Raw genomic sequence first — 144,179 nt, 5'->3', positions numbered from 1 at the left:
AGCTATGTCATCGAGTGGCCATGAAAATGCCTCATTTGAAGGCGTCGTGTGAATGACAAGCGTGTCGTCGACGGCTGGCCGCGTCGTGAAACTCTTTATATTATTCATGAAGGATAGCACTTTAAAGCAGCTTTTGATGAAATTTCCTAACAATTGGCAGACTTGTTTAGAGGAGATCATGCGATTGCTTAATTATTTATGAAACATCTGTGGCGTAGCCAGCCTGACGATTTTATCCCGCTATGTAAATTTCGAGTTATTATAATTATTCGTGCCTTTAGAAATCTATTGTTTTCCCAGTCAGTGAACACCAAAATATTAGCATAGCGGGACAAATCGACAGGCTGGCTACGCTACTGTAATCTGACAGAAACATACGAATAAGCGCCACCCTATAGAACCACGGAGTTATTGGGATCGATGTTGAGAAAAAAACTCAATAAGCCATAATAAAATTTGGTTTAAACCTCTAATTAATGCATGGAAATGGCATATATTTTCAGTTTAAAGCACAGCAAATATTTTCTATTCAAATTTATCATGGGTCGTCTTATTTCACACTTGATCTTAATGATCTACACTCTGTTACGTCGTCTTCCATGCCCGATATTTGACATAATACCTCGAGTGTATAAACCCAGATATTTTGGTCACGTTTTTTATGCGATACATCCATCACAATATAAGTGGATTTTATTCGAGAACACGCGACAAAAGTATAACATACACACAGACCGCGGGGCACAAAACGCATGCATAATGCATGGACCGAAGTTCTTGTTTGGAGTGAAAATGTTGGGTTTTGCGATGATCATTTCTATTGGAGTTTGGCTCGAACCAGCACAAGGACAAGGAAGTGGGTGGATTAAAATTTGCTTTTATCTTCTTTTGACGTAATATATCTTCAAGTTATCTGATAATCGCTCATATATAAACGTGAAATTTAAAACTAGAATGCAAAGTAAAAGTTTAAAATTTCTACTTCTATTGATTTTACCTTAATTGCAAAATAATTCTATAAAATCACAAAATTTTATATACAAATTAATACTGCTTTTATACAAATGTTACATCACTAATTCTATTGGTGTGACTTTTATTGGTATTTCTTACGAGATCTATCATCGAAATATTTGGTTGCTGGTGAAGTTATACTTTTGTAATATTTAATTCTAAGTTGTACTACCATGCAGGTGTCCCAAAAAAGTGCTCCAGCTTGGTTGATAGCAACTTCCTAACCAGTAACCAGTTAAGTGATTACACTGGATTTATCGCGCTGTAAATTTCATCAGATACAGGAAAGGTTAACTTAAATTGTGGTATATTAGTATAATAGTATTATATTTTACCTAAAAATCACGGTGATATATATTAGTGTTCAAGTTAGCCTATTTTATAGACGTGTTTCATAGAATGCAAAATCGCAGCGTAGCAGAAAGAATATAATAAGAGGAGCATCGCTCGTATTTGAGAAACATTTGGTCATTATCTTAGCTTATATTTCAATAAATTATCGTGAGGATCTGTAGTGGTATAGCATAATGCAACAGTTAGGGCGCCCTTCAATTGCATGAGCAAAGCTTAATGAAGTAACATATTTATATACAGCGTATTTTGCATATTTTAAAGACATCTGGAAATAATGTACCGTTTTGAAAGGTATATAATATATCAATAATCAAATAATCATTTCCATGAATTTTTTTCAAAAATACAACTATAACATATCAAACGCGATAAGTAGCTATTTCGAATGAAACTGGAATATCGTTTTTTTGGGACACCCGCGGTATTTCCTTGTCTGTAAAAGTTTTCAAAGTAGAATTGTGCAGGAATAAATCCGACGAGTGTGAGATCGAGAATATAACGATTTCGAAAAGAAATTGGTGAAAGAAAATATCTGTGATTGCTATATAGGCATGTTTTTCATATATATGAAACTGTATTTTCCATTTTTTTGGACAGTCGGCTTTAAAGTACGTTTGTACATCGATAACTGCCGGAATAAACTAGATGAGCCTAAGAAATTAATGTTTCAACCAGGAGAAAAACTGAAACTTTTTGTCTCATGTGATGCTAATTGGAACGTGACACATTTAATGGACGACACTTTCCTTGTCCAAATGAAAAGAAACGACAGCAATGCTGCCCAGTCATGGCAGTGTGCAAACGGAGCCTCGTCTGCTTTTGTTGACGATAATCCAAATCGGCTGTGGTATGACGCCTGGTCCTATAGTTATCAACAGGATGGTCGTTGGTATTCTGGATTCATCTCGAAAGTTGAAGCAAAGTCATATCGACCGAACAAAGGAATGACGAATAAATGTTACGATCTTGTTTGCAGAACAAAAAGGAGTGGTGAGTACAGGTAAAGCGTCTTGCCTAGTTGCGCATGCTGCGAGATCTTTGATACTTCAGTTCCACGAACATCTTCCTATTTTCTATTAATATTACTAGCATGGTTTAAATCTATTAATTGTTTCTTCTAGACACCTCAAGCTTTAAATACATTGCCGTCATGAATCGATTAAACCAGTCACAAGCACAATTTTACTGCTCGAACACATTCAGCAGTCTCAAAGGTACCTTATGCAGCTTTCAAGACCAAACTGACTTTGATAAAATCGCCAACTTGACAGAAACAGTTAGAGAAGCGTGGGGCGTCAGGAAATATTGGACAGGTCTAATCGCTACCAACAATACCGCTAAATTTATTGATGGTACTTCTGCTTCGTTTGCCGCAAGCCTGATGAATAATATTGGCCAAAATAAGAATCATCGCAATGAAACATGTGTCGTTGTCGGAGGACAAACTCTGAAACGTCGGTCCTGCACTGATGAAGAATATTTTGTTTGTAAAATTGCTCCTAACCACCACAAAGGTTAGTTTATTCCTTCTATTTCAACCCCACATGGTAAAATTACCACAGTAATATATCTTGAGGTATAAATTCTAAAGTATATTAAACAATTATTGGATGAGGCTGAGCATGATATCAAGATATATTCAGACCAAGGTCAGTGTCATCTGCCGAGGCGAAGCTGAGGCGGATAACATTGACCGAGGTCTGAATATTTGTTGTTATTATATACAGGTTTGCCCCAGAGTTACTGAATAAATTTGCCAAATATTATTACCATAATCGTTGTTTTTTTTTGTTTTGAAATAAAGAAATCAAAGGACCGACTGTAACAATGTTTGGTTTCCTTTTTCAGTAATCTGGGACCCTGATTATATAAACAAGCGCTGGACATGAGCTAACTTGCAATCTGATTGGCTGTCTACAAGACAGATATTAATTAACTATTGGACGAGTTCGAGCAAAATATCGTGATTTATCAGTGGCTAGCAGATCCAAATAATTTATAAATTTGAAAGTTGTTTTTATCCAAAGCTGCTCATTCTCTCAACGCTGCGCGCCTCGTCAGCTTTCAGCACATATACGACTCGAGTTCGCAGAATAATTAACTGTTAAATATCATGCAAAAGCCAATCAGGACGATGCTAATTACCAGTTTTTTCTCGTTCAAATTTCGCGTATGCGCATAAATAACAAAACCAACGTCTATGACCTAGAATTTGGAATTCCGCTATGTTCTGTCACAATACCCGGGACCGGGACACCGGGTGTAATTCTAAATCTCCGAGCAGAACTAGCACATGCATCCTCGCACGGTACTCCGCGCGCCGGCCTGGGGATTAATTAACCAATCACATGCAGAACACTTGGATTATAATTGCATCCTAAATATTCGGTAATAACGTCATCATTTAAATCGATTATCAAAATTCTTTAAGCCTGTATTTCCAAAACTACGAAAATTATTTACTAACTAAAAGGTTTTTCGCTGCACTATATATTATAATATATAGACTTCGGAATTCGCGCCACTGATTGCCGCCACTGATTGCCGTAACTGATTGCCGCCACTGCATGATTGCCGCCACTGCATGATTGCCGCCACTGATTGCCGTCACTGATTGCCGCCACTGCATGATTGCCGCCACTGCATGATTGCCGCCACTGATTGCCGTCACTGATTGCCGTCACTGATTGCCGTCACTGATTGCCGTCACTGATTGCCGCCACTGATTGCCGTCACTGATTGCCACCACTGATTGCCGTCACTGATTGCCGTCACTGATTGCCGCCACTGATTGCCGTCACTGATTGCCGCTACTGATTGCCGCCACTGATTGCCGTCACTGATTGCCGCTACTGATTGCCGCCACTGATTGCCGTCACTGATTGCCGCTACTGATTGCCGTCACTGATTGCCGTCACTGATTGCCGCCACTGATTGCCGTCACTGCTCGCGTCAATGGCCCAATAAATGCCCCAACTGATTTCCGCCAATGATTTCCGCTAAAGATTCGAGCCACTGATTCCGAAATTTTTTGTCTAAAAAGAACTATAGTAATGGATAGAGTCGTAAATAATTCCCTCAAAAGTGTTTTAGTTTAATGGACTTTTTAATGGATTTCATTTCACAATAGATGCTTCGTTCATGCAAAAATTATGAAATTCAGGGTCAATCCAGGCTAAATCAGTAAATGCAACTCCTGCTATTATCTTTTCAGCTTGTGTAGGCATGTACACAACTCGTGTTGAAAACCATCAGCTCATTAGAGCTGGTGTTGGTTTTAAAGAATTTTACGTTAAACATATTGGTGAATGCGGCATGAAGTGCTTGGCTGAGAAAGGTTGTCGATCATTTAATTTCATCTCCTCTTCGATGAATTGTCAGCTTTATAATTTCGTTGAACGCCCGGGATCAACCTACCTCAAACCAGTTCCTGGAGTGACATATTTCTACAGGAATGACTGAGAAATGAACGCTGGAAACCTCTTAATGATAAACATTGCAAAATTGTTATGGCAAATATGTATACTATCAAGTTTTTAGAGCTGGCTGATTCTCAGCTAGTATTCCCATGCAGTAGTTTACAAAACATTGTAGATATCAATGATTGCATAACGGTAGGTATACCAGTAGTATTTAACAGGTATAAATGCCAAATTCCATATAGGACATCTGGACATGTCAAGATATATTATAAGGAACTATGAGGTTTGATTTTTAGACAGCTTTACCGGTAGTTCATATATCTTATGAACTTTGTTTATTGGGATTTCAACAGTAGCTAAGGCTTGTGATTCCTACAGGTTACTAAACTTTTTTTGTGCAATTCAGAAACAAAGGAGAATACTTAAGAAACTTCGTATTGTCTTCATTTTGCACAAGTTTGAATACATATAAGTAGATTGATAGAACAAGTACTTTAGCAAGTGATTTTATCTTGTTTTCTAGAGCATGCTTTACAGGCTATGCTTGTTTTTGATTACATGTCCTTGGTCATTAGTTAATGGAATACTATGTGTTTAATTTAAAAATACTATAAATTCTTTATTCTTGAGACTGATCTCATATTTATACTCCTTACTCCAATTACCATCTTTGTTATTTTTTACGTCATCAAGGCTCTATTCCGACATCATATTTTACATTTGAATTCCCTCGAAAAACCGATACTCCTTTGAACTTTGTAAAAAGAAAACATTCTTCGTACAGGATTCGCAAAATCAAAGGGTACCGTCTTAAGGGCTAATAGCTACTGTGTATATAGACGTCTGTTTCTAATAATACGAAAGATAATGAATTGCTAAAATGTAATATTATACACAGTTCAGTCGATCTTCTTAAAATGTTTAGTCGTTAATATGAACATTTGAAAAATCAGGAACCTCAAAATTTCCACTTTTTGCTTATAACAAGCAATTCACGGTATTTCAAGATGATCGTTTCTGGGAAGTGTATGGTCACCTGTTCTCGTAAGTCAAGTGATATTTGCATACATGTAGGTAGGCGAAACAAATGTCCAAAATTAAATATTGTAACCCAATTGGATCCAATTTAAAATGTCTTTAATACAAGCTGTATATAGTAATGTATAGTAAATATAGTAATATAGTAATATCCTAATTCATCGGCGAGTCAATTGTCAGTGGTCATTGACGTATAAAATGTTTTAGAAGCAAAGATTTAGTGTTTAAATTTAAAATAACTTGTGATGAAAGTGAAACTGAAAGTCACTTGTCAAAACGACGGAGATTTATCATAAATATAAGCTTTATAATAGTGTGACTTTCATTCGATTTAGGCAAAAAATGAAATTTTACATGTGCCGACTACATGTAATAGATTACATTTCTTGCAACATGTCCAAGTTCGATTTTGTATTTTTGGAGACACATTGTCTCTGTTTGATAATAGGATTATTCTATTTATAGCTACAAAACTGTTTTCACAGGGCTTAAAGCTGGTTTCTCTCATTTTGGAGTACATATTTTAAAAGAGGATTAAAAGAAAAAAAAATGACAGAGCTGTTTGCCGCAAACACTCTTCCACATATGTGGTCATGGTAATTAAAGTGAGAGCTATTTTCCATATATATACCTGTTAGGGTAGAAACATTATTAGACAAAGGTAATATCATATTACATAACACGGTTGTACCACAGTGAAGACTGAAGTGAAATTGATCCTGCAAGCAATACCAACGAAAAAAGAAAATTTGAAATCCGAATCTGAAATCGTAAGTTAATATATCTCACATCACGTTCCCATAGATTTAATGTTAGTGGTTTTAAAAGCACCATATATATAGAAGGACTGTTCTATATAGTTAAAGTAATCTTATAATAGAGCAATAACAATTAGTAATCGATTCACGCGAGCCCAACATCCCTTACAAGCCCAACCCTCTAAACTGATTTTTTTTTCAGGGGCAAAATTTGACAGTGAATTAAGTGAAAAAAGTACGTATAAGTTTTAGTAAATTACAATATATCTATGTTATCTGGCAGTGTTGACTTGTACAGTTTAGATTCAGGCAATTGATGAAACTGAGGTGCCAGGCAGGCAGGCAGGCAGGCAGGCAGGCAGGCAGGCAGGCAGGCAAGCAGGCAGGCAGGCAGGCAGGCAGGCAGGCAGGCAGGCAGGCAGGCACTGAGGCAAGTTAAAGGCGTTGAAAGCAGTCAGGGCGGGCAGCATGCAATCAGATTATTTGGACGGTTGGCAGCATCGGCATTGTTATAATGCGAAAAAAGTTAAAACAAAGAAAACCAATGGGAACAGAGAAATCCTTCAGGATCTTGATTTCAGTTCAACTGCCTAAAAACTTGAGCTCAGAGCGTCATGCACTAAAACGTCCACACAAGAAATTTATTTTAAAACCCATGCTATAAGAAAATGCTACACCCTTACTTTACTTCCATAATAATTATATCCATTGTATGGAAATAGTTATTGCATGGTATTTATAATATGAACGTCCATACTGTTTTCAAGTATAGCATCCATATATTTCCATAATATGGATTTTGAATAAAATTTCCAGTGTAACTGAGCGGAGCACCCTGAGTTAAATTATTGCGAAGATCATGCATGCATATGCTTCATATTTAAGACTTTGGCCTGTGAACTATAATAACTACTATAACTACGCCGTCATCTTTTTAACATTCCAAAAGTTGCTGCTCCACTGATGAATGTGTTGCTGCGCGGAATATATGCGCAGAACGGACTTTACCTCATCTTTAACTGTAAATAATTTTTGAAAACAATTCAAAAAAGAATTTTTTGCGCCTAGAAGGCAAATGTTTTTCTGATACCTTGTACAAAGCAAAGATCATTCGCTTTAGAATATTTATTTTTTTTTGCTCGAGTTTTACGTCTTTTGTCCATTGTTATCGATCTGTCGGGGTGTAGGTTGAACCATGCACGAGCTGGACAATTGTTTAAAACATATTTTATTGATACTGGTGGTAAATTTCTTTGCAACAACGACAATGCATGTCTCATGGTTGGTTTGTAATGAACATGATCCAGACCTGGTACCCAAGCTAGCTTGCTTTCCTCAGAGGAAATTCATCCCTTTTTATAATAGGAAGATCTTTGGACGAGGTGGATCGCTAAGACAAAGCATTAATATTATTAGCAAAAAGTTTATTTTAGCCTAGGCTAGGGGTTGTTTACATGATCCTGGTTAACGAAGCGAAAGATTGCTTTGAGGTATTGAAAATTGAAATAAGTATATAACAAGATCCTGGCAATCCTGTAATAAATCTCTCCGACAATATCATGTGTTTCTTTGGTGTCAAACTGACTCAAACAGTCAAAGTGATCTCACACTTGAATATTGGCTCAGCCGCTTAAAGTTTCTGTCCTGAGACGAAATTTATCCTGTGTTTATATATCGGAAGATCTTTGGTCGAGGTGGATCGCAACACAAAGGATTAATATTATCAAAAATAGTTTATTTTAAATACACAATGCTTGCATGTCGTATGTTAAACATACAACTCTTCAGTGAGTTTATTTAAAGAAATCTACCTTATTATTTAAACTATACAAAATACAAATTATTAGAATTACAATCATATACATAATAAATGCAATCAAGAAACTATTTACAAAGCAATAAAAACCTTGTTAAAGAATTCCAACATAAATTTCTCATAAACTTCTCATCAACACAGGCAAAATATATTCCACAAAAAACAATTCAAATAACATTTGCTCGTATAAACATAGGCATTGTTTACGTGCGCGGTCAGCTTCTACACTTACAGTCTGTACTAATTATACTGTATTATATATTGATTACTGTATTGTATATCGACTGAGTATAAACAGATTTCTGGGCTGCCTATGGTATAAAAAACTATAAGAGTAAAATAACCAATGTGTTGTGTAAAAAAATATTAATATGATTTGCCTGTAATACACAGCTTAACAAAAACATTTGACGCTTTTACAGGATTGCAGCCATTACGACTTTACATTTTAATAGCAAATCAGTTTACAGCTGTCACTTTTAGCATCAATTAAATATTTAATATCTTCATTTGTCAAATCATTGCCTATTATTACAACTAGTTTAGTAAGTTTACAGTTGTCATTCTTGAAAGCATCACTTAAGCATATTATAGACATTGTTATATGAATCTGCATTGTTATCTTTAATTACCATATTATTTGATTTTGTTGTTGGCTGGTATTTTTATAACCATTGTTATATTTATAAAAGAAAAAAATATAAACATGCATTGTGTGAGCAGTGTATCTTCAATCTGCAGCCACTTTTATAATTTTCTGTTTATGGTATAAAACTTCAAGAGGGCTAAATTCAATGGGCTAATCAGGATAATTGAGTCTATGGAGGGATGAATATTATTCATTAATATTGCAATTAGATAATATTGAAAACTTTTACAGCCCATTGTATTGAGGTACAATTTAAATTAAAGGACTTCAAGTTGTTTAGATATTCGCAGTTATCAAATTTTGCAAGCGCATTAATTGCGAATGTATAAAAGAAGTGTTGATATGAGATTCTCCGATAAGGAGACAAGAAGTTTCTTTTCGTATCAATCACCGCATGCAGCGCGCTAAGCTTTAAAAATCCTTAATGAAATGATTGTCAGGTTTGTGGAGTATTTTCATGTGTTTCTTTGTTGACGGGCAACTGATTTGAAAAACGAGACTTTGTTCCTAAACACGGCGAAATTTGAAAAGTCTGCGGTTTAAGCTCGTGAATGACCGTCTTAGTGACGTAGTATTGTGTTTCCGTCATATTTCCATTCTGCGCGGTTTCCGTGAAGTTGTCAAACATTAGCTTGGTCGAACTTAAACTTAACGTAAGCAGCTAGGTTTGGGTACAATGCGTAGCACTCAATGATGTGTGCTTCAGGCAGTTTTCCTCAGTTACAAAACTGAGCAACAGCCACGCAATAATCATAAACACTGCACTTGCCACGTATAAAGTAAAGTCGTGCAACGGTCAGCAAAGATAATTCGGGTTTTTTTGCGTTGCGCGTGCTGCAGGCTTGCTGTTTGTTTAAGGTCATCAACTTAATTAATTTGTCGTACAGGAATGGCTTGCCTACAATATATTTCCGCGTTTAAATTTTACACCTTTAAGATCAGTTTACATTTCGCTTGCAGTTTTTGCGCAACAAAGCCATTCATATATTTAAAGCATTCTAACAGAAAAACAGAACTCATTTTCCTGGAGAAAAAACAACTTTGATAGATCATTTGAAGTGAGTGTGTGCAGCGCTGCCGCATCGCATTTTCTAAACTCACTGCTCTTCCTGTTTAGCGCAGGAAGCTCGTGTACCATTCTTTCATGAACTGTAGATACAAAATATGCAGAAAAAAAAGATGAACACTGAATGAAGTCTGCCCGCAAGAGAGAGAGAGAGAGATCGTAACGTATGAAGACTTTAGGCAATGGTAATATTCAAGAAATCTGTATATTAGGTGTTTAAAGGACATGAAAATAATAGCACACGAGCAACCGCCCTAGAAAGGAATGTCCCTGAGTGTGCGGTAGTTGATCACCAGGTTTTGACCGAGGTTGTGTACCCAGGACTTACATGCACATATCACACACAACTATAGTCCTGGGTACCAAATTAACCATTGCCTGAACTCAGGCTAACAAGAAAAATGTATACCTAGGGTGATCCCTCTTTCATCCAGCTGGCGTCGCTTTATATCCATAAACGATCCTTTGTGACGGTGCTTCATACAACGAGTACCACCAGAGACCCCTTCGAATGAAAAGGATCATATCGTTTTCCAGAAATACCATGTTTGATATCATGCAGTACTATTGTGGCAAGTCCTCAAGCGGAACAACCTCTTTCGACCGATGCGAGACATCCGATTACGTCATGGTTGTTCTTTAATCCGTCCCTCTTCGCTTCTGGCGTCTTTAAGCCCTGATTCCACGAGCGAAATTTTTAAGAATTTTTAAGCGAAATGCGAAATATTTCGCCTGCTTCTTTTGAATTGTGAGCAATCAAGCAGAAGTAATGTATTCAAGTGGTAACAATTCAAAAGAAACTGGCGAAATATTTCGCATTTCGGTGAGAAAAAGCGCTCGTGGAATCAGGCCCTTAGGGTTCGCCGTTCGGTGAATTTATTGTTCGATGTTTAGCAGCACAAATCTGTGAAACAAAAGGCACGTGTGAGCGTAAATTTGAGCAGCACCCCGAAGCGAAATGGCTTTAAAACTGACAGAAATGTTTTCAAAATTAGGACAACTACAGACTAACAATTACCTTGTGACCTTCAGACGCATTTGTCGGCATTTTGTTGACGTTAAATGGTCTCTGATGACGCCTTCCAACGCGAAACGTCACTGTGCATGTTTATAGTTCTTTTCATAATGTTGTCGAAATTCAGGTTATTTCACAATTCGTAGCTCCTCGTTCTACAATAGGCATCCACTCAGCGCATCTTTGAATGCTCTCTAGGGACGCATTACAATGTAAATCATCGTCAGTGATTATAGATTCTTCTGAAATCTTATGAAGATTTAAGTTTACTGCTATCGACACATACCATCGGCATCGCCTCATGACCACTCTATCGAGATTGTCGAATTTTACATCCTGAAATTGAAGATAAAGTAAACTTTAGTTACACAAATAATTCCTAGGATGTTTAAAAAACTTACTATAGCTACAACAAATTATAGGGCGGAAAATACGAAACAAAATGAGAAACTAAGCTATTAAGATAGACCTTGTGCTTACCAAGGTGTGATTTTAAAGTCGGCGTTGAATGAACACGTTCTCGTCGAATTAACGAAGCTAAAATCGAAGATAAATCAAGAATAAGTTACACAAATCAAACAATGAATATTGTAAAACGATGAAATAAGACAATCATTTCAAGAAACGGCCGCAATTTTAAGGGTAAACGAACACGCTAACTAAACTCATTGTAATATCACATCATTTCGACGTAAACGCAAATAAAATATCATTTATTCTTATACTCACTTCGTCTTCTTGTCTTCTCTTCAAAGTCATTGTAGAGAAGCTTTAAGCAGGGTTTTGTCCTTGTAAAATATGTCACGTTCTCTTTCTTTTGTCGTGAACGGTACATCAAAAAGTGGAAGAATGGCACCTAGGGCATGACCAAAATTAAGATTCGAATTTGCCTCCCAAATTAGCTCCGCGTCCTTGATCCTCATTGGTCGTATTCTTTCTTCCTACGGACGAACACGGAAAGCAACGGCGCATAAATGTAATTCATTTTATGTAATTTAATATATTTACGTAAATGTAATATATTTACTCGTAAATGTAATATATTTACGAGTCGAAATCAAGTCTGGAATGTCACTTCACGAGCTCTTTATTCAAGGGGAAGTACATTGAAACACAATGTCGTCTTCAATATGCCCAGCAATTCCTCCCTTCGTTTAGTTCGTTATCTCTCAATGTCCAGAGTGTGTTAAGTTTTGGACTTGTGGACTCGAACAGGACAATAGGTTTTCATTATGACCGCAGAGAAGAATTGGGCAAACACTATATAACCTAAGCGAGCTTGTATATATATGTCGACTGAGCTTGCAAGTTGCAGCAACTTTATTATTGGACGATATATATACGTAGAGAAGTTGATTCGGGAAAACTAGTCGGTGCCGTTTTTATTGTCTTCATGAAGGCTTTTGACACAATCAGCCACGCAAAGCTACTGGATAAACTTCTCGATATGGAATAAATAACTGTGAACTCGAATGGTTTAAAGACTATACCTCTTCTCCCGTAACGCGGCAGTAAGCTACAATAACTGCTTATCTGAAGTTTAGAAAATCTATTTTGGTGTTCCGCAGGGATCAATATTGCGTCTATTGCTGTTTTTCAATGATATAACAGATGTAGTAAACCATTCCAAAATCAATAAATACGCTGACGACACTGTTTTGTACGTCGCAGACAAGCAGACCCAATCAATTCAAGCAAAATTAGATAATGACGGGGAATCCATTGCTGGCTGGTTGAAAGAAAACGAATTGATAATCAATTTAAAAAAGAGTAAAACGGTTAAACGGATTCCGGCCATTATATTTGGAACTGCCAAACGAAGAAGTATGTAAACTGAGCCACTTGAGGTCTCCAAACCATGCCCCCACGCCGACTAAAATAACGAGTACATCTGATTATAAATATCTTCGCGTGGAAGTGCATGGATCACTAAGTTTGAATTCTCAGTTTGGAAAGCATCAGGACGTTTGAGGCTCTTGCTTAAAATAAGAGATTTTCTCGATTTACCCTCGGTCAAAACCATTTATCACACGATGATCATGCCCATATTTACGTATTGTGGCGTACAACAACTAAACCTGAGTCGGTCGCAGCTCGCCAGACTAACTTTCATCATTACGCTATGTGTCCGCTGTGTTCAAAGGGGAACAGGCGGGTGCCGTGAACAACATCTTATATCTGCTGTAAATGCCGACAAATTAAGAGCATGTAAACTGGTGTGTAAACGCATTGATAATGATGGCATTTGTGATATTTTTTAAAACCTACTTCACAGTTCAGCAGCATGGCAGAGAAACGAGAATAAGATTTATAATGACCTACCTATATAGAATTAAGAAAGATTGAGAGCAACCCGGATTTTGAAAATGGGGTTACCGAACATTTTAATGAATTATAAACGGTTTTAAACCGGTATTTAAATTAACTAGTTCCTAATGTACATATAGTTTTTAGAGCTTTTTAAATCTAGTCTGCTTTTTTATACTTTTTAGGATTAACAGGACACACTTAAATTTAATCTAAGGGCTATTCGTCAGGAAATGAAGTCTCTCATCACTCCTGACGAACAACAATATTAAAATTTCCCAGCAGTTTACTATATATAATTTATTATTACGGTATATTTTATATAATTATACTGCAACAATCCTGTTGCCAGTATTGGTAAAGTCATTTTACATGTCGTATTTCAAAATAAACTCATTCAATAAACTACACGGATGATTTGTCAGTTTTCAGATTAGTGATGCTGTTATTTGAGGTTGTTGCTTTAAAACGCAACTATATATTATCACCTGCCGGCATGATAATAAAATTATCGTCATGCGCAATGGCTGTCCCAATTCTCGTGAATTTTGTTTTTGAAAACATCCCAGCGAGGTTGAGAGTTTTAACTTTGCCAAGGATTGATTAATTTTATTTCGAAGGAAACATGGGTCGTCTCACACAACGATATATTAGAGACAATTCTTTATTTCTATGGGTGGATGACTGAATGAACAAGAAAGACGTGTTAAAATATCCTCATTTTCCCATAGCGGTTCACAATTTAACTTGACCTCTCTCCCGCATACATGCACTAATAACGAATGGCATAATAATAACTTTATCACTAAACCATAGACCATAAATAATATCAAATTTCGTTCAGTAACGCCAAAATGGTACATAAAAGCTAAAACCACGACGTTTCGACCTAAGGACCCTTTTTCAGGAAGCTTAGTATAGTGGAGTTGTTCACATTTACTCTCCTGATGAACCGCTTATAATAAAAGATTGCAATTAAACAGTTTATAATAATTATATTATTACGGCAGATTTTACATGTATAATAATGGCGTTTGTAAAGACTTTCGCAGGACTGAAAATGTTGATATTCGTATATTGTTGATGTTATTATTACAACAGAGTTGAAGATTCGCCTTGGTTTTGTTTTTTTTCGTTTTTTTATTATTTTTCGTCGTCGCAAGTTTTTTTTTGCGAAATATACTAGTATTTGTGCACAGCTCGAAATCTCTGCATGCTTGATTTCGCTCGCATGATACGGCAATTCCTCCAAATAAACCGTTCTTTTGAAGCTGCGTTCGATTAAGTTTAGAATTAGCTAATTGGGGTAAGAATATAATTATTTGGGGTATAGAATATATTCTGACCCTATTTTGATAATATCACTGCTATTTTGCCGTTTAACAATTAAGATGTGGTCGTTTATGGGCGCGTTGACACGTCGCAGTTTGCGCTGGATTGAAGATAATATAAGCGCGAATTCCAAAGTGTAAGAGTAGGACAAAGTGAACGTATCGTGCGGTTTATTTACATTTTTAAACAATTGAACTAGCTTAACAATTGAACAATTGAACTAGCTAACGATGTGCTTCTGAATGTCGCGATCGAACAAAATTTATGTTCGTAAGGCATCTAAATTAAATGAGTATGAACTGTATCGTTTATGTTCAGAGGCCATATTCATCCAATTTAATTAAAAATATATATATACGGCCTATTGTTTCCGGATTAGTGGCGCTATGCTGTTACTACATTAACTATGGCTGTTATTAGTACATAGGCAGTTTTTAATATTGAAATTATTAATTTATCACTTATAGGCTGAAGATGTCTTAAGTTAAGACAAAACGTCCTTATCAAATTATCAAATATATTTTTATATCTTCTAGGCCTAAATTGTCAAAATTTTCTTTTATGGCTTTACTAAAACCACTATATATATATATGTTGGGGCTTGAATACTTATATTAAGAATACCTATATTATTATATAAAGTTCTTCTTTCTTCTTTATTATAAAGTGTCTTCAACTTTTAACTAATTTTTTTTTCACTTACTAAATTCACTTCAAGACTTCCTAAAGAATATTTTCCTCGAACTTTTACAAGTGAATAACGGTTATCGTGTTGTTTAAACCATAAACATTAAATTTTGCTTAGCATCAGCCTATATAACATAGGCGTATAGCTACAAGAAAATTCTCGGTGTTTTGACCTTAGAACACTTCGTCAGGAACCGAAATTATAGTCATTCTTACCCGGTTACCCCCTCAAGTATAAGGACAAACAATTTTTGGCAATATGAAATATCAATTTAAACATAAATTATCCTTTATTTTAATTTTAACTCTTCAATCTAAAAAGACGCGAAAGCATTAATTCTAAGCGGATCACAGTTGATAATTCTCCTTTTGTGTATGAAAGACCTTGTCCAAACAAGATTCTGACGTTGTCCAAACAAGATATATCGTTTTCTAGTGAAAGGTTTGGGCCGCGGTACTTTGTAAGCCCAACATTCAGCTCCTGCTGTTGCGTGCAAACGGGCGTCGTTTAAACAGTAGTTTGAAAGAGGTAGCAATATCGTCAGAATCAATGGCTGTCTTACTTTTTGCGCTAATTTTATTCTTAAAAACATCTCAGCCGGGTGAATGTCTAAACACCAGACAGATCTGGTTTCACAAAATTAAACAAAACTATTTGCGGAATCATGTCATCGCCACAAAGCAGGCGGACAACGAGTTGGAATGTGTCATGCATTGTGTTGACGAGTTTTCGTGTGTTTCTGTAAATTTTAAAACATCTGGAGTTAGAAAAGGTCTGTGCGAACTCAACAATTTAACACTTCCAGCGACAAACAACGCTGATGAAAGTATTCTTAACCCAGAGTTCGTCCATCTTCACATCGTCAGAAAGGTAAGAAACGAACTATACAGTTATTTTATAGTGTCATGGTTGTTATATTCCTACGTATTTGATAGTAAGTCTCGTTGGAAGAGCTACATACAAGTGTTCTCTATTACACAATGAGGTGTCTTTTATGCTAAATATTAACATAATCTATGAATACATTACGAATATATTACATCTCCCTCTTTTTATTGTTTTTTTGAATGTTTTCTAAATTGTTCTTAGAATATATAAATTTTTCAACTAACTAACTTGATAGAAATTATTTACAGTTTCCATACATCAAATAATCTGAAAATCGTTTTGGTTTTGTAATTATCCGTCCGGATCGTGTCTTTAGTACTAGCGTTTCCGACGTTTGCACCGACGGATTTCCTTCTCTTGAATCTTTATTTAACGATTGTTCAACAACTGTTCTTCGTTGAGGAATTTCAGTTGTTCTCTTCACTGGGCTTGGTGTTTCAATCAAATGCCTTTTATTTCTTCTATATACACACGTCCATCTGGCGTTTCAACATGATAAGATCTTGGAGATTCATCACGATCAACAATAGTTGCTGGTTGCCATGTTTTACCTTGGCATATTCGTACTTGGTCTCCTTTATGCAAAGGTTTTCGAGTTTTTGAGAAACGATCATAATAAAGTTTTTGTCGAATCTTTTGTTTTTTCAAACAATTCTGCACGTGTTGTCGGTTAGGGATCTTTGGAACCAACTGCTGACTAGTGGTTGGTAGATCTGTTCGCAATCGCCTGTTCATTAGGAGTTGGGCCGGAGAACCAACATCAGATACAGACGTATTCCTGTAACTGAGAAGGCTTAGGTAAGGGTCTTCTCCGCTTTCTTTCGCTTTCTGTAAAAGATTTTTTCACTGTTTGAACAGTACGTTCAGCCAACCCGTTAGACTGTGGCTAAATAAGCTGGGGATGAGGTTTTATGTTGGAATGTCTATGAATACATTACGAATATATTACAATGGTGATGCGTTACTGCGTGTGTTTTCAGTTCGATTCATGCTAAACTAAATATACTAAATTCAAACTTATTAGCGGGAAATAATTATTCAACACATATTTTCATGCTATTTATTTTTAATGCCGCACTATATTCAGTTAGTATGTACGGGAGCTTCTATATCAGAAGGGGGGTGGGGGGAGGAGGCTTAGCTTACTTGCCAAAATAAAATTAAAAAACTTCGCCATTACCTAGCACAAAAAATAGGTTAAAACGTTTCCACGTTCAAGAATATTGTTTTTAGAAAAAATTGAGTGTCATTGCTTTTATTCTTGAGATGAGATGTTCTTGTGTATGAAAGCTGGCGTTGTTTTCGTGCTGTAATTTCAATTGTTGGCCTTCATCGGCGGCCTTGTAATAGTTCAATTTTGCTTCAAAGATTTTGGAATTCACTTGCAGAAAATCAGCTAAAGCCAACAACGAACCGAACCCACACCCAGGGTTGCCCATTTCATTTTGATCGGGAACTTATTTAAATATTGCACTAAAACACGCGACATGCATGCATGTAAAGCATACATATCTGGAGTAAGAACTTCAGTCAGTTGTCCTATAGCAAAAAAGTGAATCCGAAGATGCCGGAAATTTAAAAAACTATATTATTTATGCTACCATCATACTAAATTCTAGAGCTTTCGATCATCATGCATTAATGATGCATGGCGACGAGACGGCGACCAACCGGCGCTGCATCCTAACGCGTTCTCCGTAAATCTCCGTAATTTGGTCCCAATATACTCTGAAGATGCTCTTTACCATGTCGTCATTTTTTATAGGAAGAATCGAATCTTGTGCAATCATGTGTCGAGCCTCACACAACTCAAAAATCAGGTAAACTGAATAATAGAAGAAAATCATAATCAGGGAAAAGTAATATATAATTTATATATAGGGAGAAAAGCAGCCTTCATTACGTCTATAACATCAATGTCTATAACATTTTCTGGTCCACATTTTTCAAGTCTGTGAGCGTATAAAACCATGCATGCAAGAGCGACAGGTTATAATTGTTAGGATAACCTGATTGGGATAAATTCGTTACTGAATGTTGAAATAAGACTTCCAGCCGCAGTAATATATAGCCGTATCGTTCTTTGCTGCCTTGGGGTTGAACAGTTCCTACTGTTGTGTTTTATGGTTGAGTGTTTTATTATATTTATGTGCGAATCTAAATAAATAGAAATAAACTCTAACAAGACTGGAACGAAAATTTGCCGCCATCTTTTAAGCCAGGCATATGCAAATTGCATTTATCAGGGGAATAGTTATTTTGATAAATCACAAGACAGCATTCCATGACTATATGCGAATTTGTTTTCCACAAACCATCGTTCGTAAACATCATGTGACAGACTAATTCGGGCGGCATGTAGCTACCATATTATGGTATTTGTGGGCCATTTTACAATATTAATTCTACAATTTTTTTTAAAATTTTACCTCCTTGCAGGAGATTATGATATAGTTCTGAAGAACGTTCAAAACTTTACTTTGCACGACAAGGATGTCCCAGAATTGTCCAGTTTTACACTTATGTTTTGGATCAACATTATTTCGGATTCCGACACCATGACAATCTTATCCTACGATGTGGACAAAAATACCGAAGGATTTTGGCTGAAGATTTGGAGAGAAAGGATTGTCTTGAATTTTTTAATCTTCGAAAAAGTATGAAATATTTTTTTGGTTTTCAATGGAGAAATGAGTTTAGCAAAAAAAGATTGAGATCGAGTGATCAATAAGCAGATTAATTCATTGTTCAAGGCCCATCATATGGTTTTAACACATGTTGTCAAACTTTTTTCCAATTTCATGTAAATGCATGAGATTCACATCCATTCAATGAATATTTGATCGTGATCTGCAAATTGTCCGAAAATGAAATTTTGCCTCTGGCCAAGTTTTTGTTATTGTAGTATACTTCATCTGTCTTTCAGGTTTATTTGGGTTCCGCCAATCAATGACGGGTATTGGCATCACGTGGGAGTTTCGTGGTCTCTTGGAAAATACGCTTTTTTTCTTGACGGTAGATTGGTTTACAGTGGAAATGATCTCGGCTCGAGTTCACCGTTGAATGCTGGAGGTGTCTTCGTCGTAGGGCTGAAACCAAAAAGCACAAATGGGACTTCCAACCATTCATCTTTCGTCAAACTGAGTCAACTAAATGTATTGAGTGAGTTTATATCTACTGCTGCTGATGTTGAAAAGAAATTTACAAACCAAAGTTGCTTAAATATTGAATTTGGAGATATCATAAACTGGAGTACTCTTAAGGACAAAAGATATGGTGATAAGGTCGTCAATGAACAGCCAAGTTCGTGTAAGCCACTTCGAAAACGTAAGTTCTGACTCCAATTTCTTACCGCCCTAACGAATGAAACTTGCATGGAATCATTTCCCTTTTCAAAAGTTGTTGAATTACTCAAAAATCTACCTGATAGAAAAGAATCAATAATATTTGATATCATGTATCTGGTTTTGTTTTCAGACCCGAAGTATGACATTGTTATAACACAATCACAAGACGTCCATACCTTAAAATGTGGAGAAATTCAACAACTCGATGCTTTCACAATTACAACGTGGATAAAATACAAGAAGAAGCCAGTGGATCTGGACAGAGAATCTCTGTATCACAGATATGTTAATTACACAAGCGCTTCAGGAACCCTCTTGCTTTTATTTTACCTCACCGCGGATAATCTTACCTTGGAAATAGATGGGGTTGAGAAAAGGCAAAATATTTTATTATAAAATATATCTTTCAGAAAGGTGTCTGAAACAGGCGAATCTGTATAAAACCTTTCCTGATGAAGTGATGAGAGTTTGATAAGCTTTCAAACTTGCATCTGAAAACATTTTCGAAATGACTTGCCAATCAGCAAACTTATTACCGAAAAGGAATGTGCTATCAAATGTTATACCGTTTATACCGTAGCTATTTTTTACCCGCTTGAAATAGCATGGCGATTCAAGACACTACTTACTAGTCTATAACCTATCTTTAAGACACGAAAAGAACTGCTTTATTTTTTTTTAGTAGGACGTATTCCCCACTAATAAAAAAACTATAGAAACTGAATGTTAAATCGAAACCCACTCAGAGAGTGGTGACAGTAATGACTATAATGTTCAAATTCTTCAGAGAAGCAAGAATACCAATGTTTTGGAATGAAGAACCAGCATATTGGCACCATATTGCTACCACATGGTCGAGTAGTACAGGCCACTGGAAGATATATCTGGATGGTTCCTTGGTCTCTATCATGCATGATGTGGCTTCCAAAATTACTACTCCTGCAGGAGGACAACTTTCCTTGCAATTCAGTAAGAGGCATAAATTCTAGTCCAAAATTTGCACGCTGCACTTGAACCCTCTCAAAACTCTTCGTTTTTTTTCTTCGAGAGTTAACTGATTTTTCTTGCACCTTTTTAGGATATATGCGCTATTAAACTTAAAAATTATTAATATAATTATTTACCAGCAGATGATCTTGTTTCCATGTTAACTTGTTAAGAGCATGTGAGAGAAAGAGAAAGGCAAATATTATATTCCAACGTTTTCCTGGAAGAATTTGTTTCCTCATAATCTTAGGCTCATTAACAAATTGATTATTATTACATACTTAGTACCATACTTAGCGATGACCATGAGTAAAACCAAAAAGAGGCTATTTGCACGGTAAAAATGATTCAGAGAAAAGGTCTGTTATTATCGAATTTTAGGTGGATACATGCACAATATCTCTCAAAGTAGACTCAATATTTGGAACTATGAAATTGATGGACATGCTTTATCGTTAATGGCAAATAAAGGACCATTGTTTGAAAACGGTAATATCTTCGCGTGGTATGGAATAAAGTCAAAGGTTAAAGAAGACGCTTACTTTAAAGAGACACCGGATGATTTACACAACTCTCGTAAGTATGACGTGGTTTAGAACCATTAATTTTTGTATTTATTACTGTAAATGAATAAAGAGACCATTCATCTTGACGGAGTATTTTTGACAATCATAAAACCACAGAAACTCCGTAAATAATAGACATTTTAAAAATTATTTCTACGTTTCGACTATATCGACAATATAGTTAAAGTTTTTTTTAATCTTCATCTAATTCGATGACCATAGTTTAATCGAAATGTTTACTTTTACCAAATTTCTTTTGCTTTATATTTTGGTGATCTTAGGCTTTCTTACGTCTTATTTAACTGATTACTATCTTTTCTTTATCTTATAATAAGCACTTAAAAAGTTTAATTTGAAGATTTCAATACCTAGCATTAAGTTGACAAAATTTCAAACAGAAGGTCCCAGTTGATCCTGTCACTCAAATACAACATTCAAACCTTTTCCTGTATGGATACTCTAGCATGCATTTTGTAATTCCTGACGACGAGAAAGTATTTAGTATTTAGTAAAAATTGTTTTTGATAATTTTTTATTCGGTTTCATTTTCTCCTCATTCTGTCGATAATTAACCTTGTCAGCTGAAGCATTGTTATTGTTTTCTCTCGCCAGGAACAGAGTCGGTGTATCAAATGAGTTTTCCTGAAGCTTCAGACAAAAACTATGTCAAAATAGACAAGGTCGTTAACTACAATTTAACGGAAGTTTCCTCCTGTTTTTGGGCGAAATTTTTGAAAACCAATTGTGCCATATTTGCCTACTCAAGTCTGAAGTATGAAGCTGAAATTCAAGCTTATTTGTATGATTCCTTGGTATTGGACCTTGCAGTTAAGAACATTTATGCAGATAACGGGTTAGTATATATTAAGTAATTTTGGCATCCCCGTCCAAACTTAAAATAATAAATTCAAGTTAAAGTTTTGGTGCAGTAAACTTTCCGATGGCAGACAAATCTTGCTTAGGACACTCCGCAAGGAAGAATATTTATTGAACACGTGACCAGAAAGAGGTTGCGATAACTGCAAGATTGAAATTTTTAGCTCCTCTTACCACTAAGTTTATTTTTCTCATCAGTGAAAGTTTTTCCTGCGTAAAATTGTAAGACAACAGCACAAGGACTCCATAATTATTTTTACACATTTTAGACCTAAGATCTATGCCTATGACTCGTGGCATTTTTATTGCCTCCAGTGGAGAAGCTTTGATGGTTTAATCGAGGTTTATCAAGATGGGAAGAAGATAGGAACAAAATACAAAGAAAAAAATCACGCTATACATTCCAACGGCGTCGTTGTACTTGGTCAGGAATTGGATTCATATGGCGGAGGTTTTAATGGGGATCAAGCGTTTAAAGGGAGCCTTGCAGGGTTGAATCTCTGGAGTCAATTCTTGACCACCAATGTTATTCAGGGAATGGCTTCCGGAATCTTGAATGTTAACGGAAATCTTCTTCAATGGAGAGATTTCAGAGATCATGTGTTTGGTGATATAGTTATACAGAATAGATCTGAGGCAGAAATTCCAGGTTTGTTGTGATAGGATAAATATATTATCACAAAAAACACAGAATTAGAAAATTGTAGACAACAGGTTATGAGATAGAAAAGGAACTCAAGTTAAAAAACGTTAACTCAGGTCCTCCCGTGGGATTAAAAAATTTCCTCCCAAAATTTATATTAGGTCAATTTATACTGCAGAGACGGATTGTCCGTCGGGACGAATGATCCGTTTGACAGATGATTCACCTGAGTATAAACACACGCCAAACTATGTGCGTTTGGTTGTAACTTTAACCACAGATTGTCAAACTTGCAATCTACGTTGTTGTCTGGTAGAGAAAAGTTTAATTTTATTTCTTAAGAATATCGAATACAGAATCAGCGAAAAAAATGGTGTGAAAAAAACATCTCTGAAGCGTTTACTCATGCAAGATTTATTCGTGGCCGGGACACGGATGGCTACAAGTGGAGATGTGTCGAGGCGGCAGCCATGTTGGATGAGAATATGTGTTACGATATCCTTAAGAATTCATCTTTGTACTATACCAAGGACACGAAGAAAGAACTTTTGGGAATTTATTAAAAACATTTCACTCCTGTCACATCGTTATTATTGCATCGTTAAACTAAAATAGAAAACATAGGTTAAATATTTGAGTAAGAAACATGCAACTTACAACATCAGTTAAGCCACTAGTCTGAGGTACTATAACATATAGCTAGTAACGTAGTATTTTAGTTATACGTCAATACACATTGTTGACACTAGAAATAATTGTTTGATTTTATTGCGTTCGCTATAAACCATGACGCAAAGAATTAATTTACTTTTCAGGTTCAGTTACACTGTTACTGTACCTTAATCGCTGTAGAAATATGTCGCGTATAGTGTAATAAATACGCGTAGAGTAATAAATACGCGTAGACGTAGTGTAATAAATACGCGTAGTGTAATAAATAGCACAGCGTTTTTAAAATCAGCATGTATGCACGTAAACAGTAAACAGTAAGCAGTACATTCTGTAAACCGTAATTCTGTAGACACACTTTATTAATTTTACAGTCATGATGCATGAATGAAAATGCTTATAAATCATATATGTCAAACATTTATATATACACTTGCATGTGGGCCCAACAGGGTGCTTAGGAATTCAAACTCTAACTATTGCATGTTTATTGGGTGATTTCAATATAGTTTAGTATTTTGAGACACCATGTAGTATCATTCTAGCATTGTGTTTAAAAATATTCTAATCGGGCAATGTCTTTAAACATACTTCATCGATAAATGAACCTTGTTTGGAACATTTATCTTACATTGGGGAATACTTTGAGTAGAACTGAAAGGGTTTCGCTTTTGTTAATTCAGGCGACAATATAAGTATTCACTCTTCAATGCATGGCAACAATGGCGGAGATAGGCATATAGAGCAGGTGCTTTGAGAAGCAAGCCAGCTCGCTTCCACCGACGAGGCAAATCATTTCGCACTAGAACTTGTTATAATGATTAGGTAGGTGAGTATAATCATGGATGACTAAGCGAGTATAACCATTGTTGTTCGTGACGACCTAGACGGTTTTATCCGATAATTATTTTCTATACCTAAAATTTCTGTTATTTATAGCACTTCTATAGTTCTATATAAATATTCCAGCATATTCGATTTTCATGATTTTCTAGACCTATAAATCGCTCATTAGTGTAAATATTTCGTTTTTCTACATGAAAATGTTAATATGCTTCTCAGTTCCGACAAGGCAGTCACCACTTGATTTGAAAACTCAATTTACCTTTAGTCTGAGTACATTTGCACAGTCCAAAATTTTTCAATGATGCCAATGCTGTTCTGTACACATGCACATCAATCAACATACAGTCAAATTTTGCACCTGTACATTGAAGCCATGCAAATATACGACCATATCTTTCTTTGACAACTATTGGTCATGTTATTTCTGAACAGGGGCCGGTTGTATCAGGCCTTTTATATAGCCTAAACGGTGGTTAAGTTCAAAATAGAAAGCAAATCTATCGTTTTACTCAAGAAGCAAACTAAATGTTTTTAACCTTAATACAAAGATACTGTTTACAACTACATATTCAGTGCATAATATTCAAGTTGACTCACTCCAGACAGATGTAAGAGTGTTATTTATAGTTTTTGACTTATCCACCGTTTAAGCTAAACGGGCTTGATAAAACCGGCCCCTGTACTGTAGGTTAGCGCTAACCCTATGGGTTAAATTTTAATCCAGTATTTTAGTTAATGTGCTTCTGAACCACTGTTCGTTTTAAAACTTTAGAAAATATGACTTCTATCAGTCCAGAAAATATTCATGAAAAAAGATATTTGAGTTGACTTTGTAAAAAAGTAGGATTAAAAAATTAGTGTAAGGACTTGCTTTACCGCAGGGTGGATAGCTAACCGGCTTTTGAACAACCGGCCCGCCATGTCATAATTATGGCGTTTATGATCTACAACACGGTTATGAATATATTCTCACCGTTCGCCCCGCTGCACAATACCATAACTGAAAATAAACTAAGAATGGGGACAAAATGATTTTCAGCTAAGAGTAAAGTGCGGCGAGGAGACGGTGTCGCAGCCGAGGGGAGGTGGGTGGGACGAAAATTCCTTCCTGTATATGCAGCCAGGTCGTCTTCGTGGCAAAATGTGAAAATTTGCTGTTTTCCCGGTCTTTTATACCAACCGTGTTTATTCATGCGATTACTCTGATGCTGCTTATATTTGCATTAAGTTTTAACGCATTAATATGGTATTGTTTAGCGAAGCGCCCAGTGAGAATATGAATATATTCTCACCGTTCGCCCCGCTGCACAATACCATAACTGAAAATAAACTAAGAATGGGGACAAAATGATTTTCACGCCCGAGCTTCGCTGGCTCTGAAACAACATTTGATCAATCCTTTCGCGTTTACTGTGCAAATACTCTCTCCAATACTCAGAAAAAATATGAACTTGATATATTATACAAGCGTTATATTATCTAGCATTATGGCAAGGCTTCTTTCAAGGCAAGGCTTGCTTCGAAAGGTTTCTCCAAGTTGCCGCATGCGTGAATCTTGGAGGGCGGACGAAGCAGAAGCGCCGGTGGTTAAGATAGAAGAGGTTTGGGTGGGATGCATGACCGCATCCGTTTGGGTGTAATATTGTGCGGTAGCGACACTCCTCCAACCAATGTGTTTAGCTATAGCTTCGTCGGAGGCGCCCAGTAGTGACAACGTTATAGAACAACCTGCCCGGAAGCTGTGGGCGGTCTCGCTTTCATCGAGGTTTAAATTGGAGAGGTACTTCTTTAGACGATTGGTAACAGCCGAGCCAAGAAAAGAGCGTTAGTAACGCAACCTTTGGGGTCCGTGGAGCGAAATAGAAAACCCTGGCGTAGGTTGACGTGCATTCTGTCACACAGGAGGACGTATAACTGAAGGTTAGCGATCGGGGACAGGAGGATGGCGAAGGGGAAGGCTTCACAGCGAACACAAGGGTGTGTTTTCCCCGAGGTGTCTTACCGCAGGTGTGGCGATTTAAGAAACCCTCGTTACCAGGCAGACACATGACATTATTCGTTTTCAAGCGTTCTAAGTGAGAAACACGATCGCCGGAGTAGAGATCCAGGCAGAAAAAGGCTAATATCATGTTGTGATAAAGACGCCTTGATTGAATTGCACAATGTCAAAAATTTTGTCAAAGAACAAAGGAACGGGTTGTTTTGGCATCACTTGTTCTTTGCGGACAGACTTCAGATTATTAGAGACAGTTGGGTTATTAGAGGCGGGTGACTAGCTGGGTTACCAAAGCCCACGGAAGGGACATCAGAGCGATCAAGAGGGCCCAGCGATGTAAATATTGCCTTTAACTTGGCTATATAGTTGTCGGTCGTACCTGACGCGAGCCTGGTAGGACACTTGCAGGTTGCACGTCCAATAGAGGTACCCAAAAATGGACAGGCGTCCGAGTGAAAACGTTTGTATAACGTGTTTTATCTTTTCAAATCAGGAAGCGGATCACATCCCCAGTTGAAGCAGAAATCAACGTTTTTGGCTGTGGAAGAGACGCCAAGAATACCTCCTCGTCTTCCTGTAAACGGGACTTCTGACACTCGTACGGCTTTTGGCCTCTGGAGGGATTGGAAGCGAGCGTTGATATTCGGTAAATCTATATATGGAAACGTTTGGTGAATAAACTCGATGGAATGTGTGTTTTGAAATCCACACCGTTAAAATCCACATCGTTAGCATAATGGCATTTGGGGCAACATTCAGCTGGTTTCCACAAACGAGGAACATCACAGTACACGTGCCTGAACAGTACGGAAACGTTAGAATGCAGAAGGGATCCTGAAGACCCACAGGTCCCATGGCAGTGGGCGGGTCCTGAAGCCGAAAATCCTTAATCAGGGAAAAGTAAGACACCAGTAGCGCCCTTTTTCCCAACATGAATGAAGTAGAACAACGATGTTTTAGTAACGGCCACCAGTAGCGCCTGGGTGTAAGATCCGGAACGACGACAGAGAACGGGCAGCGTTGGGTTTGAAGAAACTTTAGAAGCGGACCGATTAGCACAAACGGGGGAAAATCATTGGAGACCGAAAAACGCCTGACTACGCTTGGTAGGGAGAACGTGATCGTAACCACTCTTGTCATGCATGACTGTTTGGTAGTGGTCCTTTTTAACATAACGTGGGGGATCAGTGAGTTTGTCCAAAGAGAAAGGGAGATCTTTAATCCAAAGATTCAAAAATCGAAAGAAAGTGCGCGCCAGGCACAAAATTCCGGTGGAGCAAAGCGCAGATGATTTCCCGTAAACAATAAACGTAATCTATAGCTTTAACAAGTACATAATTCATAAACAGTTCTAAACCGTTTTAATACCGCTACCACCAAGACGTAGATTCGCCCCTATTTTGGTCGCCTCAACGAAAAATATAGCTAAGCACTCCCAAATGGGTAATTAGGTAAATAAACGTATCATAAATCCACGGCGTGTGTAGAACAATCCGAATCTAAGCCTGGTACGTAACAACGCAGAATATATTTTTTAAAGTTTGTTTGATTTTTACAACATTGAAGTTCGTTTATATGTGTTGCAGAATCTATAAAAATCACAATATTCATCAGGAGCGTAAGTCCGGGTTTACACCGGTCGCAATTCATAGGTGAGCTATATTGCTGGAACACAGGCAGCATTAATCCATACCGGCTCACTAAAGCATTAGAGGTCCGTGAAACTTATACCGGTTTGAGGAAAAACGTAAACAATTTTAAGACTTCAAGGAAAGCACCATGAATTTCTATCGCTGGATCGCAAGCCAGCAATTTTGTTCGTCTCAACTAAATGCAAAAGCGTAAATAAATTGTAAATGGGAAATTGCCTCAACAAAAACTTAAATTCACACCTCTTCTCCAAAAGCATATGGACTGGTAACCTATACTCGCACACCAACAAATGAAAAGCCGTAAATGAATCTAGACTGGTACAGCAAACGCATCATAAATTACACTGCTGCCCCAAAAGTGCGTAGAAGTAAGTTATATGCATGGCTTCCACAAAAGCATAAATCTAGATTGCATGGTTCAATTCAGCATCGTAAGTCCCTACTGCTTCACCAAAAGCGTTCAGAGGTTGCTTCACCCAAAGCGGAAGTAGATTTAAACCAGTTCAATAAAGTATATCGCTTCACCTAAAGCGTCGACTGGGTAATCTTATATCGCTTCGACAAAAGCGTAAACCAATCTAGGTCAGTTCAATAAAGCAGCGTAAATCTCATAGCGCTTCACCAAAAGCGTAGACTGGGAGGCGTATATCGCTTCAACAAAAGCGTAAATAAATCTAGATTGAGTTCAAGAAAAACATCGTAAATCTATACCGCTTCACCAAAAGCGTAGAGGTACTTATGCCGCTTGGACAAAAAGCATGCGTAAACATTTTATTTATGTATTTTAACCAAATGCAACAAAAGGCCTATAAATTTATATCGCTTAAACGCAAGTGTAGGTAATCTTGGCCATCTCAACAAAGGCGTAATTAAACCGAAGTGGCAAATTGCTTCAACAAAGGTATCATAAATCTAAACCCTTAATTCAAATCAAAAGGAATTTGATGCCGCCTCAACAAAGGCGTAAAGAATGTATATCCTGTACTAGACCAAAGGCAAAAAATTTCCTATATGTCTTTCAAAACGCGGAGGAGATATAACAGTGGTATTAGTATACTAAGGAACAACTATAATAATTATAGGATACAAAGCTCCCGCCCTCAACCCGTTACCTAATCTAGCAACAGGCAAGTATGGAAAGGGTTATACACACGAAACGTCGACCCGGTGAGAAGCACGACATCCGACTCAGCCTCTGAACACGGGTATCCCGTCGTAGACAGAATGTAAGGCGTACTAAGAGTGCCTCTCCCGATGAACAGAAAGCAAAGTAGGAATTGCACTACCAGAAGGAAAACGAGACATGTGGACAAATCCCGTAAGCTTTTGAAGGAGGAGCTTAAAAAACCCTGTCCCTTACAACGAAGCTAAGCCTAAAGCACTAACCCTGCCGAGTAAAAACAATACGAAGAGAAACCTGCACTGGGTATACGCGGCTCTTGAGGCCGTACTGGCGGATTTACGGGGTTATTGATCTCGACTGCAATATCGTTTAACTGTACGGCTTGCTGAGGTGGTTGGTGTTCTGCTAAAACCGCGTCAATATGCACTGCCAGAGGTTGAACGGCTGGGTCGTCCATATCCAACTTATGGCTCGGCTGCGACACTCCAACAGCAAAAAATTCCTTCCTGTATATGCAGCCAGGTCGTCTTCGTGGCAAAATGTGAAAATTTGCTGTTTTCCCGGTCTTTTATACCAACCGTGTTTATTCATGCGATTACTCTGATGCTGCTTATATTTGCATTAAGTTTTAACGCATTAATATGGTATTGTTTAGCGAAGCGCCCAGTGAGAATAGCTCGTTAGTATATAAAGTTAATTATACTGCCAGGACTTTGAAATAATCATAAAAACATTTCAATTGTGGCAAGAACCTCCAAGTTTTAGCTGATATTGCAGTTCCATATATAAACTATGAAGCTATGTCATCGAGTGGCCATGAAAATGCCTCATTTGAAGGCGTCGTGTGAATGACAAGCGTGTCGTCGACGGCTGGCCGCGTCGTGAAACTCTTTATATTATTCATGAAGGATAGCACTTTAAAGCAGCTTTTGATGAAATTTCCTAACAATTGGCAGACTTGTTTAGAGGAGATCATGCGATTGCTTAATTATTTATGAAACATCTGTGGCGTAGCCAGCCTGACGATTTTATCCCGCTATGTAAATTTCGAGTTATTATAATTATTCGTGCCTTTAGAAATCTATTGTTTTCCCAGTCAGTGAACACCAAAATATTAGCATAGCGGGACAAATCGACAGGCTGGCTACGCTACTGTTCTGACAGAAACATACGAATAAGCGCCACCCTATAGAACCACGGAGTTATTGGGATCGATGTTGAGAAAAAAACTCAATAAGCCATAATAAAATTTGGTTTAAACCTCTAATTAATGCATGGAAATGGCATATATTTTCAGTTTAAAGCACAGCAAATATTTTCTATTCAAATTTATCATGGGTCGTCTTATTTCACACTTGATCTTAATGATCTACACTCTGTTACGTCGTCTTCCATGCCCGATATTTGACATAATACCTCGAGTGTATAAACCCAGATATTTTGGTCACGTTTTTTATGCGATATATCCATCACAATATAAGTGGATTTTATTCGAGAACACGCGACAAAAGTATAACATACACACAGACCGCGGGGCACAAAACGCATGCATGATGCATGGACCGAAGTTCTTGTTTGGAGTGAAAATGTTGGGTTTTGTGATGATCATTTCTATTGGAGTTTGGCTCGAACCAGCACAAGGACAAGGAAGTGGGTGGATTAAAATTTGCTTTTATCTTCTTTTGACGTAATATATCTTCAAGTTATCTGATAATCGCTGATATATAAACGTGAAATTTAAAACTAGAATGCAAAGTAAAAGTTTAAAATTTCTACTTCTATTGATTTTACCTTAATTGCAAAATAATTCTATAAAATCACAAAATTTTATATACAAATTACTGCTTTTATACAAATGTTACATCACTAATTCTATTGGTGTGACTTTTATTGGTATTTCTTACGAGATCTATCATCGAAATATTTGGTTGCTGGTGAAGTTATACTTTTGTAATATTTAATTCTAAGTTGTACTACCATGCAGGTGTCCCAAAAAAGTGCTCCGGCTTGGTTGATAGCAACTTCCTAACCAGTAACCAGTTAAGTGATTACACTGGATTTATCGCGCTGTAAATTTCATCAGATACAGGGAAGGTTAACTTAAATTTTGGTGTATTAGTATTATATTTTACCTAAAAAATCACGGTGATATTATTAGTGTTCAAGTTAGCCTATTTTATAGACGTGTTTCATAGAATGCAAAATCGCAGCATAGCAGAAAGAATATATTGAGAGGAGCATCGCTCGTATTTAAGAAACATTTGGTCATTATCCTAGCTTTATATATTTCAATAAATTATCGTGAGAATCTGTAGTGGTATAGCATAATAGGGAGGTTAAGATCTACTTCCACTACCAGTACCGATACAAAAATACATGACGTATTACAGTTTGGCAGCGCGGAAATTTTAAAGCGTTAAGATTGTGACTTCCGTAAGAAGTAAATAAACATGGCGGAGTATAGCGGCTGTATTCACATCAAAAACTCTAATCAAAATCCTTAAGTCTCATGAAACAAAGCAGAAACATTATACAACTAAAACCTAAATAATATTATTAGAAAACTACTGCAGAAAATGACAATAATACAGTAAATATAATTCGGTACTTCGCCTACCTATCCACTTCCATTTTCAGCCCCAAAACGGTACTCGCCACTTCCAGTGTTGTCACATTTTGGACGATTGTTTCATCTGCGCATGCGCGTGACTGATTATTGGTATCGGTACTCGTAGCGGAAGCCGATCTTAACCTCCCTAATGCTGTTAGGGTGCCCTTCAATTGAGCAAAGCTTAATGAAGTAACTTATTTATATACAGCGTATTTTGCATATTTTAGAGACATCTGGAAATAATGTACCGTTTTTAAAGGTATATAATATATCAATAATCAAATAATCATTTCCATGAATTTTTTTCAAAAATACAACTATAACATATCAAACTCGATAAGTAGCTATTTCGAATGAAACTGGAATATCGTTTTTTTGGGACACCAGCGGTATTTCCTTGTCTGTAAAAGTTTTCAAAGTAGAATTGTGCAGGAATAAATCCGACGAGTGTGAGATCGAGAATATAACGATTTCGGAAAAAAATTGGTGAAAGAAAATATCTGTGATTGCTATATAGGCATGTTTTTCATATATATGAAACTGTATTTTCTCTTTTTTTGAACAGTCGGCTTTCAAGTACGTTTGTACATCGATAACTGCCGGAATAAACTAGATGAGCCTAAGAAATTAACGTTTCAACCAGGAGAAAAACTGAAACTTTTTGTCTCATTTGATGCTAATTGGATCGTGACACATTTAATGGACGACACTTTCCTTGTCCAAATGAAAAGAAACGACCGCCATGCTGCCCAGTCATGGCAGTGTGCAAACGGAGCCTCGTCTGCTTTTGTTGACGATAATCTAAATCGTCCGTGGTATGACGCCTGGTCCTATAGTTATCAACGAGATGGTCGTTGGTATTCTGGATTCATATCGAAAGTTGAAGCAAAGTCATATCGACCGAACAAAGGAATGACGAATAAATGTTACGATCTTGTTTGCAGAACAAAAAGGAGTGGTGAGTACAAGTAAAGCGTCTTGCCTAGTTGAACATGCTGCGAGATCTTTGATACTTCAGTTCCACGAACATCTTCCTATTTTCTATTAATATTACTAGCATGGTTTAAATCTTTTAATTGTTTCTTGTAGACACCTCAAGCTTTAAATACATTGCCGTAATGAATCGATTAAACCAGTCACAAGCACAATTTTACTGTTCGAACACATTCAGCAGTCTCAAAGGTACCTTATGCAGCTTTCAAGACCAAAATGACTTTGATAAAGTCGCCAACTTAACAGAAACAGTTGGAGAAGCGTGGGGCGCCAAGAAGTATTGGACAGGTCTAATCGCTACCAACATTACTGCTAAATTTATTGATGGTACTTCTGCTTCGTTTGCCGCAAGCCTGATGAATAATATTGGCCAAAATAAGAATCATCGCAATGAAACATGTGTCGTTGTCGGAGGACAAACTCTGAAACGTCAGTCCTGCGCTGATGAAGAGTATTTTGTTTGTAAAATTACTCTTAACCACGAGAAAGGTTAGTTTATTCCTTTTACACCAACCCCACATGGTAAAATTACCACTGACCTTGCAGTAATATATCTTGAAGTATAAATTCTAAAGTATATTAAACAATTATTGGATGAGGCTGAGCATGATATCAAGAATTATTCAGACCAATGACATCTGCCGAGGCGAAGCTGAGGCGGATAACATTGACCGAGGTCTGAATATTTCTTGTTATTATATACAGGGTTGCCCCAGAGTTACTGAATAAATTAGCCAAATATTATTGCCATAATCATTGTTTTCTATGTTTGTAACAAAGAAATCAAAGGGCCAACTATAACAATGTTTGGCTTCTTTTTTCAGTAATCGGGGACCCTGATTATAATTATACACAAGCGCTGGATATGAGCTAACTTGCAATCTGATTGGCTGTCTACAAGACAGATATTAATCAATTATTGGACGAGGTCGAGCAAAATATCGTGATTTATCAGTGGCGAGCAGATCTAAATATTTAATAAATTTGAAAGTTGTTTTTATCCAACGCTGCTCATTCTCTCAACGCTGCGCGCCTCGTCAGCTTTCAGCACATATACGACTCGAGTTCGCAGAATAATTAACTGTTAAATATCATGCAAAAGCCAATCAGGACGATGCTGATTACCAGTCTTTTCTCGTTCAAATTTCGCGTATGCACATAACAAACAAAACCAACGTCTATGACATAGAATTTGGACAACTTTGGATTCCGCTATGTTCTGTCACAATACCCGGAACAGAGTGCAATTCTAAATCTCCGAGCAGAACTAGCACATGCATCCTCGCACGGTACTCCGCGCGCCGGCCTGGGGATTAATTAACCAATCACATGCAGAACACCTGAATTATAATTACATCCTAAATATTCGGTAATAAAGTCATCATTTAAATCGATTATAGAAAATATCTAAGCCTGTGTTTTAACTAAAAGGTTTTTCGCTGCACTATAATATATACTAACTTCAGAATTCGCGCCACTGATTGCCGTCATTGATTGCCACCACTGATTGCTCTCACTGATTGCCACCACTGATAATCAATCATGCATTAAAATTAAGTATAATAGTTCTACAGACTATTTACAAAAACAACTTAACTAGACTACTCGCTAATGTTGGAGTTCCATTCCGACAACGTAATGTCGTTAGTTGATGTGATGGACGCAGTCCTCCAACTTCGACTGCCACGAACACACACCACGCGAGCTCTAAGCAAAGCAAAGGCGATCTTTCGTCGTAACCAGCTAACCACCATAGATGGAGAATGATTCTTCTTGTCAGCCAGCTTCGCACCCAGGAAGGAAAGAAAATGTTGGGTCTCTCTTCCGCATCCGCCAAAGGCGCTGAAGACGACCGGTGTGAAGGAGCCATGCTCGACCTCAACAATCCGTTGGTTGTAATGTCGCTTCTTTTCCCGTTCGTTGGCTTTAAACGAGCTGCTCAACGTCTGGCGTCGATGTGTAGAGGCGTATGGGTTAAACACCCTTACATCAAAAATGCCTTTTCACATCTCTGCCAGAAACCTCTCGCAGCAATGTCCACTCTGGCGTCATCGGCTGAGTTAGCACTGGATGGAAGAACCTCGCCAGTCAAAGGAGCAAGAGCAGGTTCAATTGAAACATCGTAAGCAACGTCATCGATAGCAGCAGCAAGTAGATCACGGATCTCATTATGTCTTCGATGGATAAAACCTCCTTTCAGGCACGACAGGGCATGATCTACCGTGAACGATTTTCCACAAGCGCAGAAAGATGGAAGGCGTTTCAAAGGCCATCGATAACGCATGTAGATTGCATCAAAGAACTCACGCTTGGTCAAGATGTAGCCCTCTTCAGCAAGTGGCAGAGCAGTTAGCCAAGCTGAGGATCCTTTCAACTGGGCGAGGTCATTTGCTCGAATCTGCTCTTCACTGCTCGATCTCAAGTTCTGTAGCAGCAACGAGTTCCTAGCTTGACGTTGTTTTGCAATCTCACGGCGAAGATCGTGGATGGAATCTCCATGTTCTGCTGATGGTGTACCATTCTGATGGATGATTCTACTTGAGAGAAGATGACAGATGGTTGTGGAGTTCAAATGCTCTTCATCACAGATGTCGTTAAAGATCGGAATACCAAGACCTCCCATACGAGCTGGAAGCGAAACCAATTGTCGCTCATGGATGGACAAGCTACGGTTATCGAGGAGTGCAGGAAGGAGCTTCAGGTTGATGGTGTCGTCAACAAGCTGCATCGCGGTCTTGATACCTGGAACGGCACGAATGTGGTAAGTAAATCTGTGCCGAAAACCCGAGACAAACGCCGTGTATGCTGCTTGGGGTTGGAATTTGGCAATTTCACTCAAAACGTGAAGTTGCTGGCACCATTTACTAACTAAAGAACTAATATACTTTTTCCGTCATCCGATCCAAGATATCCTCCAAGGTACTTATGCCCTTCACTTGAAATTCGTACATTAGTTCCAGCGAAGATCTCAATGGCAGTCTGCTCCAGGTGTGGCTTCACAATCAACCAGGATTTATCAGCTCGCGGGTAGTAACCAAGACTCGGACCATGCACGGCAATCTTCTCCCACCAGGCACGCAGTTGCATTAGCTTACCTGCCCCACTAAGGTCATCCGCGTACGCAACATGCCTTACATCACTAGCTTCACCAGATTTAATCATGAGCAGGAGTGGAGTAATGGCGACGGCGTATAACGGCATGGCTAACGGATCACCTTGCGTGGTACCTTCAGCTGATGCAATTTCTTTACCACCTTGCACGAACAATCTTGAAGCTGTTACATAACAATTGAACGTATAAACAGCCATTGCAGGACAAATGTACTGAATGTTATGTAACATGATCTTGCGGTTGATGGAATTGAACGCATTGGTGGCGTCTACCAGTAAGACAGCGTCTGTTTCTTCTTCTTCAAAAATCTTCGACATGGCGTGAACAGCAGCCTCGCAGCCTGATTGTTGTCCTGCACATAGCTGCAAGTCTCCTGCGCTATCCATGATTTGTGGTTTAATGGCAAAGACAATTGATTTTCCAATTATCCGTCGTAGAACCTCTCCAATCCCAATCGGTCTGACACCAGGGTTCTTGTCCAGAGGTATTAAGCGACACGCTAAGAAGGTCTCTAAGCTGGTGGTCTGATCTGCTCCAATAACGACCTTCTGGGTTGCAAGTGTTCTCGCCATTAACGCTATTGCGGATCGTAGATCTTTGCCAGCATCTCCATAGTTGCGAGACACCAAAATATGCCGCCATCCAAGTGCGTCAAGACCTGAAGGACCAGCAGCACCTTGAGTCCTCAATGCTGCTTTTGCTACCACTGATTGCCGTCACTGATTGCCGTCACTGATTGCCGCCACTGATTGCCGTCACTGATTGCCGCCACTGATTGCCGCCACTGATTGCCGTCACTGATTGCCGCCACTGATTGCCGTCACTGATTGCCGCCACTGATTGCCGTCACTGATTGCCGCCACTGATTGCTGCCACTGATTGCCGCCATTGATTGCCGTCACTGATTGCTGCCACCGATTGCCGCCACTGATTGCTGCCACTGATTGCCGCCACTGATTGCCGTCACTGATTGCCGCCACTGATTGCCGCCACTGATTGCCGTCACTGATTGCCGCCACTGATTGCCGTCACTGATTGCCGCCACTGATTGCCGTCACTGATTGCCGCCACTGATTGCTGCCACTGATTGCTGCAACTGATTGCCGCCATTGATTGCCGCCATTGATTGCCGCCACTGATTGCTGCCACTGATTGCCGTCACTGATTGCCGTCACTGATTGCCGTCACTGATTGCTGCCACTGATTGCCATCACTGATTGCTGCCACTGATTGCTGCCACTGATTGCCGTCACTGATTGCCGTCACTGATTGCTGCCACTGATTGCTGCCACTGATTGCCGTCACTGATTGCTGCCACTGATTGCCGCCACTGATTGCTGCCACTGATTGCCGCCATTGATTGCCGTCACTGATTGCCGCCACTGATTGCTGCCACTGATTGCCGTCACTGATTGCCGTCACTAATTGCCGTCACTGATTGCCGTCACTGATTGCCGTCACTGATTGCCGTCACTGATTGCCGTCACTGATTGCCGTCACTGATTGCCGCCATTGATTGCCGCCATTGATTGCCGTCACTGATTGCCGTCACTGATTGCCGCCACTGGTTGCGTCAATGGCCCAATAAATGCCCCAACTGATTTCCGCCAATGATTTCCGCTAACGATTCCCGCCACTGATTCCGAAATTTTTTGTCTAAAAAGGGCTATAGTAATGGATAGAGTCGTAAATAATCCCCTCAAAAGTGTTTTAGTTTAATGGACTTTATATAATTGATTTCATTTCACAATAAATGCTTCGTTCAAATTCAGGGTCAATCCAGGCTAAATCAGTAAATGCAACTCCTGCTATTTTCTCTTCAGCTTGTGTAGGCATGTCCACAACTCGTGTTGAGAACCATCAGCTCATTAGAGGTGTTGGTTTTAAAGAACTTTACGTTAAACATATTGGTGAATGCGGTATGCAGGGACCGCGGAGGGGGGGGGGGGCTGGGGGGCTTTAGCCCCCCCAATAATTTTCTAAATACATGTGATTCCTTTATAGCGATTTTTATATGGCCATAATAATACGAATAAAAACTCCTTATAGTAAGCTGTGTAATCATAATTATTTGTTCACTATCCGTGTCGGTGAACAATGTTTTCATTGAAGTGTTTACAAGAAAAATATAAATAGATAAGTATGGACCCCCCCCTGAGGGTTCATTCTTTCGGCTTCGCTAGCCCCCCCAATCCAAAAACTGCTCCGCGGTCCCTGGTATGAAGTGCTTGGCTGAGAAATGTTGTCGATCATTTAATTTCATCTCCTCCTCGATGAATTGTCAGCTTTATAATTTCGTTGAACGCCCGGGATCAACCTACCTCAAACCAGTTCCTGGAGTGACATATTTCTACAGGAATGACTGAAAAATGAACGTTGGAAGCCTCTTGTATGTGTACTATCAAGTTTTTAGAGCTGGATGATTCTCAGCTAGTATTTCCATGCACTAGTTTACAAAATATTGTAGATATCAATGATTGCATAACAGTAGGTATATCAGTAGTATTTGACAGGTATAAATGTCAAAGTCCATATGGGACATCTGGACATGTCAAGATATATAAGGAACTATGAGGTAATTGAGGTTTGATTTTTAGACATCTTTACGGTTCATATATCTTATGAACTTTGTTTATTGGGATTTCAACAGTAGCTAAGGCTTGTGATTCCTACAGGTAACTAAACTTTTTTTGTGCAGTTCAGAAACAAAGGAGAATACTTAAGAAATTTCGTATTGTCTTCATCTTGCACAAGTTTGAATACATATAAGTAGATTGATAGAACAAGTACTTTAGCAAGTGATTTTATCTTGTTTTCTAGGGCATGCTTTACAGGCTATGCCTGTTTTTGATTACATGTCTTTGGTCATTAGTTAATGGAATACTATGTGTTTGATTTTAAAAATACTATAAATTCTCGATTCTTGAGACTGATCTCATATTTATACTCCTTACTCCAATTACCATCTTTGACTCTTTGTTATTCTTACTTCATCGTGACTCTATTCCGACATCCTATTTTACATTCGAATTTCCTCGAAAAACCTATACTCCTTTGAACTTTGTAAAAAGAGAACATTCTTTTATACAGGATTCGCAAAACCAAAGGGTACCGTCTTAAGGTCTAATAGCTACTGTCAATAACTGTGTATATTGACGTCTGTTTCTAATAATACGAAAGATAATGAATTGCTAAAATGTAATATACACAGTTCAGTCGATCTTCTTAAAATGTTTAGTCGTTACTATGAACAGTTGAAAAATCAGGAACCCCAAAATTTCCACTTTTCGCTATATAACAAGCAATTCACGGTATTTCAAGATGATCGTTTCTGGGAAGTGTATGGTCACCTGTTCTCGTAAGTCAAGTGATATTTGCATACATGCAGGTAGGCGAAACAAATGTCCAAAATTAAATATTGTAATCCGAAAGACAAAAATATTTTAATCTTACAAAGGTAATTACAAAGGTAAATAAATTTAAACTTTCTATTGATGTTTGACTAAAAATTGGATCCAATTTAAAATGAATATTACAAGCTGTATATAGTAATATAGTAATGTCCTAATTCATCGGCGAGTGAATTGTCCGTGGTCATTGATGCATAAAATGTTTTAGAATTAAAGATTTAGTGTTTAAATTTAAAATAACTTGTGATCAAAGTGAAACTGAATCTCACTTGTCAAAACGACGGAGATTTATCATAAATATAAGCTTTATACTAGTGTGACTTTCATTCAATTTAGGCAAAAAATGAAATATTACATCTGCCGACTGCATGTAATAGATTGCATTTTTTGCAACATGTCCAAGTTCGATTTTGTATTTTTTTAGACACATTGTCTCTGTTTGATAATAGGATTATTCTATTTATAGCTACAAAACTGTTTTCACAGGGCTTAAAGCTGGTGTCTCTCATTTTGGAGTACACATTTTAAAAGAGGATGAAAATAAAAAAAGATGACAGAGCTGTTTGCCGCAAACAATCTTCTACATATGTGGTTATGGTAATTAGATTGAGAGCTATTTTCCATATATATACCTGTTAGGGTAGAAACATTATTAGACAAAGGTAATATTATATTACATAACACGGTTGTACCACATTGCATGAAGACGGAAGTGAAATTGATCCTGCAAGCAACATCAGCGAAAAAAGAAAATTCGAAATCCGAATCTGAAATCGTAACTCGTAAGTTAATATATCTCACATCACGTTCACATAGATTTAATGTTAGTGGTTTTAAAAGCACCATATATATAGAAGGACTGTTCTATATAGTTAAAGTAATCTTATAATAGAGCAATAACAATTATTAATCGATTCACGCGAGTAAATTCAACACTATAGTTGAGAGAATTCCAATCAAGTGGCATGCAGGGTAAAGGCTGAAAATTATTTTAGCAAAGTATTTGTGAAACATTTGCCACTGAGAAAAACCACATAAAAAATATTACATTCAACTTTGGATCAGACAGTCTAATCAAAATAGTATGATCAAAAGTTTAATGTATTTTAAAAAGCTTTGCAATACATTTTGTTATGGTTATTGATCTTGATGGATTTTTTAGCCTTAGCCTTTAAAGTTATTGGACATACGCGCAACTTAAACAAAAGAAAACTGATTTACGACGCTTATAGAAAAAGAGAAATAATTGATATCTATTTTAAATATAGATCCAGAAAACGTTATGAAAGTTACCGCAGTAATGAACATTATTTTGGTCTTGTTGGCAGTGGTTGCCATATGCTGTAAGTAATACAAATCTTGCAAGGGGCTTACCTTCATTCAAGCAAATTTTAGATTTGGTTTCTTTTAACAATTATATGGTCTAAGTTATAAGCCCAACCCGCTAAACTGATTTTTTTTCAGGGGCAAAATTTGACAGTGAATTGAGTGAAGAAAGTACGTAAGCTTTAGTAAATTACAATATATCTATGTTATCTGGCAGTGTTGACTTGCGCAGTTTAGATTCAGACAATTGATGAAACTGAGGTGCCAGGCAGGCAGGCAGGCAGGCAGGCAGGCAGGCAGGCAGGCAGGCAGGCAGGCAGGCAGGCAGGCAGGCAGGCAGGCAGGCAGGCAGGCACTGAGGCAAGTTAAAGGCGTTGAAAGCAGTCAGGGCGGGCAGCATGCAATCAGATTATTTAGACGGTCGGCAGCATCGGCATTGTTATAATGCGAAAAAAGTTAACACAAAGAAAACCAATATGAACAAAGAAATCCTTCAGGATCTTGATTTCTGTTCAACTGCTTAAAACCTTGACCTCAGAACGTCATGCACTAAAACGTCCACACTAAAAAATTTATTTCAAAATCCATGCTATGAGAAAATGCTACGCCCATACTATACCATAATAATTATACTGATCCATAGTATGGAAATAGTTATTGCATGGTATGGATAATATAAACGTCCATACTGTTTTCAACTATAGCATCCATATTATTTCCATAGTATGGATTTTGAATAAAGTTTCCAGTGTAACTGGGCGGTGCACCCCGAATCAAATTATTGCGAAGATTATGCATGCATATGCTCCATATTTAAGACTTTGGCCTGTGAACTATTTTTTCTATTATTTCTTTTCTTCCGTTTTTGGCATCCACCAAGTTGTATTGCACTGAACTATAGGAGTTATCACTCCAGGTTTTATTATCGTTCACTGCATAGGCGTCATTAAGAATTAGGATCAAATGGCGAATATTTAAATGATGGTTATGGTAGCAAAGGGTACAGGACTACCCTCTGATGGATATTCAGAATTTTTATTTTTGCAGGTCAGCACGACACCCACTTGAAAAGAGAAAGAAGATTTTGTGAGGATATATGATTATATTCATCTAAATGATCTAATAGTTTTCTAAGTTTAATTAACCTAATTTATTCACGACAAACAACTAATCAGTGCAACTGACCAATAAGGAATTACTCTATAACTTGCATGCAGTATATAAGCGGGTTATCGAATTTAAAATTCACGATCGTGTTTATAGATCGTGTGGAGGATATCAATATTGCGGTGCATGTTTTTGGGTAGTTACTGGCGCCAAGAATGTGGGAGCGCACTTTTCGTGAAATATTTATCTATCTCCACATGTTCAATCAATGTTCTTAGTGTTTATTAAGAAGGGACCTCCAGGACACCCAGGACCACATGGCCCTGCAGGACCAAAAGGGCCACCGGGACATTCAGGACCACAAGGACCACAGGGACCACCAGGACCAGAAGGGCCAGAAGGACCAAACGGACAAGATGGATTACAAGGAGCATCAGGTAGAGTTACTGACCATTTTATTGACCAAGCCCTGGGTGAATTCCGACGGCGACATTACCTCGCCATCTACACTAATACAACACCAAATATATTTACATTCATTTCAGCATGCAAACCAAACGAGAAAGATTTGCATGTATATCAAGCTTGTTAGGACTATATGAATAAGAATACTAATTTGCACTTTACCTAAAATCAAATAATTTATGACTATATTCGTGGTTTCTTCAAATGTCTAAATCTGGGATCGGTTGATCGAAAGGCGTTTAGTTTCAATGGTGGATAAGAAAAAATTTAAAAATACCCTCATAGATCTTGTGAACTGAATCTGTAATGTCTCGTACATCGTAATATCTCGATAAATAATTTTTTCTCCATTTTCAACTTGTCCATCGTTTAAGCTAAACGCCTTTCTAACAACCATCAGTTTGAAAATTTACAAGTCTGTTGACTTGCACTCTGTATGGACACCAAATCATTTAAAGCCAATGAAGTACATTTCAAATTTCAGAACACAGAAGTGATTTAGATCCGATCAAATTGGATGATCGTTACATGTTTTTACATCGATCATCACGGCATGTTCACAAAAATTACGATCAACTTAAAACTAACACCAAATGCAAACTATTCACTGGGTGTAGTGTTGTGTTTGCATGTGATAGCACTCATGTAATTAATTATTTGACATGCGTTTACCTGTGTTTAGTGACTTTAATCTTGATCAATTCACTTAATTAGGACCGCCTGGACCTCCAGGGCCAACTGGAAATGCTGGAGCGTCTGGGCCGTCGGGGCCACCGGGACCTCAAGGGCTCCCTGGAGACAAAGGGCCGTCAGGTAAATTGGTATTTTGATGGGTTAGCTGACTACGTAAAAATGACGACAGATTTTAAATTTGCATGTATTTATTTTTAGCACAGCAAAACTCCGACTGTAAAATAATAAGTGGTAAAATAGTGACAAGTAAAAAGACGGAAATTTCTTGTCCAAAAAATTGTTATGCTTTCGGCTGCAGTGCAAATTCATGTAAGATCGTGCGTCGTGCTGGAGAGAAATGCACCGTTGAACATTGTGAGGGTGAAGACATGGTCGCAAAAGCGTTGTGCTGTTGTTAAGAACGAACAATGATTCACGGACAGAAAAGGCAACAGGCGTTCACGATTCTGTCAACGATTCTACAAAATGTATTTTATGATTGATTATGTTATCGAAATGATTATAATAATTATCTTTAAGATCACGTGTTAGTCTTACTTGAATAGATATACATAAAACTCGCGAAATGGTCAGGAATAAGTCTGTACCAAGAACATATACACGTAATGAATCTGACTTGCGCAATTTTTTCGCCGGTCAAATGTTGAAGGCAGCCACGTACAGGCATACCCAGATTCAATTCTCTGATTGGCTATATATGTCACTGATCTATATGGGACCCAAGAATGGTGGTAGAAAGACAAGATTAGCCGCAATCTTGTTGATTCTAATTTGTGCCCTCACTGCAGATGGGCGATCCAAGTTTTTCACTTCAAACGCTGATAATATTCGCTTTCACATGGCTTTGCGGCATGCCAGGCATAATAAATCCGCCTTGTTGAGTCGGCTCATTCTTTCTATCGCAAATTTTAAAAAAGCGCTCTGTGACAGTGTAATTCAGTAACATCAGTTTTACCCATTATTCCTAGAGTATAGGTCAATGTTTTGGTACAATGTTCGTTTTACAAGAAATTCCGAGGTTATTATAAATTATAGGTTTTTCATAAACTTATTTGTATTCACGAACAGTTGAAATATAGCGAGCACATCCAATGAATTTATATACATCCACAGGGACGTACATAAGAAGTTTTCTTTAATATTAAAGGGCGGATCTCGCGAGAAGCCACAATGCATGGTTGAGTTCGCCCCCGAGCGAGAAGAATTGTTTTAATTTGGATCTTCTGGATAACTGGAAGCAGCCATTGTATAGAGTGTTCGTGATGAACTGAAAATGCTCAATTAGGCATTAGCTACAGTAAAATAGCACGTTATAAACGAAAAAGTGAAATAGCTCCTTCAAAATATCTTTCGAAATTAAAGTCGTACACTTTATATTATATATAACATTATACAAAATTATTCCGTGTTCATTTTACTGCGATATATACCAAGGGAATTAAAACATTCATTTGTTCGATTCTTATGTGATAACTAGTCGAGTGGTAACTACGAAAAAACCATATACCTGCCACTTCCGTGTTTCGAAAACTCTAGAATTTTCTGTACATATTGAATTAAACTGCTGATCAAGAGTTTGAAGCGAAAGAATATAAGAGGTTTAGGAAGTTCGATTGACTCGATTGCATGCTGCTGACATTCTGCTTTAAAGAACACTCTATTATTATATATTATTATATATAGTACTATAAAAAAACTGTCGATGTTTTCAAACATATACTTGTGGTCTTAATATATAACATTGTCTCGGTATATGTATCATTGAGATGAATATAAAGTTTGTTCATCTCATGCTGTCATGCAATGGTATATATGCATATGCTCTCTAGCCTCTCTACGTACTTTTCTTGTTTAAATTATTCACGTTTGTGTCCTTCACGCTTAATGAACACAGGCTCTCTCATTGAAGTAATCACGCAATTCTTTGAATTACAAGCCGTTAATGAAAGTTTAATAAGTTGCACAAAGTTTCATCACAATATTCGTATGAACTCTATATGGTAACCTGTCGTAAGATTGTAAAAAACGACAATCACCAAATCCTAACAAACGCTGTTTCGTGTTTCATTGGCCACGGTAACTAGAGCGGAAAGACAAATACCTGCATGCATGGCGAGGTATAGTTATTTCAGAAACAAATTAGAAAAGGGTTATTGCAGTTCACATGAATATAGGCAAGGTGCAAGTCAAGGAAACACTAAAGACCAAATAGTAAGTTTTGATTTTGAAAGAACTTTTTAGGCATATAAACGCATCGGACTAAATGCTGGTTTTATAGACATATCAATCTGACAATCTTAAGTTTGCGTTTACAAAGAATAATATCCGTATTGGGCGTATCTTATTTTCAACTACACAAATATAACCTCCGCAACTTTACTTTTGTTTGTCATCTACCACATTAAAAAGAATATTTATTCGAACGTCTTTTGGATCATCATAGATCAATAACTACGCTTCCTCGAAAGGCATTTTTCGTTTGTACATACACGTGCCATATTTGTCACGTTTTATCTGTGAACAGGCACCGTCTAATTTCATACTCATTTTGATTAACGCTATATACGTTTTTGGGTAAAGCGAAGATTGCAGGTATTAACATGAAACCAAAAAGGCGGTCCTGGGTGAAAACAGATTTTGTATAAGTATAATCAATTACTTACTGGTAGCAATTCTAAGATTTAAGAGATCATCTGACTATAACCTCAGAATTGCTTTCTTGGAATTTACATTAATAATTTTAAAAATTAATGTTGTACACAACGTTTATTTCCCCTTCAATTTAATGTCAATTTTCCTAACGCATACTGCACTGGAGCCAGCTTTACTTGATCGCCATAACGACGACGCGTTTTCTTTTATTTCCATATCCTTGTGCTAAATGCATCAGCATAGCTCCGGGACTCATAGATTAGTTCATTCAACTTAAGGCCGGTTTACATTAGCAAAGTTTCTGTGCGCACAGTGACGTCATCGTGTGTGAGCACAGTGTTTGAACAGAACTGCTGCCGTTTACACTGTCCAAGGTCAAAGCACAGTATTTCCTGTTGCACAGACAACAGGTCAAACATGGACGACCGTAAACGGAAAGCGCTTCTTTGCAGAAAACAGGTAGGCAATTTCGAGTGCAATTTTGTCACTTAACTCAGTGTTAAACACCGTTTTAGTTCCATTCAACATTGCAACCAAATACTTGAACAACAACCTATTTGAACAAAGAGCCTAAATTAGAGATGAAAACTTCATTGGTAGTAAGCATTGTGTTAGTGGCATTGGTTGCCATATGTTGTAAGTATTTTGAAAGTTTTAATTGCAGTTTTTACAATCTTGCCTGCAGCCAATAAAAGATTACCCTAGTCACAACTAGCCGATCACCATTCACTCCATCTCTATTCGACAACACTCGTTAAGGGGGGGGGGCGGCTTTGGCAAATATTCACATATTCATGTTAACAGACCGTGAAAACAATCCGTTTTAAAGCTAAATATATGAATATATCAATATCCCTTCCGGTCAGTTAATTTTGTAACCACTCGTATGATTTTGGCATTAATTACACTCCTATTCGTCAATTAGCATTTATAATTGCACCCTCGCCCATTGAAGAAAAGTCTCTCTAGTATTAACATGTAAGCAATCCAAAAATTTTTTTGCAGGCTCCGATGACAGCCAGTTCGAGAGGACCAAGAGATTCATTTGTTAGAACAGATTCATCATAATTTTATAGTGCTTAAGCATAGCAAGAGTACATCTGGCATTTATTAGATATTAAAAACAAAAATTAGATGTTTTTTTTAGATTAAAATGAGCATAGTGTTGCCCAAATAATTTTACGGCATTCGATCAAGTCAACAGCATGATCATTATGTGTCGATTCAGATTTAGAAGTGAATAATGTGCACTGAAACTTTATTAGTTCATCATTGCAAGAAAGGAGACCGAGGACCACCAGGCCCTCCCGGACCACCTGGACCAAAAGGGTCCCCAGGGCCACAAGGACCACAGGGAACACCAGGAACACAAGGTCCCGAGGGGCCAACAGGGCAAAATGGATCACCGGGTTCACCAGGTAATTAAGTAAATATGGCTAAAGGAGCTTGATAAACTACATGCAGCTGTATTGACTGGAAATCACTTAAATTACAAGAATAATTTTTGTGTCTTTATAACTAGTGCAAAAGCAACGAAAGTTGCGTTTTTGGTTTACTTATAAACTTAAAACTTCACCCACTGAAACTTTTTCTATCTCTATTTGGTTGGAAATCGGTAAAATTCAGTAAAATCTAGAATCGCAAAGTCAAATCTGGTAAAAATCTGTCTTTGTTAATAAGCGTTTGAAAGAGAGGTTACACTGAACATAACACGAATTGAGTAGAGAATTCATACAATTTTTTTGCTAATCTTTAATCAATTTTATTAGGACCTGCAGGACCTTCAGGATCACAAGGGAGTGCTGGAGTTCCAGGACCACCAGGGCCACAAGGTCCTGAAGGGCCAAAAGGAGAAACTGGCCCACCAGGTAATTAAGGCCTGTTTCAAACGTCGTGCTTCAGTCTCTTGTGCCGAACACGTTAAAATAATAAAATGCATCATGCGTTGTTTATTGTTGTTAATGCGTTCAGCGCATGAGAAGCACGTTTGAAACAGGCCTAAGTGTAACGCATGCGCATGGGAAATTATATATTAACAAATAACTTATAACAAAATATTATACAGCATAATAAGTCACTCGCTAAGCGAGTTTACTCGAGAGTGTTTTTGCTTGTGCTTTTAGCCGGAGAAAGTTTATAAATGAAAGCCAGATTTGCAGGCACTAAAAAAATATCGCACTGTAACTTAAAACGAGGGCTATCTCTAAGAAGGGAATAGGGGGTCTGTGAATCGTTAATTGCCCACCCCTATTTACTGTATTCACTGTAACTTAAAACGAGGGCTATCTCTAAGAAGGGAATGGGGGGTCTGTGAATCATTAATTGCCCACCCCTATTTTAGCAACTTAATATATTAAAAAAATTTTGAAATATATGAAGTAGATCGAGTTTCGTTTCCCCGACGAAAGAACTTTTCTGCATTTATATACGAGAACGTTCGAACTTTAAAAGTAAATACGTGCCTCTTAAAACTCAAATATCAACCAGGGGCCGGTTGTTCGAAAGCCGGTTAGCTTAAAAGCAAATCTTTACAATAATTTTTTAATCGCTTGTCTACAAAGCTGGATATCTTTTTTCATAAATATTGTTTGGACTGATAGAAGTCATATTTTCTGAAATGTTAACTGAAAGACAAAAACACCGGATTAGAATTTAACCCAGTGTTAGCGCTGACCTAGCTTTGAACAACTGGCCCCAGATCGGTTTGTTGTGAATTCTATTGCTACAGTCTAATATTTTGCCTTAAAGTAAGACGGATCATTGTTACTTGTTCATCTGCTGAGACTCGCCGAAAGTTATCGGCTACATGAATAGTTCAAAAAAAAAGACTATACTCTGTTAGCTAAACTCTGTGACTGCATGTCGGTATAATAGACACGATTGTGGTAGACAGCGATATCCTTTCCGTCAATAAATTTTCTTTACCGTCACTATGAACTCAACACTCCCCCCTTTCCTGCTGTCTTATTAACCTATTAAGCGACGACCTCGACTAAAGCGTCAATTCTATTATTTCTAGGCTCACCAGGCTTAAATTGCAAAATACAGAGTGGTAAAACGGCTTGCTGTCCGAAAAATTTTCTTCTCTTTGCTTGCAGCAGCACGTCATGTAAAGTGAAGCGTAATAAAAATACTTGCAGTTGCGAGAAACAGAAGAAAGGGAATAAACAGAAGAAAGTAGTAAAAGCCTTGTGTTGCCAGCATGGTTAATAACGAACAATTAAATTTATTCAATATAATTATATTAAGCTGTAGCAGCAACAACTACGAATAGTGCAAAAAGAAAATTACATAAATGTGCTATTAATATGGCTCTGATTGATGTTTATTTGTCACACAGTTTCATAAAAAAGAACAAAGGTTATAATTGCTTCTATAATTGTATTCATGAAACATATCTACACGCATGTTCATAATTAAACCGAAGCCGAAAGGCCAAGTCAAGGCTACGCATAAGCGTAGAAGTGAGTGCAGAGGGTGCAATCTCATGATGCGCCATGCCGCAACCTCGTTCCCAGGGTATTTTACCTTGATTCTGGGTTTGGGTAAAGGCCCTGGGATCGGCCAATCGTTGCTGACGTCTGATTGGTTAAATGATTTATCCTCAATGTAATTAGCGGAATATTTTGTTATTATTCCGAACCGAGCAAATAAATAGGGGTGCGATCAAAGGATGAGGTAAATGGCAGAAACCAAGACTCCACAACCTCGTTTCCAGGGCATTTTACCTTGATTCTATTGATTTATGTTTATTCAAAATACCCACGAAATGTGGTATTTCGATCCCAGGGCCTTTCCTCTTCTCTTGTCCCCCAAGCCCCGACCCTCCCTATAAAGTCCCAAAAGTCCCTGGGAGCGAGGTTGGCCATGCTGTACCAAGGGGACAATGGGGTGCAAATCCCTCTCCCCCACAAGTACCTCAATGCTGCGATATATAGAAACACCTCGGGTCAAATATTCCGATTTACAAAAGTTCTTGATATTTTAGAAAGTATACGGATTCAAAATGTAACCAAAACGTTAACTTTGTTTACATTATGGACTGTACCCCACCTTAATAACTCCTGCTATTGATATACGATTTAATATTTTTAATCAACTTTACTATGGCCTCCAGGACCAAAAGGGAATAATGGTTCACCCGGGCCACAAGATGCACAATGAACAAAAGGAGACACTGGAGCATCAGGTAACTACCGAGGAACACAACGTTTGGTTAAATGTCACCAAGCACTGCATGGCGCCCGTTACTTTTCCTGGCGCCTGGGCTGAACAGAACGCCTCCAAGGCCAAATGAAATTGGGCACAGTGCCCCAAAACGCGAGAACGTTTAGGAGGCTATCATTCGGATTAATGAATTAACGCGTAAAATAACAAAAAAATTTCACTTGCTTTTCGTATTCATAACGGTATAATCGATTACCAAACGTTCTACAACTCTATGGCGTCAGGCAGTGCTTTAGGTCCGGAGTGAAGATGCTTCTAAGTTGTATATTTTTACTATTTGTATTTTGAAGGCATGTTATGACACTAATTTCTAGTAAGGGTCATGAAATATTCATGATAATATAGTTTTATTATGACTGATATATTAGATTTGAAAATTCTGCTATTGATACAAGCTCGTCATTTGACTACCTTTATTAGGACCTCAAGGATCACCTGGGAGTACTGAGCCAAAAGAACCAGAAGGACCAGCAGGGCGAAAAGATGATCCCGCGGGGAAACAGGGTCCATAGGGTCCACCGGGGATAGTACAACAGGTTCAAAAAGAAAATAAACACGGTAATAAAACTGTATAATACACATGGAAACGTTCCAATGATCCTACATTTAAATGCAAGAAACCAGTTTGCTTTTAGGTTTTTGACATGCTTGGTCGAGCGGGAAAGAGATCAAGTACAAGAAAATTGGAGTTTTAATGAACTGCATTTACTTGTCAGTGAGACTAGAAATTCCATTCTGCTTATTATTGTATATTTCTTCCTTTTGTATGTCTCAAGACGGAGAAAAGGTTCAGATAAAGGGCTAACAGTAGCAGTGTCGCCAGATCTAGAATTAGGGCAATAGATATATTCGCGTTAACATGCCGTAAGCACAATTGATTTCGAAAGAAATGAATAATTCAGAACACAAAGCAGGGATGTGTTCAATGAACAACGAATCATACACACAAACATACAACATATTTCAATACTTCTAATTTCATAAATATGCAAATGATCTTTTTGTGGTGTACCACCTTAAGTCAGCTTAGTCAGTGGATAATGTTTGTATATATACTATATATATATATAGGTATTTAAACAATTTATTTTATTTCATAAACAGAGAACAATACATGGATCTCTGATTGGTTGCCCCCACCCCCCAGTTAAGATAGTCACGCTACGCCCCTGACACGAAGATAAGAATATCTGAGGAGAAAGCCTCTTTGCCGTCACATGTTAACTCAACGCCCCTAAACTTTCGACTCTTACGGCACCCTGACTAAAAACATTATTTGTATTTTCCTTAGGCTCAGAAGCTCTAGGAACTAATGGTTTTGACGAGGAAACGGTTAATATTTATTCAATATAAGTTTAGCTTAATCGTGCGCAAAAATGGATTTACTTACCGTATTTACTCGTTTGAGTGCTCTTTAAATTTTTAGAACTTCAGATGCGGCGCTTAATCGAGGGCGGCGCTCAATCGGGGGCGACGCTATTTAAAAAATATTATTTGTGAATTGTAACAAGAACTTTAAACAAAAAGAATTAAAAGTTAGATGTAGCAAAATACCCCATTTGGGCATTTTACAGAAAACAAACCTCACACAAATCACTGGAATCTCTGCCTTCACTGACCTGTGCCTTACGAAAATTCTAAAGACCGATTTGGGCAATATATAGCGTCTTCAACAATTCTGAGGGTGCGTCGATTAAGCGCCGAATTTGAACATAATTAGTGCGGCGCTCATTCGGGGGCGGCGCTCTTTAAGAAAAAATATCGCAAATGCGGCGCTCATTCGGGAGCGGCGTTCAATCGGGGGCGGCGCTCTTTAAGAAAAATATCGCAAATGCGGCGCTCATTCGGGGGCGGCGTTCAATCGGGGGCGGCGCTCTTTAAGAAAAAATATCGCAAATGCGGCGCTCATTCGGGAGCGGCGTTCAATCGGGGGCGGCGCTCTTTAAGAAAAAATATCGCAAATGCGGCGCTCATTCGGGGGCGGCGTTCAATCGGGGGCGGCGCTCTTTAACAAAAATATCGCAAATGCGGCGCTCATTCGGGAGCGGCGCTCAATCGAGTAAATACGGTATTGTACCGTCCGTACAACGGCTTTATTAAAAATTGAAATTAAATGGTATCTATATAAGAATCCATGCATGCAGTAAGCCTCATTCTTCTCTTTGTGCTGTAAGTTATAAAGATATGGCTAAGTATTGAAAGCTTTTAAACGGAGGTATGTTGTTATTGATAGATCATTTTCGGTCTATATGTGCGTGGTAGCATTTACTAGCCTGGATGGGAGGTGATATGTTTGTTTACGCTTGGAAATCACTTTTTAAACAACGGGCTGTTTATAATATAATTGTTAAGAAATGCTATTTTCCACCAAACCTCCGCCCCCGTTGTTAAATAGACATGCAACAATCACGCTGCACACCATACTCCGCTCCACACTCCGCTAAAGTTCTATCCTGCAATTGTCTATTCCAACAGCAAAAATCTACAGCATTCAGTTGCAGACGTGGAGCAATCAGAATGATGTATCTTCAACAAAAAAGGCGCGAGACGCCATTACGGAAAAGCGATAAGGGTTTACCTTGCTGTTTCGTAATTCCAGTAATATTTTGTTATCAGATCTCCAGCGAAGTTTTATATCGCACGTGAGTCTCCCTGCCTTTTTTACGAGTCGACAAAATCTAGTTTTATACTGCTAAAATATCGCTTTATTTAATTTGAAGATGTCTAGCTGATTAGGCATCTTACTACTACAGTACCAGTATAATCACGAGTTGCATGGCCATGCCCTATCATGTTGTATGCATTCATGTCCTTGTTGATCAGAAGCCATGTGTGGATAAGTTATACACAAGATTTTTAATTTTCAAGAGGTGAGTCATTGCTGCATTCCTTGTGATGCATGGATAGAACATTTGCTTGATAAACATATAACAAGAAATCCCCAGACACTGTAAAAGAGTTCGAAAGAGTCTGATATATCGATAAATGGAAATGCTTGAGAAAAAGCGATTCTATATGTATACATTCTATGTATACCTACAGATAAACACAATATTATGTTCTTTTTATCTGTGCATTTGTCCATATATTTGGATTAAAGTGCCAGCGCTGATTTAATCTCTAAACTTTTATTAACTGTATTTGTTATACGTCTCAATATCATGCATGCAGGCATAGATGCACAAGTCTTTGCAGGTCCACGCGTCATCAGCATTTCCGAAAATGTCTAGCATCGCGCACTAATAGAGCAGCAGATTAAAAGAGCGGACATGGCAATGTCAGTAGCCAATATTAATATCCCACGCAATAATAATTATCACAGTACACGCAATTCCATACATAGCTACGCCGACTAACATTTCTTATTAATTTACTCGTAGTTCATGAACTATTTAAAAATTATTCATATTGATCCTGTCATTACTGGCGATTTGATTACCGCAAATCTCAATCATTGTGCACATGCATATATCTTCTGATCTCATAATCTTTTTACCGCGTCATCGACCATGCAGACATCGGGGTGGTAGAAAGTCACGCGTGGAATTTAATTCTTAGCAGACGTACAATAAAGTAAGTTACACAAGTTATTTAAATTAATTCTAAAAGACAGCGAAGCCGAATTATTGCTGGTGAATTATTGCCTTTTGATGGAGAACATATCTATATATAAAAGATACTTCAGCTTATGATATTAGTAATTATTAATATTATAAATATTAATATACAAAAAAAATTATCATAGGGGCTGGGCCACCATCGTTTATTACAGCCCCTTGAACAGACGGCATAATATCACTCCTAAAAATGCTTACTTGAATTCCTGAAAAGATTTTTAGAGCGGTATAGGTTCTTTCTTATGCATGGCTGACAAAAACATGCAACATAATTTGAAAAATTTATACCACGTGGTTAAGACCGTTAAGTAGCCAATATTCGTTCAAGATTTTACACGTTAGTTCATCAACTGTTTGGGAATTTAATTTAATCTAATTTAAAATCCTAGCCAGAATGCTAACAATCACATACTTTTAGATATATATGCATGTTTTTATTACGGGCAGGCTCGCGGGTTACTCATATTACCCATTACTCGGAAAAATTCAATATAGGTGGCGGCGATCGGATATATATAGGGCGCTACTGATCGATATTTTTAATTTACAGCCGAGACACTTATATCCGACAAAGTGATGTGTTAAACTGCATTATTTTTGACATTTTTTCACCAATGAGTATCATATATACTCGGGTCAATAAAACCCGAAGTCATTATCGAACTGAAATTTTTGCTCTCGGCGGAGTTCTGAAATCTTTATAGTTACCAGACTACAAACTGAGGTAAACTTTCAGTGTTTGAATGTTAGGATATTTATTAGAATTGTTAATTTCCAGTTTCTTACTTTTAGACTTACTCGTCTGAAAATGAAATTTTCCCGTCGAGGGTATAAGTCACACAATTTTTGAGGTCTTGAGAATTTCAACAATTCAGTGTAACTACATATATATTCCACTATTTCAATTTGAAATTATTCCAAAGAGCTACAATACCTTATAAATTCCACGTAAACCATATTTCGAAGGTCGTTGACGTTAAAAGAAGCTTTTCAGTATGTAAAAGGCGATATTAAAAACCTTGGGGGACAAATTAAGCCGCAATTTTCCTTAATCGCATATAAGATGTTAAAACGCGAGCAAATATAACAATAGAGTTGATGTTCGCGGGCATAAATGTGTTTTTGGCCCGACTCCGAACTCATTTTAGCCCGAGCGTAGAGAGGGTTAAAATGTGTTCCGAGGAGGGCCAAAAACACATTTATGCCCAAGAACATCAACTCTATTACTATTATATTAACTTTAAAGGGCAATTTTTATATAAAAAAACTACGCAATGGGGAAACACTTCATTCAATTTGGCGACAATACTTGCAGATTTATTTCAACATTGTACCGTTATAAGTATATAAAATTCTACTGCAGTAGAAAATAGTTAAACAGTTCAAAATAACAACAATTTCATTCCAGCTTCTCTTAACATTAAAAAATAACTAGAGTCATTTAGCAGAATTAATATTAATAACACAATTGTTAAACTGACAGTTCGCTAAAATTTCCTGCACTGAACGGGTTTCGTTTGAGGATGAAGACAGACTGACATTTAATCCGGTATCGTTGACCGAAGTAATGTGGGCATTTTCTTCACAACCCAGAGATTCGCCTGATGTAAGTGCACGACTGAGGATACCGGAACAAACACGTTTCTGTGAACTTGAGCTATCGTTGATATAAGAATTCAAGCTTTGTTCGTTTCTGTGCTTCGTAATGGCGCAAATTTGCTTGGCATCCACCCCGGCTTGATGCAGACTTGTTATAGTCGAGGCCCGTACACAGTGTGCGGTGTAGACTTGCGAAAGACCTGCCTTTTTCGATATCTTGGGCATTAATTGAGAAATTGTATTTTTTCCCATTGGCTCGTTCTTGAACCAGCAAATCCCTGACATATCGAAGTTTAGCAGTGGAGTTTGAAAAAGTGCTTTACAATCCGGATGAAGTTTTGTGAGCATAAATTTTAGTGCAGCTATAGGATCTAGTTTTGAACCTGGTATTTCATACATCCTTACATCTGAGTAATCTTGGTCTTTTTGTTTATAGCCGCCTTGGTGGTTCTTGGTCTGCTCTGTGTGCTTAATTATAACACATTCTTTATCTTGGTCGTCCTTGTTAAACTCGAGGGAATCTTTCGTCAGGTCACGCCAACCTTCCCTGCCTCTTCTGCCCAAATAATAGCACAGACTAAACCACACAAACTCAACGAGCTTTTCAGGACTTTCACACGAAAAATAAGACTTTAGTTTTTGCATATCTCCACTTTCGATTGGGCTCTTGTGCTTTGGCTTCGGATTTCCTTTCTTGTAATACGACTTGCAAACAGCTTCGAACATTTTGTTCGCTTGCAAAAATTCGGGATCTTTTAGTATGTTGATGGGTCTTGAAATGGGGTGGCTTGTAATTTTGCGGTGAATAGCTGCTCGAATACCAGTCAAAGCACTTGGTGTGAGATCCTTTTTGTCCTTTTTGGTTTTTACTTCTGCATAAAATCTCCTCAAAATACCGCTCAATTCAGTAGCGTCTACGACAGCAAGGTCACAAACAATCCGTCTCCTTTGGCACCACTGCTCGAATTTACTAATGGCCCACAACGTTTGTTTTTTCGTATTTTTCGGTACTGAGTCCTCCTCGAGTTTTTGCAGCTCTTCTTCATCCAACTGCGACGATTGGGAACACATTTCTTCGGTAAATTCTGCCATTTTAAACTATTTTAGTATAACAGTAACACTGACATAAACAAACCGACAAATCGAAAGCATACGAAATGAATTTTTAGCAGCAATGTAAAAACAACCCCTACTTCTGATTGGTTGGATACAACGTTCCCTTTCTTCTGATTGGCTTAGATCAGCGGGCTAAAATATATTTTAGCCCGGCAAATTTATCATTTTAGCCCGTATAATACACCACAATGCCCGTCAAAGTTAATCTAATATTATATAAGATATGCGCCATGCGGCTAAAACCTTACAGCCAGATTCTAAGAAGTTTACTTGACCAGGCGTATCAGTAATTCGCAGTTTTCACTTGGGGTAAATTAATGTTAGGCTACTATATATGATATATAGATTTTATTTCTCATTTATTTATGCTATTTATCTACGTATTGTTATTTTTTAGATATATTCTCTACCAAAATGGATTTCCGTCTCAATATTTGTCTGCTCCTGATTCTTTTCGTGGCATTTTCTGATGTTGATTGCCGTAAAGCTCCAGGAGGTATTGTTTTGAACTAAGGGAGAGGGGTCATAAAGCAAGAGTATTATATTATGGTGGGACACTATTTGGTTGCATGGGGTATATATACATATAAGAAGTCTGTCTTTAAAAAGCGAAGGGAAAATTTTCTGATGAAAGGCGTGACAAAGGATACTGATTTTCATTTAGATTTTTCAAATTTTAGGCACAGATGTTACCCACCGTTTATGTGCATCTCTCTCTCACTTTTAATATGCATGCTTTCATCTTTCAGAAGATTGTTCTTCTGTTGGGGGTTTGTGTTTCCCTCCAAATCAACTTTGTCCTCCTGGCTTTAATGAATGTGACAAGTTTTGTCTAGGACATCAGAAATGCTGTTGGTATGTATTCTTATATATTATGCCCATATTCTTTGCCGATTTTTAAACTACATTCGTTTATTCTGTGTTCGGTGTTTGGATTTCCGGATCCAGCACTAAATTCAACTTTAAAGTACTTGAGAATAAGAACTTTCGAGGTACTAGGTTTGGTTTATTATTTCTTTTCCACTATATTTTAACGCAAACCTTTTTCTTTTCAGCCATGGATCTCTGGGTAGAAAATAAAACTGGAATGGTCTAATTAAGCAGTTATTAAATGTAACCTGTCCAGTTTACTTGATTAATTAAAGGGGTTGATGAAAAATTCCAGTGTATAGTATTTATATTACAACTAACGCCACCATTTGGAAGCATCTTCTGCGCAAAGGTTTTGCTCATAACCCTAGCTAGTAGGCAAAGATACTTCACATAAATTTCACACGTTTTCTATTTTTCTAAACATAAACTTTAACTCAGATCCATAGTTTAGAAGTACATCGAATAAAAATTGCGCCAACATACATTTTTAAGAGCAGAAAAATTCAAAATACATCTATATAGATACATCTATATATACATCTGTAATACAGCCTGTACGATATGTTCACCACGAACTTCCATTGAACTTCCATTCGTGAAAATGATGAGATGGAAGTTAACATGTAGATACGACATGAAGTATACATGCATATATTGTGTACAAATACAAGTATTATTTCTCCTTCACGTACCGCTTAGTCTTGCACTGTATCCATGTTTCCTTGATAGTTATCGATTTTTTAGCCTTTATATTTTTTTCCACATTTAAAACTCTGCTAAAGCAGCATTATAGTAATGGTATGATATGTTATGTTATCACCCTGAGGATGCGAGGACATGTAAATCAGTTTGTGTATAGACTATAGTGTATAGTTCCGTCCGCTGATATGAAAAAATTAATATACAAAAAAATTATCATATGGGGCTGGGCTACCATCGTTTATTACAGCTCCTTGGACTGACGGCATAATATCGATCAGTTCTAAGAATGCTTACTTTCGTTACTGAAAAGATTTTTAGAGCGGTATAGGTTCTTATGCATGGCTGACAAAAGCATGCAACATGATTTGCAAAATTTATACCACGCGGTTAATACCGTTAAGTAACCAATATTCGCTCAAAATTTTACGCGTTAGTTCATCAACTGTTTGAGAACTTATTTAAATCAAATTTAAAATCCTAGCCAGAATGCTAAGAATCATGTACTTTTAGATATATATTCATGTTTTTTTATGGGCAGGCTCGCAGGTTACTCATATTACCCATTACTCTGGAAAATTCGATATATTTGGCGGCGATCGGATAGGGCGTTACTGATCGATATTTTTAATTTACAGCCCAGGGGCGGACTGGCCCACAGGGATACCGGGAAATTTCCCGGTGCGCCCTTGATTCACATGCCGTTTAGCGACCCATTTTGGAGAAAATTATGGAGGAAATGATAAAACCATTCAAGTAAAGCACAGGAAAGATAATCTGATCTAAATCATGTATTGTGAATCTGGCAAGTGGTCAAATCTTAAATTCGATATGGCAGCAACACGTATTTACAATAACTGTTGCTCATGTTAGAGCTACAAATGGCGCCCCCGTTTTAGTTTTCCCGGTAAATCATGTATAGGCCAGTCCGCCCCTGTTACAGCCGAGACACTAATATCCGACACAGTGATGTGTTAAACTGCATTATTTTTGACATTTTTTCACCAATGAATATCATAATAATATACTCGGGTCAATAGAACACTAAGTTATTGGCGAACAGAAGTTTCTGCTCTCGGCAGAGTTTTGAAATCTTTACTGTTACCAGACTACAAACTGAGGTAAACTTTCAGTATTTGAATGTTGGGATATTTATTAGAATTTTTTCCAGTTTCTTACATTTAGACTTGCTCGTCTGAAAATTAAATTTTCCCGGAGTATAAATTACAGCCAGATTCTAAGAAGATTACTTGACCGGCGTATCAGTAATTCGCAGTTTTCACTTAGAGTAAATTAATGTTAGGCTACTATTTTCAATTCTTTCTCATTTATTTATGCTATTCATCTATACGTATTGTAGATATATTCTCTACCAAAATGGATTTCCGTCTCAATATTTGTCTGTTCCTGATACTTTTCGTTCGTGGCATTTTCTGATGTTGATGCCCGTAAATCTCCAGGAGGTATTATTTTGAACTAAGGAAGAGGGGTCATAAAGCAAGAGTATGGTGGGACGCTATTTGGTTAGGGTATATACAAATAAGAAGTCTGTCTTTGAAAAGCGAAGGGAAATTTTCTGATGAAAGGCGTGACAAAGGATACTGATTTTCATTTAGATTTTTCAAATTTTAGGCACAGATGTTACCCACCGTTTATGTGCATCTCTCTCTCCCACTTTTTATATGCATGCTTTCATCTTTCAGCAGATTGTTATTCTGTTGGGGGTTTGTGTATTAAATGAACTTTGTCCTCCTGACACTCATGAATGTGAAAGGTTTTGTCCAGAATATCAGGAATGCCGTTGGTATGTATTTTTATATATTATGCCGATATTCTTTACCAATTCTTAAACTACATCAACTTATTTTGTGTTCCGTGTTTGGATTTCCGGATCCAGCACTATAAATTTAACTTTAAAGTACTTGAGAATAAGAACTTTCGAGGTTTGGTTTATTAGTTCTTTTCCACAATATTTTAACGCAAACCTTTTTCTTTTCAGCCGTGGACCTCCGGGTAGAAAATAAAACTGGAATGGTCTAATTAAGCAGTTATTAAATGTAACCTGTCCAGTTTACTTGATTAATTAAAGGGTTGATGAAAAATTCCAGTGTATAGTATGTTGATACCATATTTTTCTCAGATCCATAGTTTAAAAGTACAGGGAACAAAAATTGCGCGAACATACATTTTAAGAGCAGAAAAAGTCACTTGCATGCACTGTATCCATGCATGTTTCCTTCATAGTTATCGATTTGTTAGCCTTTATATTTTTTTTAAATTTAAAACTCTGCTAAAGCAGTATTATAGTAATGGTATGATATGTTATGTTATCACCCTGAGGATGCGAGAAAATACAAATCAGTTTGTGAATCAATGTAGTTCCACCGGAACTTCTTGAACGCTCCTTAATTCTTGTTGTTTCTAATTGTTTCTGTTAAATACATGTTTGTCTTTAAAGACTGGTTTTCACTCGGTGTTGTCCATGTTGTCCATAGATGGGGATAAAGACGAGCAAGGAGTACCCATAACCCATATTCTGTATGCTATTATAAGAGTTTTTTGCAATGAAAAACGCACCAAGTTAATGCAGGTCAGGATTAGATCCTATGTTAGTTCCACCGACTCTTAAAAAATCTTTCTTACAAGTTTGTACAGAAAAATGTTTACGATCGATAACTTCGAGCGGTTCCCTAGATGGATGACCGTAGATTGAGGACGATAGAGAGGGAACACATACGGATTTTTCCTAAGAAAATAAACGCCTGTGGTGAAAAATTTCATACTATCACGTTCATATAATGCTACATTACACGAAAAATCCGAGTTATATCATAGAAAGAACACACGAAAACAGACATCTCTGTCAGTTAGAACTGTTCTTCCTATGGTGCAATACACAGTAAATTCAATATCTTGAACTAGCTGCATGCCGTTAAATATATTACACACATTTTACAAAAGCAATATTACCGTTTTCGTAACTAAAGGGTACAAAAAGGTTATTGGACCAGTTTTACTGAATACATGGTTAACACAATGGATTCTATCGAGTGAATCCTATAAAGACTGGAACGAAAAATGAGGACTATTTGGTTGCCATTTTCAAGCCTTTTGCATCTTCAAATTAGTTTCAAATTTTGCAACCAAGTTATCGTTCCAGTTCATATAGAGTTCATTCATCATCCAGGGGTCCGGTTTAGCGACTATATTTGCCTATGTCATCATCATCAACAAATTATGTCACAAAAATTAAACAAACCGATACAAATGGCTAGCCACGATGCCACTACAGTCTACAAAATCAGTTCTCAAGTTTCCTTACCTCCTTGTTCACGTGCAAGCCACGTGACTTGGCGAATGCTCTGTCGTCTCGATGAAGCTTCTGATCGTATCCACAGGTCACGTGATTTATACGGTCGTACGTCGATGGCTGTGAACGCTGGGGAATTAATGAATTTTCTTTAATTTTCTTTAACAAGTGCGGAACTATTGAATAACTTATTTTTATCCACTGCAATTCAGTTGTTGTATACGACGATTCTCGCGAATAAAACAAGCGCGAGACGGCGTGACCGTAGTACACAACTATAAAATCGTGCCTTGTAAATGACCTGACATTTTAAAATATTTTGAGAATCTCAAAATAAACTACGTTTGGCTAACCTTAGTTTGAGCTTTGAAATAACTTTCATTGCTTAACATTGGAATATCACTTTCCCTTTCTGCCTAAAAAAAGGAGAAGACCAACTTCTAGTTCTATTGCGAATGTTAAAAATCCATAAAATATCTCACCCGCTTTTAAAGATTTAATTGCAAATCTTGACCCTTTCAGTGGGTGAATTCGTGCAGGGTCGACCCGCAGCCCGTAACGCAGGCAAATTTCAAAGCAAAGTTTTTTGTTAAAGATTCGAATTCCCAAAGTAAAATTTAACCCAGGTTCGGCCTAATCAAGCCGGTTTTGAACAAACGGCTATACGGTGGCAGGTCGTAATGATATGCTGAACTTTCAGTTGGCTTAACAACTTTGAAGCCAGTTGTTTAACAAGCAATTGACAACTTGTCGATCAACTGCCGCATTTGTATTTATTGATAAAAGGGTGATGAAATAGCAAAATATATATCTGTGATTTTCGGCTGGCTAAAACTCAGGTTTTAATTCCATATTCAAAGATGGACCCTTATGAACATGCACATGATTTTGTTTTCTCTATGTCAGTATAAACAACCAGTCGTCTAGCTTTGACACAACTAATTCAGCCATGAAAGTTGGCATATTAAGCGCACACAACAAGCTACATTTTACCAGCAACGGATATTCCCCAAGTGAACGTATTCATTATAGCAATATAGCTATAGTTGGAAGTACAACATATTCATTTGATTCAATCATCACTCAAAGAGTCAATGTTATCACTTTACGGTCTTAGACTTTTTAACATATGCAAATCATGCAATTTTGGCTCTTCACGAGTGTCTACAGCGCTAGCGCTAGCGTTAACATACCTCACAGATTCGCTTATGCAACTGCTGTCTGTTATAAACCTAAAACAAAAGACGTCATTTATTCGCAGTTACTATACGCGATGTCGGGTGAAAATGTAAGATATCATCATACATTCGGTGAAAACATTTAAAGTCGTGTATCACGCTATGAATATACCTGTGAAGACAAGCCGGACGGTCGCATAATGTCAATGGCTTGATTCCTCTGTTCCTCGCTTGGATAGGTGAACGATAGCTTTCGAGGAGTATCAAAAGCAGACATTTTAAACCTTGTAATTGTTAGTATATGTTCTATATAACAGGTATTTCAATAGTTTTCACTTGATACTTTGGTTATTACACGATGCTATGGTAACGAGATACTAGTGTACACAAAAGATTTATGAATGGGTTTCCGGTTGAAACATTATATGAGTTTATTTCATTGAAGTTAATCTATTAATCGCTCATTTTAGTCTTTCGTTTTTGCATCTAGAATGTTGTTTTGTCCGCTACTCTGTCCGTCGAACTATCCGGCTGACGTACAAGAAAATTGATAAGAATCCAATCAGTTTTTGCTTAGTTGTAGATTGACTTGACCTCTGTGCATATTATTTCTGCCTGCATAAAGTTTCGTATAGTGATAAGCAAATTTTTCTAGAAAAGTTGATTCTTGACAAATTTTATTTGTTGGAATTGGTAGCGGATTTAACTGAAAAATTACTGCCGCACAATTTTAAATTCAAAGTATCAATATAATGATGTTATTGTAATAGTGCATGGTTATGAATTTTCAAAGGATATTTTAACTCAAATTTACTATTAAAATTATACTAAAGCCATCTTAAACTGAGTAGTTAGTATATCTAAACGTGAGCTGTTATAAGATATTTTGGTAAAATCAAGACCCGCCGCAGGTTGAAATGTTTGCAAAAATCGACATGTTTTACACTGATTAGTCCCTGACAGTTTCCCATAATTTCTCATCAAACATGACGACAAACCTTTCAGTTTAAAAGTTTTTGCACTGCAAACACCAAAGCTTCTTGTTAGTGCGCAAATTCGTCGATTTCTTTGCGTAAACACGAGCCTGTACAGATTCAATTAGGAGAGGAAATCGATCCAATTACATTCGTCATGACGTACTGATATGCATGGGATTGTGGCAAAGGCGTGCATGAAGACAGAGTCCCTCAAGCAACACGACTGACCCACATATCTATCCATCAGCATCGTATATTTTGGCTCTCTTGCAAATACAATTTCCTGCATCAACAATATAAACATACGCTAAACTGCTTATTATTATCACGATTTCTATTTTCTATATGTATTTTCCATACTTATATATTGAAAATCACAAATCGAGCTCGAGGTAAATACCAAAGAAAATTCTCATTCACAGCGGAAGAAGATTATTGGTCACTCACTCCTTTCCAAGTTCAATTGTTGCGAAGCCTACAGACCAACTTCGGGCACGGGATGTTTCGATATTTTCTTATAAATGAAACTGACATTTTACCATGATGCACACAAATCATACACAAATTCGTTATTACTATACACAAAAAGGACACTGATTACGTTTTTGAACATTTCCACCCCAGAGCACAGTTTGATTAACTGGATTTTACAGACTAAAATTCAATCGAATTCACGTTTCGTGGGTACAAAACACATCTTTGGGTCTGGGACAATATTTTTTTAAATCCACCCTAAACCCTTATTAACCTCAAACAGTACGAAAGACATATTTATTAGCAGCAATTATAGACTATTGCCTACGCTTTTTATTTTTACACCTTCAGTAGTAGCGCTGGATTTAATATTTTCATTTATTTATATCTGTTCGATCGTCGATAGTCGATACTCCTACTTTTTCCGTGCAAATTCAAATGTTCTACCCACGCTTTTGAATGCTAGAAAATCGACATTCAGCACTTTGGCGAATCAATGAATGAGATGGCCCCTAATGCTTTCCACGTTTGTCCTTTCGGTTGCCACCGGCATGAATCGAACCCACACCGGCCTCCGCGATTTTGAAGCAGTGCTTTTAACATCAGCTATGGGGGACGTAACTAGTGGGAGAAGGCGTCGTTCGGGTATAGTGCGGGTTGCAATGGGTCACTAAAGGATTGGTTATTGCACTTCGTTGTCATTTCGACATAAAATAATGTTCTGTTGAACACGAAAATAGTAGAAAATAATGTTTTGTCTCGATTTCACGACGTAAAATCAATCATGTTCTGGGTTTTCCTACCTCAATGAAATCCTACATTGGTGCATATATACCTATATAAACTCAACGCTTTTACTTACGTTTCTCTTTAGTCCTGAAGTAATAACTAATAACAGGCTTGACAAACAATCAAACCTGGAAAACAATGTTGTTTGTGAGGTCTGTATGCAAAGTGCTGTCGCGTGAGAACACAAATGGCTTAAAACAACAAGGTTAAGCCACAAATGTTTTGCGTGGGTGTGTTTTAGTTGGAAAACAAACTAAGTGCTTCAAGCAATAGAGGGAACGCGGAAAATGTTGTTTGTGGGATATATGCATGTTGAATAGGACTGAAACACATGAACATATTTACGCAGTTTTGATTAGAAATTTCTGAACAAAATCGATATAAAAATAGTCAAAAATTAGAATACAATTCCCCTCCCCAATTTGTGTGATTTTGCCGGAAATCATATAGGCGTGTTGAAGTAAGCAGTTCTTGATCCGGCTTCCGAGTATAGGGTAACTAAGAGAGAAAATAGAAAATGCAGGTTGGTGTAAAGAAGAGGGCCTCATTTCAAACTTTATAGTGACTACCATGTCGGTTACAATTTCAATTCCTGAACACTGAAAGACACAACGGTGTAAAATGAGTTCAAGCAACATTTAAGAGTCCAGTACTGTCCCGACTATCAACACAGTTTTATTAAAATCTTTCAATGCTTGGAACTAAATGCCTAAAAAATCTCCCATAGAACGTGTAGTATAGACAATATATACAGTAAACACACTCAAGTCGGACTTCTTGCGTTTTTGCCCCCACGCACATTGCATTACGCGTTAATCACAAGTCGGGCCGGTTGTATATATGGTTGTATATCAAGTCCGTTCAGCTTAAACGATGGATAAGTCAAAATTAAATAACACTCTTACCTCTCCCTTGAGCGAGTCAACTTGAATATTATGCACTGAATATGTAGTTTTAGTTTTAAACAGTACCTTTGTATTAAGGTTAAAAACATTGTGTTTGCTTGTTGAATAAAACGATAGAATTGATTTCTATTTTGAACTTAACCACCGTTTATTAGCTAAACAGGCTTCATACAACCAGCCCCTGGCCAATAAACACATGCACCAAACTGGCTCAGTGACCGCCATTTCTCAGCATAGCAAGGCCATTTCGTAAATATCAGTGACTCTTTTTGAGACTTAGTATATTGACTTCATGGATATTCCTAATACTGCTACCCTCCTGAAGGCACAAGTGCGGTAAAGGAACGCTCGGGGTGCGAATAGAACAATGGGATTTTATTCAGGGAATTGTTACCAGTACCCTCCTTTTCAAAAGTTGATCATTTGAATAGTTTCGGTTTGTTTACACATTCTGGAGATAGGAATTAGAAAAGAATAAAACATGCAAGATCACATGTATAAATATAAGAATCTGGCATGTTTGCAACAATTCAATTCTGCCAATCTGCACCAACCAGAGACTGATGCATGTTGATTGCCCCATGCATGTAGGGAAATGTTGAAAATAGGAAATGCAGCTTTCTTATAATATAGTCGGCAACGGTAGTTAGCTTGTAAACTATAATCGCAAGCAAAATCGGGAACCCCTTTCTTCTCTTAAGGTGGCTCCCTGCAATTTTTTGAAATATTGAAAACTTGTGGTTTTGATTTAAAATTTTAGCACGAGATTTCTTGGTAAGGAAAAGAAATTTCCCAGATATATTAACCAACACTCTAACAGTCAGAAATTTCCCATAAGCATGACGTCATTACCGTTGTTATGGTAACAATGGCGATTCAATATGGCCGACATTTTACCTATTCATGCATTTTACTCGAAAACAAGTTCGGTTACCCCAATTTTTTATTTTATAAAAAGTTTTCTTACAAAAAAATGGAAAATATGAACCAGTTAAAAAAAATTCTACAGAGCCAAAATTATTAAAACTGAAAAAACGTGATTTTTCGTTATAGAAATTTTTTGGCTCTATAGAATTTTTTTAAACTTGCTCAAATTTCCCATTTTTTTGTAAGAAAACTTTTTATAAAATAAAAAATTGGGGTAACCGAACTTGTTTTCGAGTAAAATGCGTGAATAGGTAAAATGTCGGCCATATTGAATCATCATTGTTACCATAACAACGGTGATGACGTCATGCTTATGGGCAATTTCTGACTGTTAGAATGTTGGTTAATATATATGGGAAATTTCTTATACTTACCAAGAAATCTCGTGCTAAAATTTTAAATCAAAACCACAAGATTTCAATATTCTTAAAACTGTAGGGAGCCACCTTAAGGCTTTCGGTTTTCGAAAAACAACAATATATGTCACTATGAAAGCAATATTTTTTATTTATTTTACTACTATAGTGATAACTCATTTTACCAGCAAATTTCGTATCTCACTGAGGCATGATAGACTATTAAATAAAGTTACTTCGAAATATATTATATAACTACTGTCGGTTTCGTGAATGTCAACAATAAATTTTATGAATAACAAATATATATGTGACTAAAATATTTTGTATTGTATTTACGTATAATTTAGACATTTAGACTTGAAACATATATCACAAAGACGACCTAAACACGACAGATGTTTTATGCATAGATCATGATAAAATGAAGTTCTATTCTATATTAATTGGCATTTTTCTTAATGTCATGACATTCATTTGTACGGAAAATATAGATTTTGGAGATTTATCGATCCAGCGATTTACAGATGCAATATATTCCATATGTTCATATTTATTCTTTAATCTAAAAAGAGATAAAAAGGATAAGTGAAAATCGCACAGGTATAAAGGTTTCCCGTTTCCGTGTATAAATATCTTTAAATGATATAAATCGACAATGATAACTACATAATATGAAAAGACATGCACTCAATGAAGGCTTTAGTTGCGTAGTACGTTTTTCTCAACAGAGGTTGATATAATTGACTATAAACAATCTCTATATGCCTTGAGTTATGATTAAGTCTTCGTTTGTTTTACATGAACTAGTCTCCAAAGTGATCCAAGTAAAATTGTATGCGAACGCGGGCCTTGTTTGAATTTGGCTATAGGTGATTTGAGCATAGTTAATAGACAAACTCACAAAGAGATCTCTGCTCATGATCTGATGTAGCTACAAGCAGCTGTTTAGGGCATATTAACCGAACTTTAAAAAAGTAGCTGGAACTTTCAAAAATCAAAAGACAGTAAAATTTTGAGACTATGATAAATGGCACAAGGTCAAGCTCTGTCAAGTACGTATCGCTCGGCACTTTAATTTCTAAACCAAAAACCACTTATAATAAGACTCTTTCTCTAGACAATGCCTATTGCGGCTCTTTTCAAAAAGCTATGATAAAAAGGTAAACGGCAAGCAGTTTCCTTGTCATGTCGGTTTCATAGTACCAGCACCCAACGCCTACCAACTGCGTCATCGCACTGACATTGCCATTGATAAACGTTAACCACAATGTTCCTGTTTATACATTAGCGATTGTTAATGCATTGATGTTATGGTGGGCAAAATCTGTTGTTTCCGATATAGCTCTGTTAGTGAATCGAGAATGACCATAACCTAGTTACGGAGACTGATTGTTATTGTATTGTATATGAATGCAAACTTGAGTTGCATATAGCGTGCAATCTCTGCATGTGGGCGTATATGGCTCAACAAGTATGAATAAGTCTAATAGAAGAAGTACTGTATATGTTAATCATGCATGGATGATAAAAAAACACTCCTTTATAATTATCCGTGATGATTTCATCCGTAAATTTTACTAATAACGAACTCTGAACAACAACAATTTAATAACAATACCGATGCGATGTTGATTTTGGCCTTAATTGTGTGATTGTCAATTGTTTTGTGCAAATCAAATAAAATCTTTATTGAAATTAGACAAAGCCATGCTGCACGTTATAAGGTTAGTGAAAGCGGCTCAGATCCTCAAAAAACAATAATGCCCTCAACGCTTATCTTTTACCTGGTTAACGAAACGAAAACCATGCCAAATTAATATATAACACCGTCATGGCCTTGCCCATAAAAAGCAAATAAGAGTGACATTAATTGTTGTTGTGGTGCGAAGGTAGGCCAAAAAACGACGCCTATTACTTAATGGAACAAATGTTTTTAATCAATTCAACGCAAATGCTCAACAGGATTGACTCCCTCGCAGATACAAATCGTGACAACTTAGATATATAATATACACATCATGCGGTCACTACTTCAGAGTTCGTACAGCCCAGCAAGAGTAAAATCCGGACACACCTAATGAGGCATTACCGAATAGTTGGAAATCACGCTAAAAACCTGAAAGTCATCGAAGCGTATCCGGCCATGTACTTTTTATGTGTCGAGAACCTTACGAATTCAAGGTCAATGACTTTCGAGCACTCCTTGAAGAATTTAAGGACTTTCAGCACTATGAATTTCTTATTTCAAAATACAGAATCCCTCCAAGTTAAACTTTAAACACTACAGACTCTCACTTCCAAGATATTCTTCTCGGTAGTTCTGAGCATGAAGTTTTTATCAAGATTATTCAATGAGATTGAAATTGGTAAACCTAAATCTTATATGCCTTTTTTTTTAAATCTGGCACTGTCGAAATAAATTTATCTCTTTCAAAATTGTTACCTCTACAAAGGCCTAACGCCAATAGCAAATAACAAATAACCATTAAAATGCATGAAATTAATATACGCGTTACTATCGGAGACGGAGGATTTGAAGTGTAGCATTCAAAATATGTGCATGCAGTATAGTAATGCCTTTCACCATAATGATAATGTGTATTTCTATAACAGAACCTCTTTAATTAATATATACAATTCTTTAAACATAAAATTCAATTGACTTACTAAACAACGCGTTCTGTTTTCAGCTTAAAGCTCTCTGTAGATACTTTTGAATTAACTTCATTTCTCGTCGAGTTTTCCTAACCGTTCTTAACTCCTTCTTCAACACTCGTTTCACCTTCCTGCTACTTCGCCTTCGAGTTGGAAAATTAATTCTTTTATCCACGAAACATTCTACGCCGTTCAAACAACTCAGCAGAAAGCATATTGAAAAGAAAAAAAGCACTAAAATCTTTGAATTCATTTCTTTACGTGTTATATAACTAAACGCCAAAATAGATTTTGTTCTTGATGTGTATGTGTATCTAGTATGAGCTCGTTGCCAAATGCCACAGTTTGCTTTCGACCGAGCTTTTATACAACATCCTGGCGTTCTATTTGCTAATTTGCTCAGGTCACTTGGTGCGTGGGAACATGACAAGCAACCAATATATTAATGGAAAGTGTAAATAGCGGGTAACCACAGCATGCCCGCCTTGCACTTAATGGATCCTATATTTAAAACTTTTCAAACATTTGAAAACGATGCACAAGCAAACCTAGGAGTAGGACTTTTTTATTCAGACGAGTTGGGTTTCTGAACCTTAGCTATCATAAAATTATCTTTTTACTTTCAGATTTTCGTTAGAAGAGGGACATTAGGATTTTAGTTTAGGCAGAATAAAATTCAGACGACCTGCAATAGTAAAATCCTTCAGCCGCATGAGCTAGCTGGTGCGGGACCCCCATGTATGGGATATTTTAAATATTAGTTTATTTTGGAAATATTAGAACACATTTAGTTCGCCGGAAATGGAATCGTCGATGGGAATTAACAGAAATAGCTCAGTCGAAACTATAGGTTTACAATTAGGTATAGATTATATCACTATGAGAAATGAGAATATGTGCGGACATTATTTTTGGTCTTTGATATGTCATTGTTCATTAGCAACGTTGACATAAACTGATAGTCATAGGTTTGTATATATATGCCTTTCGTAGTTGAGGGTAAATCAGTTTTGATTTTTGGCACTTCACTCGATGTAAATAAATTCTAGAGGTTTAAAGGGTCTTAACTTCGAGTAGAATTATACAGCGTATATAATTCCACTCGAAATTAAGACCCTTTAATCCCCTAGAACTTTCGTAGTTGATGTTGATATATTGGTTTGCCGCGGTAAATTCAGTGCCGTTCCTTTGTACGTACGTATATGTCGTGATCAATCGTTACGACGATGTATGTCACTTCTAAACTGTTGTCAGGCAGGGCTTCAGTTTCTTATCTTGCAAGTATTAAGAAACTTGGAAAGAAGTTCAATTATTTTCCATTCCATATGGGTAGGTGCCAGTGAGGTAGAAAGTATAGTCTAATCCTTTTCAACAAGTTCTGAGTATACTGTTTTTTTAAATGAAACATGTCCATGCAGGCTAGTCTCAAAATTAAAACACGAGGCCTAGGGATCGATTATTTAAGTTCAAGCTATAATAGTAACCAACCTGTATGAAAATATTAATCAAATCTTAAAATGACAATTCGGTATAAACACACAGGACATCGCCGGTCAAAAGGAAGAACGGAATTGCCTTCGGAAGTGGCGTTATGTAATATGCATGGATAAACCTGAAAATGTGATAGCAACCCCCACTAACGTCATTATTTTGATGATATATAGACAAACTCGCCGCCCTCAGTTTATGGTCGGTTTCTCAACTGTCTGGAAAATATTTAATACTTCAATAGCGAAAGCACCTTTCGAAATTCAGTTACAGTGTTACCTTTCGATAATCTGTTACAGTGTCAGTGAAATATTTTTTTACTATTAAAAAAAATATTCATAACATTTTATTCGCATTTTTCTCTAATCACTAACAATTTATTTGTAGCAATACAACTCAAAAATCTTTATTTCAAATTACGTATCGAAAAATTTCAGGATGGAATTTTTACACATTTTCAAACAAATCGAATTAGAAAGTTTCAAATTGTTTACAAAAAGATTTAATTTATTACATTTAAGAACATGTTTTTAACATGCAAACATTAACCAAAATTAGTATAATTAATGCATGTACATGTCCTGTCGACCAAAAAGGTGGGCGATATTGTGCGAAACATAAATAAATAGTTATCGATTGCTTCCAAATACAATCTGAAATACAAACGCAGGTTTGCAAACATGTAGATAATAGTATTGAGACGTAGTGATTTCGAATAATTATAATTTTGATACAAAAGCATGAGTTATAAGCATTGTGTATTTTAATTAACGATAAAAGATATCATAATTATTATCACCTGATATCTATCATAACATATAAAAAAAACACGCAATTGTAAAATATTCAAATAACTTGCAAAACAGCGATCTTTCCAAATTGCGAAAGTGAAATATTGCCATTGGGCTTACTAATAGAAAAATAGAAAAACAGTTGCAATTAAAAAGAAATCACGTAAAACTTCTCTCCGACATTTCAAAATTTCGTATATGTCGTATTGTGTATAAAATTAATGAAAATGTTGATTTCCATACTATAACTCTTCTAACAAAGGCCCGGCCATATGTCGAAACGTCCAGAAGTGTTTTCGTCTATATTATAGACAGTTGTTATACATCATTTTATGCGAAGTTGTTTGAAGACGCTGCCACGTTGCTTCCTGGTTACAGTGGAACGTTATCGCGTCATATATCACTCATTTCCAAAAGAAACCTGTCTATCAGAATGAAATTTTCAACCTTGTACAATTTCCTGTTCAGTTTTCATATTTTTTTAGGGATTTGGCCCAATACGATTATCATAACATTGCAACAAATTAGTTATTATACACTGAGTTCATGACTACATTATCATATAGTTCTATGAAGTTGTCAATACAGTGTTAATGATAAAAATTAAGGCGTTAAGCAACTTAAGCAAGTGTTTCGAGTTAAGACAATCCCGTTATAGGCTACAAGTATAACAGTCGAAAAAATAAATGCTGCAGGTTTGCTTTGCATATAATTTTATATTTTTTGTTTGTGGTCTACTACGCGAGACTTTTGTCTTTACCACGATCTTTTAAGATCCCTATTGTAAGCGAAATTTCCCCAGTAGTGTGTGCAAAATATCGATTCTACGATCGACCGCACAAAAATATTCAACATATAGTCGAAACAAGTATGAAATATTATCAGCCTCGAAATGCAATCAAGTTCAAATCAGGCAATTACAAATCATATTAGCCTTCGATCAAAACAAACTGGAAAATATTTATGACAGTCAACTCTTATCAAACGGTTAGGAAACAACGATTCCTGTTTTTTTCAAAAACTGTGGGCTGTAACTTATATTATAGGCTTGTTTTTAAATTAGACTGTTCGTGATGTTTTGAGGAAACTTAATTGTGCACAAGTACCGAGGTGTATATATTATGATATATGTGAATAAAAATATATTGCAGCATTTTCATGTCTCCCACATGTCTTCCTTTCTTCCTTGATATATTGTAAAGGATTCAGCATGATAACAAAGCCTAGGACAAGGACAACTGAATGGCACTGGAGTATATCGATTTATATAATATGTTGTCGAAATGAATTGTTGCAAAATGAATTTCATGAAAATAAAACGTGGTTGTGGAAGCTAGCTAGGAGATGCTTAATTATGTCTTCAAAGCCGATCGTTAAACGTTAATGAGTTGACTGGTGGACTTAAAAGCCTCACTACATCCTTTTAAAATCTTTAAATTAGACATTTAAGAATTTGTAGGGGGACTTGATTTGGCTTGCAACACGTTCTATAGCCCATGCATATATATGGCTTAATTAAAACAAACTTCATGCAAGAGCAAATTATGATATTGTTGTTCTGGATTTTCCCCCAATGAGTAGCAGGCCTTCGAAAGCATGTCCTGTGCTGTGCATCACTATCCATATATATTCATAATAAACGCTGTAAAAACATTTAAAATATAGGTTAGCCATTAGTAAAAATTGGGCGTTCAATTTTTACTGGGTTCAATAACTAAAAACATTGTAAAAACAACCAATTTTTTAGTGGTTTTTACAAAATAAAAAAGAAAGAAATTAATCTTAGCCAACTAATTTAGTGTCACTTAACATATCTATATATAGTATTAAAATAAAATCCGTTTATTTACATTGTTCGGGAAGTATAGCGCGTGTTCGAATAACCTTTCACTAAATTTAGGTATATATATCTAAACAAAAAAACTCTCGACGTTTCGACCTAAGAGTAAGTGTCTTCATCAAGATATTCGTGAAGGTATTTTTCAGCACAAAAATATCTGACGAAAGTCCTAGATCGAAACGTCGAGAAACAAGAAAAACATTTAGTATAGCTTTATTTCGATTATTTTTGTGAGAAGTTATTTCAAAGACGCGTGTCACGCTGATTTCTGGTTATTTTGGCCGAGTATTCATTCTATATATACGTCTCTACCACGCCACCAATTTCTTTCTCGTACAATCTTCGTAAAAAATGTTTTATCATCAGTAATGTCATATTGTGCGTTTTTTTCTTCATTTTTATATTACCGAGCTTTTTAAGATATTTTGACTTTTTGATTGGACCAAATATGGTCTTGTAAACTTTATTTCTATTCGCCATTTAACCTTCTCAACTATATATATATAGCACATACTTTATTTCCACTATTTATTTTCACGTATATCTAAAGTGTGGAGCAATTCTCAAACGACAAGAGATCGTCACAAGAGATCCGGTATTTGCATGGTATAAACTAAATAAACAAGAGTTAAATACAAGTCAGTCACTGAATACATCTACTGTAGATCATGCATGGCTCAGCCTGAATTGTTCTCTCGGGTCATTTTATATCATTATATATAAACAGGGCAATTAAGTTTCATTGAGGGTTAACTGGTGGACAAATGTAATTTTTCTCATAAAATATTCAGCCGGAAAACGCTAAGGGGCGATACACTCCTTAGATCTTTTAGTAAAATGTGCGGCAAACTTAGCCGTAACTTGAAATGTGGATTCCTGGGACAGATATACGAAACAGCTTCCCCTTATTGACATTGTAGCTACTGTCTGATGTAAAACATAGTGAATAATTGAAAATAATGACGCGTCAAAATCTCCGGCGTCACCGCCTGTACCTGTATGTGGAGAATGTTGTATATAGATCACCTTTAATAAAGCAAAATACATGCATATATTGACACGAGAGAACCAAGCTTACTTAGTTACTTCAGATAATTTTCATCCGGTACTATTGAAGAGAGAAATTCGTTTTAAAACCTGTTCTTTTTATATTATAATAGAGATCTACATAGTCTGACCTTTATGCCCCATATCACAACTTATTGCCTTGCAATTAATGCTTAGTTTATCAAATCGAAAATATGATATCATGCACGGTTGTGTGCGGGCGGTTCAAAACAATTTCAAAATTAAAGAAACTGCAAAATTATTACTGAAAAGCTCACTGTGGCATTTGGTAAATTCACATCAAAGGCAAACTTTAATTTCTTGAAGTATGGTTAAGATTAACCAAAACTTTTTAGGTAAAAACGATGCTAAAGTTCAGTCGTTCTCAAGTTTCTCGTATGTATGAGGAACCGAATACATCAATCATACATGGACTGATAGACAACAATTCTGAAGAAATTTTGTTAATATAACATTAAGACATTTGGACTGAACTTTTAAAATTTCTTACCTTACCTAGGCCACCATAACACCCTCCATTTCCCTTATATCATACAAAACAGATCTAGAATTTTACAAATTTGTTTCAAAATATAACGGGCTGAACATATTTGATTTATAACATTGTCAAACCACACAATACAATGGCTCCGGAAGAAATGGTAACCCTGCCTAATCCATTGAACTCCTGGTGGGCCAGTTTAAAACAACGTTGGACGTCCTGGTGCGAATATTATTCTACAACTGAGCCGGTTCAGTTGTGTTTGAACTATACTGTAAAGTATTAAGCACATTTCGGCGTCTTTATTGTCCAACGAGAACCCTTCTGTTGTTGCATTTTCACTCCAGTTCTCCTGCACTAACCCTGGTAGCAATAAGACAACATGTTAATATTCAGCGACAATCTTATAATTCGGTGACAACAAACTCACCAGGCTGCTAAAGATATCACTAGGGTAATTTAACAGCCATTAAATTAATGTCGTGCTGGTAGACCATGCAGTTTTGTCGAGTGTGGGCGATAGCATAGGACAGGATATCCACTTAGTGGAAGAACCATGCATGCAGATAAGTATAATGCAGATAAAGAAAACCTAACGGGTATATAGCTACCATCAGTCAAATGGCAGGATTGAACTTTACAAATTTTCCTTTAAATTGGGCCTCGACTAGACATCCATGCACCTTACATGCACTGACCCCTTAAGTTAAGCACTGGGACAAATGACAAATGGGTTTGTCTAATAAAATAATTCAGTGCAGCAGAATATCAGTGTTAATTTAAACCAACTAAGCTCAAGTACTTGTTTGTGACCGAATTAAAAAACAACTTTAAATTCTATATATTTGATTATTTCAGACTGTTTACATGATCCCAACTAACCCAAGACTAATTTAACGAAGCGTGAAATGCACGTAGGAGATAAAGAATGTATTATCCTAATCGTTGCGTAGTCAGTCACCAAAACTAGAAAAAGCTTGTGCAAGTCAAATTATATAAAACTAACTTCAATACCTCAAAATAATTTAATACGTCGTTTAATCCTGCGCGAGAGCTGGGTCTTAAAACAGCTCATTGCATCGGTGATATACATTCATGGAATGCCTATGAAATTATGAAAACATTCAAACATGTTTTGAAGCCATGTTGCCACAACGTTAAACAGGAATTCGTATTCGAAAACAATGTTTAAATATAGTATCGTGTTTGTTTGAAGTTGCCTGCAAAAATTACTGGATCAACCATAACAAAACCTTCTTTGGAAAGCTTTAGTGTTCGCTTTTCTTCGAGCAACTAAATCAATCAAAAGGCGATCAATCTCATTCAAACAAGTCTCTACAACTACAAATTAATAACAATGTACACAATCATACGTTTCTATTTTTGGTTATAAAGATTTTGCCATAAACGTGCAGTTATTTTTACGTAGTCATCATACGTGGGAGCATTTACCACTCAAAACTAAACTGCCCTCGCTTAAGATTTGATCTATCTGTGCAATGCCCTGACATCGTCGTTTTTCTCAAACTCAGCTTACAAGACGCAAACTCAGGTTAGTCTTTTGAAGGAGAGTTACATGAAACCCGGAGCTCCAAACAAGATGGGGGCGGTGCACCCTAGGTCGTACGGTTCAAACTGCATGGCAAGGCCGAGGTTACCTATGTTGACACCTGATCAGGCTTGATTAATCTACATGGAAAAGGTTAGAAAATGAAATCAACAACTCTAAACTGAAAACGGTTTTAACCACAGGGAGTAGATATACGTGGCGCCAAACTGGTCCAAAATATATAATAAATGAACAGCGCCATGCACCGGTGTAATAGCGATATTTACTGCAGCGAGATTATTGAGGGAATTGAGTCGTACCAGCTTTATAACAATGACACCTGGCATTTTCGTATTGGTCATACGCCAATGGACTGCCCCATGTTCACGAGTTGAAGCCAGAGCTGTAAAATTCCTAAACTAAAGGAGGCCAGGCCAACTTGTTTCTCATGGGAAAACATCTCATGCAAAAGAGCAAAATTTTCAAACAGTATAGACATGAGAGAACTTAAGGGGGTCCTCTACCAAAAATTTTTTTAACCTTGCTATTCATAGTACCAAACTGATACTTTAGTATGTTGTTAGGCTATGGTCACTGACAAAAAGTACATACAATTGCAAAGTTGTGTTGCCTCGGTTACCAGAAAATGCCACGCCTAATAGCAAAATGGATGCCATTTTGCAAACATGATAACTACACAACCATTAGCCATAAAATGATGAAATAACTTTTATTTACTCAAAAATAACATGGTCTAGGAGTTGAACTAAAACTTTTTAGGTTGTTGGGGTTTTAGCAGTTTTACAGGCAAAACAATTGAAAAGGTTACATTACATTCCATTGAATTAGATACCACTTGATATCTATGCATCAGAATTTAATTTCTTTAGTTCATCTCCTAGAGCTACTCATACTGTGGCTATCCTGAAAATTTCAGCAAGAAAGCTCCAAAACGTCTTGAGATATCTTGCATACAATCTCGGATATTGCTGAATTTCGGCATTTTGAGAAAAATGCATTTAAAGTGTAATATTAAGTTCATAACACAAACAGGTCTAAATAACAAGGCTCTATTGCTATTTTATTGCTACTGTACATTTGTTACCACATTAGAAAGCTCCTGCTTCATAAGTGGTGCCCTCTCTTCCTTTATTTTTATCTTCTTTCTTCTTTTTCTGCCAGCGGAGGATTTTTCGTCGTTTCCTTACTTCAGGAGTATTCCTATGTTAAGCCTTCCTTACTCGCAAACGATCACCTTTTTCTATTCCTTCTTCAAAGAAATGTCCTGGAACTAAGTCCATCTCTTCAAAATGTTCACAGCTGCTTTATTGCCAAGATTCAAATGAGCTACAGCATCATATGTTCCAAAATTCAGGACATCCGCTCCAACAAAAATGGTTTTCGGCAACCGGTTCCAAATCATGCCATTTAGTGACTCATTCTGGTTTTGGGTTTTTCCATCTAAGCACTTGCTCAATAGTTCATCATTGCTAAGCCTGGTATAAATAGATTTGAGCAATGCAATAATATCATCAGGAAGACCTTCACCGGGTTTGTACAGCTTTGTATTGTTTGCTTTATCTTGTGCAGAATTACTGGCACTGTAGGCATGGAATGGAATAGAGGTGGCATGTTCATCAAGCCACAGAAACGTTTCATTGATGAGTGTCCTTGTCCCATACTTCGCATAGCATACACAAATCGCTTGTTGATATAAAACGAGTGCTGAACTTTATTTCATGTATAAAAGGTATACACCAAACCACATGTTGGGCAACGAACACGAAGATGAGACACACTGCCTTTTCGTTCACGTGGGTCTTCTTCCAAAACAAAACAAGACGATGAACCACATCACTCCATATCATTTGCTTAAAAACATAGTTCAGGATCTCCATATCAATAAATCGATACCCTGTCACGGTAGCTGAAACTGGGGGAGCATTTCGTGGACATGGATTGCCAATCTTACGAGCGGAAGCAGAAATATTTGGAGACGAATTGCCTTCGATCATTAGTTGAAGTTGATCGCACAACAGAATCATTCTCAAGACGCGCTTTCCTTACAGAGTCCGTGAATCTATTGCCATGAAATTTCAATTTCCTTACTCTTGAACATTTCCTTAGCATCGTGAATATATGAATATATAATATCGGAATATGCAAATAATGTAAATTACGCTTGACGAACGCTTGAGAGTTGAGAACACGAGAACAACACAATGAGTTTATTTAGCTCAAAAGACGCCTTCAGATCGTTAAAAGAGCTTTCAGCGGGTGTGTTAAGAAAGCAGAAGGACTACTTCATATAATATAAAGAAAATCGTTCTCATTGGATAAAAAGAAGGGCTTTCAGGCGGGATTTTCAAACAAAAACAGCTGTTGCTAAGGGCGTTGCTAAGGCAGAAAATAGCCAAAGGTTCAGGAATTTGCTTTTTTTTAGTGTGTTGTAGTATTCTATGCGCACTGAAAATTTCTGAGGCCATAGAGGAAGGTTGAAAGTACATATAATGACTGTCTTTGAAAATTCAAAAATTTCGAAGTCAAAGTGAAAATTTTAGTAGAGGACCCCCTTAAATGATTATCTATATCTGTGAGAAACACGTAGTCTAAAACTCACCAGAGATTTTATAATATTCCAACCTGACTGAAGGATCGCAATAAGAGTCCTTTTACAGACAAAAACTCAACCATCTACATTACAATACTGTCTCCACATCGCTTTTTCTTTAGGCAGAGCGACAGAGAAGCCTTAACAGTCCCCAGCCCTAATTTCCGGCAGAGTGACAGAGAAGCCTTAATAGTCCCCAGCCTAATTTCTGGCATTACGTGGATTGATTCGCATATCAAAACTCAGCTGTTAAAGAGCACGCACAATTACATTAAAATTACTACCAAAAATAAACTGCTTAAAATACAGCAACTCTAAGAAAACACAGTAATAATCCCAAATATTTATTGTTTTGTGTTCGGGACATTTGCCGACAATCACCCGAGTTATTTTCAGCATTTTGTTTTGCTACAATTACACGCTCAACGATCTGCAGTTACCATATAAATAGAATGTTTTCAAATACAGTTAAAGCATTTGCAAAACACAGATAAATATTTTGTATACTTTTAGCAACACTTCAAGTGTTTTGGTAACTAAAGTGTGCTAGAGCTACACACCAATACGATAAAGTTTTTTTTGGCGTAAAATCAAAATATGAATGGCGACTATATACGATTGAGGCAGAGAGAGTGAATATAATTCAACTCTTCTAAATAGATTGAAGCCGAAGGAACGCTTGTCACGTGAGCGAACAAATTCCACCAAACAGCCATGCTTGTGTCTGAAAACGGGGCCAACACCTGAAAAGGATAGATAAAGAAAACTGGAGGCGTATCTTCAAGTACGTACACTTTCGGTATGAGATTGTTTTTGTAAGCCAGAGCAATAATGTGATGACTGTTTTCAATATGGGAAGCGTTAGACGTGAATTCGAGAATTCAGATATTCTGGTAGTGGTGGAGAAAGTTAGGAGCCTATAAGACAACCCACAATACCACGAATTTTATAAGGAAACTAATTTGGACACATCAATCAACACATGCAATATTATAAAGAAATTGATCAAACATGGTTATGGCACAATACGAATGACATATAGGAACAGAAAAGTTCGCGCGGTAACCCATGCAGGCACGCAAGATAAATTTAGAAATTCTCCTTAAAGTTCTGTCTTAAAATACTGTCTTAAAGTTCGTTGTTCACCTGCAGGTATATTTAGCACAAAACCCTTGCAAATCGCAGCAGTTTGAAGCCATTGAAACAACGTGTTTGAATTTCTGCCCGGCTTGGCAGGCACGCTGCGAATAGAGCGTTTCTTTTGAACAACACAGGCTAAAAATATTACCAAAAGGCAAAAGAGGAGGGAAGAAGCCGGGGTACAGCACATATAAATAGCGGACTAAAGTGCCCTAAAGCTTAGTTACGGAGGTTATTCTTTCAACAGTCATCGACTGTAGTGTGACTTCAGTTGAAGACTTAAAACAGGCAAAAAATAAACAGTAAATCATTTGGTTTTTGGTGTTGCATTCAAGGAATCTTAATCGACTAACCAAGCCGACGAAATGGACTATAAGGTTTTAATCGTGGGACTTACTTTGAGCATTTTTCTAGCAAGTGTGTTCGCTGCATGTAACAGCAACAACAATTTTGGAGTCTCAAGAAAAAGAATTCTCATTCCAAGCCGAAGAAGATGCAAAAATCAAGCGAAAGGTCAAGCCTCGAAAAAATCGCTTGACAAAGACGTAAAAAAGGTGAGAGCTCTTGGCAGGCAAATGAAAACTGCTTTGAGAGTGTTGCTGGCCGATTTTAAATCCAGCAAAAAGACGATGAAGACAAATTCTAACCATGGCCAGGACTAAAATATAATGACGCATTTTTTCACCAAGAAATAAAGATTCTTTCTCGGCAAACGAAAATATAGGAGTGAAGATAGCATCATTCATATGCAAGACAAAGTCTAGCCGAGTTATAGTAAAGAATGGACCAGGGCAATTGTGAACATACGCATATACTGACATAGTGATTTTAGAGCCAAAGGAAAACTGTCTAAATGTATGTAAAAATATGAAGTTTAATTTCTGTTATATATAGTATAATGACATATTTAATTTATCTGTATATATTTGCTGGCTGGGCACAAAAAATATTCACTAGCGCCTACTGTAAATCACCCGGGGCGGGTTGTTTAAAGCTAGGTTAGCGCTAACCCTGGGTTAAATTTTAACCCACTGTTTTGATTTATATGCTTCTGCACCGCTGTTTGTTTCAAGACATTATAAAATAAGACTTCTATTGATCCACAAAATATTTATGAAAAAACATGTTCAACTTAATAAACAAGCGATTAAAAGAGCGAAGTTAAAATTTGAGTTAACCCTGGGTTAAGCTAACCAGCTTTTGAACAACCGGCCCCAGGTCTTTAACTTACAATTACTATAGGAAACCAAACCAGATGGTCACTTTCGAATAAAAATTTTATATGTGAAATTACTTCCTTTAACTCTAATACTCTATGTTTCTCGACGTCTGGAAGTGAAAAAGCTTTTACAACTTTTCACTTGATTGTGAATTTTAGATCCCCGCACTTATATAGCCGAGCTGTAAATGCCACGTACAGCATTTACATCAATAGACGACTAAATTTTGACAGTTCACATGACCATGGCTATAGTACGTAACATAGACGGTGAGAAAAACGACACACAATTATTCGAATACTTGTGGCCCGAATGTTGGCGCCCGGAAGTTATTACTATATAGCGTCTGCGCGCAGGATAGACCATGACCCGTCAGATGAAAAACGCGGTAAATTTTAAATATAGCGATATTTACACACAGCGGAATTGGTGACTTCGCTGGTGCCTCAGTGGCTATTTATAAGGTGTGCGACAGGTAAAGTATACACTAAATAATGGCAGATGTTGTCAGAACAGAAGACACTTTTTGCTTATCATCTACAGTTTGATCAGATGGCCCCTGAGCATCTGTTTATGTCAACATAACAAATAGTTCAGGCAACAAGAATGAAACACAGTTTCTCCTTGAAGCATCAATGCCACTCATCATCTCAAACATACCCACAAATGAAATCCTACCCATGTCGACCGGTTAACCTTGTCGACTTTCGTCCGAATTAAAACAGTTCATCAACAGTTTAAATCTAAAGTCAAATCAAACGTAAGTTTAAATGAATATTCGCAAGCGACAGCCTACCACTTCTACGAATCGGAGATTGAAAAATTGTTCTTGTTTGCTGGTAAATTTGTCCTTCGCCTAAAGTGGGAAGACTTGGAAAATATAAATACAAAAGGTTTCTTAATATAAATACTAAAGGTTTCTTTTTTTAATTGAATTCATATATAAAACATACAATATTTTACGTAAAACAAAAGCAGTGAAGTGAATACGCCGGACATTACAAGACGCCATTTTTGGGGACAAATAAAATAATAATTCATGACTCGTATAATAACTGTTTATTATTCGCAAAAAAGGACGAAAAGCACACGGCGAATATATATAAAAGTTCATATTTTGTTGTATGGCCATGGGGTAGATGTAGTGACATTTTGGATTGAAGAACAATTGAAAGACGTAAACTTTAAGTGAATCAGTGTAGGCCTTGCACAGTTCCGCTCATATTTTCCCAAGACCAAGTATTTTCCATTGTATTGGAAACACTCCCAGTCTTTGCTTTCTGTTATTTGCAGCATTTAAGAACAGCCAAGTAAGCAGTATAAAACCATCTCTTCGTCCACTTATTTTCATCTACATGTGAAATCAATAAGAAATATTTTAAGGACAATTTCACAAAGGCTTCACGATGACAATCTTCATGAAGATGATATATTTTGCTGCTCAGTTTTAAAAAGCTCGGTTTGAATCAACATATCGATGATTTAGACTTGATCAAAACATTCATCACTGCAGCAAGGTTGCGCTTATTAGGACAAAAAAATCAACCCTTGTCATTACCCCATTTCCACGTTGAACTAATACCATGTAGCTACACAGTTGAACAAACTGTGGATGCTTCTCTGCAATGATGGTATCATATAGTGCATACTGAGAAAAAGAAATAACACACACTGTTATAATAAAACAGTACTCGTATTGTGGGCAGAGAAGGAAATTTTAAAACCAGCAAAATGTGTGGGAAGGACATGGACGTTGAAAAGATTGGTCAATTTTGCTTTAAGTACAATAAGGTGGTCTTAATCCTGAAACCCTTCCATTTTACTCATCTCACTGATAAACAGGTAAGTTTCTTACATGAATCTAAAAAGTATGAATGCAAAACAAGACGACAATGGTTGGTATTATATGCATGCAATATTATGAACAATATTCAATAGGTGTTTTGACCAGGAATTACTGTATTTGAAAAAAGCATTGAAATGACATATTAGTTTGTAATGTAAAGCATAGTAAGTGAAGGTCATTGCTCAGAAGTTGAACTTCTCTTCAGCTTTATACGTCAGGTGAAGTAATTCGTAAGCATCATAGCAAGACCAGTTGTAACTTGTAAGGCAATTGAAACTTTGTCTAATGAGGTACCCTAATATATATGTGTTAGTAATGCACACACCTGAGCACTGATCTATTTCTGAGAAATATGTAGCTCTATCTCAGGTGAAACATCTCTTGCAATAGCCAATAAGAACAATCAACACAAAGTTAACATATCAGTTTTGGTCATATCCACCATAGCATTCTCCTAAAATTTAAAACAGAACTTTTCAATAAATATCACTAACCAGAGGTCTGACAAGATCCTATTAACCATATCTTCCAAAGTATCACCACAGAAATGTATATGATTTGTCAAGTTCCCGCAAAATTAAAATGATAAAAAGTACGCTCACTTTAATGCTACACTTCTAAATTCTATGTTTCTGCTCAGATTATTTACTTCATCAAGAAAGTTCAGGAGAACGAAAGTTTATGAAGTTTAATCATCATAGCAGTGCAGTCAAAACACATGGGGGGGGAAACACTGCCTGGCTGCATTGCCAGTCAAATTTGGCTACCAACAAGATACACATAATTTAGGAAAAATTCATCATTAGTCTATGTAACTGCATTCTAAATCAGATATAGTTGTATCACTGCCAACAATCACACACAGACAAGAAAAATTCATTCAATTGATTATTGAGAGATTTGTTAACATTATTTTGCTAAGCTAAGTAATCAAGATTATGCAGTTAAATATCACCTACCATTCTTACCATTAATCTATGGAATTCTGGTGTCTCTGTCATCCTAAATATTTGTTAAAAAAAGGCAATGTGTGAAATTTTATTCAGCAATTCCAAAATATATTCATTTAACAATTTTTCTGTCAGAGACTTAAATGAAATTATCATTCTGCCTCAAAGCAGTCATTAATTAAAAAGATGCATTCATTTCTCATCACTCAGAATATTAGGCATAGAAATGTGTATAATACTTATTATAATACACACCTGGCAGTAGTGCAATTTTACTGACTTTCCAAAAATAACAAGCAGTATTTTCCTGCAACAATTTGATCTAAATGAACACAACCACATCAATTTCATATAACATCTACACAGCAGGGAGAAAAACATTCTAATGAGAATACATCAATATGGTATTAAAGATTAATTTTTGATTACAGTGGGAACACTTTTAGATACTCCTCTAAGGGTTCTTTTAAGGTTTCTACTCCTTTAAAGGTTCTTTTTGTATTGTACGCAACGCATGACCCTTATGCTATCACACAAAATGCTTACTTCATCTTTCATCTTCCATTGCATGCATAATTATACCCCTCCCCCCTTCTGGTTCTTTGTGGGTGAATTAGTTTTCTATTCTGCTCAGGACAAGAATGACTGCATTCAAAGTTCCACAAGAAGTGACTCTGTGAACTCAGAATTTATACCCCAAAGTTTGTCATCACTGCAGAAATAAATATGGCCCATTTCTAAATCATAAATCTTTTCGCAGTTTACAAGATAGCTTTACCTATTGGGCTTACAAGGAAATAAAGTTGGGTGGCTAAAAACAAATGACATTGTGTCATTTTCTTCCAACTGAAAATCTTCGAATTGCACATTGGAAAACCCCAACCCTGTACCTAACCCTAACCAAGGGTTTGCATTTTTGCAAGCCCGCTTAACAAAGGATACATAACACCAAGCCATTCAGGTGGTACTGGTTGAATTAATGACCCCAATGGCAAAGGGGTCATTAATATAAAACATGATCCAGAAATGTGGACAAATTATTGCTTGATCCTAAGAGAAATGCTGTTGTCTACTCCTAGCTGTTGATATTTTGTGGTTTCGTTCAGAAAAGTATTAAGTATGTCCCCAGAACTAGCGTGAAGCCCATAAATACAATTTCGTTGACGATATAGAGGTAGGCCAGAGACAAATTTAATTTTACTATCACATGACGTGAATGTCATGTGTATATATAAATGTGTTAAAAATGTGGTAAACCCCATCATAGATATGGCTATTTTCTATGTTTGACTGTTGTTTAACGATTCAATCCATAAATGTAGCAAGATCACGAGAGCTTGGCAATATGTTTGCCTTCGAAATTGGAACACGTGGTCAATCGTCCGACACAAACTTCAAAGCTTATAAAACTGAGTTATTGAAAGCAATTTAGACGCTAGTACTGCTTACAAATACTATAATATAATATCAATCAAACTCAGTAACGAAAAACTATATCAAAATAAAAAAATACTTACCAAACAACCGCCGCGTTGACACCAACAAGAGCAGCATTTCTTTCTTGTCCTCGTGAGTCGTGTCCTAAGTCCTAAGTTGTTGAAAACTGTGGTGCTTCCACTACCAAGTACCAAAATAAGAATTTCGCACCAGTGTTTCCCTCAGTGCTGTTTCCCACTGCGGCTCTGCGGCACTAGGTTTTATTCAGTTCACTGGTTTTATTATATGAACCACTGATCTGAAAATTACTGGATCACCCATCATTTTGAATTTGATGGTCAGACTAATTTAATTTCATGGATCTAATTTTGAACTTTGAAGTCAGAATATTAATAGTGAGCTAACATTCCTATGGTTGTTAAACTCTTTATAAATCGAATTGTTAGGTACCTAAATTACTGGCACTATATAAACAGCAACCATGGAACTAGCGGTCTATGATAGTGGTATACTTTGATAGTAGTACTACTTTTTCCAATTAGTACAATCATAGACAATCTAGAAATGCCTTTTCGATTGTCTATGGTACAATCAGCACACAGCCTCATCGAGCAACCCGAGCGCTTAGTTTTTTCCAGCGAGAGGCGGGCATACACCCGCTCCTTGGCTTTCATTAAAATATATTTTTCACATTTTACAGTTGAGGCAGACCAAATTAACTGTGGGCAGACTGAGCTAAAAAATCCGAGTTATATTTGGCACTCTGTCCTTTGGGAAAAAAGGCACCATTCCGTATACTGACAACAAAGAATTTTTTGTATAGTTTTTTTTTTGTTTTGATGGAAAACGTTTTTTCAGACAATATAGTATTCTTAAAAGCGAAAAAATCCAAAAATAGTTTTTGGCAAAAATAATTTTGGGCATTTTGTTGGAGTCGAAATAATAATAGAAGTTTTCGATCGATTCTCCATTTACAAAAACCGACAGGTCTTTGATTTGTTTCAGTATTATTCAACTCTATCTTATACCACAAAGCACACAAAAGTTGAGGTCAGAAATATTTAATGCAAATTTTACACATATTTACAAAATAAATTTATTAAACATATCAAAAAGTCTTCACAAAGTTCTATAATTATAATGCATTCGTCGAGAAATAGCGTTTAGCTTTAAAGTCCACTTTTTTGAGCTCAATAATGGCAATGTTTGGGTTGTCCCATCTTCAGTTCCCGGCAATCTTTAAGCTTTTACATCCACAGTTTGCATCCACATCTTTGAACATCACTGTTTGTTTTTTTTGTGTGTGAAAATCAGTTGACATTTCACAACAGTTTCGGTTGTATCAAGGACAATGTATTTGTTTTCACGTATAATACATTTTTCCACGTTAACAGTTGGTGAATGGCTCAATCCGGTAAGATTGTATCCTTTTGGATCACTGTTTTGCTGGAAAGGATTGGTTAGCCGGAAAAGGGGATGCCTAAACTAACTTCTTCCAGATAGACCTTTCATCTCTAGATACTACAATGAACTTGCCTATGTAGAATTATATACCTAAATCAACCGTTATGGGTTTAATGTTCCCCGGCATAACAAGAACTCTTTACAAATAACGCGGAATCAAACAGACTCGATACAAGTTGTGATCAATGGGGTTAACTACTTATCGGGGACTGTATTATACATTAATTCCAGAATTAATTTACTATATAAGCGATAATGATTAAGCGAATGTTTGACTACGCCTGCACACTTCATTATTAATCAACAATCTAGATTATAGCAATAAATGTATATAAATCATTAGTTATAGCCAAAATAAAAAATTCAAACAAAGAGTTCATCTGACGATTGATTTGACGACCGCTTAGCCCCAATATAAAAGAAATCTCAAATTTACACATGATTTATTACAAATTCGTTTAAAAATGTCCGTACTCAAAAATATGATGAAAATATATTTTATAGATAAATTTTCTTTTATAATTAATATGTTCCCGCCAACAAAATTGTTTTTAAGTTTTCAAGTTTTTAAGTGTCACAGTTACATGTGCAATCTAATACAAAATCCAGAAGCCTATATACTACAGAAAGTCCTGAAAAATATGCTGCCTTGTCCTTGGGACAAAATTATTGAAAAGTTTACTTATTGAAAGGTTTATGGTAGAACACCAAAAATTTGGAAAATTTTTTGAAACTTTCCCAGGCAATCACCGTTGGTTGGGAAAAGTAAAGGGATTACTTACCACATTTAACCAAGAATGTCTTGTATTGACGTCCAGTATTCTCGGAAATTTCAAAACAAATTCTTATAAATAAATTCTAGTGCTTCTCTGCTTTGACCATTATCCGAAAAATATTTCATCCTTCTTTGGAAGCACTCGCTCATTATTTTTCATCGTTCTTATAGGAAGCACTTGCTCATTATTCTTCATTAATTCTTATTGGAAGCACACTCGCTTATTATTCTTCATCCTTCTCAAGAAGCACTCGTTTATTTCGATTCATCTACTCGACTTCTGCATTCCAACCGCATGATATATACATGCATTCATCTGTTTTTTGAGGATAATTCTTTGAGATATTCGTCGAGGTTAATTCCTCGTTCTCTCGCTTTGCAAGCGATCGACTTTAGTCCCTCCATGTCGCTTGAGCCATGGGTAAGTTCGAACATTGCAAACTGTTTGGAAAAAAAATAAAAATCTTTGATTATACTAAAACGTTTCAATCAAAAGTTCCTTAATATAATATGTATGACATTCAAATAAATTTTATAGATTAAATTTTTTAATTCAAGATCAGCAGATTCGACTATTTTAATCAAAGTTTGATTGAAACAGCTTTTCTTAAAGGTTATTAGCTCATTCTTTGTGAGTAATGCATGGAAACATTGGCCTCAATAATAAATTGACCTCAATAAATCTCTATACATGCATGTACTGAAGAGATTGTGGTAGTTATCAACCTGCCTTACTAAAGATTGAAAGTAAATTGAGGCTAATCGACGTAAATCAAAGCAAATCAACATAAAACGAAGGCAAATTAAGTTAAATCAAAGGGAAGCATCATAAACAAGGGAAATAAATTAACTAAATCTATGGAATCAGCATAAATCAGGGCAAATCAACACAAATCAAACGAAAAAACATAGATCAAGGTCAAAGACAACAAAGACAATTTTACATCTTTCCAAATGGACGCTGATAAAGGTAAAGCCTCCGTCGCATGTTCATACAATTGTCGTGCCTAAAAAAGTAAATATATATATTTTGAAACCGTGAACAAAATATGTCATTGCTGTATAAATAGTATACCTGATCGATATTTCGTTCTTTAAGTTCAATGGAAATCGCTCTAAGTTCAAAAGAGATATGAAGAAAGGTTATTTATGTAGTGCAGAAGTCGTATAATGACAGGACAAAAGGAGAATGCTCAAATGATCCAATCTTTCATAGTTTCGTGTTTTTGTAGTTTTGTGTTGTCAGGCTGGTAAATCTCAATATAATGTCGATAGGTTATATAAGGAAACTGGATCAAGAAGACATGGTCCTTAACTGCATACATGGAGTTTTCATTTGAGTAGAAAGTTATCCAACATATAGTTTGATTTAATGTAAATAGATAAAGTTAGAATTTTAACATGCAGTACATTTTCCACAATTCCAAACAGTATGGAGTCTTCAACAAAATGGCCGACAGAATCTTTCTCGACTTATCCAGCTCTTTGTTTTTATACAAACTTTCTACGGCTCTATAATTAACAGATAATAACAAGAATCCATAAAGTTACGGGGGTGGGGTTGATAAATAAATACTGTGTATATAAACAGGGGAACTACGAGACTTCATAAGAGACATCGGCCAACCAAAAAATCTAAATATATAGCTATTGATCCTCTCATGCGAACAAATAAATATGATTTAATTCGAGTCCGTCACATTACTGTATAGCCAGTTGTGTGTTATCAGGAAACATTTCGAGATATTTTTGGTAAACAGACGATGAAAATGCGTCCCCCAAACAGCATCGGTATAAGGCAAGAACCTGCAAAATATAGACACTTGTTCGTCATTCAAGAATCGAGTTTATCGGACGATAAAAAAATTCCGTACGAAAATCCTGACAAGCCTCCTGAAATACAACCTACACTAGCAATGGGAAGTACGTCGTGTGAATGATCTTGAAGTGTATATATTACCTTATTATGAAAACTGTAATCAGACCAAGATTTGGATGACATATAGTTCACTGGAGTGACAGCAGGCACGGTCGACAGGCATTTATGGAACACATCGTGAAGTTCTTCTGATGTACACAACTTCTCCACGAGCATGCGAGCCATGTAGTAGAGGTATTCTACCCACATGGTCTTAACTTCATTTCTATCACCTGTACTGTATATAGCGCTCTGATAGGCTGCCTGTGTGAGCGAGTGCCGCTCTCGCGCCTCTTCTTTGGAAAACAATTCAATAAAAATGCTAAAAAGACGAGAACTTATAAATTTCGATGCACAAGCAGTTTACCGTGGAACTGATCAACCTATGCCGGGCAAACATTAAGTTCAGACGTCTTTCATATTTGGTAGTTAGAACTGTTAACAGCAAAAAGGGATGACCTGGATGAACCTGCAGAAAAACACTTCAGAAATTGTTGAAGTCATTGGCATGGCCTATGTAAAAGTAAATTTTGGGACACAACGAAACGATGAACTTTAAGAACAAATTGAAGTATTTTAGAAATGATTTTATTAGATTGATAATCTAAGAGATTGATTCTTTCTATTCTTCCTACAGACTTCCTGTTGGGGGAAAATGGATCAATAAAAGCCTTTCGCTTACTGGATCCCATGAGCTTCAGGTAAAACAGTAAAATGACAGGCTCTTAAATATCGTTGGTTTGGGTTAGGTTACGTTCTGAAGAACCACCGGAACAGTAATATACATAAGTGGTGATAACTTCATGGTGCCTCCTCAAACCGTAAATATAAAGACAAAATTGAAAAACTATACATTTCAAACATACCAGTAGCAAAGCCAAATATACGTTTTCTCAGAGTCAAAATTATCTGAACGCGTTCCAGTTTTTGCAGATGGTACAACAGAGTCCAGTGGTATAGTCTGCGACAATAGCTTTTTGAAAAGTAATTCAGGGTTTGGCCTGAGAATCGTAGGTTTCTCATGTGATCTGGCTCTGGTGTTTGGTCCTGGGCTCGGAATCTCAAGAATAAATTTACTGTAGACGCACGTTTCCAAGACCTCGTAGCATTCCTTTCGATTTTTCTACAAAAATACAAACGTTTTCCACATGAAATAGCATTTAGGCAAGTCTAGAAGTTAAAGCAACTACAATCCTGGTCAAAACATTGGCAACATTTGCAAACATTCGTCCAATAAAATAATAAAATAATTTCCCAATAAAAATTTTTTTTCACTTTCCCCTACTAATCAAAGCTGGATACATAAAACACATTTAAACAATTGAGCGAAAACTCAACATACAACATACAACAGATATACAACGTAAACGTTTAATAACTCAAGTGTGCCGAATATACTAGAGTGTAGTCAATAGTTTTGACCAGGATTGCAGCACTCTTGTATTAAGCCATTCTAGCGTAGAAAGTTAAGAGTATATACAAAGTATACATACTGTTTCCATGAAATATTTCGCAGCATGATAAACAATCTGCGCATGTCCATCACAGGTCTCCACAGCCTTCTTATAAACATTCGCTGCACCACCCTCATTATCGCTGACCTGTTGTAACGCCGACAAACAGGACCATAATTCGATCTTTTTCGGGTAGGCTTTTAATAACCGCTGACAGGTACGTATCGACGACGGGTTTTTCCCAGAAGCTCGCTCTAACGAAATTAGATTCTTGAACAATAAGAACACCGGCGTTACCTTGTCTGAGGAACAAGACACGACGCCGCATTCTTTGAGGGCACCTATGAAAACAAAGAGAATACAAGAAATATGTGTTTCGAGCCGTATTTCTACACCTTGGTGAATTTGCTTTAATATTTGCATTGCATACCAATGCTTCACGTCCGTCATTTCAATCTCTAATACCCCCCCTGCAGTATTCTCTTTTCTAAGTAATTTCTTTCAAAGAGCTTAATCAGGGAGGGAGAGATTATTGTATTCTTCTGACATTTTTTTTACCCTTGCAGGTATACCTTTCTAGGGTATCCTCTCCCTAAAATGCATGCATACAGTTGTATCAAAACTGTAACAGCACTGTTCTAAGGATTAAGGTGAGTTTACACGGGCTGTATTAGAAGCGGTTTCATTATTTCGTTATATGTGTTTGAGTGGATAGGGGGGGGGGGGGATATATAGATAAAGCATTTATAACTATTCAACCGTTTGCATCTGTCGAAAGAAAAAAATCGCACTAAAAATCAAAACAATACTTGCATCATTAAAGACTTACTATGAAAAAGTTTCAGCAGTTCTGAAAACCCATGACGTGTGCCAGCACCTGGTTTCCATGGAAAAATGACGCCATCTTTACACACAATTCTTGCTGGACCGGTTCGTGCGGGATCATAAAACTCGCGCGGGATACACGAAAATTCCACGAGATGAATATAACACAACCATAACAGACTCAAGTCTTCGCCAGTGAGGCCTCCCGCGACGGATACGAGAATTCCGCACGTGTCTCGTGGGACATCCTCGAAATTCAGCACGACTTGGAATCGTTTCATTGCAACCTCATAAAAGTCACCGTGCAAATCTAATTGTACCAAATACAGGAAAATCTCCAGTAACCGGTGAGATTTCAGGTTGACTTCAGTCTCTGAGAGTATCAGGTATTCTATACATTTTAAACAAACGGTGACTTTGCGGTCGTACTCCATGGCAATTTCCAAATAGGCCCACCAAACGTTGTAGGAGCCCGCGAGCTCGACAGCTTCTTCACAAACTTCATATAACTCGTCTGTACCGGCTCGCTGTCGAAACACGTCCAAGTATTTTAGCCACAGTCTCTGAAAGGTTTAACGTTAGAAAATATAATGATTTATGACATCAGCTTTCAGTCTTGACACAGAGAGAAACTATTAAAGTTAGGACTCGTATGTAAGAAGCCTTTTTCAAACAGCAATTTAAAACTTTTCCTTGTAAATGTATTACAAACCTCAGAATGTCGATTATACTCGAGAGCTTTCACAAGAGTGTTGAGAGCTCTGTCTAAATTCTTTCTGTTGTTATTATTTCTATCTCCTTCGGTTCTATTTGATCCCATGTGTACCATGGCTAGACGGATCCATAAGCTCTCATTACAAGGATTTTCTTCTGTCGCTTTTTCCAAGGTTTTGATGCTGTCGTAGTTCTCAGAGAAGTATCGAATTTCTTGGCTGAAAAACATTTCCGCGAAATACAGATCAATAGATCAACATTCCAAGGTTGAAAACTCAATACATCTGGTTATTACATGCAGTGTTAATGACTCAAGATGTATCACTAGGTTGAATAACACAGAATTGTTACCGAGCTTAGGACTCAACAGATCTATTAATGGCAATTGATTTGAACAAGATCAAAGTCCTAACAGACCTACTACAAGTTGCCTCAAAACAACCAACTCGCAAGGTTGATGGCTTAACAAATCTATTACAAGATTGATTTAGGAAAAGAATTGTTACGAGATTGAAATCCTATAAAAGGCCTGTTAGTATTACCAGACTGATGTTCTAACAGATCGTCCTTTTACTAGATTGACTCAAAACAACAAATTTGGCACAAGGTTGATGACTTAAAAGACTTGAGTGTGCTTCGCACGTGATCATTTTACTCACCACTCGTCCCTATCTCCTGACCATGTCTTAATCTCATTTTGAATCTTCCTCCGCCAACTCTTCCAGCTGAACGTGTTTTCCGTTTGTACGATCGGAGAATCATTCTGTGCCTTTGCAATAGGCTCTTTCTTCGCATGGCTAATTGGTTCCCATGGCCTTCGCTCCAGGATTATATTAAAAATGCTCGCGGACTTTTGTTTTCTTAAATGATTAACAAACAATACCCTTAGTTCAGCAGGCGAGACCTTGTCGCCATATTGCTTGGTAACTGCATCTATTGTGCCTGCTATAGCCTTGGTGGTCTGATCACTGCCGCGGGCATTCTCGCCTGCAGGCGCAAAGTATGCTGCAAGGTCCTCGAGGATTTGTCTGTTTTTTGGTATGACATCATCCGGATGTTGGTGGGTACACTCGGGATCACTGCATATACCTTGGAGCGCGAATGGGCAAAAGGAAACGCGAGGGTTTATAAGGTGGGTGAAAGTAGATGAATCCAGTGTGTAACCTTTTTTAGTACGATAATACGGGCTGAATCTAAAATAAAGAAATGAATCACATCATTAAAGGCCATTTTCCACAAGATTTTTTTTCAATATTTAATTAACTGGTCAGATTATAGGAGTTATATTAGCCACACAAACTGAAGTGGTTTGGTGTTCAAATTTCAAATGTATGGTGTGGTTTGAAATTTTCATCTTTTATTATTCTGGAACAGGGAAATTTGTGCATATATACCTGTATGATCTGAAATAAACCAATGGACTCTTATACCGTCCCGTTGCGCGATTTTTCCATTGTGTTTTCTGAACAACTTCAGCTTTCGTTATCAAAGGTTTATTCACCGCAGGAGATAAACAACCAGATAGCTTGACTAAGGTTTGCGAAAAGCTTGTTCCATCAATTTTAAGCCAAGCACATTGTGTAGAAGAAAACCGCACTGGTAATGCCAGGGTATCGCTCGCATTTGAAAAATTTGGCCCATTTGTCTCTCGTTCAACCTAAATTAAATTTGGAAAACTAGTGAATAACCGTATTCATACCAGATGGCTCTTTATTTGTACTAAATCTCTCCAGATTAGGTATCACTGATTGGTCTAGTATTGTTTCAAAAGGAAATCTAAACTGTAGACTAGCTAATTTTATTAATACGGCACAGACTCTCCGACTCTCTCTTGGACTCTATCGATCCCCCCTCTGCATATACTGTATAGATCCACCTTAGGACTGTTGATAGTGCATTGATATGATGTGCTCTATAGTTTCCGCAGTAAGCTTTCGGTTCAATTAAAAATGGGCCTTTCACCTCAACTTATACAATCCTAATGAAGGAATCCTGATCTAAACTTTAAACAATTATCCATATATATGTTATTTAACCCTAACCTGAATTTGTTTAACCTTATTCAACTTGTTAACATCTTTAAAAACATCCCACACCGAATGGTTTGTCACAACTCCATCCACTTCATCTTCACCACTGGCACCCGCCAACTCAACGGGGGGAGTCAGTTCTCGTAAATTACTATTGTTCTTTAAAGTAAGCTCACTATCGGAGCTCGGTCTTCCGTCTCCTTCCGTCAAAGTCGTTTTCCTCGGTGATCCTGATTTCCCCGTATCCTGGTCGCGAGGAGTTCTCGTCTCCTTTTCGATTTGTCTACGAGCGTTGGACTGGCGAAGTTTTTGAGCTAATTTTTGCTCTAATATGCGAAGTCGTTTCATCTCCATTGTTTGGTCAGTCTGTGAAGATGTTTGCCTATTTGATTCTGACGAGTTATTTGGATCTTTATCCGAGAAGTCGTTTTTAGGGGACGGGATGTTTCTCACCTTAAAATAGACACAAAATTTAGCAAATGTGCACGATTTTGTACTTTTAGCATTTTGTCTCTCTGACCTGGGTGGCTGTGCTCCAGTCTATATAGGCATACACGTATAATATTGCAGGAATAAATCTATTTGTACTGGAGCCAGTTTTTTGCAAGTCCTTTAATGCTTAAGTTAACTTTAAAGGGTAGATAACTCACGCCCATCATCGGCGTGCCCAGAAGGGATAGCGAGGGGGATTAATCAAGCCATTAGGAGTGTTCAATCGAAAATGGTATTTTGAAAATCTGCTAAGAAAAGGGAGAAAAGCTTCAAAATGCACAATCCAGAGTGTATATGCTCTGTATATATATACGTCTGGCCTGCGTCGTTGGAAATTTTGGAACCAACACACTTCTGTCAAAACTCGTCGGTATACAGCACAGTTGTTAAACATAAAGCAGTAAGGATTCCTTTACCTCTTGGGTTTTAGGTGACAAAGATTCTTCTAAAATGCGGGACACTTCTTGATAATTAGTTAAATTTTTACTAGTCGACTGTGAAGCCGTGACCCCATGATCTTGAGAATCATGTCCGTGATTGAATACCGTAGGCTTTACTTCCGCCAATGGCTTTTCCCCCGTGGAAGCAACGGCGGGAGTTTGGTGTCCGGGATAAGATGCCGCAGGTTTAATTTCGGATACAGACTTTTCACTTTTTTTAGTGGGGATGATTGCTTTGGATTTTTGTGATACCAAAAGCGCTCGCATGCGAAGCAAGCGTTCTTCGACACCACGAGCGTCTGACTGACGCTTTGATATCTGCTGATTTATTTTGGTTTTCTAAAACAGAAATAGTTCTTTATTAATACTGGAAAGTTATCCATAGATATGAGCAATTATAAAGGCTATATTCTTCTGTTGCCCCAGCATGACTTCACCAGAAAACAAACACTGATACTTTTGTAGCTAAATTAAACAGACCTGCCAAAAGATGCAGTGATTCAGTCCAAATAATGGTATATAGTCTCGAGTGGAATTTTTATATGCATGCATGAACTAGGAAGAGTAATTCTGTTATAATAAATTCTGATTCTGAGGCCGGTTGTACGAAGACTGGATAGCGCGATAGTGCAAAAATGCTTGAAAAGTAATAAAAGATGTACAGTAGATATTGGCCTGACAACGATCAAAGAGAATCATTACTTCAAGACTAGGAAGGTTCAATTCAAATTGTACGAAAAGACTGGCAATTTTAGAGCGATTGAAAAACTCGCTATCCGATCGATAGCGCTAACCGACCTTTGTAAAACCGGCCCAGTTGTGACTAATTTTATCTTTTTGTGCAGTGACGGTAGAGAAAGCTTGTCTGAAAAATCTCAAAACTCTTACCTGTATTTTTAACTTATTCACCAGTTCCTGTTGAACTTTCTTCAATCGTTCAGTCCGCTGCAGTTGCTGCTGTAGCAACGCAATTCTATTATCATATTCCTCCAACGCCTTCGAACTGCTCTTTAACTGATCCGTACAACCTCCGAGCAATTTTTGATCTTCCCCTATCAGTCTTTTGTGCCCTAGCAGCATCTCACGAAGCATTTTTAATCTGACCTTAACACTTTCAGCGGCGTCCTGATCCTGTTTGGATTTGTTCGAAACAACTGAAAATAGGAGTGAAGATGACTTTGAAATAAATAGAAAAATTAGTTTCAACGTGTGTCTTATTCGAATCATACAATATTGACTATCAAGATATTTTGTACTTTCAGAATTTGTTTTTTACTTTATTTTTTCTTTAAATTGGTCAGGGGTTTTTATGTGCTTCAGTTGCAATATTTAATGGAAAACTCGCAATGAAATATAAACGATTTTGTACCTTGTTCTTCTTCTATCATTTGAGTTTGTTGTTTTGGGTGTCTTTGCTGTTCCTTTGCCCGAGTCTCCCGCTGCTGTTGCGGCTTCTGTAGTTTTCGTTGTTCCTGCTGATGTCGGGTTTGTGCTTCCAATCCAAGAAGCCTTTGTTGCAGTTGAACAACCGCTTTTTGTTTATCTTTTTGCACTTTCGGTTTTGCGATGTGCTTCCGTTCTGGATTAGCCGCCACAGGCTCACTCTTCTTCACATCTGCTTCCTCTGTCGTGTTGCCTTTTCTATTTACACCCAGAACCTTCTGTTGTTGTTCCTTAAGTGCCAACTGTAATTTCAGCTTCTTATACTCATTACGTTTTTCCTCGGAAAGGACCGAAACAACTTCGGGAGTAGTCGGCGTTGGCGGTTTAACCACATTCTTGTTTTCTCCGACCATTTGAGCTTTTGCATCTGGCTTTGAATTTGAAGAGCGTTCCCTGACAAAAGAAATCACAATTCTAACAACGATGGTATAAAACTCTTTGTTTGTAGCTGTGTAGCAGTAACTTTGGAATGACGAGAAACCATCCTTACTGGCCCCTCTGGAGGACAGTTTGTTACCAAAAGAGCCATCCAGCATACATAAACCAGTCTACTTTGAATCATCTTCTTCAGTCCTGTTTATAGGCGTACCACCTCCCCCAACCGAAAATTTTAAATCTAGAATAGCTGGGCAAATTTTTATCGATTTTATCAAAATTCGGGCAAGTTTTGCTTAAATCAGCGATAAGTTTGGCAATTTGTACTCGTGATTTGGGTTTTTTTTTTTTAAATAATTTGGCTTCCCGCCTTTAAATTTTCAAGCCTGCACCAATTTCAATTTTTAAGACCTTTGTTCTCCCTGGGAGAATAGTTTGGAGCTGATAGAGGGACAAAAGCTTAACAATATCAATGTATCTATTTTAGTTTACCTTGCCTCTTTGAGAAACGAGTCTAAGCCACCAAAAAATATACTAGAATTTTTAATCGGGCTCTCGCCACCCGACTCACTGTCTTCGGAGTCTGCGCCAAGATGAATAACAACTGGCCCGTGCTTCGGCGGCGCAAAATTAACCTGGAAAGTATATTATAGAAAAAGTAAGTATAAATTTTAAAATCAACAATGTTAAATGGATGGCAAAGAACGTCCCGTTTTCCCAACGTCGCTAGCAGTTTAAATTCCTTGAAAAAAATTATTTTATTGACCACCATATCACTGTTATACAAGGGGTCCCAAAAAAGTACTCCGGTTTGATTGACAACAACTTTTCAACCAGTGAAACATTTACAATGAAATAAATTTCATCAGATAGAGGGAACGTTAGTTTTGGTGTATTACAATTATATTTTAGCGTTCAAAGTTAATAACGTATTTATACTCACCTTCACCGGCATTGCACTAGGCCTTTGTACCGTATCACTTTTTGGGGGCTCCTGTATTTCCCTCCTAGCATCAGAACCCGGGAATGGCGACGCAGCACGACTGTTGCTAGGCGACGCTACAGATGACGTAACACTCTTCTCGCTCGCCTTGCCAGTACTTTTCGCAGCACGTTTACTGACCATAGACTTTAACAATTGTTCTCGCAAAGCTAATTCGCTTGCTTCGTCTTCGACATCAGTGTCAGCTTCGTTATTATCTGGAGAGTTTTGTTCACTAGTCCGAATGTCGACTGCGTTATGGTTTTGAGGCACTTGTATTTTGGCTTCTTCGTGTGGTAATGGCAAATCTGAACCTAAAACGGAACACGATATATCGATTAGTATATAAAAATATTATTTAGGTTTCCACATCTTAAAATATCGGAACTTCATTCCGGGGCAACTTCTGGCGACAGCATTCTGTATTTTAAAAAAACTTTGCAATACATTTTGTTATTGAAAAATTTTGACTGGATGGATTTATTAGCCTTTAAAGTTACTCGACATGACGTCAAATCGGGAATTTTAAATAATTTTTAATGAACGTTATGTCCGGTATCTCAACACATTAAGAAATATTAAGAAATTACGATCACCGAACATTTATATATTAAAACTATTTATAGTTTAGGCGTCCTGCTGTAGACCACTATAGGTCAATATCTGATGATCATTACTAGACCACGAGGAGAACAGTCTTGGACTGAAGCTGTTTGTTTTTTTATAATACCTTAGTCTGTGCTTAGTCTAAGACATACATATCTTCCATGTCATGGGTAATGCTCAGAGGTTAGCGCGTTTCTTCAGATTGAAACTTCAGCTAGAGCCGTGAAACATCATTGCAAAACCATTGACAATTTTACGGTAAATTTTGACCAAATTTAATTAAGCGAGTGTTCACAACACAGGCGAGAGATAAACTTTTTACCTTGATCGTCCAAAGTGGTTGACTGTTCCACAAAGTATGGCTGGGAAACAAAAGGCAACTCTGGACCTCCCCACCATGGACTGCCATAATCATGATAATATCCATAAGGCTTCTGAAAATTTCAAAAGAATGTTGTCTTATAAATACTAAAGGCTTATAAATACTATGAATTAAGGTCCCATTCAAAAACCAACCCTGGGTTAAATATACAATTACGATTTTTCGTATCTACTGTTTAAATGAACAAACTTTAAAGGCATGACGCTAAGTTTAGCTACATGTCATGTGTTCATCAGGAAACGGTTGTACGAAAGCTGAATGGTGTTATCCACCATATAGTGATTTTTCAACCGTTATAAACATGCTTGAAATGCAATGAAATTAAAGATTTTGAACAGTTGTGGAAGAGAACCCCCATAAAAGGTTTAATCCAGGTTATGCCGAGAAACGGGTAATTTTACGGTTGAAAAACACTTTCCGGTGGATAGCGCTATCTGGCTCTCGTAGCTACAACCGGCCCTATGCAGTTCGGTAGTTCGTTTTTTAGGGTTCCTGAATTTTAGTTTCTACTCCACGCGTTCATATATGAACCAACTTAAAATTCCCGCGCAAGCTTCAGTATACTTACAACATCCATTAATGGCATTATATTTGACGTGGAAGGTGCGTCCATTTCTTCCCCAGGAGGTGGGGGTTGTGGGAGATCAATTAAGGGTAAACGTGGATATTGTTCATCAATGATACCAACACTTTCTGCAGGGAAAAAACAAGTAATTAAGAGAGAGAATGCATAAACCTTTCCATCTTTAGAGCTACGCACAAAAACATCATTATCTTAATGAATCTGATTGACTAAGTGGTGTATAATATGTATGTTATTACAGTATACGTTTTATAATGCTAAAGCTGAAACAAAACTATTATAATTTAGCTACTGAAAGTTAAGTAGTTGGTGTATAAAACGAATATATAACATCACAAATCTATTACATACTGCATTAGGCAAAGCAGTATACTATTGCAAATGCTGCATTCTGATTGGCCACTGATCAGCTAACAGATAGCGAGCCTATCCCTCGCCGTCGGGATTGTTAACGAGATCGATCAGCGTCAGTATTAAAAGCTTTGAGAAATATATTGATTTCTTTGTAGCGTTCAAAAACAATTATAAATACTCACGCATATGATATAACAATTGATAATTCGGCCTAGCTTTCATCAACTATATCATCAAATGGTTATTCCAAGCCCATAATGTAGACTAGTACAGTAGCTAATTTGTCTATCTTGAATCAATCAATGTACGAATAGACAACTGCTTACCAGCGGAATCGACAGTTTCAACATCCATGGGCGCTGGTATATAGTCATCTTGGAGTTTCTCCATGTCATTTCCTTTCCTTTGAAGTCGATGCCACTCTTTCAGTTTCTGTTTTCTTATCATAATTGAGCTTTATGTTCAACAAGAAATAAAATAACTTTAATGAGAACATTTGTATCACTTAATGAGCTGGTTTAGACAGAAACCACTGCAGGCTTCTCTAAAATCTATTGTAGAAAACGTGTCATGGAAAACCTCTTCCAAAAAGGTCAGAAATAAAGCAGTACTGCTTAACAAGATACTGCAAACCTACACTGAACCACCGTATTGATATACAATTATTGATATACTAATCTGTGTCTGAATAGACATTTTTTTAAAAGAAACAGAGGTACGATTTAAGTTCGATTGTAACGTCATGTCTTTGCAAAATTCAAGGTATACATCAGTGTACTTCATCTTACATTGCACCACAGCGTTTAAGAGCTTTTTTATATGTAAGAACAAAACATTGTATTTTGATGAGAAGCTATAGTAGGCTGTTATATGATGGCGTATCACAAAAATATTCTGCTATCTTCGGTGACATGAACCTTTTATCAACTGAACCAACTGTAGTTTCGAACAAAAGGTATGGTAGCAACGAACGGTATTCAAATTTACCGCCAAATATGGCAGAGGCACAAAGTACTTGCTATGACATGACATCACATGCAAGAGCTCCGTACCAGCTCCACATTTAAGATGACATATCCGGCTGCTGTAGTTCATGAAAGCCTAAAAAAACTTTCCAAATGATCTTACCCATTATTTCCTCCTCCTTGACTTTTCTTAATTCCAACCCCCAACTCATCATAGATATCACTTGACGAAACCTTACTACCAGAACGATCACTCGATCTATCGCGCCTCACACGTTGCCTCAAACCCTTGCTAGGCCGTCGTTTACCTTTGCTTCTCCCCTTTGCCTTACTGCGAGCATTTGTTGTCACCTTTGCGGGAACATCATTTTCGACAGGTAAACCCCTCGTGGCCATGTCTATCCGGTTAAGCTCGCTTAAACTTCTTACTTTCTTTGGAGCGGATTGAATCTTAAACGGTTCAAAAACTCCCGAATACGGCTGCTCAGTAGAAGGGCCACCATAAGTGGTCGGTATGTTTTGAGACAACGTGGAAATGACCTGAGGGTAACTCGCGTTGTCGAATTGGGTCGTGTTTTCTGAAGTGGTTTGGGTATTAGCCTGCCAGGTCAGTTCAAGTTCAAGTTCTCGTATCTCAGCATCTAAATTGTCGGATGGTTTACTGGTAGTTCTAACATCGTCTAAAGGTACATCAACAAACGTATCATCAATTATATCGTCAACTAACGAGCGGCCGTGCTTAGGCCCCGGGCCGAGTTCGTCTAATTTTTCCTGAATATGTTTGTATTCCTCCAGCAGAACTTTGAAATCTTCATTCTCGTTCTCGTCATTCATTGGTTCATTGAAATCTTCGTTAGGCTCAGGAGATAAAGCTGGACGAGCGTTCCGATACGAGTCAACTTTAGAAACGTCAAGAAATTGATACACCTTCTATAGACTAGCTTACTCAACTTTACTGCTATTTTCTTCTTTTGATAGATGTGAAAATGCAAGTAGCTATGGATGCTCTCATGTACAAACTGTGTACAAGTCCCGCTATTTGAATACAAAAAACTCATTCACCTCTATCAAAAGAAGTTAATCACATCTAAAATCACAGCTAAAATTGCAAGTGTAAACAGGCCTTATGAATTATAATATACACTACATCATGAATCTACCCACCGCAATGTCCATATATACCATCTTTTGATAGATGTGGACAAGTGGATGTTTAGATTATAGAGACCCTTTAGAATATATGTAGCTTTGCAGCATATATAGTGGCAAAGCAGAAGGCGAAATATTATTTTTATGCTCTGGCCAGTTATTTGAATTCCCAAAATACTATTGCATAGTGGAGAAAAGAGGGAGGCTCTCTTATTGGGCTGTAGCATAATAATGTTAGTTAATAATGTTATCAGACCATCCTGTGGAATTTAATGCTAGAGGCCACAGAGAGGGTCTGCAGTAAAGAATAAGATTAGGTGTGAAGTCAACTTTCAGTCTATTACTTGGGCTTGTATGTGAAAATAGATGAAAAGTGGGAAGTAGTCCTACTTAGGCCTACTTAAGTTTCGTATTCTCTCACTGATCAATCACAGTGCCACAATTTAGCTTTTACTTCACACAAAGTTGGCTAGTGCAAAAGTTTTACAGTTTACCTAACTTTGGTGCCTTATTAACATTGGTCAACAGAATAAATTTCCAAACCTTGGTTATTATAGATATGGTGCGTATCTATGTGATACTAAATTATTTTATAAACAGAAATTATGAATGCATATGTCATATAACCTGCAGGTAATCATATTACTAGAATAGAATGACATGTTTAGGTCCATGCACATCACGTTTGGCAATTTTATATTTAGGAATTCATTCATCATTAATAATGAATGAATTCCTAAATATAAAATTGTCAAACGTGATGTGCATGGACATACTCATTCTATTTTAGTATTAATTCTAATTTTCGTTGTAGTTTCGCTTTCACTTTCACAAATTTATCAGAATTAGCAGTATAAAAGGATACAACTTTGTTTATCATACCACCCTGCTTCACCTCGTAACCTATACCTTTCAGCACGCAATACATTTTCATGCGATCGTTTGCCAGCGAAATTTTGCTTAGAAACGGCCCGATTTCTACCAACTTTCTCATAATTCCAAGTAGAATGAGTATCTTCTCTTTTCCCATCCTTATCTCGTGTGTATTTTGTGCTTCGATTTGAATTCCGTTGCTTGTGACTGAAGCATTGTGATTTTGGATGACTATTGTTGTGTTCTGTTTGGTGAGCAATTTCGCTGCCTATTTTTTCTTCTTTCGCGCTGAAACTGTACTCAGAAGTGCCTTCAAAATCGTCGTCTATTTCTCCTTCTTCTAAATCATCAATTTCGCCTTCTTCGAGATCTTTTTCGTCGTTTAAACATCCCAAATCTTTGTGGCGATCCGCCGCCATTTTTCTCTTAGTTTACTAACTGCACTATTTTCCATCATTCAAAATGTCAACACTCGTCATTTGCGACAGGAGTCACAGGAGTTTGATTTGATAAATCAGTGCAATAAATCAGTGCAGTTGACGGGGTCAGTGTGTGTGAATAACTGCAAACAATATTGTGAGCACCTTGGCAAAAATGTTCTTGTTACAACTTACTTTTAAAAACTGAAAAATTGCAACCATTTCGTGTTTTACCAACCAATAACACGTTTGCAGATGACACTAACTTGACATACGCTTGAGGCTACAGTCAGTGGCGGATCTTGGGGCTGGAAGAATAAATTGGCTGGAACTGGAAGAATAAATTACTTCAGCTAAAATCGGAATTGCATTGGCAGATTTTAATGTAAAAATATTCTTCTCAAATCTATAACCAATAGCGTTGTTATTAAGGAGTTTGACGTTTGAATTTAAAATTAAGCTGTGTAATATATTCTGCACACCCTTAGATCCCGTTTACACTAGAACGAAAGTTTCCGGATTTGTAAATTTATCCGGATTCATTGTTACGCACATGTATATCGGATTCGCCAGGTGTTCGGCACTACACTTTAGTTGTCTCTGTATGTGGATTTGTCCGTTTACACTCACATTACTTGTTCTTGGAGAATTGTTTGGTCGTCACGTTTGAATTTCTTCGGATTCGTCGTGCAAAGCGTTTACACAAGAAAATTTTCCGGATTCAAATGTTTCTGGATACGAAGTTTCCACAAACTTTTACGGATTCAAAGTTTCTAGTACGGCTCAAAACCGAGTACATTTTCTATCGGATTCGTTGCTGCGTGTGTAAACAGCAACATGAATCCGGTACTAAAACATTCCGCTTTCGTGATGAATCCGGAAACTTTCGCTCTAGTGTAAACGGGATCTTAGATCCGCCATTGGCTACAATGAACATTGACGATATTAAACATAATACTGATGAGCTATGAAGATCTTGCCCATGTCAGCGAAGTGAGCGCACAGCTGTAGGAAGATGAACTTTTAACTTAAACCGGGATACACTGAAACATGCATGTTGCTTCTACCAATGGAACTAATCTACAATTTGTATTTTGATTACGTCTTCGTTCTGGGTTAGCCGTGCACATGGCAGCATTCTAACGGGTCCTGTCTCACACCAGATTACGTTAGCTTTCGAAAATGATTGTAGATTTAGACATTTATCAAACCTTATTTGTTTAGAGAAAAATCAAGCATGACAAACCCGATCAATTTGGTGTGGAGCGAACTCGGAGGCTATATGCACGCACTCAAAAAGTAAAACGCTCAATATATAAATCAGCTTTAACTTCTATCCTAAATTGATGGTGTTTAATTTGTAATCGTTCTGGCGTAAAAACGAATGTGAAAACGCTCGAAAACGTTACTGTATGCACATAGCCATAGTCCGCCACCAGACTACTTCCTATACCTTTGTTTTTAATGCGCAACAGCTAGCCACTATATAGGTTATAGGCTACGAGGCACTTGCACGAGAATCAGCAGCTGGTCGCGATGGGTCCCGACCATTTACAACATTTTATGAATAGTTATAATCAAGGGGTTTTTTAAAAACAACTGAAGGATATTGTCTTCTAGTTACATGGCATATCTTTATTTACATAATTATATAAAACCACAAATAATTTTCTTTAGCTTACTAAACTATATATACGAAAAAACTCACTAAGTCTATGACCATTAAAAAATTCCATATCAAAAACAATTACAAATATATTTACTTGTACTACCCATTTCTATGGATGTTTATCAACTAATAAAGGCTTGTTTCCATATATTAGTAATTGTCGTGAACAAGTCATTTTATCGATGAAAAATATTTCAGATGAGAAATATTCTTTTACATCCGTCACCTTGACGTGTTCGCGACAATTTTGACTAATAGAAACCACATAGTCTGTCGTAGACATTACATTTAGTATTTAGTTATTTGTCGTAGACATTACATTACTAAGTAAAGCAACTGAGTATACTATAGTACTGAATGGACTTTGCCCACGAATGTAAATTGTTCAGCGTCGTTCATTTGATCATTGGATAATATTTGCGATTCTAAATTATTCGTTATATACGCTATGAAATAGCTACGCGTATAGTCTGCAGCAAAAACCACATGAAAAAAAACATAAAAACGCGAAAGACGATTTTTCATCTCGAACGTTACCCTTGACGTCGTTGCATACCTTAATAGCTCGCTGTGAGTGTTTAATGTTATGTAATCTGAATTCTAAATAATCACCCTGCAGCGGGGGCCATTGACCAGTTGTTCAAAAGACGTTTAACGTTATAACGTTTTAAAACGAACAGTGTTTTAAAACAGTGGATTAAATTTTACCTAATGTTAGCGATAATCTAGCTTTGAACAACCGGTCCCTGGCTCTTATAGCTCGAGCTAAAAAATTAGGCTTTTAGGAAAGTAGTATCTAAGGTTTTTTTATGCGGATTTTGCTACATGGGATTTTTAACGCTCTCGGTGTATATAGTTGGGCAAACGTACAACCATGTCGCCCAAATTTTCAATTGCCCAGGGGCCTAGTCGAATTATAATCTCGGTAATGTACTCTGCTCAGCGCAACAGGACAACGACGCAAAAAGTCGTTTGGAATATCGGATATAGACCAGCTACATCCACGAAGAATCATTAAAATGATTCACCAATCCAACTATAGTTAACGCTAGGTCGTTAACGTCTTGGCCCCCGGGGTACGGGGGTGGGTGGCGGAGGGTCGGACGGAGTACGTTTCACTCTTCGCGGAGAGTTTGGAGGTGGTGTTCCTGAATGGAAGAGAATTTTATTGCAATTAGAACTTTTGTAAGCACACGAGTCTTCTACAAACAAGCTCACCCTAACCTATCGTGTATGAATTTTTGAAAGTTGTACACACAGTATGTATAGTAGAAAAAAGAAATCTAACATTAACATGTCTCGCTACTCTGTGATTTATCTATCAGGTCATTTTTTTCACGAATGAAATATTTGAACATTCTTTTGAAATGAAAGCCGTCGCATTGAACTCAGCTCGGAAATTTAACAGAAAAGATATCTACGTATAGACTATAGCATAACCCACTTGGCTAGGAAGAAATTATAGCATTAATATTAGGCATCCATCACCCGAAAGCCTTACCTGGTTGTTTTGGCGTATCTGACGACTTCAGATAATTAAATGCTCCACTGGGTGGCTTGGAGACCTGCATGTAATTATGAAATAAGAAGCAATTATTATACTGCACAGAAAGAACTGAAATTTAGATTGTGTGCTACATGCAATATTAATAGCGTTCTGAAACATGCTACGCAGAAAAAATGGACCAACTTGTAATCACATGACAACATCATTGTTTATAACCTATAGCACCACTTTTAGATGGACTGAATTTCAAGCCTTAATTTTAAGGTCGACACAGACCGGACGCGAAGCGGCAAACGCGATACAAATTTTGAGTTTTCAGAAGCATATGAATTAAATTCTGGGATCAAAATTTGGAATCTATGGACGCCAGAGCAGCCGAAAAATGTATTATTTTTATGTGATCTACAAGAAAATTTATTTAGGTCAAAATTTATTTGCTTTTGAAAAATATAAAACGTTGAAAATTCACGCCGCGTTGCCAATTCGCGCCCTGTCTGTGCGGGCCTTTGCTTTCACAGGCTGTCTGCAAAGATGCAAAACATCCTTTTTCAACAAACGTGTCATAAACACAATTTGCATTTTGACCGATGAATAAGGAAACGTGTTTGACATGAAAACATGGCAAGGCTCAAGGTCTTAGCCACCTGAGTCATGTTCTCTTGTATGGCTTATATCAGATTTAAAACTGTTTAAAAAAAAATTTCCATGCACATGTTGAAGAAGGATTTGCTTCTCAGTAGGATTATCCAAAACATAACCCGAAAGAAAAAAAACATGAAATACATTTTATTTTATTGCGGTCTTACGTTGAAACGTCACCTCAGGCCGCTGACGCTACATTATAGAATATAGAAAGCAAGATACTTTACCTTTGGTTTTCGCATGGCTGGTGCAGGAGGTCTGTCACTCTAAATAAGAAAGAATTCATGTCTGGGTAAGTCTTGTTCCTGTGTGTATGTACGTCCAATAGCGCACTCAAAATCACTTGCCCACGTCGTCAAAGTGCAACTGAAATCTCTTGACCATAAAATTAATATATTGTGACTAAACTTTCTGCTTTGATCACTTCTAAAATTCTTGTAACTTTTTTTTATATAATGTAAACACCTACCCCGTAACCCGCTGATCCAGTGCTGCCCACACTGCTGGCACCTAAAGAAATGAATAATACGATGAATATAATATTATATGCAACACTCTTGAACCTTCTGACAACCAAATAAACTTACTGGAACTAGAACTTGTCGACATCGTTCGTGGCAGCGATTGAGTCTAAATTATAAAAATGTTTTATTATAACCCGATCTTCTCCGCCAGTGATGCATGTTCTAGACTATTCCCGTAGAGGACATGTAAGGGCCATCCTGTTGCTGCAAACTTTCTGCCTCAGCGGAAATCTTAATTATATATAAACTAAAATAGGTATACTAGTTAAAATCTATCATTAATTCCAAGGATGAAAAAGCTATACCTTTCTCTCAGGTACTCCAGGACCTTGAATTTCCGGTGCTGAATCAGAAAATATACAGAAAAGTTATATCGTAGGATAACTAGGATTGTTTACACCTGCTCCCCTATATGACGGTGAAATTTGAGCTTTTTGGGCGAGGCGAGGGGGGTCTAAATTTGCAAAAGCATTTTGCATGGATTTAAAAATCTGTTTACATAATGATGTTCGTAGCAGACTGTGATCTGCGAATGTTGCCAAGGTTTTTAACCACTGGGGAAAGATTTGCAAGAATTATGACAACACTTTTATCCGAATACCTCCACCGCAGGCGCTAGGGAGCATTTCGGACCCGCAAAATTTCACCGCCCACCATATTTGCCTGAAAAAGGGCCTGCGGAGGAGGTCTTCTGACACTTTCAATCGTTTTTCTGCCTTTTTACTTATTAAACTGTTCAGGCTCTGTAAATTGTTTACAATGCAGAGATGGACGAATTGAAAGTAGGGTATATGGTGCTGGGGTCGTGTCATTGACCAACTGAAGCTACCAGACTCACCTGATACTCGTTTTTGCACCCTTGGCTTCCTTTTTTTAGTCACGTCAGGAGCTTTCGACGAAGAAGCCTGAGGCTATAAGAGAAACGTGATGTACGATTTTTACAGATTTTGCGATAAATGAAGTTGTCCAGGCGGTCAGACTCCCCCAGATCTTGTAATTGTGCAAGTTACTGTGATTAATATTTCTATTTTTCAAGCATCTTTTAAGCTTTGCGGCTTCAAAACCTGTAAGTTAGTTGTAAAATAAATTGTTTTTACCTCCAAACGAAGTACTCGCGCCATTTCTAGAGCCTGTTCCTGGGTTATATATCTTTCTTTGACGCGTTTCATCAGTAGCGCCAGCTGGACCTCTTTCTCTGTCATTCTACCCCAAACTTTATATTCCTCCATTTTCTTTTCCATTTCGGATTCCTGGTCGATTTTATTTGCATTATCATCTAAATCATCGTCATAAGGCTCGAACCGATCCTCACTACGTGGCGTGTCGTATATTTCCTTTGCTAAATGCAGGTTAATTAAGATAATAAATTCATATCTACAAAATATCCACTCATCTACAGAAGGATGTGTGTTCCTGGAACACCCTTTACATGTGTACGTATAAACTACAGAATACCCAAATTTACATCTTAGCTACATATCGATCTTTTTACCATATATGCACCGGGGGGAAGCATGATGGCTTCTCCATATCACTTATAATCAGCTGCCTAAACTATATGACAAGAAAACGTCTCGACTTTCCGATTAAAGTACCGACAAAGGACCTTAGTTCAAGATGTCGAGAACGTTCTCAATTTGTATTTGAAGCATTTCTAAAGCATATTCGATGACAAGATTAGCTGACGAAACTGCCACCTTTCTTCCTGGGTAGTCTTCGAAGTTTTATACAAACTTTTAAAATTGCGAACAATGAGCAAGAACTATCCTGCATTTTTGTCTGGTTTTATACCAACAACGGAAAACTTATTAAATAGATTTTTTAGTACTTGACAGTCTAATCACTCTAGACTCCTAATCTCCCAAATCCCTATTAGGTTCAGTAAAAACATTTCATTTTCTATGTTTCACAGGTGCCAGAGAACATAATTACAATGTCGTGAATGTGTAAATTAGATATTATAGAATGTTTATATATGGGCAAAGATGCTTACGATCCGCAGGTTTCCCTCCATCCATATCTTCATATAGTTCTTCGTCCTCATCGAGTTTCAAGCCGTGTTTTTTCTGGTCGAGATGGACATACTGTCCACCATCCATCTGTACGTATCGTTCATAACAATCCTCCATGCTCATGTATTCGTCTTCTTCATCATGAACGTAATCTACGTTTTTATTAGCCTGAAGAAAAACAAAACAAGAACGTTTTTGAAAACAGTATTGTCAATAACTATATACAATACAAAACCACACCACACAATACAGAACAGCATAACACAACACAATATGATATAGTATATAACCTAACCAGAAAACACAACAGAACAAAACTCAACCTAACCCAACTTTAACCACCTCAACACAACACAACGTCTCAACCCAGCCCAACCCAACCCAACCCAACCCAACCCAACCCAACCCAACCAACCCAACCCAACCCAACCCAACACAACAGATATAACCTAGTTACTCAACAAAACACAACAAAGTTAGCACAATCCAACTCAACTCAACCCAACACAGCACAATCCAACACAACTTATAAGCGGGCACACGGGTATCACGTAGCCTTTGCCTGAGTCCACACCACACAGGCACAGACTAAGGTACCACCCGTGAGGAAGGTTTACTGTAAATGAGGTTTGTGAGAATGGTTCAAAATTGAACCTCTAATCAATCATATGCATGTACCAAAAAACAATATTACGTTTTGCTGGTTGACGCTTGCCTCAGTTACGTGATGTCTTTTTTAAAAAGGTTTTCAAAACATGAAATCCTACCCGAAATAAGGTTGAAATCTTTTTGCAACTGCGAACTTAACCCAACCCAACTAAACATAACATACAGTAGCAAAACCTAACCCTTACCCAAACACAACACCATTAGTCCATTACAATACTGCACTATTTCATGCCATACGCAATTCCGTACCACAATTAAACCTTCACTAAATATACCACAGACCCTGGTCCTAAAACATGATTCGACAAATACTACCACTTATCAATCATACATATCAAATTACGCACTTGATGATCTTGCAATATTCTTTCAAGATCTTCATGCTTCCTCATTTGGGCCACACCAACAGGCCCGTTTCCGTGGCAATTCTTGATTGACATTGCTTCTTTTGCGCCAGGACATTTGAGCAAACTTCTTGCAAGCTTCTTAAGATCATAATATGCCGCGAAATGCAGCAACGTCGGCGTTTCCTTGGGGTAGACTAAAAACAAACCTTTTATCAGCTTTATGCAAACATCATCAAACATTTTTTGCCATATTATTGCTTTTTTGATATAACTAATACGAGGTGTTTTGACATATGGAATTACTAATACCCTAATACGAAATGACGTTTGACTATCTCAAAATGCTTCATTGTTGAATTGCAAACGCACGGTTCTATAAATGAACTCTACATAATATGTACATACAGAGAACAGTTGAGTTGAATGTTTATAACGTACGTTCTTATACTTTAGTCTCGGCTGTAGCTAAAATGTACCAGATTTAAATGACTACGAGCAAATAGACCCCTTAAGGCACTCGATCATATTTATACCGTTTGTGACCAATTTTGATCAGCATTACATACATATTTTATTCTCGTCGAGATGCGAAAAAAAATTACTACCTAAACCTGAATCATTACAGTCGAAACGTTCACTATTCAACCATTTAAATTAACATATAGCAAAATGAAAAATATATTACATACCTTGATCTTGCACCAAAACACTTTTGGAACTTTTTAGTAAATCAATACCCTCAGGTACCTTTTTGTCAAAGTTCCCAGATAGTATATGATCCACGTTTTGTAAGTCGCCAATTTGGAACGATGAACACAGAAAATTAAGAGGATCTGTTTCTGTGGATAGTATCTTGTGAACCAAGTCCATCTTGGATTGGAACAAAAAGTCAATGCCTTTGAGGATCGACTGTTGCTTCTGCCCATTCAGGTGGTTTATTGTGACTACGGTTTTCTCCGGTGGGAAATATTCTAGGGAAATGTCCAGAAATTATAATCGCTATGATATCCACGGTCATATAAGGAATAGTTATTTTGGGGAAAGGGTGCAGCAACAATCCAGGCAGAGCCAATTGAAACATTGAGACACAAAGTTTACACAGAATATTCCATGTGCAGGACTTGCCGATATTAAATGATGGACAATTTGGTCCAATTAGTTGGGCAAAATCACCTATAGACTATCGACCTTCTGCATTTGTGAGAATATTAAGCTAATTTTATTATTTATTTTTAGAAAGAATTTTCTCAAGATGGCCCAGGCTGCATGGCTACAGGGCCATCGCTGCAGGGAAGCTTAATTCATATATTTGTGTAATGCCCGACTGGAGCTTAGGTTCTAGTGATGGCCTTGCATGGCTAATCCCTCCTCTGATGAAACCAGTATCTGACTCAACAGAATGTGTACATGACTGCCAAAGACAACAAAAAACAAACTACCCAATAAGGGAATTAAGGCTCGGCATTTCACTGGCAAAAACAGAAGTTCTGTACTCAAGATGTGGAACTGTTTAACAAGTTCTTCCACAAGTTGGCAAGTTAATGCATGAAGTTTGAATAAAACAGGTCAATCTTAATGGGTTAAATTTAACCCGGGGTAATTAAAACAAATCAAGCATTGAATAACAGGATCCCAATAAACTACCATACACCAATAAAGATACAACTAATACATTAGGTTAATCTTTTCTGCCCAAGTTGTAATTCCCGTATTGGCAAGTTCATGCATTCCCACACTGGGCATATAGTCACATACTTGGACTTTTCATTCTAATGGTAAAATCATTCAGCCTTTCCCCATCTACCACTTTCTCACAATGATCTCCCTTAAATGTGACCACAAATTCCCCTTGATCAGGCAATGGCTTTTTAAAGGAGAATAAAACAGTTGTTTCTACCTAAAACAAAATGTAAAACAATAATGCATATATATGTACTGCATATATGACTATAATATATAATATGGTATATACATGAATTGAATACTGACTTCCCATTTTGCCATAATATCAACCCCACATGTTTATAGCCACAAGGGTGACATCATTTAGGGATGTTTGGGAAAGGGACTGTTCGGTCGGGCTGGCATGCACACTCATTCCTTAATTAGTTTATTACTACAATGGAAAAAATTGTGGATGATACTTACATCACAAATTGCTTTTTTGGGTGCAATTTCTCTGAATTCAAATGTATCCTTTGGCTAAAATCAAGAATATTGGTCCAAAAAGGAAATTTTGCAGACAAATAACAATGACTAAAACATTTTGCTTGATATGACAGACACATATTGTTTTCTGAATCACCAGCATGCAAGATTCTTGAAAAAGATTCCCTGGATTGTCACTGACTTCAAATGTAGCCTACCTTAAATTCATGTATTATATGTTTAGGAATGAATCCTGTTTCCCCATTGTAACCAATGAACCACCAGTAGTCATCAGCCTTATCCAAAACAGCTACTTGAGTAGCTTCTTCAATTGATAGTTCATTTTCACTCTTTGCTTTGTGGCCCTTCTTTGTTTTACCCCGAGAAATAACCTTTACATTGTCTGTGATTGGAGCAGCTAAAAAGTTTACTGGGACAAGTCCAGATTGTCCATATTTATTGACTACTTTCCACCAGTCTTCGCCCTTTTCATTGATTTCCAGAATTTCATTCTTGTAAACTGTAAGTTCAGTCGCTTCAGTTGCTTTAAAGTCGTATATTACAATTGCCTGTGTCATTATAGTCACTCTAAAAGGAACACTGCACTTCAAATGCTTGATAGTTCTCCATACACCTGTGGGGTGCAAAATGGCCTATTATCAAACATTAAAGTTAAAGGTAAATATATTTGCCTTTATTGATTGACATAGCTGTAGTAACTAATTTTAAAAAGTAATACCCAACAATGATTCACAACAATCCACAATTATGTACTGATAATAAAAATTAATAATAATAAAAAAATTTTATGAACTCCCAGCAGCAAGTAAAAACCGCAACAACTATTATTTGTGACACACACACCAACTAAATCTTTGAATTACATCATTTATCATTACATCTATTTAACAGGTGTCATATAGCCATGGCAGCTAGGGTAAAGGAACAATTTGTTATCATTTTACTAGCTATACCCATGTTTTGAAACAGTTTGTTTCTGATTACTGGTTTGTTAATAACTACCTGAAATTTGCTAAGTCAACAGACACACAGGTAGCTTTAAAAACATGTCAAATTTCTGCAATTTTTTATCATTTCAACATGGTGCTCACATTTCAAAATATTGCAAGCACCAAATTGAAATTATAACAAAATAAACAAGAAATTGACCTGTTTGTCTCCAGAGCTACCTATGTGTTTGTTGACTCAGCAAAGGTCTAGGTAGTTGTCAACAAACCAGTTATGAGTAATTGGAAAGCAACTATTTCAAAACATAGGCATGGCTAATAAAATCATAACAAACTGTTTCTATACCTGCCCTAGCTATTTGACACCTGTTAATATTTGACACATGCTAGTCTTAATTCATTGTGCATTCCAAGAATGTCACAGGTACATCATAGTCAGAAGCGTTTTTTTCGTTCTTTTGTATAAAATTTTAAACACGTTTCTAGTGATCTACTCTCCGCAAATACCACACTGGTTGCGATAACTTTAGATGCTTAGGTGTTGGTAGCAAGCAAAAAGGCAGGAAATAAACAAGTTTTTTCGTCTTTGGTATTCAATGATTCGATTGAAACTTTAGATCTGATTACGGATCTGATTAATCAAATTCCTTTAACAAAAAGACATCTCCAATAACACGAGTACAGTAATAAAACAGGGTTTAACTAAAATACGTTTACAAACTCTTAAATTTGAGTTGTAACAAAGATACGTGCGCCCAAAGTTCCGAACGCTTTCGAATTCAATTTGTCGCAATTAGACTGGCAAGTCTATTCCCACACTTCCGGGTAATATATTTTACGAGATAACAAATCTTCTGATGGCATTTGCCACGAAAAGAAAGTGTACAAACGAACTTGATTGACTCTCACAATTAAGCTTTAACTATGAGGTTTGCACAACGGAAAATGGGTTGAAAAATCGTTTTGATTTGTGACGACAAGGTCGAACGAATGTCACTGACTCACTTCTGCCAAAATGTTGCAATCGTTGCACAATAGATTATTCCTGACAATAGCCTAAAAAACCCGCTGGTAAACGAGAAACTAAAGCATTGTGTGTAACAGTTTAGCTAAGGATATGTTTCTGGCTTTCAATGATTCGTAAAACGTATAAATATCTGCTCAATTACTTACAACAATGTATGTTGTTGAGAACTTGAGAATATAGTTTCCCACAGTTCGTAATTTGCATTAGATAAATTTTCTAATTTAATTGTATACATATAAATCTAAATCCTTACCTTACTTCTCGCAACTCACCGATGGCAAATGGACTACAATATCGGTCAATCGCGCCAAATATTTCTCTTTCTACGGTATCAGGCGATTATTTCATATGCAAACTAACTTTGTCAGACCGGACGTTGAAAAGCAAAGCCTTTGAAATTGAACACGTCTCATCGCGGCCAGTTGGGGTTGTCCCTGCGGCTAAACAAAGAATGCGGAAGGCGTGTTGTTCCAGCGCGCTATAAGCACTGCCGTTTTAATCGTTTAAACTCGTCTATTTCGGATTCATTTGGCGATGTCCGATCTATTGATTCAATTAATACTAATTTTAAACCCACCAAACCAAGTGGCATTTGTTTCAGAAATACGTTGATGCACGCAAAACTCGCCTATATGGCTATATCCGAAAATACTTAGCTGTTTGAATGAGGATTAATATTTTCCCATTTCGGCAACAAACAATATTGGCCAATCGTGATAATGTAAATTCCTAGCTTTATTTGCATAACTCGTGTTTCAACACTCAAAGTCTCAAAAACGCTATGGACTGATATTCTCTACAAAAAGAGAGAAAGACGAAACTGATCAAACACCGGTAAAAAGCATGCAGTTGAATGCTGAAAAACACCATTTAAACACAAATAGCCTTGAGCCTTAAACCACAGCCATTTATATAAAAACTTCCTATGTGTTATCTATCTGTCTTAGTCTGGTCATCCTAGTGTTGCTACGCCGTCACAGAAATCGCACTCCAGCTGATCAATCGGTGTTTTCTTTTATTATAAAAAATCAATGCAAAATTTTCAGTCAAGGGGGAAATACCGTCGTGAAATATTTATGAAGTCATAGTAAATAATAGTTATGAGGTTATGTGGCAAGGGCCTTACGGAAGAAATTAAAAGGGGGGCTGTGGACTCTGTTTTTTCTTTCTTTTTCTCACCCCAATTTCATCATTTTGGGATTTAATTTAAGTGGAGACATTTTACATTGCTTTCTTCCATGACCAGTATGGCAGTAAGCATTTTTTTATATTGTGGCTCAGGACAATGTCAAGATCACCAATAAATTACGATATAAAAAAAACGCGCGCTTGCAACAGCTATCCATATACATGTTATCTTTTTTCCAATATAAGTGACTATGTATGAAGATGTAGACTAGTTTCAATAAACTGTTTTGTAAGCAGTTTTAAGATCCCATCATTTGAAAGGCGTTACTTTTGTTTTATGAACTTTTTTATAATAACGTGTTGCACAGTGTATAGGCGAGGCCGGTCTTTCACATGCAAATATACAATAATAAATGAAGCTTAGTCTATTTTAATGAAAATACTCGTAATGACGGATTTGCATTTTTTTGTTCATTTATTTATATAGTTATAGAGTCACATTGCTCTTGGAGATATCTTCGTCAATGAGATCTAAGAGCTTCACTCACAGCAACGAGAAAGTTCGCTGCATATATGTCCTTGCATGTAAATGAGGCATGTAAGAAGCGTAATTTTCACTGTATACTGTAGTGTTTAGGGAGATTGTAAGTTGGTTGTCGCGATTGTTTTTCGCGGTGTACATGAACAGAAATATAAAATACACACCGCGAATATGGCGTGAAGTTCCGGCCATATTAAATTGGGGCGTAACCCACGACGTCGGCAAATATTTAAAATAGAAAATTACAAAATAAACTTGTCATGCGTAACATGAAACACGAATTAATTTGTTGAAGTCATGCCATATGGGACTTTGCTTTTCTAGGACCTAGCGGCGTAGAAGCAGCGAGACACGGTATGAGAAGACGTGAAATGGGGGGAAGGGGAGACAGTCTGGTTTTTACTCTTAGAGTAAAGTATCATAATACCAGACAATGTTGCATTCGACTGAGTAGACTCAATGTTGCGCTATCATGGAAGCAGAATGGATACTGATAGCGTGGAATTTCACCCTTGTTTGGTGAGAGAAAATAAGCTTCATTGCAGTCAGGCCCAAGACACCATATAGGATTTCTTTCTTCAAATATTTGTGCTGATACCAGGCTTAGTGTTTACACGACACTTCCCTATATATCAGTATCAATTTTGAACATATATGGTTTCTATCCGTGCAAGTTTTCGAATGGCATAGTGTGAACCCTGAAGTCGCGCGATATGGGCATGGGGCATGAAAAAACATTTATACCCGGAGAAAAAAATATTATTCCATTGAGAAACGATCTGACATTTTATTCTCACAAGAAATAATTCCATATGAACTCCTGATAATATCAGAAAACAAAGAACTTTTGTTTTCTAGCAATCTATAATAATACATAGTTAGCGGGAGTGTCAGTTATCACTGGCAATGCAAGCATGCATAAAAGGGAAAATTTTGTCGGCACCGTTGCAGCCGAAATTTTCATAAAGAGCAATATCTAAAAGTAATCATGACGACTAAAACTTACAAAGACGATAATAAAGGAGACTCGTCAAAATATCATCGATACTTTGCAAATATTGGAACGTCAAGAAGTGTTTTTGTCTATTTTAGGCAGATGTTAATAACAATTTGTTCCGTGTTCGAATTCAGGGAGTTTTATGACAAGAAAGACTAACGACTAAAGTTGGAGTTGCTATAGGACATGATATGGCGACGTTATCACATGTGAGAATCAGTGATTTGATGTTTGAGTGTAATTGAAATAGAGACTATATAACTTTGATTATACATTTCCGTTCAAGGATTAATTATATATATTGTTATTGATAGCCGAAAGGTCCCTTATTCCGCACCTCAAACCAAGCTGTAATGTTGCATATTTACAACGAGAAATGCTATATACGCGATTGATACGACTGCCATGCCTTCCATTTTATTCTCACGCTGACTAACGAGAAACCCTAAATGAGGAACTAAGCACCCTTACATACCAGCATTCTTCTCTTTCACTAATTCTAATGCACTTAAGGGCTTTATGAAGCTTAACCAACTAGAATAAAAACGTCTTTATTCATTGTTCTTATAAAGGTTATACAGAAAAAAATGTCGTTATATCGTCCACATGCATCGTTTACAAAGCAATGTCACAAAATTGGCTGACAGTGACACAGAGTGCGCATCCATTAGAAAGAATAGCTAATTGGGGTACAAGTTAATATTCATATATTTTCCTAAATAAGTGTATACATGATCATATTTAGTCCAGGTTAAACGAAGTGTGAAATGACTTGGTATTGAAATGAGTAAATGATCCTGGTAGTGATGTTATTTTTCATGGAACTTGTTTTGTGAGATGTAGATTTGTGGACTTCGAAATTTTTGTATTTATATGCACTGCATGGACGTTTCTTATGCACTAGCTTACATTTTGAAGACTTCGCAAGTTGCAGGGGAAAAAATGCACCTTGTAACAGAGCCTTGTTCGACGTGACTTTGGTGATGGAGGTAAGGTTAAAATGTTCATGAAATATAGAACTGTCAGCTAGCATCTTGATGTTTTTGAGAGAACAAAATGAGGTGAAAGATTCTAAAAACTCATTTCAACTATTTGCTGTTTTCTGCGGTAACGCGAGCGAGTCTCAGAATTGAAACCCTCATGGCATATTGCATAGTCATTGACTTGGAGCAGTTATCAACGCAATTTGCAGTTCAATCTCGGAAGTATAGCTGCGAACGAAAAAAGCATCCATCGTGACACGTGTTTCACTTAAGTGACCCTTAATACTATCATTCTTACGACTTGTTGCCTTCAGGCCATGTTTAGCATCAGAAACCAATATTCTTGCATACATCGTTATTTCTCTGTCTATAAGTTTGCGTTGCAATTTCCAGAAAAGTTGCTGCGTGCATGATATATTGATTCAACTGCGAAATTAGTGTATTTGTTGTGTGTGTAGACGTAAATGCGACAAAATTTGCAAATAGCTACAAACAAACCGAGACACACGTGGACGGGGTGCAAAACCATGGATAATAATACTTTGGATAGGGGACTAGCTGTTTTGATCATGACCACCACATAACATACAGCACATACAGGAAGTCGTCTCAAGTGTAGTTTGCGTAAGCGCCACATGATTCGTCACTCAGCAAGTACCGTGAACAAAATTCATCGCCCCCCCTGGTAAACCTAATAATAAGGCTTTTGGGGAGGGGGGTTGTCACTGCTTCTGTTCACTGTTTTTGCTGAGTAACGCGTTACCTCATGCCAAATCTCTTGCCAAAAAATTAAATATAAAAAACGAATTTGCCATAGTTCTGAAATTGCAGAATTCAAAGCATTTTAACTAAATTTTGGGCACAATTTTTTGTGCCTTTCTTTGATTCGGATTACTAGAGATTTCATCATATAGAACGGCAAAAAATTGTTTTTTGATTACATTATTTTATATTTTCTGCTGCATTATTGCCAAACGTGCAGCTTTTCAGGATTTGGTGATGTCAAGATTTGCAGCCAAACTCGTTCCCAGGGCAGGCTGAGCGAACACCACGGGTACGAGGTCGATTTGCGACTAGGTTTCAGCCAACCGCGCGCTCAAAACGTCACTGCGCAACCACAAGTTCCCTATCCATTTATCTTTATTATCCATGATTAAACTATGAGAAATTGGTGAGCAAACTATACTAACTTTAACAAATTTCCAAAGATAAGCCTGTTCATTTCGAGGGCGTTTCTTCAGAATTCTTCTCCGTAACTTTAGTCTTCACTGCTTGGGATCGTTTTTGTAATTCTTCAGCAAAATTCGACGAATAGAATATGCTCGGAATGTTAGGTCCAAAATAGATCTTTAAATTGTTCGTCAATGATCTGTATCGTTCTAGCTCTAGGAATTCTTTAGACAGTTTAAGCTAAAAAAAAGGAAAAATGAAATGTTTAATTTAAGAAGTTGTTCTGGTTTTTTTTGTCTTCGCAGTCCTGAATTTCCAAACTTCGACAAAACATGTTGAGACTTTGTCGATTAATCACTAAGGTATATCACTGAGGTATCACTGAGGTAATCACTGAGGTATACCTTAAGAATTACTGTCTTTATTCCTATAAACGTCCCCTCCCCCAGGAACAATGTTTGCAACCAATAGACTTTTTCGGCAATTACGTTACAACATTTTAACATCACAACGTTTTAAATTTAGAACCACCTTAAATGAAACTGAATTCAAGTTTTCTTTCACGAGCCATTTTCAAAGATGCAAAACATCCTTCTTCAACCCATGCACAAAAAATATTCTTGGTTTTGGCTGAGGGGCCAAGACCGAGAGCCTCGTTTCTTGTTATGGCTTATTTCCATACTTATTAGTTAAAACGAAAAAATATTTTCATGCATGGGTTATATACATAGCTTGGGAGAGTAAACTTGAACTCCATCTCATTTAAGGTGGTTCTAAATTTAAAACGATTATGTTGTGACGTAATTGCAGAAAAAGTCTATTGAATATCATGAATTTAAATAGAAACAACATTTATTTCAGGGAAAGAAAAGAACATAAAATTCAAGTCCATTTTTGCAGTAGTTTCAAGGGTTGTAGTCCCAAGATTTATAAATCTCACAAGATTTACAAATGTCACAAGATTTGGTGCTTAATGTACCAATTTGAATCTCCCACAAAGCAAAATCTTAAGCCACGATAATCGCATTTCATAAATCACTAGCAGTCGACTTATAACAGTTATTCCGCGGGTACGATTTCCATCTTGTCAGGCACTTTTTAGCTTGCCCGGTAGCTTGGTAACTCAGAGTACCACCACCATCACAATACTAATATATGTAGCTACAAGTGTACTTATATGTTAATGGGGAGAAACAATTGTATCTGGATAACAAACAATAATGCATTGCCTATACAGGGGTACAAAAAATCTCCGCAAACTCGGAATTTCCTGGGAATTAAGTCCAAAGAATTTAGACCTTAATCATGGGAAGTTAAAGCAGCTTGTTATAGCTATCGTATATTCATCAGAATTCACGAGTGTGTAATAATTCAACTCGTTACAAGCCGTGTTTTCAACTTTCAAGTGTCTGCATTCTTTTGGGAATTAGGCTTACGTAAGAACTAAGACTCTAAGTGGATTTCTTGGGAAATTCCAAACTGTTCCACATGCAACGTAATGATTTAAGGCCTAATTATATTTATCGCGCATGCAATAATCCCAGGTCGCTCCATCAATCTGACCAGAATTTTTAATAATCCCCTTTGTGATTATACCAAATATATATTCACTTATTTGCATCCAACATCATTTGCCCTAGATCGAATGATCCCGCAATAAAGACAACGGAACAACAGAAATATAAACAATAAAAACTCCCCGAACTTGCTTATATAAAATGCACAAAGAAGTATTCTGAAAACTAGGCGAGAAATGTAATCTGGTTAATCATTTCCCGTAAATGACATATATATATGGGCATACATCATATAGAACCCTCAGGCCCTCAGGTCGAAACGTCGAGAAGTGTTTTGTCTATTTTAGGCAGTTGTTATACCACAGTTGATGCTAATTATATAGAACCATTACAATTGAGATGAATAACTCATTTATTCATTTCAATGATTACAACTAACCTTATTCGCCTCAGATGCCTTCACAGCGGAGTAATAATCTGCGTCAGCGTTTCCCTTTGCTCTGGCCAGATTGGTGGCATCTGCAAAAAATAAAGCAGTGTACTGTATTGCAGTTCTCAGCCATTATTGCAATCAAAGTGCAACCATAAAAATTAAAAATTAGAAATTAAAATATTACTGTTTGTATGCACTGCAATATTCTTTTCAGTGCAAACGATGACAGTGGAAGGTGGAAGAAGTATTCATGAGTCTTGCGAAAATAATTAAAACTGAACTGGCTAGTAATGCTTTGTATTAAATTTAGGTCATTGAAAACTTATCTTAGTGCATGGGATAAAGAAGGATATACCCGACACTATCCCCCTATTCCCCGTTTTTCGGCCAATGGTAGTTGCATGTACGTTGCTCAATTTTTTTCAAAATCTTCCTTTTTGCTTAAAATCTCCACACTGATTCACAGTTTTGGATGTTTACAGATTGATAATAGTTGATATACAGCCCAATGATTAGACTCAAGAGCTCAAATATGAGAAAAACTGTATTTTAGCTTGAGTTATCGCTCCATTGTTTTCGGTAGAAAAACCATACCTTCAATTTCAGACATTGTCTTCAAACTTTCTTTTTCCATAATCTTTTGTTGAAACTGAATTTTGGACACGGAAGCCACCTTTTCTGCCTCTAAATTTTTTTTGAAAATCAGATTAGTATGGTAAATGGCTTGGCGTAAATAGATTCTGTGAGCCCGTGACGTTATAATGTTAACATTTTTCAGGTCAATGATCGTTAACCGAAATCAACACATTCCGAACGCACATCACTAACCTGTGGTTACTGCTAGTTATAATTTATTATGTTAGTCATACTAACTCTCCTGACGAAGGCCCTCAGGTCGAAACGTCGAGAAGTGTTTTTGTCTGTTTTAGGCAGTTGTTATAGCCTACTTCATTTGATGCTATTTATAAAGTCCGCCGCACACGTGAACTATATTAGCTGAGCCAAAGACCACGCGTGGCTGTTAGCTCAGCAAGTGACTCTCGTGTGCGGATAGTTTTTCGTGAGGAATTCGCCTCGAGAAGCAAGTTTCTTAAGTGTTCGGATTGTTTTCGGGTTGAGCTATAAAGTGCCTCGCGAGGTCGTTAGCTTAGCTAACAGCTCTCGTGTGCAGCAGGCTTAAGTTATTCGAAGGCGCTGCCACGCTGCTCCTTGGATTTATTATGTTGTGTTAATTTTTCTTAATTTGCCTCGAAATACAATAGTACTATACTTACAAATACAAGTAAGAGATTACTATAAATATAACAGCACTAACTTACCAATTACAGCTCGTTTTCGGTCAGTCTCTGCCTCTTTCTCCACGACTCTTTGCTTTTGTTGAGCAATCAACAACTTCGTCTTCTCTGCTTCCCTTTGTTACAAAACACAAGAATTAACGCTTGTTGAAATTAAGGAACAACATTAAGTATGTTTCTTTGTTGTTTTTGTTGTCGTTATGTCAAAAAACATTAAAAATATTCAGCGTATACGGTATAGTTATATTAACACCATGAGTTAAGGTCAGAATAAATTGTTGTGAAGACACACGTTTTCGAGTTCCCGAATTCTCAAAACTCTTAATATATGACTGTATCATTTTCAGCAGACCATGTCATGGCATAATTCTCGCCCTCAAAATAACCCCGTTATCGCTACGTGAAAAAAAACTTTTTTTCGTTACGGAAAACACATGAGCCCGGTTACCGAGAATTTGAGATATTTAAAAGTCTTTTTGAAACAGAACAATCACATGCTATTGTTAGGATGATAACACGACTACCAGAATCGTGCTATTTACTCATTTCAATACTTCAACGTCCATTTTACGCTTCTTTAAATCTCGGTAACCTGGCTCATGTAAACAGCCCTTAGGCTTAGGAGGAAAGTTGTACGCAAATATTCTGTCAAACGTATTGATAGCTACCGTAGTGAGTGACATTAACATGCACGGATTCCATGCATAGCCGAGCAGCACAACCAGAATTTACAAATTCTATATTATAAATATCATACTTACATCAATTCATAATTTTTACGAATGGTTTCAGGAATTTTTGGTTTTGTTACCCGAACAGCCTGAAAAAATACATGTCATCTTATATATAGTTGTCCCAATCATATGCCCATGCATGTAATGCATGTGCATAAAAATATTGTCCTATTGCCTAAGGAAAAACAAGAAATACGGCGACTTTTTGAAATTAAATTTTCAATATGAAACGGTTATGTTTCATCTTTTACAACGTGCATGTAAAAAACTCATAGTTAGATACTTCAAACCCTTAATAGACACTACAATCCTATAGTCATTTTATTTTATGGGGGAAAAGCAAATTATGCATATCCAGATCAATATTTATTATTTACAATACATTAATGAGGTTTTCACACCTGAACAGATAATCCTGGAGCCATAACATTCAAATCTTTCTGTATTGCTGTTCGTAAATTCTCATCAATTTGATCTAAAAAAGAAAAGTTGTACTTTGTATACCAAATTTGACTGTAAGCACCTATTCGGAGATCTGTCTCGATCGAACAGCGATTTGCAAACAAAATGAGGCATTTCCTTTACATTTAACATGAAGATAAATTGTTGAATGAATCTAAGGGGTTGATGGAGACTTTCTAGTCGGGTTGATCTGGCCGAAGGTATTTTATATTTACATGGGAAATCTTACAGCCCGGGAAAAGTTTATAGGTCAGAATTTTGTAAATATATAGAGTTTTTTTTTACTCTTCAGACACTTTAAAATTGCCGAATATGCGATTACCTTATTGACCTTTATAAGAAAATGATGGCACATAAACGAAGGGAAACGAAGTGGAAAAGCTGTTTTAAAAAAAATATTTTTTTTTTCCGGCTCGGATTAAAATGTTTATCATACAAGACGAGTTTCAACGCTGGCTAGAATTAATGTGTAATCATGCAACTGGTCTGAAAGTCTTTTTTCAGCCCCTAATAAAAATAGCCTCCCCAAAAGGTTTTGTATTGCCTGACTGAAATGCTGAATACGACACAACGTTATATATGTAAAAAACCCGTTATATTAAGGTGGTCGACCACAAAAAATCATGATTTATTCTGTTTTAAAAATTTCAAGGGATGAAAACTTAAATGTATTACTAAGCATCCTGAATTTTTTCCGAAGAATATACAAAGAACGCGAGAATTAAAGAAAAAGTTTTATTAATTAGTATTTTACCCCGAGCAAACAAAAGAGGTTACAACCAGCTATTTCAGTTTCATTGTTCTATTATACTGTTCTCTATAATTTATGAACATATGCAAAACTATTTTCGTCGCTTTTCTTAGCAAACAAAAAATTGTCATTCCCCTTACTTTCGTGCACGATAACTCAAAAAGTAATAAAGCTAACTTCATGAAATTTTCATGGTTGACTCTAAACACAATTGGCTCGGAGGTGAACTAAAAGTTTTGTATTCCGTTCAGTCTAAGTAAAATAGCGACTGTTTATAGATCGTAGATCGTAGAAGTTTTGATAGATCGTAGAAGTTTTATATCTATAGCCTGTAAACGTTTAATACTGGACAAGTTTTATTTACCCTAGTTCAGCTTAGAACTAAATAAAACCAATTCCGTCGTTCTAGAGTTAAAACCTAGTTAGTTATTGTGTTTACAAACTTCGTCTATTTTCCACCATTGGGTGTGTCTGGTCTGGGTAACTATAGCGATTGAAGATTTCCACAAGTCTTTTTTCCATTGGCTTGCAATATGAACAGACTTTTATATTTTTCAAAATTAAGTAAAAAAATCTGTAGTGGACCACATTAAGTGGATACTCCAAAAAATGTGGCTCTAATGACTCTATAATCAGCAATCTTTTCGGCGCTACCTGTGTTTTTATGCTTATGAAAAAATAAAATTGAATAGCAACAAAGAGCCGTATTCAATAGAATAGTTTAACCATGTGCCGAAACTTAAATAAATGAAAAAAATGAACAAAGACTTTAGCTCATTAACATTGTGTTGGACATATGGAAAGTTCGACGTCTGAAACGCGCATTCTTTGGGCGGGTGATTTTTTTTTTGGACACGCTGTATTTAAACACGCTAAAGAAATACAATTCATAACAAGTGCCATAAACATCAGCTGTTCTTACCAAATAGATCAATGTAAACCTCCTGCAAAGTATGAGCACTGCAAAACTAGAAAAACAATAAAGTTGTATAAGCAATAGCTGCATGACGTTAGCTACATCCATCGGGTTAATCCAGTGTAGACGCCCTACAGCCAAGCTCTACCACTAAATTGAAAACAAACACTGGTCAAATAAATTTCTATTGTTTTTTAAACAAATATTTATTAAAAAAATTGACTATCTTTAAAATGTTGGACAAAGAGTCTCTGTATATATGTTTCTGGCTGGAAGGTTACATACTGTGCAAAATTATCATCAGAATGGTTTGTAAACTAAGCTAAGGTTTGCAAATATAAAATTGAAATTGAAATATAAAATTCAATTTCTATTTATGAAGTATTTAAAATATACCTGATTAAGCTCATGATGAATTTTATTAAATATCAACGTCTTGTCATAGTCAGCAGTGAAATTCCTGACAATATTATGAACTGGAAATTGAAGAAAAAACCAACTTCATGTGTATGGGGTTGGGATGATATGGAACTCTCAGTTGAATAAGAGAGAAAAGGACAAATAATTGTTATAACTTATCCATAAGCATTTATCTTTTTTAAACAAAAATTAAGGAGGTTCAGTAGTTGAATAGGTTCTGCCTTCCTTCTTTCAAAATGCTGTCAATATTTATCAATTTCTCAACAGCTGTCGCATTTTTGGGGGATTTGCAAAGAGAAATTGTCATTTAGATAGAGACATTGCGATGAACCTGGGAAATATCAATGGTATATATTTTGCCTATTAATTCATCAAAATGCCAAGGGCTGATTTCTATAATGTGAATATAGTGTAAACTTGTGCACACATGGTGTAACAACAAAACAATTGGTAGTGTTTAAGGTTTTAGGAATGCTATATGATGGTACTGTACCTTCAGAGGCACTTAGAATGTTAACAACTTCAATGCGATCAAAATGAATAAGAACACCACCACTTGTTCCACACGGTACATTTTTTACTTCATCTGTCTGCATGGTGACTTGCACACTGCGGAATGATGTCACAAATGGTATCATGATATGAAAACCAGGTCCACTGGTTGAAGAAAGCAAAGCGCCGCCCTGAGAAAAAGCAGATTCTGAAAATCATTATTTAATCCAGGAATGGGGAATTGTGATATACAGTTTGCAAAAGTCTAGGCATTAAAACTATACTTGCACCAAATTGAATTAATACTTTAAATATAACTCAATACCAATTCATTTTACTTCTTAAATTAAAGTTTTCATGAACATTAAGAAATCATGCATTTGCCTTATTAATCTTTGAAACCATCTATACAAAATTGTGGATTTTAAAAATTTCAATTCTAAAAATATCAGATCTCTTAGTACACCTATATAATAACTTGGGATTCAAAGTGGACATCAACTTTAAAATTTGTAATTGATTAAAAATTAACACTTACCCTATAATAGACTCCTATATGGCCTATAACGAAAAAAAGTAAATAAACCACAGAACAGTAGAGCTATTAAATACTATATACATACAGAAACCAATTGGATTAGTTGTGGAATTATAAATGTACTATAGCTCACAAGTTTAAAGACCTGAATGAGAATGGTGATATGAGCTGGAACTTTCAAAGCTCTGACTTTATTTAATGACTTTAGTCATCTGATCAATCTAACCCTTCAGTTCTGCATGGTCAAACTTTTTTGTGGCATTTCACATGTTTCTTTTTTCATTTATTGCTGGTCAACAATTTTTGATAAAATATTGAACACCATCTACTGTATAAAAAATCTTTTAACATCTTCATATAAATCTTGATAACTTGATTATCAGTTTCAGTTATGACAAACGAGTGAATTTGCTGAATTTTACCCAAAGAATATGCATATGCATAGTTCAAACCAATGGAATATGTTTAATTACACAGATGCATTTGGTTTTGGACATTTTTGTGGATCAGAATGCGAAAATACAATCATTCTACAACTGTTCAATTAAACAGTAAGCACGTCACGTGTCTATACATTAGAACCATGTACATTTTATTAATAGTGTGGCAAAGACCATACACAAAATCATTAGTTTTCTCAACCACACATTCATAAATTAGCAATCCTACCTTCTTCGATCTTATGCAAAGAAAAATTAAAGCCAATCGCAGCAATAACAGCAATAAAGCCCAAGAATGCTCCACCGTTCGCCATATTGAAACTATGAAATGTTGAGAATCAGTGCTTCCATAGTAAACATGGAGCTTCCGAGTTCCAAGTGGAGCTGCAGAACTTGCAGAAACTTGCAGAAACCTGGCAGAAACGTGGCAGAAACGTCGATATATGAAGTGATCATATCGGCTTTCTAAAGGGTGTTTTCCACTTCCGCGTTTTTCATACGCACGTACACGCACGTAAAAGTCTAAATCCTTTACACGTTACCTTTGAAAAAAACTAAGTGAATAAATCGACCGAAAAAACTTAGTTTTCTGAATATCTTAGTACTCATTAGTTGACCTAGATGTTAAATAATAAAAATTTAAAAGCATTTAAAATTTTCCGTAAATGCACGTGCGTATAAAAAACGTTTAAGTGGAAAGCAGTCCTTATTTGGGTTTTCCTTCATCCCCCTCCCCCAGTAGGCCTGTTTCTACTTATGAATTTGTACTTTTTAGGTTATGCAAATCTGACGAGAATTCTCAACGAATTCCCTTTCCTTCCAGACCTCCCCATGATAACCGACGGAGTGAGTTATAGAAGATCCTTTATCCTTTAGATTTAACTTAGTGCAACAGTCTTCCCCCATAGAAATACTGATGTTTCTTCCTTTTGTAGTGGATAACCCCAAAAAAAGGAACTTGAGCTCAGCCGCTAGGAAGAGAATTAAGAATTAGTTTCCTTACAAATTGCTCCGCGAAGGATATACGAAAATTCCCTACAAAAAGTAACGCAATTCTTGTGCCAAAATTAAATATAATAGCTCTTGTCCCAAGGCCACCCGCGATGCAACATGAAAATGAAAATATGCCTACGTGCAACTATTCATCATACGTTGAATTCAAGAAATCTTTTTTCCTTTCGATCCTGGAATTTAAGCCGGTTTTCCACTAGGCGAAATTCTTTAAACGAACGAAATTTTTCGTCTGATATTCTTTTCAATTGCGAGAATTCGACCGTAGCGGATTCCCTTCAACGGTCACAATTGAAAAGAAAATCAAAGCAAAAAATTTCGTTCAATCGAAAAATTCTGCCTAGTGGAATGTTGATTCTAGCCCTTACGTCGAAACGTCGTGAGGCATTTTTTTCCATTTTAGGCATTGTATATTATACCACATACGATCATTACGATGCAAAGTTGATTCACTAATCATTGCCAGTTTACACCACAGTACCATGCATATTTTGCACGATATAGTGTTTATAAGGTAATATATATTGATGTTACTTAATTTAGTTATGGAGCGAATATTTTCATCATTGTCTGTTTTCCTACATATTTGGCTTCGATAGAAGCTAATCCTGTCTGCAGGTAATATACTGAGACAAAAATCTCCAAATTTGGCGGCTACTAATCATACTGAATAATTGAGCCTGAAAAATTGTCTAGCATTCCTTTCAACATAATTATTACCTTCACTTAGTCGAAATTTTTCCAAGGTCATCTAAATATATCCACAGGTTATGACAAAACCTAGGCTTGCATGGCATTGTGGACTGTGACAGACCACGCCCTAACAACACGATATACAAAATTTACAAAGTACGAGTGTAAATCTAATGATTTCTACCACACAAGTTCTACCACAATTTTGTTTCTACCTTTCATATGTGGGAAAAAATCACCTATATCATATGAATAAAAATATGCCCTGTCTCTCATTTTTCTGACCTGTAAATTATCCAAAAGAGAACCACTGTAATTTATAACATCTTCCATTAGGATATTAAACAAGTTCAGCGGTGGGCCTTGCGATTACGAAAGTTTGTCAATATTCCCTTGAAAATAAAGGTAAATACATCTTCAATCTGTACAGGGCAAAACATATATACACCTGAAGTTTTAACAGTGGACATGCAGTCGTTACTTTAGCTTTTCGAAACAGAGGACGCATTATCTTTGATGACAAAATTCTGTGCATTCCTTTGGTTTTGTTGGTGATGATCCAAGAAGAATTGTATTTCATGAAACGAAAAAGCATAAGTGTTTACGAACACATAGAAGAATTACTTCGGATTCGCTGAAGGAGGGGGCGATAACGGTTAGTGATCGTAAATCTCAGCTACCTGTTATTCATGTTTTAAATGTATATATTCTGATAGAATATTTTGAAGCTAGAGCCCTACATGTATAGAGTTCAAATGATAGTTAACTCTCTAACAAGGATCTTCAAAAAGATATAGTTTCGTCGGTAAATATAATAATTGAAGTATATATTGCGAACATATTTAATAAATCATCATGCATCGAGAATGAGAGATAGAAAGACATTTTTTATCCACTCGCTCCGCAAAGAAAAAAACTTTTACGGTTCTGTAAACATTAAAAAATCATTCGACGTTGCATGGTAAGGCCTTACTAACATAACCTGCTGTATATCTCTTTACAAAATCACAGCCAAAGCCCAAAGGCGTGCATTTTATGAGAATAGTTTTCGCTTAATATTTTCGATTAAACTTAACCACGACTGTCGGACTAAAATACTTGCACGGACGGCTACCTTGACTTGTATTTCTGCAAATATATAACAGTTGAGTCAACAATACATGCGCCCAGTTCCACAGTTTTCGGCCATAATGGAAACATTGTTGTGCTTTGATATTTTATGTTATAAATGGCGATGGGATGAACGAACGTGATTTGTCAGAAGAATTATAAACCAGCGCTTCGCTGTGTTCAACTCTCTCTCTTTGTACTGACTTATGCATGCTTCAGTCATCTGAAGAACACAATTTATATGATCATATACATGAAAAATGAATGTAGAGACCATAGTTGTATAACTTCAAAACCAAACCACTATGAAAAGGAACAATTGAGGGTTAAGTTAAAGATGCTAAAGGCAGAAATATACTGACAATTGCCTATAGTTTTTCATAGTTTACAGGCGATTGGTAACTATAGTTTTAAGCAGAAACCTTCAGTGGAAATAAATTGGAATATTGGGGTATATCTGAATGTAATATAAATCTGGTATTTATGTATTAAGTCAACGTTCTTATATTGTTAACCTGAAATTTAGTCCATGAGGGATATTTTGTAATTTACATTTCTATTTTTAAAATTAGCTATCCTTCGTAAAGCTTTTATATAACCTAGAATGCCTTATTCCTATAATAAAAAAATGCCTAAATTCAATTTCAAATGTATACGAATGTTATGGTCAATTGTACTGCCCAAAACATGCATGCATCATGTATGTTACCTAGCTAGGAATTGTTAAATCACATTGGTAAACCTGAACGCATAATGATTGCAATTTTACTATGGCTTTAGTTAGTGCCATAAACATGCATGATTCGATCGATGAATAATAAACGACCCAAACATCCATTTTTTCTGGATATGAATTATATACAAACAACAAGTGGGGTAGCCAGCATCGATAATTGGGGGCCCATATTCATACATTCATGTTAACAGACTGTAAAGACAATTGATTTGAAAATAAACTTATCATACATGAATATGCCTCGCCCCCCAAAACCATGCCCAAACGCACCTCATCGAAATCAGCCTTTTGCTGAAATTCAAATGCGTGACAAAGGTCCTGCATGATCGTTTCTCAATTTTATGCACCCGTGCCGGGCCGTGGGCTTATAGCTAGTGTTGATTTTGACTGCATGTCAGAATTTGAAATTAATGCTGTAAAGACTGTTGCTGGTAAACCTATACTTTTGGTTTGCCTTCATTTTTCCCTCTCTTGGACTGATGATGCATCAGGAAGAATAGAGATCTTGTTCTTATGGACACTAATTTCATTCCAAAATGTTGCCTTTTTTGGACACGCAATTTGCATACAGCTGGGTGTCTTGGCCAAAGAGGGCCGGACTATACCTTTCGATCACTTATATCATCACAAGCATTCAAGTCATCACATGCAATCGGGAGATTTTGAAAGATCCGTTTTGGAGACACTCTGTATAGCTATCCATTATCAGTCTACAGGGTGTGCCACGAAAATTTGAAAACTGACAGCTCTATTCATTGAGGATTATTTGTGTCGCAATAGTAATTTACTACAATAGGTTATGACAGATTCCAATATGAAAAGTCTACTTTTTGTAACATTTTGCAATTTGCATAGCAGTCATCCCATGATCCTATTTATAGATGGGCCCACCGTTGGAAAATTAGTTTGCTTTGTGCTAAGGCATTCAAATTTGCAACATCCCCAGTGGTCTTGAGGTCTCCTTTTGAATTTAGTGAAAATTAAATGATTTCAGTGTCCTTATTATGAGAATATGGCCGGTTCTGCAATATATCTGCTAATGCATGGAACAATCAGCTCTTTCCCGGCAGTTGATTTCAAACCCATTTCATAGTGAAAATAAGAAACAATCACAAGCAATTTCTACAGCCAAAGCCTGGCTCATGCCTATAATTTTTATACTCTTTTGAACTGAGTAATGTTTGCATGATCAGGTTTATATCCCGGATTCAGAAATGTAACATGAAGATAACCATTTTAGGTTTGATATAACAATAGAGTTTATGTTCTTTGGCATAAATGTGTTTTTTGTGTAAAAATTATGCAATGGGCAAACACTTCAGTCATTCTTCTGATTGGCTTAGATCACCGGGCTGATTTATCATTTTAGCCCGCAAAATACATCACAAAGTTAAGATAATACAAATTTTACTCGAGAATAGGACTTGATCTGTTGATCAAACACTATAGTAAGTTTGGTAAAAACACTTTTGGTGTTTCCATTCGATTTGGTCAGAAATACTGTGGGAGGAGTTTATTAAAGGTAGTTGTATAAGAACTTTATAAAAACTCTTAGTATATTGGAATTTTTAAAAAAGGTCATGCAATTCATGTCTGACTCAGTCTTGACTTTTTGCTGCATGCATATATATAGTATAATGAAATCGTCACTATATAGTCAATGATTTGATATCTTATCCATATATTATATTGGCTACCATTATATTATCTTATTCAGTCAGTAAACAAGGTAGTTAACGCTGAACCCATGCAAGCTTTTTGTCCTCTAATCCGAAGTTTTAACATCAGAGTGAATTAAGTTATAGTTCACATGCTGGGTATAGTTCTTTTCGGCAATTTAATTACTATTCAATTTCTGGCATACGCTAAAAGCTAGAAGCCTGAAATATTCAGTAAAGGTTAGTCATCCTTCTCTTATAAGGTTTTTGCCAAGTCAGTGTCACGTCTTTTCAGTGAAGCAAGTCCGAAAAATGTTGAGGCGAATCTGTGCAAAGTTTCTATAGCACTTTACTAAGCAAGAACTATAGTCTATATCTTTATCAAGTCTTTTTGCTGCCAAACGTAAACCCCACTTTTGATTAAGGTATACAACATACATACATGTATACTAAAGGACTAGATAATCTCTGAAGCTCTGCATGCCGGCTCATAAAAGTCTTAGATAAAGTATTGCCGGATAAAGTTTTGAAATTTATGTAGAAATAAATTTACCACAGATTTAACCTTCATTTCCATTATGTCCCTAAACGTTCTTTAGTATAATATATATTTAGTATAATATATATAACTGTTGTTTAATACATGTTAACTGGTATTGATATAAAGACTGATTAATTAATCAATTACCTTGCATAATATGGCATCATTACTGCGGCTACCAATTGCAACCAACATTTTAGGCAAAACCCTGCGTGATACAGACGTAGCTATAGAGCGTTTGATACTGAGCAACTACGACCATCACCTATAGGTATAAATTCAGTGTTTTTCCTGGCCAGACAAGGACCTTTAAATATAGTTGCATCACGCATGCATGGAAATGTTTTCGTCAACACACACACCCACCCAGCTCAATTTTATATCACTCTTCAAGGTGCCATGCATGAGAAGGATCAATTGCCCACAAACAGAAAGGATAGTCAGCTAAAATTACAGTTAATTCCATACAAATTTGCAAAACCACATCATTTTCCTGAAGGGAGAGGATAAACAGGGCAAAGACATCGATTCGATTAGTCTGTCCGATGAATATTTTCACATTATCTGATTTATACCAGTTTTTCGGGCTTGCCTATAAATATCAGGCTATACTTTATAAAAGGAAGGATTACAGAGGGTGAAATACAAGGAAGGATTTCAGAGGGTGAAACTCTTGTAGAACCCTTTCTTTTACTTTGAAGAATTAAAAATATGCTTAGTTAATGTAGAGGACTGGAATTAAAGATAGTTGCCCTAGCTCTCACATTTGAGAAAACATCTTTAATGCATGTTGATTCCTCAATGTATCAAAATATAGTGTACTATTTTAACATGAAAATATTCTCATAAATTCTCTGGGTTAATATAGCTTTAGTTTTAGAGTTTAGGCCTAACATGTAAAGCTCCAAAGTCAAAAGTGACAGTCATATGAAATAGTCGTGCGCGAATGCAAATCACCTGGCAAGAACTACCGCTGCGGTTTGGATATCGGCTGCGCATGAAAATAGCTTTAACCGTCGAAAACAACAAAACTGAATATACAGTTACCAAACCACGCTTCCGACCGCGAAAACCAAACATTCGTACACGAATTAGCTGATGCTAGAAAATGTATCAAATGTATCTTCAACTGCTATATACAATATCCGTTCTATGGTTATCCCACTTCCGCCGCAGCAAACACTAAAGTTGTTTTCGCTGTGCTATTATTGTTTCCGTTTAGAGTTATGTAATGAAACCCAGTCACTTTTTTAGAAATAGACCACAGCAATTTGAAAAACCGCAGCACTGAATATCCCCGCATACACCGAATTTCATTGACACCTCAACAACAAAGAAGGGATGGGTACTTTATAAATTACTTTATTTCTAACATGTCGTAAGCCGGGCATCAAAACTAAAGGGAGTACCTTTCAGAAAGGCTTAAATAATCCATCACGGGAGAAGGGCACTGACCCGGTATGGCTTAATATATTACGAAGTACAATTGATTTCTCTCTTTTTACTAAATTAGCCACTACTCGAATATATAGTCAGTGGTGCATTGACGAATTTGACGTTGGGATAATAATGACACAATTATAATATATATTGTGAGATCAGATTGGGACATTATATATCTGTTGTGGCCGCAAGGAAATTTTTTGACTCAAAACGCTCTCAAATAGCCGACAAGCTTTTACCCGACATTGACCTATTCAGTTACATAGTTTTTTTGGACAATTCTAAATTAAACATTGTCAATATATAAGACTTAGCAAATTTTGCGCCTTTATTATTAACTTGGCTCGATAGACACGAGGTTATATTAAATTGCGGCTTAGTTGGTCACCAGTGTCGAGTTTTTTGCAATGGACATCCGTTTACGTCATTGGCGCATCTTCATGTTGATCTTCAAGACGGTAACGTCGCATCCTCAATACCGTTCAGATCGGAACTGCCGCGCGCGTATAAAGAAGTATCTGCCGAAATCTTATAAATAATATAAAAATATTTTGTTAATTGGTGAAGCGCATGGATATTGAATTGCTCTTTTGCCACTTGCCGACTAAAAGCCGTTTTGCTTATTCTACAAACCTCAAAATCTCAGTCATAAAATAGCTGTTAGCTACCGATTTGTGGTTTTTATTGGCCCTGTAGCGCCATGAGAATATAGCTTGTTGTAGTTGTTGATTTTAATACTTTGACGTATCTTTCTCTAATGAAGAGGTATTACGTGGTATATCTGGGTTAAATCTTTTTCAAATCAATCATCGTGCGTTCCCCTGCAAAACAATTTAGTTGGCTGATAATATCTGTGCCTGTGGTTACTGAAACCTCGCAATATTTTCCGGTTCCCGATTGTTAAACGAATATCGCGTACGTCCGTTCAATTAGCGTGTCACTGAGCAATACCGGGCAATGATTTTTTTGCCGGTAAGCACCTGAGTACAACGGAAGGCTTCCAAATTGCTTGCGTAAATGTTCAAGTAAGATGAAATAGTTTTGGTTTCTGGTGTTTAATAACAAGCCAGAATGCCATATGATATACGATGATCCCGTTGGAAAGATTGATTTAGCCTAACAAATAAATTTAAATACCTGGATTATACACCCCGTTTATTTATAATTATACCTCCTCGGCTCCCCCTGTCCTTAAGTCGCATTAACTAAAAGCTATATAGGTCTCTTGTATAAGCAATTAAGCCTCTCACTTGGGTAAGCTTGCATGCATGGAGTTTTTTTAGTTCATATAACTGACTTGAATGAACTGTAAGTCTGAGGTAGAACGAGAGTTGTTTGATGTCATGAAGTTTTATAATTTTCCACGTAAAACCTATAATTTTGGTCATGCATGTGATTTACTAAAATGTTAAAATCGAAATGAATCATATACAGAGGCGCATCTCAGATGATTTTATTTAGTAAATTACCACAGAATTAACCTATATGCATCAGTTGGTTTACCTGCATCATGCAGTATCAAGCTCTACGCCAGTCCTGCATTCTGAAAGTTCCCTTACATTCAAACTCATTGAGTGGGAGATCTCAACTTTCTCCTACAAGACTGCATGCATGTATTTCCACTAAGATAATTAAGCGGTTTTTAGTGTTTTACCACAAACTTAATTAAAAGAGGAATATGCCATGCAATAATCTCATTGATCAGTGACAAAAAAATTCGATTTATTCTATTTATCACTCAAAACTAATTTAGTGGGCGATCTTCTTAATAATCTTCTCATATAGCGTTTCCATAAATAATAAAAGCTTGATTATCATGCATGCACTGTTTTACTGTTGAATGTTTCCAATGATTAAGAACTGAAAAACTTTCTCATTGATCAGTAATAATATAATTTGAATATGCCATATACTTAGAATACTTATATAATTTGAATATACCAATGAGTGTGAGTGTGAGTATAGTTGAATATTATTATTCGCGAAGAAAACGGCTAGATAGCTATACTGCTTAAATTATACTTTTCCGATTGCTTTACCCTGCATGTGTTTGTGAAGGAGTGGTAAAGTATGTATAGCTACCTACTTGTTTTTTATACCTATAGACAGGGTTTTTAATATCCTCTTAGCGGTCTCATGCAATGCCATGGGGATTTTTGGATAAAATCAAAGACCAGATACCACGCAAATAGGAATTGACGAGAGAGCTTTTTAGAACGGTACGCACAAATTTCGCACGCATCTTTATTCTACAACCCTCTCCCAATGAGGACCATGTTAAAAGTTATATAGGAGTTTTGGGCCCATCCATCGGCCCAAAAAACCACTAAAGAGCGTAACGAGCTACTTTACAAAAACAAGTAGTTTACGTAAGCTCTACCAACTTTTTTCCAGCGTTTTTTTTTGTGTTGACTGTTGATGTGCAGAGGTGTGCTAGTTCACGACACCCCTCTCCTCGCTTAGATTTTCGATCGAACAAAATTTTTCGCTTAATTTTCTTTTCAATTGTGACAACTAGGTTGAGAAAACCTGCTATAAGCGAATTAGGAGAAAATTTTACCTTCGATCGAAAAATTCTGCTTTGTAGAAAACTGCCTTAAAACTATAACCGCGAGTATATACATATGTCAGTGCGGGGAATAAAACTTTCAGTCTAGGTGCTATTTTTATTAAACCTGATATTTAAAATAAATTGAAAATCAAACATGTACACAAACATGTACATCCGTGTTTTTCCATTCCGTTCGTTATATATGATATAGTATAAATACAATTTAATGGAGATACCAAAGGTATGATTAATTTTTGAAATTCCTTTGCCCTTGACGAATTAGATACGGCGTGCATGCAATCATGCATGACAGGGTCAAGTGAGATAAAAACGACATGAGGCTGTAAATGGTCGAAGTCTTGTGCAAAAAGGTTAATACCTATTGTAAAAACTGAAGATTGATAAGTTTGGATAAGGACCCAATTCAATCGACCTATCCGTGCGATATATATTCAGTTCCGCAAAATATAGGAGATTGCAAAAGAAAGTTCAGTTGTATATGTTCCATGCAATTTTATCAATCAAATTTATCAGACAGCAAGTATTTTAAAATTCCGAGAATATGAGATTATACTCAGTGAAATTCACCGAAAATTTACCTTCAGGCAGAATTCAAGTGCTGCCAAATTACGAAGCCAAGAACATATATGGCACACCATTCGCCTAGAACACCATAATAAGAGATAAGTCTTCAACACACTAGTAGCCCTAGCACCAAAACGTATCTCTCGGATGATAACTCCCATATAGGAACTCGAATCCAACTAAAATTATTGCAACTCGAATCCAACTAAAATTATTGTAAAACAATGGTACACTAGTGAGGTCTTAGCGGTGCTCACAACGAACTGTTTTAGACTGAGAGACTGAAAACAGGGGTGGTGCACCATGGTGCATGCACGACTGCACGAAAGGCTATTGACTAGAACAGAATTTAAGATATGTCCTTCCGATGGAACTATAAGTCTCGTTAATATATTAATTCTGTATTTGTGGTTGTTTCAACAGACCATGCACGACGTTATATAATCCTCGTCCTATTCAATGCTAATCTTATAAGTTTTTTTTGTTCAGGATGCATAACTAAGAATGATGACAAACTGACTCAATATCCAACACAATATTGGTTTGCCATAGGGTTCTAAATGCATGAATATATGGATATATGGACTAGAATTTGTGTAGTTCATTAATTCACTGGAATAAATTAAAATTGAAACAAACAGTTAATTATAATGTGTCATGCAATTAGCCTGACTGTGTTTCTCTTCCATACTCTCATCCAAAATGTTCCTTGAAAAATTCTATATGATTCCGGCCAAAAGATCAAAGCCTATCTGAGCTTCGCATCACTGATACAGATATGCATGGCTATAGTTGACAAACACTGGTCATTTCAACAGACTGATTGGTTGCCCAGGCTGTGGTGCACCACTTGAGATCATGTTTTTTACCAACCCTTCACTTTGCCAACTTGGTCACTTGGTTCTCATCCCGACAACGCAGCCAATAGACACTTTAACAAATTGAAAATTTAAGATATATTTATTTACAATTTACATTTAATCTTATGGCAAAGCCAATGATGGTTCGTTTTGTATGGTATATACTTTGTTGGTGTATGAGAGAGAATAAGCTTTATAAATAAAAAATATATAATCGTCCGAAGACAGACTATAGCCCCGTTTATACTATACACTCGATTTAATGCCACGGCACGGCTAAAATGGGTGCCCGTGCCCGTTTTATCTGCGCTCGGCTTTTGTTTTGGTAGGCTGAACACCAATACGATTGTGTATACTGGTACCAATTTTAGCCGTATACTGTGCCAATAAATCGAGTGTAGTGTAAACAGGGCTTGTATTATCTATTAAGACTATTTTTAAAAACACATGTATTTCCGTTTTTTTGCGGTTTTTATTGTAATTGGTGTATGCTCGTTAATTTTAGAATAATTTATAACTGAAATCACAAACCAATAGGAAATATTATGCTCCTGCACGTTGCCAAATTGGTATACAAGACTATTAATTAGCATTGAATTTCCGGAGTTATTTAAAACGATTTAATAGTAAAACCTAACCTAATAGTATAACTGGCATGGTGACTAAGGGGGGCAACGGGGCCAATGCGTGGGTATGGCGACGTCACTTGCACGCGAAATGACCAAGATCCCGATATATAAGAGGCTCTCTCGTTAAAACGTTTGTAGAGCATTTCAGTGGAAGAGTGGAAGACATTCTAATAACTCATTATCGACAAAATCACGCAATGAAAACGATTCTGAAGTTCTTCTTGCTTGCTTTTCTACTCTTGGTCAGTGGTTTTGAAGGCGGGGACGGTTTCAAACGGATTTTACGAAGAAGAAAAATACGCCGTCCGAAGCCAGCGCCATTAATGGAACGCAAATTGGGTTTTCGTTTCACACAACGATAAGATACTACCAGGCACGGCTTTAAAACGAGGACAGACACGAAGGTAAGATTCAAATTGTTCCTTTTTGTTTTTATGATAGTGTTTCTTAGCTACATGCAGTTTTTTTTTGCGGAAAATGGTGACATGCACGCGAATGATCGACACGTATATATACAGTTTTAATTCACAAAATTGTTTCTTGGGAGTTTCTTCCCACGAAAATAATATTTCACATCAGTCATCATGCTTATAACCTGATATAATGGTATAAATAAAACGGAATTCATGCAGTTAATCATCGAAAAAACTTTGTATCGATATTCTTCCATGCTATTAAAGTACATGTTAGTCGTCGGGACAAAATTTAACAATTCATTTTATTATTGCATGGTCTTGTCAAGAAAAATAATGCCAGTTTGAAGTATCAAATTCATGGAGCACACCGATAAGTTTAGAATTGCGGCTATATCGTCCTGCCGGTCAGGCAGTAAAACTAGAGCAATTAAGTAATGATATAGTTTCGTTTTGAAATATAGCTACATGGAATATATGCTTATTTTTGCCGCCGCAAAGCATTGAAAACCGAACATTATATACGGTCCACTGGTTTTCCTTCTGCTTTCTTTCCATTTTCCTTTGCAGGAGTAGCCCTTGGTCTCGCATATTTTCATTTAATTGAATACGAACCTGATTCACAAAACGTTTCCAACTTTTCGTTCGACACATACAATCTCATCTCAATTTCTCGCAATTTTTCGAGACGTCCCATCATTGTTGGCCCTCTCTGCCATCTTTGGTCCACAAAACGAATTATATCTAATATTAAACTTAAATACCATGAGAATTCTATGGGAGGCATTACTATCATGCATGAAATACGCAAGTTCAGATCAATATATCCAATCTCCAACTCACAAGATATGTATATATATAAATGACAAAAGTTTGGGTTGGGTGTGAATTTGGTTGGTAAATAATTTAATACCGACTCTTATTCAAGTTTATCAAATCGTTGGATAGGGAACCTATAAACGCCTTTAAAAAGTGATGGATCTCGCTATAAGTCACGCTGCATGGTATCCGCCTACGCGTATAACTAGTACTATAGTTATCCGAGGCCCGTGGTGAGCATAAAGTAAAACGTATCAAGCGTATATTTTCAGCAAAGCTATCCACGCCCACTGCATATACATTAAAAATGCCTACTCATCAAACTCCAGAAAGACATGCAGAAACTGCGTAACCTGCGGTTTATAAAGAAATCCATGCATTAGATTTTATTACGAATTCTCAGGAATAAATACAAATCTCTGCTAAACACGTGCACAATAAAGCAAAATTGACTTTTATCACAAATGAGATATTCAAGGGTGCATGGTGGCTTTCTTATACACGCTGTACACCACGAATATATAGCAACCTAACTCTAGGCCCACATTATTATATTTCAATCTTATTCACACTCATAATGTTATCCCAGCATTATTGATCATGAACCTAAAGGTAAACAAATCTACTGGTTTTGATAAAAACCCGTCCAATATTTCATACAATCTGCGGAATTTATTGCTCCGTCATTAACTTATGAGAGGCATGCAATGATTAAGTCTATTATTCTTATCTAAGGGCCCTTTCCTTTATACGGTAAAAACGGCCAGACTGCGTTATTTTTGGTATTTTGGAGGGTTTTAAAAAATTTGCATTCAGATTTAACGTTATTTACATCTGATTAGCTGGGAAAATGCAGTTTCACCGCTAAATTTTAAATTTTAACGAAATACTCATTTCAATTCAAAATACGACCGGTCTGACCATTTTGGCCGCTTAATGAAAAGCGCTCTATAAAAGTCTGAAGATAGACAGAAATTGTGAAAATTATATACCAATTTCTATACTCCGCATTGTTAGTAAAGTTTTGAAAGCTTTATATGGTTATATCTTTCCAAATACATGCAAATGTGTGCATGTGATACTTTTTTAAAAGCCCAGACTGGGAAACTAAATTGGAGCTCGATCCACAGGGGTTTGCCCTTGCTCTTTTACTATTAAGTCACTCTTCTCCAACATTCTATGCATGCTGATCATGGATACGGATTTTCACGCATATTTTAATGAGTACTTGTCAACAAGGTGAGTGTTGATCTTGAAAATAAAATGGTTATTACGAAATAAACCCCAAATCCACTCCAGTCCCTAGTAAATCGAAATATATGTTCATTGCACTTCACACAACCTTAAAAGAAGAATGTGAATGATCCTACATACATAGGACTAAAAAATCATTTCAATTAAAGTGGTTCCCTGCAATTTTAAGAACATTGAAAACTCTTGATTTAAATCTAAAATTTTGGTAGGAGTTTTCTTGCTAAAGGAACCAGATATATTAACCAAAATTTTAACAATTTCCATAAATATGAAGTTGTTATGGGAATAATGGCGACGCAGTTTGGCCGACACTTTACCTATTCATGTATTTTACTCGAAAACTAAGTTCAGTTACCGCCATTTTATATTTAATTGAGCAAGTTTAAAAAAAATTCTGTCGAGCCAAAAAATATTTATCCCGAAAAATCACGTTATCTAATTTTTAATCACTTTGTCTTAATTAATGGGTCTATGGCGTGAGCTAGATTGAAGGCCCGTTGATGAAAGACGAATAAATTATTAATGAAACACACTCTCAGGGAGTATTTTCATAATTCATTTATATAATAATGGCAGAAACAATGCGTATAATCATAAAGATATTGATTTAACGCCAGCTATATCGAAAAAATGTTCACAACATAGTGTTTTAATTGTACTGATGGTGCCTTGCATTAGGATAACCCTCCTCAACTCAAGAGGCATGAATAAGCTCTTTTGAAACACTAATTAAGGCAAGGAATGAGTTGAAGGGTGCTCGTACCTGATTAAAAATGATGGTATATTAGCGATTCATAGTATTAGCTATTTTTGCAGGCATTTTTACGAGCGACGCAAAGTGCCAGACTTATGATATAACATTCATACTAGTCACGAGACATTCTACTCAGCCACATTGCTTTCCGCGAACGTTCGTACATATGGAGCGAGAAGGGTTCCCCAGGCTGGAATGGCTGCGGGTAATTTGTCATTTAAATGCAACGCATTTCCCTTTCCCATCAAATGACGTAAGTTTTATCAGAAAGAAAGTTCGAAACAGCTTCTTGCCGAAAATTGCGTGACAGGTGGTTAAAGTTTTACACACGGCAATTGCACCCAATCAGGTGGAGACCAATTTTAATTTAAAAAAAATTTAAACTTTGGACCACCTTGAATGCAACGGTCTTCTAGGTCTTTCCATGGAAGTATGGGAAGATAAAAAGAACAACGTCCCGCTCTCTTAGCTTATCTCTATTAGGCAAGTGTATGCAATTAATAAGTGGCTGCTGTTTTTCTCCTCCCTTGGGAAGTGAAAAAAGTAAAACTTTGGCCAGACATACTAAATCGAATCTCTTCTTTTTTTGGTAGAAAGAACCAATGGAATCTTGAAGAAATAAGAATGATCTCCTAAACATGAACACCTATAGTTATATATTTAACTAATTAACATAAATTTTAAGACGTATACCGTAGAAATTAGTATAGAGTATTGTGGCTGTCATGACGAAAAGTGACGCAATAATGTTACTTGAAAGGGAATTTTTAATAATTTTCAAAATATAGGAGATTTGAAAAAAATTTTTTGTATTTTCTTTTCTATTTTTTATCTGCATCACAACTATTATATCATCCTCATAACATTACTCTAACTACACGTGACAACCCACACTAACCACATTACCACGATAATGTTAAACATTGCATCCGCGTGTGCGAGAATGGTTTGAAAAAAGCAATAAATTGCACATGGCCTTTATATTCATAATTCATATCTGCA

The 144,179-nt window shown here is 36.7% G+C and overlaps 7 protein-coding genes, 2 long non-coding RNA genes and 2 other non-coding genes across 12 annotated transcripts; 4 read left to right on the top strand and 7 right to left on the bottom strand.

Annotated features, from left to right (window-relative positions):
* The first annotated feature begins 20,250 nt into the window (after positions 1 to 20,250).
* Positions 20,251 to 24,043, top strand: LOC114521130 (neuronal pentraxin-1-like). Its single transcript, XM_028541540.1, has 5 exons — positions 20,251 to 20,663; positions 21,063 to 21,257; positions 21,860 to 22,100; positions 22,393 to 22,772; positions 23,109 to 24,043. Exons 1-5 carry the CDS (start codon positions 20,456 to 20,458, stop codon positions 23,327 to 23,329), a joined length of 1,245 nt encoding a protein of 414 aa, XP_028397341.1. The 5' UTR covers positions 20,251 to 20,455; the 3' UTR covers positions 23,330 to 24,043.
* A 15,749-nt stretch (positions 24,044 to 39,792) lies between these two features.
* On the top strand, positions 39,793 to 43,287 carry LOC114521163 (collagen alpha-1(XVII) chain-like). Its single transcript, XM_028541581.1, has 7 exons — positions 39,793 to 39,960; positions 40,447 to 40,521; positions 40,643 to 40,675; positions 41,552 to 41,590; positions 41,890 to 42,048; positions 42,791 to 42,889; positions 42,968 to 43,287. Exons 1-7 carry the CDS (start codon positions 39,879 to 39,881, stop codon positions 43,165 to 43,167), a joined length of 687 nt encoding a protein of 228 aa, XP_028397382.1. The 5' UTR covers positions 39,793 to 39,878; the 3' UTR covers positions 43,168 to 43,287.
* A 1,601-nt stretch (positions 43,288 to 44,888) lies between these two features.
* On the top strand, positions 44,889 to 48,720 carry LOC114521161 (collagen alpha-1(I) chain-like). The gene is made up of 6 exons (XM_028541579.1): positions 44,889 to 44,980; positions 45,937 to 46,057; positions 46,427 to 46,468; positions 46,687 to 46,839; positions 47,191 to 47,289; positions 48,441 to 48,720. The coding sequence occupies exons 2-6, from the start codon at positions 46,003 to 46,005 to the stop codon at positions 48,629 to 48,631; spliced, it is 540 nt and encodes a 179-aa protein (XP_028397380.1). The 5' UTR covers positions 44,889 to 44,980; positions 45,937 to 46,002; the 3' UTR covers positions 48,632 to 48,720.
* Positions 48,721 to 59,349: 10,629 nt separating this feature from the next.
* On the bottom strand, positions 59,350 to 62,387 carry LOC114521188 (uncharacterized protein C5orf49 homolog). Its single transcript, XM_028541607.1, has 5 exons — positions 62,213 to 62,387; positions 62,056 to 62,094; positions 61,216 to 61,278; positions 60,875 to 60,991; positions 59,350 to 60,298 (listed from the first exon to the last, which is right to left on the bottom strand). The coding sequence occupies exons 1-5, from the start codon at positions 62,315 to 62,317 to the stop codon at positions 60,134 to 60,136; spliced, it is 489 nt and encodes a 162-aa protein (XP_028397408.1). The 5' UTR covers positions 62,318 to 62,387; the 3' UTR covers positions 59,350 to 60,133.
* A 19,470-nt stretch (positions 62,388 to 81,857) lies between these two features.
* Positions 81,858 to 81,969, bottom strand: LOC114521196. Its single transcript, XR_003686792.1, has one exon. It is a non-coding gene; the product is annotated as a small nucleolar RNA SNORD67 (small nucleolar RNA).
* A 268-nt stretch (positions 81,970 to 82,237) lies between these two features.
* On the bottom strand, positions 82,238 to 85,709 carry LOC114521173. The gene is made up of 6 exons (XR_003686787.1): positions 85,628 to 85,709; positions 84,366 to 84,432; positions 84,120 to 84,162; positions 83,486 to 83,614; positions 82,873 to 82,962; positions 82,238 to 82,665 (listed from the first exon to the last, which is right to left on the bottom strand). It is a non-coding gene; the product is annotated as an uncharacterized LOC114521173 (long non-coding RNA).
* LOC114521195 lies at positions 82,751 to 82,827 on the bottom strand. The gene has a single exon (XR_003686791.1). It is a non-coding gene; the product is annotated as a small nucleolar RNA SNORD36 (small nucleolar RNA).
* Positions 85,710 to 86,642: 933 nt separating the features above from the next.
* Positions 86,643 to 103,834, bottom strand: LOC114521010 (zinc finger C3H1 domain-containing protein-like). The gene is made up of 23 exons (XM_028541400.1): positions 103,364 to 103,834; positions 101,513 to 102,248; positions 100,711 to 100,838; positions 100,016 to 100,140; positions 99,388 to 99,499; positions 98,421 to 98,773; positions 97,970 to 98,112; positions 97,029 to 97,495; positions 96,548 to 96,813; positions 95,636 to 95,998; positions 94,740 to 95,180; positions 94,092 to 94,354; positions 93,357 to 93,890; positions 92,696 to 92,915; positions 91,988 to 92,546; positions 91,198 to 91,499; positions 90,571 to 90,827; positions 89,747 to 90,026; positions 89,492 to 89,592; positions 89,197 to 89,298; positions 88,862 to 88,901; positions 88,731 to 88,793; positions 86,643 to 88,227 (listed from the first exon to the last, which is right to left on the bottom strand). The coding sequence occupies exons 1-23, from the start codon at positions 103,788 to 103,790 to the stop codon at positions 88,099 to 88,101; spliced, it is 6,411 nt and encodes a 2,136-aa protein (XP_028397201.1). The 5' UTR covers positions 103,791 to 103,834; the 3' UTR covers positions 86,643 to 88,098.
* A 1,560-nt stretch (positions 103,835 to 105,394) lies between these two features.
* LOC114521142 (B-cell scaffold protein with ankyrin repeats-like) lies at positions 105,395 to 115,859 on the bottom strand. Of its 2 annotated transcripts, none has more exons than XM_028541555.1 (15): positions 115,557 to 115,859; positions 113,527 to 113,942; positions 113,309 to 113,362; positions 112,916 to 113,057; positions 111,850 to 112,131; positions 111,161 to 111,354; positions 110,126 to 110,312; positions 109,230 to 109,471; positions 108,971 to 109,043; positions 108,438 to 108,475; positions 108,196 to 108,238; positions 108,078 to 108,118; positions 107,836 to 107,874; positions 106,961 to 107,024; positions 105,395 to 106,607 (listed from the first exon to the last, which is right to left on the bottom strand). In XM_028541555.1, the coding sequence occupies exons 2-15, from the start codon at positions 113,884 to 113,886 to the stop codon at positions 106,516 to 106,518; spliced, it is 1,851 nt and encodes a 616-aa protein (XP_028397356.1). In that variant the 5' UTR covers positions 113,887 to 113,942; positions 115,557 to 115,859; the 3' UTR covers positions 105,395 to 106,515. The 2 variants fall into 2 exon arrangements, with proteins under 2 accessions (XP_028397356.1, XP_028397355.1); XM_028541554.1 differs by having other exon boundaries at positions 113,527 to 113,896; positions 115,557 to 115,856.
* A 2,645-nt stretch (positions 115,860 to 118,504) lies between these two features.
* LOC114521099 (erlin-1-like) lies at positions 118,505 to 128,906 on the bottom strand. Its single transcript, XM_028541516.1, has 12 exons — positions 128,889 to 128,906; positions 128,350 to 128,533; positions 127,681 to 127,703; positions 127,144 to 127,333; positions 126,627 to 126,706; positions 126,237 to 126,282; positions 124,503 to 124,576; positions 124,129 to 124,187; positions 123,392 to 123,483; positions 122,667 to 122,756; positions 122,079 to 122,158; positions 118,505 to 120,362 (listed from the first exon to the last, which is right to left on the bottom strand). The coding sequence occupies exons 2-12, from the start codon at positions 128,432 to 128,434 to the stop codon at positions 120,171 to 120,173; spliced, it is 1,011 nt and encodes a 336-aa protein (XP_028397317.1). The 5' UTR covers positions 128,435 to 128,533; positions 128,889 to 128,906; the 3' UTR covers positions 118,505 to 120,170.
* Positions 128,907 to 130,309: 1,403 nt separating this feature from the next.
* On the top strand, positions 130,310 to 143,933 carry LOC114521101. Its single transcript, XR_003686755.1, has 3 exons — positions 130,310 to 130,479; positions 140,076 to 140,341; positions 143,771 to 143,933. It is a non-coding gene; the product is annotated as an uncharacterized LOC114521101 (long non-coding RNA).
* The last annotated feature ends 246 nt before the right edge of the window (positions 143,934 to 144,179 follow it).

This window comes from Dendronephthya gigantea, unplaced genomic scaffold, assembly GCF_004324835.1.
Source record: "Dendronephthya gigantea isolate DGI-Jeju-01 unplaced genomic scaffold, DenGig_1.0 000019F, whole genome shotgun sequence".
Classification (NCBI taxonomy): domain Eukaryota; kingdom Metazoa; phylum Cnidaria; class Anthozoa; order Malacalcyonacea; family Nephtheidae; genus Dendronephthya; species Dendronephthya gigantea.
Note: the sequence above shows the minus strand (reverse complement) of the source record. Positions and strands in the feature narration are given on the sequence as shown.

Coding starts and splice junctions, on each gene's coding strand:
- LOC114521130 (XM_028541540.1), top strand. CDS start 20,456: ATGACTATAATGTTCAAATTCTTCAGAGAAGCAAGAATACCAATGTTT. Junction 20,664..21,062: donor ACAACTTTCCTTGCAATTCA/GTAAGAGGCATA, acceptor ATCGAATTTTAG/GTGGATACATGCACAATATC. Junction 22,101..22,392: donor AACATTTATGCAGATAACGG/GTTAGTATATAT, acceptor TACACATTTTAG/ACCTAAGATCTATGCCTATG.
- LOC114521163 (XM_028541581.1), top strand. CDS start 39,879: ATGAAGACGGAAGTGAAATTGATCCTGCAAGCAACATCAGCGAAAAAA. Junction 40,522..40,642: donor GGCAGTGGTTGCCATATGCT/GTAAGTAATACA, acceptor ATTTTTTTTCAG/GGGCAAAATTTGACAGTGAA. Junction 41,591..41,889: donor GAAAAGAGAAAGAAGATTTT/GTGAGGATATAT, acceptor CAATGTTCTTAG/TGTTTATTAAGAAGGGACCT.
- LOC114521161 (XM_028541579.1), top strand. CDS start 46,003: ATGAAAACTTCATTGGTAGTAAGCATTGTGTTAGTGGCATTGGTTGCC. Junction 46,058..46,426: donor GGCATTGGTTGCCATATGTT/GTAAGTATTTTG, acceptor ATTTTTTTGCAG/GCTCCGATGACAGCCAGTTC. Junction 46,840..47,190: donor TGGATCACCGGGTTCACCAG/GTAATTAAGTAA, acceptor CAATTTTATTAG/GACCTGCAGGACCTTCAGGA.
- LOC114521188 (XM_028541607.1), bottom strand. CDS start 62,317: ATGTCTGCTTTTGATACTCCTCGAAAGCTATCGTTCACCTATCCAAGC. Junction 62,095..62,212: donor CGTCCGGCTTGTCTTCACAG/GTATATTCATAG, acceptor CTTTTGTTTTAG/GTTTATAACAGACAGCAGTT. Junction 60,299..60,874: donor GCTTGCACGTGAACAAGGAG/GTAAGGAAACTT, acceptor TTATTTTCTTAG/GAAAAATCCGTATGTGTTCC.
- LOC114521010 (XM_028541400.1), bottom strand. CDS start 103,790: ATGGCGGCGGATCGCCACAAAGATTTGGGATGTTTAAACGACGAAAAA. Junction 100,141..100,710: donor TGAAACTGTCGATTCCGCTG/GTAAGCAGTTGT, acceptor TTTTCCCTGCAG/AAAGTGTTGGTATCATTGAT. Junction 92,916..93,356: donor TCAGGAGATAGGGACGAGTG/GTGAGTAAAATG, acceptor AATGTTTTTCAG/CCAAGAAATTCGATACTTCT.
- LOC114521142 (XM_028541555.1), bottom strand. CDS start 113,886: ATGACACAGGCAATTGTAATATACGACTTTAAAGCAACTGAAGCGACT. Junction 113,363..113,526: donor ATATAATACATGAATTTAAG/GTAGGCTACATT, acceptor TCTTGATTTTAG/CCAAAGGATACATTTGAATT. Junction 109,472..110,125: donor TGGAGGGAAACCTGCGGATC/GTAAGCATCTTT, acceptor ACCTGCATTTAG/CAAAGGAAATATACGACACG.
- LOC114521099 (XM_028541516.1), bottom strand. CDS start 128,434: ATGGCGAACGGTGGAGCATTCTTGGGCTTTATTGCTGTTATTGCTGCG. Junction 126,707..127,143: donor CATTCTAAGTGCCTCTGAAG/GTACAGTACCAT, acceptor TTCAATTTCCAG/TTCATAATATTGTCAGGAAT. Junction 123,484..124,128: donor CGTAAAAATTATGAATTGAT/GTAAGTATGATA, acceptor TTTGTAACAAAG/GGAAGCAGAGAAGACGAAGT.